A 144,179-nucleotide genomic window follows, 5' to 3' on the forward strand; every position below is an offset into this window, starting at 1 on the left:
ACATCTGTCTGTCTCTTGAGTAAAGTTACATATGATTCCTGAGAAGAAGCACAAGTTGAAGCCAATAAGATCTTGAAGCTCACATTAACAATTAGCCCACAGCCAATTCAAACTGGGCGGAGAATTTAACAAAATTCAAAGCGACATACCGCAGATGAAAACATGCCGATTACGTCACCACAAAAAACTACACATAGTTCGCTAGCGCACGACGTGGAGGAAACCAACGGCAACGCCCTCAGATGACGTCATACTTGAAAGTAATGTGCTGTTGTCGCATCCAAGTTCTGCCGCCTAGCCAAGGAGGCAGTTTACATTTACTTGTGTTGTACCGACTATCCTTACTTTATTGTTTTACCTCACCGCACTAAATCCGACTAGCGAAAATAGCTTATACATCTGGTATGAATACATTACCAACTATCCCCATACCAGACCTGGACTGGTTTGCAGGCGAAATGGTTCGATTCCTCATACGATTTAGCAGTATTTGCGGCTTTTCTCTCCCGTGATCAGTATGTGAAAATCCTCACTTGAAATCAGGTTTCAATAACTGACGCACTGATAAAGGTGATAGCCTAGCATCGTTTTTAGCTCCCCCCAAAAAAATTCACTTTGGAAGCATCTGTAGTATCCCTCTTCTTCCCGCCACTGCGTTTAGGTTAATCAACCATCATGGTGCAGTGTCTCTGTGGGAAATTAAGAGAACTTAGATATGTGTCTACAACCTTTCAACTCCTTTTACTACATAAATCAACATTTAAAACAAAGGTAATATATTTTATTGCCATGGATTAACGCAACAATGAAATCTAATTCTAAATGAAGTATAATAGAAAATTCAAAAAACAGTTGCCACCCACAAGTCATAAAACAGTGCAGCAATACAGTAAACAAAACGACTGCACTTCTGAACAGTTTGGGAGGTTTGTGCCGTCAGGTTAATGTATTGGAAAGGCATAATAATAAATTTATTGATTCTGAGTTTACCAATATATATGGACTTATCTTTCACTATCAGAGGAGTACACAAATCTGCAATAAAACCAACAAACGTTTGAAAATGATTTAGATACTAATGAACATATCAGTATAAATAGATCAATTTGATGAAATTCGCAGTTGTTCATAAAAGCGACACACTCAGTCAGGTGCAGTTCCTCTCCAAACATACAAAGGTAAATTGAAAAAGCCAAATAAAAAGGAAATATTAAGCTAAGAAAACAAGGAAAAAGCAATAACGCAAAGCAACGATAGGATGAAAATATGTACACTGCTTTGCTATGATATTCTCTATGTTGATATTCAATGAAATTGTAGCAAGAGGCACAAAAATATAATTTGTTCTTTGAATCTGAATCTTTTTCATTTCGGCAACGCTAATTTCTGTTTTTAGGTAATCACAAAATACCATTTGTTTACTGATATCAATATCCTCATTGAACGAAGCATCCAACTTTTTGACAGCCAATCCAATAATGGCGATCGTGCTTGGTAAATTTCTAAATGTCTTGGCTTAATTTATTATGTATAGTTTATACAATATTTCCAATTTCGATAACATTAAGTAGATAGGTTGAAGACTTTGCCAAGATTGAATAATAATATTTGGAATGCCAGATAAATTGAATCCACAAAACAGTCTTCTTGGTGTATCCACACAGTTTCCCTGTTTCCGAGGGATAGAAGCCATCATCGGACAAAAGTTTATCGTCTCATCTGTTGTGCAGCTGTATATTGTCTTTTATTTTGTGCTGTACCTGGTAAGCGTGTAAATTGAAAGAAAAATGTGTTGCTGGCTTAAAAATTAAATGCTGTGAAATGCGTGCAAAAAAGAAAGAACTACATTGACACAAAAAATGCTGTAAACTACCGATAATATGGTAAATAAAGAAGCGACATATGCAATATTTCATAGCAGAATAAAAAGTAGAATCTTCTGACCGATGACTTTGCGCTTCTGAAAATTACTATTTATTTTAAACCGATTTCAAAATTACATAGGAATATGGGATTATAGCAGATGTGCCAGTTTTTGTAGAATGGGGTCTGGATTGAATGAGTTTCGGATGTGTTACTACAACAAAATTCATGACTATCTAATGCACAAAAAAAAGGATGCCAGGATTGTACCGAATTTATCCTTAAAAACTATAAATTTCAAATGCGGATAAAATAACTATAAAGCAAAATTAAGAAGAAAATATATGGTTTTAAAACAAATTATTTTTGCTGGAATATTTTCTGCAGAACATCATTCAACCTGTAGATTAAGTCATGGTCGTTCATACATTTTATTCTATTCTGGCTTAATTTATAAAAGCAATAGGTTACTTGAAGAAGGCTTTGCATAATAAGCAATTAAAGTATAATTAGTAGTAAACATATGATGCAAAAAATTAAATAGCTTATACCGTGTCAAGGCAGATTACGCGATAATACATGATTAATCCAAAAACAATTACATTAATTAATTAAGCTCAAAAGTAGAGGAAATTAAAAGGGAAAGATTCAGAAGAAAATTATCATGGTCACACAAAAAGAATCGTCTACAATCAACTCCAAAATTATACAATTTAAGGGTTATTGACATCTCTTTGCAATAAAGTATTAGATATTAAACCATATTATCTTCTTTCAGTATCTTATTACAATTTTTTTTTCAAATATGGTAATCGTCACTATATTCTAAAACCAAAAATCCATCAAATGTAATATTCAATATCTAATACAGACTTACTCTCAAAATGTTTTTTACCAATCTTTTTAGGATTGAGATTCAATTGAGAATGTATGATATCGTTAGCTAAAAATAGAGAAAGTAGCCCCAACGACAATGCCATCAAAGATATATCAAAAAAGCATGCTAAGTCACTGACGTTGATTAATTAAGTAAATAGTAAATTCAGATCAGAAGCATTATTCATTCCCATAACAAAGTAAGCTAATTCAAAAATGCTGGTTATTATTATAACACACAGAAAATGTCATGAAATATGCTTGAATCGTTGTCAAGTATGAATAGATATATTTAACATATTACAGTGCAGTCAGTATGTTGAATGCAGGAGTATTAGTATTACTGCAGTTTTTTCATATTGAATGGGTAATTTCTGATAGTCCAGCAGTTCCCAACCGAGCGCCCAGTTGTAGAGGGGGGGGAGGGGGGCAACAATGTTAGGCACAAAACTTTTTACTTTGCTTTGACAGAGAAATAGTTTCTTTCTGGTTTCATTGATCGATTAGGTCATTTTTACTTTGTTGAGCATGAATTGTTTGAACATAAAGGGATTTGGAATCTACCAATTAGAATAAAATCTTGAATACCACTGGAATGATAAACAGGTGATGAGTGCTGAAAACTTCAAGGAAGGGGGCCACGAGCCATAAAAGGTTGAGAACCACTGTGATAGATCTTCCCTTTACAAAAGTAAAAACCAGAGGGGTAAAGGGCAATTCACACAGGCAGCAAAAGCCTATCAGAGTTTCAGATTATTTTTGAGTAAAGCTTGTGAAGAAGGATTAGCTATATAGTTTGCATAAAAACAGTGTTTTTGTTAGTGAATTCTCATTTCATAATTCATACGAGATCTCTGATTTTGTTGGCGGCGTTGTTGAGCTTGTCGTCTTCGTTTCAAAGTACCGGCACCTTGTTGTAAAAAATTAATAACGCACATGCAATTAGGTAGGTTAGGTAAAATTTCATAAAGTCGATTGACCACAAATTACCAGAGGATATTATGTGATTCAATAAAACAAATCTTCTGGATACTGGATTAATTAACATTATGTGAATTCACACAAATAATTGTACAATCTTTGTGGGAAATTTCCTCACAATTTAAATTTTATTTTTCATGTCGATGATGATACAATATTTAATATATGCTATCAATTGGGTTTCTGCAGGACCAACTACCTACTCATCTTTTTATGCTTTTGGAATGGTGTGATCAGACGCATATAATGCAAGGGTGCTGTAGCAAGAGTGAAAACAGCTGTTCTAAGTTATGCAAGGCTCTTAAAAATATTGAATATTGACAAAATTGTAAAACTTATTGACAATTCAAAAAATACTAGCAATAAATAGATTAGTCCAGTCATAACTGATGTCAAAATTTTTTTTTGAATCTCAGAATATTTTTTGTAAGCACAATTTATATCCGTTAAGATTGAACGAAAATGGGAAAGATATTCAGAATATAAAACTAACTAAACATGAACATCAGCAAATCATACATGTTTTAAATGAGAATCATTGATAAGACGACTATTAGGATTTGATCCAACCATAAGTTTAACCCGGATACTGTTATAAATTTATTATGTTACTTTCGCTGACAATTTATGCCATCAATAGTCAATTCCAAATTGTTAATCAATTACTAAAAGCTAACAGGTCAATGTCTCATCAACAGTTAACTTAAAAATCTGATTTATGAGCAAATTTTGAATTTCCAAGCCATAGCTGGCTGGATAGTCCAACTACGGTAACTTAGGTCTCAAATTCCAGACTGATTAGTTCACAATATTTGCAAAAATATTGGTAAAAATTTGAGTCTTTAATATTTGATAAATACCTGGCAACTGTCTGTGCTTTGGTAACCTTGGATTATTACTTGGAGTATGGACACTGCAGAGTTTAATAAATCCTGCCATTAACATGACGAGCGCAAGACACATGAGAACGACAGCCCACCAGTATTGCTGTAAACAAATTCAAAATCATCAATTTATAACACCTTAGAATATTTGATGGGTATCTGAGTCAAAACCCAAATTTCTAAGCTAAGTATACTTGGTTGCCGAAAAGGATTGATTGAACCATAAATAAGTAAGATAAAAACATAAAAATAATAATGCCTCAGAACAGCCTTTATTAACCAGCATTTTATGATTTTATATGATCATCGAATTGAAACCATGGTGGCACATGACCACAGTATAACATAAATCTTACCACAATCCACTCTTTTATAGTTCTGTATAATTCTGGATTTAAAATTGCCTTTTTCAATCTCGACAATGGGCCATCTGCATCAACTTGTCGGCACTTCGAGAACATGTCACAGTATCCTGGTTAAAGCAATTTAGGTTAAATGCAATGTACCCATGACATACAGTATTTTAGCTTAAAGTAAGACATTCATATAGCTTTATAACCAACCATTTCTGCGAGGAATTTAGCATGTTCTATTCGAACAAAACTCAAAATAAGCAACCTCCAAAACAAAGCTACAAGGCTTCTTAGTTTAGAATGCTTTATTTTGAAATTCCCCATCTGATAACAGATGCTACTGTTTGACAGTTAGGTAAGTTATAAACATCCTAATATTGAATGAGGAAAATTGAAAACATTATTCCAGCTAATTCAATGCTGACGATACTGTTACATTTGCTGCACGCAGATAGTAGGCTACTTCAGAACAAAAAAGTAACAATTTAAAAATACCTTTGAAATTATCACATGGGGAACCAGGCTGAAGATGAATTGTTGTTCCATTGAAAAAGGGTGAATATTCAGAATCTCCAGTGCTCTTGCAAGTATCTGGCATAGCTGAAAAGAAGTTCTGACATTACACTTTAAGTTATCAAGAGATACACAGAACTTAGATGTGAGGATTGGGAAAATATTGTTTACAACGATGACTTGAATAAAATTTTATGAAATTAAAAGAAGAATGCACCAAAATTTTGTTTCTGAAATGTCTCGTAAAGCCACTCTAAACAAGGCTTTTAACAAATAGCTACATGAAGAGGTGAACAGGGTGCTGGCTTTGGCTTTGAATATGAACCCATCATTATTTAATCCTGATACGAATCTTCAAACAAATTGACAACTGTCAGTAGTCGATGAGAAATTCAAGACTTCAATCCACTTCTTGGAAACTAATATTAAATAGGGTTTGTTCAAAGATGAGCGATAACATATGGTTTCTATTTTTGGTTTCAGTCAATACATGAAATGACTCTAGCAATTCTTGAAAAGCTGCTGGTACATACACTACTGACTTCATCAAACTTTAACGTAATATTCGAATATTATGAGAGATTGCTTTTAAATTCACTAATTGAAAATAATTAATATTATATATAAGTTCTATGCCATGGACAAATATAATATAAATCTACCAAAAACATTTCCAAAATTATCTGAAAAAAACCCCCTCAAAAATAAAATGCAATTACATTTAGTCTGACAGCAAGCGTGACAAGCAATGGACGTATCTCCGTTCTCTGGTACTTTACAACTGCATTCTTCCAAGCCATATTTTTCACAAATGGAACGTGAGCATTCCTGATAATTAAGCAAAGTTAAAATTTATAAGAAATTTCACAATATTTTTTCTGAACGAGCTCTGAACGCAAGAGCATTTAAATAAATACAGTGAGCCACCAGGTTTAGGAGCACCATGATGCCCAGCTAACCACATAGCCCAGAGGTTTCAAAAATGTGCGTGTTTTGGATGTGTCACAAAACATTAATCCACTTCTCCAAAAAATTACTTTTTATCTACATCCAGAACTGGACATGAAATGATGCGTCATGATTTGTGTCACAGATATTAAATAGGTCATAAGTTTGAAACATTAGGGAACCAATGAAAACATCACAAGACCGAAATAACTCTTTGCATAAAATAAAATTAATAATGATAGCATTACTTACTCCTGCCCAGCAAACTTGTGTTCCATAATTACATTCAACTGTTCCATTTCCTTTTGGTTCAGCAGGTGGACAAGAATAACTATCAGAACTAAAAATTAAACATGAAATTAAATTGATATAAAATATTTTAAAAAATAAGTGTATGATTTGATTGCCATCATATACAGATTGTATATTATAGGTCCGAAAAACTAGAGTTATATTCCCTGTTAATTATTGTCTATAGATGGTACAAAAGTAATTTTTCTACACTTTTATGTAGTTTTTAGTCAACCTAAAACCTAAAAATTAAATCTTAAGGATACATTCAGATACACCAGTTGTTTCAGTAGGTAGATTAAACCATGGTAAAAAAGGTAATCATGCTGTGACTCACAAAAATGATGGTGTGACTGTGTAAGCATGAACATACTATCATTAGGGCTGAGTATTTCGAATTCTCGACTTACGTGCCGGAAGACCATCACAATAAAAAAGTCACACATAAGTATTCGAGATTTCGAAAAAAAATATTCAATTCAATTCTGAAATCATCAGCTTTCCAAAAATGCATAGCCCTAAATGTCATTAGTAGGAATGAAAACATTGTTTTCATGGACTCCATATTGGTAATATAAATCATGATATGAGTGCACAATAATAATTAAGTAAGGGTGTTCATTACACTTCTACCACCTCCATACATAAACATGAGTTATTCTTAACACACGACACAAAATTGCAGAGAATTAATTTATAAAGAAAGATCCAGTTTGACTCATTATGAGAAACCAGGCCTGTACAAACAACACGTAATATGAAAAATTCTAAAACGCAATTTCCTGGTTGAAAAGAACAGTGAAATGACAGTACAGTAAGCACGAATGAACCCAATTTAAAATAATACCATATTATGTTCAGTAAGAAATAAATTAATTCAAATCATTGTTATATTAGTGAAAATGCACAAACAGACTTCATATAAAAAAAGCATGAATTCACATTTTTTTAAATATTTTAAAATTTTATTTATTTACATATACAGTGTTTCCCCGAAAATAAGTCTGGGTCCTATTTCAATTTTCTTTCGAAAAATAACACGAAGACTCATTTTCGGGGGATCTCATATATTTTCATTAATTGAAAACAAAATTACAAATTAGAGAATAACCAGACTTTCAAATATACAGAATACGAAAACCGATATCAATTTACTTATAAATATCACACTTTTATTCAAAATAACTGCAAAACATATAATAATTATCAATCATTTGAAACGTGTAGGAGGGATTTCTTGCTATCGAAAAATTTTGCGTTATTGACTAGGTCTTATTTTGAGGGGAGTCAAATAAATCATTATTAAAATTGATTGGTGTACAGTCATCAAAAAATGATTTTTCCCCAACACAATACAATAGCAGTGAAACAAAGACTCAACAACAACAACAATTTAGAAAGTTGGTCCATATGTACACTTCGTATAAACAAAATTATCGATGATAAAACGCAAATCGAAAATAGTATAAAAGTAAATTACCTGCATGTTTGTTCTTTTTGACATTCAGCATCAGGAGAGCACACATAACTCGAAGATCGAAAATTGCAAGTGCTTGGGTCACAACATGGTCCCTGAGTAATACTGAAAAAATAAAAAGATTCACAACTGATTTGTGTGTTCTCTTTTCTTAATTTTTCACAATACTAATCAGTAAATTCTATTAAAAAAAACCTTTCTACAATTTAAATGAGAGTAAGTTTTATCGAGCAAAATCAACCCATTTGCCTACCTGCATTTTGCGGTTGATCTCAATTTGCAACCATTTTTTTTGTCATCAGCTGGATAACAACAATTTCGATCGAACACTTCTTCACATTGATCTGCATATCCACAATCACATTCCTCTCCTTCATCCAGAATTGCATTACCACATATGGGAAGATCAGATTCTAAAAACACAAATTTTTTTCAATCACTGTAACTACTAACTAGAAGTATTCATTTAGTACATAAATATTTTGTATTCAAAATTCGAATAGGTTTTGATTATTTAAAACAATTGATTAAACATAAAAATTCTACTAAATACAAGTCAATATTTTATAAAGGAGAGGATTTTAGAAACTGGGCCCTTGTCCCCATATGGGGCGCGGATCGGGTCTCCTAGGGTTACAATCAAAGGCCTTCATTAGGTACCATTTGCATCAACCACGTCAATTCATAATTAATTAATTTGTTTAATTCTTTATCCAATATAAACCTATTCACTTTCAATTGTTGTCTTTATATTTTTAGCAATGTAGCGAATAAATTGGAAGCGCAGATGAAAATCTGTTAAAATGATACTTTTTTTTCATTGGTGATGCAGGTCTATGGAGTAATGAGCTACTTTGGAAGGGGGGCATAAATCATGAAAGTTTGAAAAACACTAGATTATAGACATGATTATGGAATCGGAGCTTTTGATTGATACTGAAGTTGGATTCTTATTTTCATTTCCATTTTCCCCAGAGTCGAGAGAATTTCTAAAGGTGGAATCAAAGTCAAAATTACTGGTAAAGATGAAAAATGGAATCGAAAATAACTAACCAACGAAACAATCATCTTTTTTTGCTTCCAAGACACGACTCATATTTCCTTTACTGCAATCCGAGAATTTTCTATTATTATCTTTCTGTCCAGACGTTGCACTGGCGAACATAATGTAATTTCCAACAGATCTGAAGCTTTCACCAGGAGTACATTGAGAGCCAGAGTCGTGCTGTGAATAAAAATAAAGTCACAATTATGGTAAATTAGCAAGGTATGTTAGGAGATTTCAAACAAATGTTCACAAAAGTTGATGAAGTGATGAGCTTGATAAAGTAGGGATGGCGAACCTTTTTCAATGAATGGGTCACAAATGAAATTTTTTATCGCGGAAAGAAGAGAGTGGGTCACAGATATTTAATCAATGTTTCTAACTATAAGAAACATTTGAAATCTTCTAAGCTTCAGTTAGTGTTGGTGTAGTTTTGTGCTGTACTTATGTAGCACTTGTATCAGGGATTTTTATGGCAATCGATTTTATGAAATTAGAGTACGAAAACATGCATACAGATTACCAAATACGTTTAGGCTGATGCGGCAAATTATTTTACGGTTTCAACGAGTTCGATCAGCTTTCAACCCCATTGAGGCACTTTTACACTGCCCCATTGTTATTTCAGTTCGCTAGATTTTTATTTCAAGTCTGAAAGCTTTTGTTTTTTCAATGGCATTGTAGCCGAGAAACTAATAAAATGCAAAGTAGCATCTAGTTCTTGTATAACCCCTAAAACAGTCTGCAGATGCACTTCCGAAAGAGACAAGACGTTACGTGAAATGAACAGATCAATTGCATTGTTATGTCATAAACGATGTCAGAGCCAATAGCTAAATAACGGTACACAGCGGCGCAGACATACGTCCGACATTAAATGATTTGAAAATGACCATACCGATTTAGAAATTAGCAATTTGAATATGAGGATCGCGGCCCTGACTGCCCAAGTTCAGTTATTGTTAGATTAATTTAGGGCCAGTTTTAATAATTTTCATAACCGATATGTGACCTTTTTTTATTTTATTTTATTCGTGCCTTGGCGGGTCACGAATAAAACGCGGTGGGTCAGTGGTTCGCCATCCCTGCCCTATGGTAATTAAAAATTGAACAAAAGCCCTCCAACGTTGGATAAATACAAAAAATTTAAAAAAAAAGTGACTTTTTGTAATTTATCCATTCAGTTCGCTGATAACTACTGATATAGACAAGCCAGTCACCCTTTTTTGGTCTATAATAATTTTCAATAAGCTCAGAGTTCACACCCATTGTTGACATCGATAATAAATATGTTGCTCTATAGAGAAAAACTCCGAATATATAGCATGTTCATAAAGTCCTGTATCAAATTAGGGCAAAGAACTTTGATGTGCTTGGTTGTGCAACAATGGTGGGCATATGAAGATGTACTTAATTAAAAAACCATAAGTAAAATAAAATGAACTTGTTTAACCCTTTTTTTCCGCTGTATACAATCGACTTTTTGTACCATTTTATAATATGTAATGACCAGTTAACCAAACGTACAAGGAACACGCCCAATATCTCTTTAAAAAGCTTATTTTCGCGTCTTCCTACTAAAAGGCGCCCAAATGACGTGGGCGCAAACAAACAAAAATGTTGACAGATCAAGCACGGATCATAGTTGGATGCTCAAAATGATTTAGTTAGTGCGGAATACCTCACAAAACATGAACATAAACGTAAAATAGTCCGAAAATAACTGTTATGACCAAGGATGGTAATACGAATATATTCGGCATACGGAACAAAAGAGTTAAGATATTAGGAACTGATTTCATGACAAAATTTTGAATTTGTAACAGGAATCTACAAACACACCATAGGCTACTATATGAAACAATCCTTTTTTACAAACATGGATGCCATCATAAGAAGAAACTGTTCATTTCCCTAATAAGTTATAGACTTGTGATAGAATTATTTTCAACAATGTCTAGCAACTTAAAAAAGCCAGGTATATTTACCGGTGAACCAAAGTTGTGACCAACTTCGTGAGCAAATGTAATATGAGAAACTCTGGATGGTACAGTGGATCCATAATTTTCAAATGTGACGATTCCTGTGTTTAAACTTTTCCCTGCCTTGCCATCATATTGTCTATATTTATCACAAATTCCACCTGTGCTACCTGGAAAGAAAACAAGTTTTTGTGTTGAATAAAAACCAAAATTTATATAATGTAATCCAACACTTTTTTTTTTATCATATCTCTGGGGTTGTATGTGTTTGTGTCAATTCATTTTCTACTTTCAGTGAGTGAACACGTACCACTTCCATCTTTTTATTAAAATTTTCTATGTTGTAAACTTTACCCAAGGTTTTGTATGATTCTGTAATCCATAAATCATCATTACAGTAAAAGAATGATTACAGTGTTCATTGAAATTATTGAATATCACTTTCGAAAATTCCAAGTTAATTTAATAATATTGGGAATCCTACTGAGAAGTTTAAACAACCATTCAAATGACTTCCTTTATCAATGAGGTCATTACTAATGGTATATTGAATATCAGTGTTAGCCACACGATTTTGTATTGTAGCACGGGCTTAATCATATGGCGAATACATAAGTATGTCACCACATAGGGAGACCGTGAAATAATACTTTTTCAAAGGATACACCACAGGTACGCACAATGTGATCGTTTATTTTTATTTCATTATATTTCCTGAAAGCACACATGGTCTGGATCATAACCATATTCATGTGAAGATATACATGCGATTTCTTCGTACAAATAAATTGTATAAAGCTTGAAACTAATTTTCCTAATTTCATACAAAAACATTTTTATCTTTTCAAATATTACGTTGAAATAAGTATATAAGTTCCCAAATATTTCAAGCTCATGGTGCATTTACTTTCTGTAACACATATCGTGATGCATTGGAAAGAAAATTGGGACTATTGGCAATAAACCGCGACAAGGAAAAGTTTTATAATATATGCGCATGGAATCAACGCAAATAAACAATCATAACCCGACTTAGCGTCCATTATCCGTAGATGTACTACTGTTTCGTGTTAATTTATAGAATTGTTGTCATTTTTCATTGAGAATGGATTGATATCTAACACCTCATTCAAAATTATCTCGCAATCCACAGTTTGGAAATTACTAGCATACAATGTAACAGTCTTTGTATTACTCAGTTTCATAACTATCAATAGAAAATCTTCATACCTACGCCACCAACCCAAGCCAAACCCAGAACACCATTATCAAAATCCCTATGAGTGAAAACGTAAGCAAGACAATAGTCATTGTGATTTTGACTTGACGCCAACTCTAAAAACTTTTCCACGCCAATGTTGGGACTGTAGAACAAGTCATTAGGATCAGTTGTTTCATTAATCTAAAAATAAGGATATTATACTAATTAGATTCCTGTAGAAGTTTACACAAAATTTCATATAGAAACCAGATAGGTAATACATAATATGGATAAATGGTATAAGGGGTATAAGTCAATAATAAGACTCACTCAGGATTTAATGAGGCTGTTAGTTACCACCACAAGATCTAGTAAAGACATTAAAATTAATGACTTTCCCAATTAGTTGCACATAATGAATGAGGCCATTAAATATCTCCTTGTGTTCACTAAGAAAAATATTGAAGTGAGAGAAAATACAGTTTGCCTGTGTAACAGGAATAGAATGTAAAACATTCCTAGGAAAAAATCTCCTTGAGTTAACTGGGTTAATTCAATTCTGAACCCTGTATTTTCGAACCATGCCGAATGAATTCAACAAAAAGGGAAATAACCATATTATACAAACTCTTTTATTAAACTGATTGACATTCTAAAAGTCTGAATTCTACTTTGTGTTTATGAATATTTCGGGAAAATTTTTGTTTATATTTTTGAATGGGTGTATTCTTCAATTTAGATATTCACCATCATCCTCTTAACCATGAAGCCAATATTCCTCATCGTCCCACTTGAACTACTGAATTCAGTCGGGTTATACATTGTATTCAGTTCCTTCACATGTTCAGAAATTTTTCCGATTATTTTTTCTCTGCTTTGCATTTTTTTCCAAAGCATGTGATCAGTTCGAATATACAGTAAACAGGTGTTTTTCTCTGAACTGACTGCACGCTTTTTTCTGAGATGTTGCTTTTCGTCACCCTTGTAAGGAAAATCAGTTTTATTTACTGTATTAGAAATCAAATTTCAGTTGAATCGGAAAATACGTTCACTGCTCACACAATGCAGCAATTGTTGTAAATTAAATTTAAAAACATAAATAAACTGCCGCTATTTGTGTCACAATAAAACTTACCGAAAAAACAGCAGATTTCTGAATTTTCTGCATGTATTTTTCTACATCTGTGAATGAGGATCCACACGTTTTATGTGGGCCATATCTGAACAAGAAAAACTAAATAATTAGAGGCTTAGTACAGGCTAACGAGAGAAGATACCAGCATAGTGAATATTGAACATTTAATTATCTTGAACTTCAGTCAGAAGTTGTAGTAAATATATATATTTTTAAATTCGCTCAACGTAAGGACACTCACACTCAATAGGAAACAAAGGAGAATATTCACTGAGAAAAATTACATACGACTACTAGAGTGCCAGAAGCTGCTAAGACTATAAAGAATCATCACGTAGAATTGTGTGTTAGTAAATACTGATTGAAACTGGACTTGAAACACCTCATGTCAATACAATCAGAAAACAGCTATAAAGTAGCAAATTCCAAATAATCGAATTATTTTATCTGACAACCTGTGTGGATAATCAACATCTTTTTCATGATAAATTACAGAATGACCATTTTGTCGAGCGAGCGGAGGTTTTCCTTCGAAAAAAGCATTTGCTTCTTCAATATAGTAAGTTCCACGATCAGGATCTTTGACAACACCAGTAAATACTCCATCGATAATGTTACCATGAACCAAACTGTTTTTCTTTCCTGCAATGTGATAGTATAATAAAAACTGTTTTATTGGGAATAGGAGCGCTGCTTTCAAAGTATACACCTCTATGAACGAGTATACAGTACTATTTGTAAAATAGACAAATGAATGACTGCTCATTCGCACTGAAAAAACATGTCTCGCGTTTATTGATGACACAAAAAACCTACCATATATTGTTCCATGATATATATGAGAGACATCTGAATCTATAGGAATTCCTTCACCATTCACCAATTCTAAATCTGCATGAAATACTGTCTTGTCTTGCACCAGTCGGATATTGAAATGCCTAGAAAATAAATAGAAAGTAAAAATAGGCATATTCATAAGCATGATCCACAGATAAGGTTTACCTATTTTCGAAGCTCTTCTCAGGCGCATACATGATTGAGCATTAAAGAAAAACAATGACTGACATGCAAGGAAGTGATCACTTGTTCGTTATATTATATTGTTTATTACACAAATCAACTTTCCATATTGTGGCTTGTTAGTTATGAGTGGGAGAGTAAAAGCAGATTCTCATATTCACCATATTTGATTTTAAATTTTTTTAAATTAAACTATTATTGTTAAGCCGAAAATTAATGACTAATGTAATGTTAAATTCACCGATTTTACTCATGTCACAATTGTGAAGAATTTTTAATATGTTAAAATGAACCTTTGAATGAAAGTCACAAGATACTAGTTTCATTTTGAACAGGATATAATATGAAGTATACGGTAGAAAAAAAGGGAATATAAAAGGCAGTCAACAAATCATGAAATTGCTATTTATAACTACTATATAATGGTATCCTAAACTTTTTACTGTGTTACCTATTCCCAACAGACTACCAAAGGCAATCTTAAAGTTAATATTATTCGAACACAAGTTGAATTGGAAAAAAATGTTTACAGAAAAAGTGTCATTAGATAGACACAATTATCGAAATTTATCTTATATTATGATTTTGCAGTTCAACGTCTCATAACAAACATTATTAATACCAAACAATTATCAGTGAAATGAATCTGATTATAACAATAAAAGAATATTCAAAAATGAGAGTTATTGGTGATTACTGTGACCATTCCATTTGAATAACTGTCAGTATTAAAATGCACATATCAAACTGATTGTTAGGTACTCCCGTAGTGTATGTACCAGGTTAGGGTTAGGCCATAATTATATTCCAATTCTCCTTATTTTAGTTCCATTACGAGTTTGGGACTGTCTGTGTTAGCCAAGTGAATATACCCCCTGTCATAAGTTTCAGTCTTTTACACAACTTGATGTCTAGTAGGCGAATGATATTAGTTACCTCCATATTGGTAAAAACACTTCTGGAGCGCTTGAGTTAAATCATATATAATATTATTACAATCGAGATTATAATTTTGTTTGAATCAATTTACATAAAATATATCAACAGATAAGGACAAGAATTAAACCAGTAATAACTCTGTAAAGCATGGACTATGTAGTGTTACCGATATTTTAACATCTTTATGTAAAATAATAATAAACTACGTAGGCCTACTTGTTTTTACATACTGGTACTTGAAAATGATTCAAGCAATGATCGTTGCTTAAATCAACCACAGTGGGTCATTTTCTCCTAACGTTACGTACTAGCGTGAGTAATTTGACGTAATAAATGGTGTTACTGCCTCACTGGTTATTTTATTTTTTATCAAACCTACGCACAAAGTCACACCACGTGACATTACGAAACAGGGGATTAAATTTCCGACATATTCTGGGAAATAGATGCACAAAAATATGAATATTCATATAACAATATCCAGCAAGTTTTGATACAAATTCGCGATTACATTTTACATTTGCAAAGTGCTCAGGAACATTATATTAAATAAATCCCACTTTCAAAATTACCAATTTGTTTTTGATATACCTAGCTATATCGCAGTTCAGTGTTCCCTTTCATGAAAGACAAATTAAGTTAATAGCCCTCCATTACGGCATAAATTATTAACTTGTGTCAGCAAAGGGAAATATGAAACCTGAAATGGGAGCATTGAACTCCAACGACAAGGTAATTTCACAGTGCCACTCAGTCGTTACTATATAACTAGAAATAATTATAGATTGTATGGAATGGAGAAGTACATTGAATAATTGTGTTAAAAACAATTTTCATCAATCTGAAATATATAAGACTAAATACAATTTTTGTTGATTCAGACAAATATGACTTTATTAATGAAGTAATCACATATACATGAGAAATCTAACAGGTTCGAAAGAATCCTTCTATGGTTAAAAATAATCCAATGAAGGTTGACAAATTTTTAAAACATAACAATCTGTTCTTGTGATTATTGAAACTTCCTTAATGAGTATCATCATTTGAGGCTACAAATATTTTACCCTCCATGAGATTGGAATCGAAGCATAACATGTCCTAAGCCACCATTACTGCTTTGAGTTGATCTTTTTACTCTTTCATGTTGTTCGAGAAGCTGCAATCTATCATACTTCAACTCTTCGTAATATTTGATATGCTGGTGAGGTCCCTTGGCTGTAAAGTGAAATAGATAATTGTTTTAGAAAAGCGTATTGAGAGAAATGTTAATCACACACTGGTTATGCTGTTACGTTTTTCATACAAATTGCTTTTTCAACTTCAAATCATTCTTTAGATCAGGGTTTCCCAAACCGCGGCCCGCTGGCAAATGTGTCCTGCGTAAAGATTTAAAAGGGCCCGCCGAGCTTAAGTGAACAAGTATGCAACAAATTTTGTTTCTACCTTTTTGTGAAAGAAATGAAGGGTTAATAATAATAGACTCCATCTCTAAGTGCTAAAAACTATAAAGAAGTTGAGGTTTTGGTTGCGAAAGAAGGCGATTCTGGATAGCGCCGAGTGTGATATCACAGTTTAAGCACGCGTTTATGGTAACAATTCGATTAAAGCGGTTATTCGTACCAGTATTAGGATTACATAAGGCAGAATTTAGTTATGAACCATATAAGCTTAGACATGTCAAGACAAAAACGAAAACTAGACTCCGAAAACTGACATTTTTTCGATAAATGAAGTGGTGAATTCACTGAGCCCCAACTAAACTGTCGCGCACTTTTCCAGCCTGCGAACATCCCTCCGTTCCAAATTTTGACTCGCGGCCAATAAAGTCTGGGAACCCCTGCTTTAGATGGTTAAAATTTAATATAGATGTATTAAAGTAACCACTTTGTATGTTCCAGATATACATATGCAGGATTTTGAAAAATATTTACTCAGTCATGCAGTTGACACGTAAATTTGAAGGTAATTGCTGATTAGAGTTCTAAACTAAAGTCTGTGAATACCCATGCTACCCTGTTTATTGTTTTGAGCTCTAGTTATAAGCTACTAGAATTTTATTCATGCTTACCTTCTACAGTGTGAAACAGCACCAATGCGATGGCCACAAATAATTTCAATAACAGCATGGTACCTCAAACAAGACAAGGGAAATGAACGTAAATGAAAAGTACGAGTGTACGTATGTTGAGGTTACTGGTAAACAATTAGCATAGAAAATCTAAGAAGTAGAAAAAACAAAAATGTTTGAAAATTACAGTAGAAATGTTTGGATTTGATGATGTCCAATGAAATTGTAAATTAAAAAGTGATCCATTAACTCTATGTCAAAAATCTTGAACAAAAAAATATAAGAGAAAATCAGGCATTTCCTGTTCCTAAACTAATAATATTTCAAGGTATAATGACAAAATATCTTATTTCGGATGAAATTAGAAATTATCCCTGTATAATAATTGCTACTCTTTTTGTAAAATATAACCTCTTCCAGGGTAGTCATCAGTGTTCACTATTAGCGCACTTTTTTGCGAAAATTGCGAAGCACTTTCGCAACTTTTTTTAGGGACTGCGAAATAGCACTTTTTTCCGATTTTGAAGAGAAATAGCACTTTTTTCCGATTTTGAATGGAATAAAAATTCAAAGTTAACAAATATTTTCGAGTATTAAGTTGACAAATAAGTAACATACTGGTACTTTTGTAACTCAATTCTGCATATCATAACGATATTTACCGGAATTCTAACCTATGAAATGCAGACATAGGAGATAAAGCTTTTGCATTAACGGCAAAATCTTGTTTATAATATGATTATTATACAAGCACACGGATTCCGCTTCTCCGCAAAAAACGCTCCCGGGGCGGCGTTTCTTTGAAGGAGAGTGGTCATGTGACTATCAATGATATCGATGAATTCAAAATGACTATAAAAAGTGTTAGTAACCTGTTATAGTCACTTTGGATGAATTGTGACCAAACTGCACTATTTTCAAATCAGACGAAACTTTTAGCAGCATGTCACAGATTTGCAAAATCAACAAATTCACAAAATACCATTAAGTGCCATTTTATTGTAATCACAATGTTGAAAGGACGTCATTGATATGCGAGGAGGGGTGGGCAAAATTCAATATTTTTTTAAATCGAATATTTTTAAGGAGTACCGAATAAACGTGGTGGAAACATTAAAAAATCGGCAACAAAGCCTTTTTACTGGTTAATTCCGTTGTAATCGCTAATTGTTCTTGTCACCGATCGTTTGGCGGCGATATCCAGGTTTTGGGTAATCTGTATTCCCGCCCTCTCTTTTTTTACAAATATGAATTCTTGTGGGTCGGCGGACATCGAAGTTTTATATTTCGGGTTTACCTGTTCGTTCACATCGGCAACAGCTGTTAAAGACATTGAGGACTCAAATTAACATTTGCGCTGGCTTTAATATTACCTATCAAGATTTGTAAATTTACCGTCCCAATTTTATGCGAATGGTAATATTATTGTCCATACCGTGATGCAGATATTTATTAAGAGTTAAGACGATAATTAACTTTCTCATGTATTTCTATGGTGATAAACTTCGCAAATCTGAAATTGTGCCAATCCTGAATGTGGATTTGAAATAGTGATTGAATAATTCGGCTATAAAGGCATTTCTGCGTGGTCATAAGACGAGATGACGTTAATGAACAGCACTTCTTTTACAGAATATTTTACGTATGCGACTTAATGCTAAAAAGATTGGGCTCGAGTGCTTTTTTTTTCGAGTGCTCGAGTGCCTAATAGACGTCAGGCGCTAATTGTAACTAATTCCCTCAAGTTTCAACGTGTTTTCAACAAAACAATACCCCGGCGATAATTATAGCTAAAATGTTACCGAGCAATTCACAATTTTATTTATGGAATTTGCAAATTCACCAGTTTCTTGACGATTTTGATGTTGTCACGCCCTAATTATTAGTGCAAAAATACTCCCCTTTCTCCGCGGCGGTTTGACGGGTTCTTTGTTCCATTCTTCAGAAAGTTCTGACACGGGGATATAGAATACTGAATCCGGAGGGTTGAATCCCTGTCCACTTACTGGTGATTTTTCGTTTTGAAATGCGTGAAACATTCTCTATTTTAAATTAAATGACGTTTCGCGGGCTAGTGATGTGTTCCAGACGTTAGTTAGACGATAGATAAAACATTAGATTAATAATTTTCGTGACGCCCCGTTTTCGAAAATACAAAGTTATATCGCAAAAAAATGCGTTATGATACATTTGGAATGAAACATCATTTACGGTGAATTCAGATCACATTTTACTCTCCATGACACCCGGTATCTGAAAATAAAGTTGTATCTCGAAAAATGTGTTTTGTTACATTTAAAATAAAACATTTTTGCGATTAATTTAGATCATATTTTACTTTTCAGGAAACCCGTTTTCGAAAATACCAGGTTATATCGCAAAATGTGTTTTGTTACATTTAAAATAAAACATTTTTGCAATTAATTTAGATCAAATTTTACCTTTCACGGCAACCCGTTTCCGAAAATACAAAGTTATATCACAAAACATGCGTTTTGTTACATTTATTTTGCATTCCCAATAAAATACATATTTTCCCTAATTAAGGTCGTCGATGAATCTGTTCCTGTCGTTCAAGCTCGACACACGTTTGGACGAGTGTGGGGCGGTTTTTTGATCGACGATAAATTAAAAAGTTGCCACACGTTATTTGTATAACGATAATAACTGAAAATTAAGATTTTATAATGGAAGTGAATTTGTCTCAAGATGGTATTTTACAATTCCTGCCCACAGAACATAAACACGCTGACAGGCTTGGTTATAATTGATATTCGTTTAATTTATTTTACACTATTAATAAACGCGCCACACCAATTGCGACCATATAAATTGCAGTCGCATCGGTATGGACTGTATGTTTTTGGCGCTCTCAAATTAATAATAATTTTCAACAAAACAATACCCCGACGGTCATTAAAGCTGAATTCGTTACCGAATAATTCGCAATTTTATTTACGGAATTTGCAATATCAAGATCTCACTTGACGATTTTGATGATGTCATGCCCTAATTATTACTGCTTGAATGCCTCAAAATACAGCAAGTGTAAGCATTTTCGACGATAACAGGCGCAACAATTCGTAAACGAGCCTTTATAACGAAATTCGCGATTGATTTTACCTCTCTCTTGTTTACAATTTTAACATCCCGCCGGCCATGTATGGCCGAATAAAATGTTCACATATTCGAAACATGACTTGGCCAAGGATGGAAGGGATCACTAAAGAGCTAATAGAAAGTACATACGCGAGGGTATGATATTAATATCGGGAATATTTGAGCATATCACAGGACGGAAATATTTTGCACCCGGCTGTTTGTTGGCAGAACAACGATACGCTAAAGTTAATTGATCGAATACAGGGAAGTATTTATTTATCATCTCACTTGCGAACATCGAGGTTTTGGCGGAATTGTACGATCATGTTGTCTTTCTTAAATAATAACTTTTTCAATAAATGTTCATTTTACTTTTGCGTCTTCATTATATGTCTGGTTTTCATTTATTTTAAATTCGAAATTGTCCGAAATACTCCAACAGGTGTATAGGTACAATAATAATAGTACTCACCAAAGTACCTACCAGGGAAGTTTAATACACACGATGTGTAAAGGGCGTCGTAACTCCCGTTTATTAATTATAAATTTTTTTACATTCTGCTTAAAAAACAAAGGCAGTCATCTCACGTAACTCTCGCGACCAAATCTTTTTTGTTTTGTATGGCATCGTCTTGGCGACGAATTTATTGCCGACTGAATTTTAATTGTGTTTTAGGTTAGTTATTTTCTGTTTGTTGGTTTCTAAACTTTACAAACTTGGGTAGCAATTACTATTAATGTGAGATTTGTGCATATGAACGATTGAATATCGGGACTGAATGTCCGATATTTGAGAATGCGTAATTCGCTTTCAACATTAATTTTCAGGATATCAGCGTTCATGTGGTCGAATAAAAATTATTTATCAAATGGATTGGTATTTCGAGACACTCTCAAAATTATTTGGGATCCATTATCATATCATTCGTTTATTTTTTATATTCATGTTTTTCTCAAGAATCACCCTCGTTATATTTAGTGTACCTTCGCAAAAGAAAACTCTTTGATGTCATCGTTCCTATTAGTGTAATTGAAATATATGGAAACCTCGCAAGTGGCGTTGTGATGCGAATATTTGATACTAGGTCAGCAGCATTACAAAGAGTGCTATTTATGAATGCTGAAAGTACATGACATTACTAAACATTTTGCCAATATATGATGTTTTCTGCCCGATTTAAACTAACTCGCACGCAAACCAAGGCATGTGGACATTTAAAAATTACTTGTCTTTGGGGAAGCTCTGAAATAGTATAATATAAATGTAAATGAGAAATTAGGTCACGCTAGCTCACGAAACAGGAGGATTTTCAAAGTGATCTTGTGTAATATTTCGGAGAAAAAAGTTTGAAAGGAAAGTAGGTCAACCTATCTCCTAAAACAGGGGAGTATCCTGCATAATATTTCGGAGGGAACGTAGGTTAACCTATCTTTTAAAACAGCGGGTGGCGACTTTCAAAGCGGTTCAAAATCACAAATTAATAATTATCAGATTAGGTTTAGGGATGAATCGAAAAGTTGAATTTCTAGCGCACCTAACCCTAATTAGTTGATTGCTATTTATTTTTGAGGGGGGGGGGGATTATTTTGCACCGGATTTGTACAAACGATCCACCCTGTAATTAATATGGTTTCCAGCCGGCCTCGTGTCTGTTAGATGGAAGGAGTAACAAATGTGAAAGTCTTTGCTGTTTACGCGAGTAAGCAACTGACACCGTGATACATTGCATGAAAGTAGGTAGGCAGGTGTTAGCAGATGTCATTTCGTTGCCGATGAATTCGCTTGTTTTAATTAAACATGAATTCGCTTAAAGGGATTCCGTTAACGAAAAGGCTTCTCTTTAATTCATAATATTAACCGGAGGAGCGCTTTTTCGAGTATCTATGCCGTTTTAAATGGGTTATATGAAAGGCTAGGGCACCTAACTTGTTAAAATCGGCAAAAGCACTTTCGCACTTTTTTTTTGGACTGCGAAGCACTTTCGCACTCATAATTTGCTTAGAGTTAACACTGGTAGTCATAATTTTTGCCATATTCACCTAAAATTAGAATGTATAAAGCAAATATACTTTGTAAAATATTACATAGTATCACATCTAGTGTATGTACATATTCATAAATGGGTGGCACACCGAATTGAAAAATATACTAAAACATTAAACAACTTTGAAAAGTATGTTCATTTTGCCACGAAGTTATGCGAAACATTAACACAGCTTAGTAATCTCCATTTAACTATGTTGTTCTATGAAGTATTTTTTTGTTATACAAAATTGACACAGTTTGGCATATGATTTCACTCTGAAACCTAATCTTATTCATTCAAAATAACTTGAATGCTCCAGACAAAGTGTGGAGCATTCACAATAGTCGAGAAATATCCCATAATCTTTGTTATTGAGTATAGAATAGTATTTCCATTCATCGCCTTCGTTTTCTACGTTCATTAATTGTTGGTGTCAGACCTTCCATACTTCCGTTTACACGAGATGTATCCATATTGGGCAAGGATGGAAGTAACGTCATGACATCATGACAGACTGGGCATTTACATTCGTCCATTGATCTACCCCTGAAATAAGTGGAGGCACAGTACAAGTGTATTCTACTTCTGCATCTCTTGCAGTTAACTCCTTTTAAGACCATACTTTTGCATATGTTGCAGTATAAAACCTCATTCTTCAATTCAGCTTTTATATACGGTTCCAACTCTAGTATTGAACGAGGGGTGAGGTATACCATCCCATCTTTCTCTCCAATCCAATTTTGTTTCACAAGCTTTGTAATCAGAATCTCGATTTCAGATTTCAAAATATTTTTCTGAGGCAATTCTTCCGTTATGTTGAGGATATCAGTAGATGAAACCATTCCTGTATTTGAGCTAACGATAAGATCAACAGCTCGGTGAAAAATTTCAATTTCTATTTTCGTGAAATTTCCTCCAATTACTAAATGATTTATATCATGATCTGTGACACTTATTAGTGCATAGACATCTTGTCCAGAATCTTCATCATTGCCTTTCCTTATTTCTAGGTGGAAAGGTTGAATTTGTTTATTTACAGATGTTATAAACGATGATAGTGTCCACTGGTCTCTATTTTTTTCTGAAACCTTGAAGCACTCATCTAAGAGTGAGTCACACTCATGGTCAGTCGCTGATCCTTTTTGCATCATAGCTTGCAAAAAATATTTTTGGGCATCTCCATATGCAGTCATTTTTGTTATGCTATCATACAGATATTTATATTGTTTTATACAATCTGTAAAGGAAAGTTATACTCAAATAAATAAGAGGTAAATATGGTGGTATATGCCCAGGCCAGTCTGGATTTCATGGCCTTTTTGAACGAGAAATCGGGCGTGCAATCAGAAATTCCCGCATGCAAATCAGAATTCCAGGCGTGCAATTATAGCTCATGACATGCAAAACACCTGCGTTCACGTGCAACTGATTTTGACTTTAGATACTGTTCGATACATCCGCGTTAAATTACTGGTATTGGATAAAAACTACATTAAATCAGAGCAAAAATGGACGTTTGACCTTTGACCCATAAACATTATTTCTATACTTTGTCATTAATTTTGAGTGTTTGTGCGGCTCTGGATACCGGTACTGTTCAGTACATCCGCTTAAAATTATTGGATCAAAAATACGTTGAAACAGAGCAAAATGAACATACCTTTTTACTAATCTGTTAATTTTGGGAGTGTTTTTACATGGAATTATTGGATAAAAATATGTTGAATCAGAACAAACATTTGAACATGGACATTTGACCTTTGACCCCAAATATTATTTCTATACCTTGTCACTAATTTTGAGAGTATTTGTGCGACTTCAGATACTGGTACTGTTCAGTACATCCGTGTAAAATTATTGTATAAAAAATACGCTGAATCAGAGCCATAACTGACCAGCGCCGACTAGTCTGCCAATCTTTTCGCCCATAACTATTCCCACGGGATTCCTATCACTCAACACGATGCGCCACAGCGCTAAGCAATTTTGAAATACTGTCTTTTTTGCTTCGCATTTTTCGGTCAGGCCAAATCTTGCAAGCTAGTATGTAACATAAATTACCCTATTATCGTCACTTTTTACTGCAATCCATCCGAAGACTACTATACTCTAAAGTAACAATTTTTTCTCTATTGTCCCGGAACATTAGCTACCAATCGGAGAAAAAAATGCCAACAGCATTGAGTCGCGAAATGAATTTGCTATAGCGACACCTCACGAATATAGCAGAAATGTGGGTATGGCGATAATAGGAACTACGATTATCCTATTATCGCCACTTATGTCAAACTTTTTTTTCCAAACGCTTTTCTCTTTAAATACATAATCAATTGCTCTGAAATTTTCAACGATTAAATATTATTGCGGCCGCTGAAAGGCTATTACTTTTATTTATTTCAAACATTTTTGTCGGCCCTACGAGATTCGTTTTTCACTCCCTAAGTTTTATGCGATGAGGTCATCAAAATAAATAATTGTGCATCTTAGCATGGCGGTTCTGCGATCACATTTAGGCGTTCTGGCGGTCATCGAAATCGGAATTTTTTTTAATAAGGGAGACTACTGTTATTGTGGAAGATTTGATACCACTTCGTTTTGGTTTTCGTGCTCATATATTTGAGCATTGCTGCTTTGTTTTTTCACGATTTTTTCGGTTCTCTCTTTTGGCGAGCCATAAGTTTCTTTTTCTATTATCGCCACCCTGTGGATGCGAGAGTTAATAATAGCACAATTTTTACAAACACTTCCCATGTCAAACTTGATTCAACCTAGATCTAACACGGACTGATAAAAACTAAAAGAAATAAACATCGTCGCGCTATTTGGGCTGATAATTAGTAATTACCGCCTCCCAAAAAGTTGACCGCGCGTGATATCAGTTGATTTTTATATTTTTCAAAAATTCATGTTTTTATTAAAATGTCTGTACTCCACCGGGCGACATAATATGTTTCATACTTATCACTTATGACGTCGCAATCCGAAAACAACTCGTATTCAGCGCTATCTGAAAGTGCTGAAGTGCAACTGCAGCAGTGCGATTTTAAGAGAGTGTGGTGAAAATTGGCAAGTGGCGATAATAGGGTAACTTACGTTAGTCAACAATTGTGGAGCAAAAATTTGTTGGCATCTTCATATTCAGATATTACTGGATTATTGATTTAAAAACCTTTTAAACCGATTTTTATTGGTGAGCAATCAGCACCGCTGTGTACCGTTATTCCTGTATTCAGCTATTGGCTCTCTAGTCCGATGAAAAAAGGGAAGCGTTACGAGTAGTCCAAAAGCTAGGCTATAACAGGATGAGAAAAAGTCTACTTACAGACTTCCTCAGAGCTACCGGTAGCCTATGAAATCCTATTCTTACAATACAATTTTATTTCGATCTTTCAACTTACAATCATGATATATGTATGCATTATCCGGGTATTACGGTAATAGTTTACTGCTAGTAGCTAGTTTACATGCAGTACGGCGTACACTAACAAATAAACCTACGCTGTCTAGGCAATTTGTAATAAACTCGCGGGTAGCGGTAAGCTAGACAGGCTTACTGTGAAACGGCGCCTGCGTTCTAGTGATAGGCTATCTAACAAAAATTAATCAAATCCTTATTGGCTCAATACTGCCACCTTCTGGCAGACGGTTTGCTTTTATGCGAACTGCTAACGTAAAATAATTTACTCTTGACCATTTCACAAATAATGATTATTATGTACAATTTGTCCACCTCCCTCATCATTGACCCCAAACTGCACACGGAAGCTGATTTAGATGGTCAAAAATTATAATTTTATCGCGGAACGGAAGAGAGTGGGTCTCAGCATGGTTAACCATGGTCTCAGATATTTAATCAATGTTTGTATCTATAAAAAACCTCTGAAACAAATCTTATGGGCTTCTGTTGGTGTAGTTTTGGGCTTTACTTATGCAGCACTTCTATCGTGGAATTTTTATGGCACTCGATTTTATAAAATTAGAGTACGAAAACACGCATATGAATTACCAAAAACCGTTAGTCGTTGCCCAAAACGTGATAATTCGGAAAAAATATTTTACGGATTCAAAGATTTTGGAGGTAATTCCACTCTGATGGTGTTATATTTTTCGATCAGCTTTCAATCACAGTGAAGCACTTTTTCACTGCCCCAATGTTATTTCAGATTTCTAGGTTTTTATTTCAAGTCTGAAAGATTTTGTTTTCCCAACGGCATCGTAGGCGAGCAACTAATAAAATGCAAAGTAGCATCTAGTTCTCGTATATCCTCCAAAACAGTCTGCAGATGTACTTCCGAAAGAGACAAGACAAGACGTTGTGAGAAATGAACAGATCGATTGTATTGTTAAGTCATAAACGATGTCAAAGCCAATAGCTGAATAACAGCGATGCAGATATGCGTCCAAGATTAGGGGTTTTGAAAATTACCATACCGGCTCTCAAAATTAACAATTTGAATATGAGCGATCGCAGCTCTGACTGCCCAACTGACGGTACATTATAATAGTTCAGTTATTGTTAGATTAATTTAAGGCCGGTTTTATCAATTTTTATTCTTGATATATTAGCATTTTTTTTAATTTTATTCCTGCCTTGGCGGGTCACGAATAAAACGCGATGGCTCACTTTGTAACCTGCGGGTCAGTGGTTCGTCATCCCTGGCATATGTTTATGTTCTGTAATTACCAAATAAATGTAAATCCCTCTTTCTTTTTTTCTTCCTATTACTTGTGTGGGCACCGACTTCAATGGTGCATCTCGTTATTAGTTTTGTAAAATTAATAAAATCCTGCCACCTTGAATTCGATGATAAATGATATTATTGTAAAAAATGCATATCAGTACTTTCCATAATCAGAATGCCGTTGGCTGGAGGTCGATTGATTTTAACGCTTTGGCCCTGACACAGAAACAAAATCATCCTCCACGTTGATAATAAGTAAATAAAAACAACACATGCTACACGTCTCATTGTGAAAGGTTTTCAGCACAGCAATAGAAGGTGCATGTGCGCCTTAAATTTAAGTTTAATGTGGCGATTTTTCGCAGACGGACAAGAAGGCCGAAACTAAGTAGTACGAGTATCCAATCTGTCACAGGAAACAAAATCGCACAAAAATAAAAACCTCAGAACTCAGGGAGATAATAATAAACGCAGAGTCCTTCTAGCAATATATATTGTACAGTTTGCGGTGTCGTATCAAATCAACATAGCAGTAAAGCAGTTTATGCATGAAAGTGAAGGATTTGCCACAAAACGTTACACATTGTTTGTAATCCAAGTTTTAACCTCGAGATTCGATTCTAATTCATCGGAATCGATTCTAGTATTAACTCCGGACTCGATTCCGCCATCCGTACTCAGCATGATAAGTTAATATTTTTTGTTGAATGATCGACTTTTTCTAAAATATTTGAAAAAGATGGCATTGAGCTAATCAGTCTATAGTTTTTGACATTTTTTAAGTCTCCGCCTTTATGAAGCGGTACTACTTTAGCGATTTTAAATTCATCTAAAAATGGTCCCGATTGAAGAGAAGGATTAAAAACATGTATAAGAGAGAGCATGTAGTTCCATTGCATCGTTCTGATAACCTTTTAATGGGGACTCCATCAAGCTTGATTTAGGATTTAGGTCTAAAAGCTCGAATAATAGCTTGTATGTTTGTGGCTGTTACCGATGCCAGAAACATTGATGAGTTACTAGATTTGCTCATGTAGCCTACCTCATAAAGTTACCGTCGTTATCATTAGTGAATTTATCAGCCATTCGTTTTCCTGTAACGTAAAAAAATCATCATTGAAATGATCAGCTATCAATACAGGATCACACGTTTCCTTATTTCCTACACCAAATACATTTGACAGTTTAGATTTGCATCGACCTAGCAGGGTATTCATTGTTTGCTACGATTTTTCAGATAGTTTAAAGTTTTACTCAAAAGCGATCTGTAGTAAGAATACTTTAGTCATATTGGTCGGATTAAATGATCGAGGAAAAATGTTTTCTTCGTTTTTAAGTGTTTTTTGTTCTGTCGACATGCACTGCATTACAGGTAGGTGGTCAGAGATTGCATCAGTTAGAATAGCACTGACAGGTTTTCGCTCGTATATGTTTGTCCATATATGATCAAGAATTGTTGCGCTGTTTTTGGTTATTTTGGTCGGTTTGGTTATAGTGGGATAAAAAGAATATTGATTTATCAACTTAGTCCATCAGATCATAATTAAGGTCACCCATCATTATAATATGTTCTGATAATGAGGGTAAAACAGTGTTCATGAGATTAGAAAAATCTTCATTTCTAGAATTATCAGACCGTGGGGATCGGCGAATAGTACCGCAAGTTACAATTCGGTCTTTGAGATAAACGTCAACAAATAATGCTTCGAACAAAACTTGAAACAAAAAATTCACGAGAACGGGTTTTAGATTTTATGATTTCATCAATATTCTCGACAATGAATGGTTTACGGGTGGTAAAATGCCAAGTTATTCCAACAACATGATCATGTTTTGCAACCTACAACCAATATTTTGTATGTAACTTTGTTTGACAGAGCCCCAAGAGATCTAACTACAAATATCAAAAAAGTTAGGCCAAAAAATTACACTACAACATAGTCAAATGTGCTGTAATTACGATAGATAACAGGTTTACCAAAAATCATTACATGTAAAATGGTAACAAAAAGATCAATTCAGCAATATCTTCTTAAGAGTTGGTGATATGCATTTGTTGATGATTTTATGTGTTTGTTTCGGACATTTAATGACAAAATTAATTGTGGTTGTTGGGGATGTTTCAATAAAAAAAAATAGCTAATTACGTTATAACTGCAAGCAAATAAACAAAAGATAGCCCTATTATATTGAACTCTAGTATTTACGCGCACCCTTTTCAAGACGAGGAAAGTGTACGTGATGCCTTCGGTACACATTTCAATGTTTTGATGTTTTCGTTTCACGATCGAGAACATCAGGCGGCACGTTTCAGGTTTCATCACGAAATATATTCAAAAGCTCCCAGCAGAGTAGGGATGAAAGCCTGCTCATTTGGAAGTTTTTCGTTGTAGTTGGTACTTTGGCCTAATGTGAGATATATTTTGCTCACTGTTATTTAAAGGATAAATCGAAAATCTTTTTGTGATTGTTGAGACAAAAACACGACTTGTGTGCTTCGAATTGATTATCCAATCCAAATTATTCAAGTGGGTAAAATTTGTAAATTTAGAAGAAAGTTGAGTCAAATTTTTAATCAGGGTTTTATTTTGAGTTTAATTTAAAAACTTTAATGAGTTGTCATGAGACATGTCATCGTGCTGACTGAAAATCCTTTGTATCCTTGACTTAATCAGTGACCTTCTGCGATACCGATAAAAAGTCATTCGCCTTGTCCATCTTTGACAGTCGAATAATAATATTCTATAATTTTATTTATTTCTATCAATTTGCAATGAAACTAATCGGGTAAAATACATTTCGATATCTGCGGAAAATATGCTCAGATACAGAAAGGGAAAAATGAAAATAGCAGTTTGTCTTCTCTGCATTGTTTTTTGTTGCTCCGTGACCGCAAACGATTGCAAGAACAGCAAATCAAAGCAAATTGTGGATTGGACAAAGGTAATATGCACGCAGAGAAGTGCCAGTTTGTTCAGTTATTAATTTAGTTTAATCACATACGTGCGAGTAATTACAATCACTTTGCGTTGCAAAGCCTTTCTAGAGTCCATTTTATTATGCCTATGACGTTACAATGCCATAACAGCTAGTTTGTGCAAAGCGAACAACGCATGTCATAAGATCAATAACCAATTTTTTGTTTCTGAAACCACAAGAAAGCCTTTGTTAAATTAAGGTGCGGCCCGCGGTTTCATCAAGTTATCTGTATGGGGCCCTCCTGTAATAAAGTTTGCACACCTCCTGCCTTACATTGTAAGTAAGTTATCCCTCCCCACTTTTTTGAATCTCTCAATTTGTATGTTACGTATAACTCCACATATTTCCACTAATACCCATCTGTGTTTCAGCTTCAAGGCAAAATTTGGTACGATGCATTTTTTGTTCCAGCAACATATGCAGCCCTGGATTGTTATCACATGCGCAATATCACCATCATGCCCGACGGCGTATATGTGACCATATCTATAAACCTAATGGGGTGAGAAATAAAATGAAAATATAATTGCTCATCATAATACATATACTCATCATAAAGTATCAAAACCACACCAGCAACCGTTGAGTGGAATAGCAATATAGTCAATTCATGGATAGGAAAACCGAGACCGAGGAAACTATTCAGAAAATTCACTTTGATAGCATAATAGCATATTAATTGTTAACTTAATCAATTAATTATTTAAATAATTTATTAATAATTAATTTAATAAATTAGATAATTATTAAAGAAACTTTACAATATATCATATAGGTTCGAATCTCATGATTACGATCTTCAAGTGGTGTCGAAAGGATCTGGAATCTATGCTCTTGCACATCAGTCAAGTGAGTATCAAATATGTTCAAACTTAACCAAGTAAACGAGGAGACGATTTTTATATTTATATCATCTGAAGGAAAGGAAAGTAGGTAAGACAGCAGTTCCCAAACCTTTTGTTCGTGCGAAGCCAAATTATCAGCAGGAAAATTTCACGGCGCACTTACACGAAAAAAAAACTGCCCCTTTGGAATAAAACCTAACTTTGTGATCGTTAATGTGTAGTTTATGCCTTTTAAAGTTTGTAAACATGTAAACCTAAGAAATGAAGGCAAAAGGTCAACTTTTTGGTACTCTCGAAGTATGTGAACCAAGCTGGCGGTCACCAAAAAGTAGTATGTGTACCAGGTTAGGATTAGGCCATAATTTTATTCCAATTTTCCTTATTTTAATTCTATTACGAGTTCGGGGACTAGATAGGTGACTCCCGTAGTATTTGTACCTGGAATTATGGCCTAACTCTAAGCTGGTACACATACTACGTTCCGGTGTCCGCCATCTTGATTCACATACTTCGGGAATACTAACCTTTCTCTCTCATCCCTTCCCCTAAAAAAACACTCATTTCGCTAAACTCGGTTCAAAAAATAAAAAAAAACTGCCGCTCACGAAACTCCAGCACGTACTGTCTATCTTTATTGTTACGTAACAATAGAGGCAGGTACTGCGTAACAGAAGGTAAACGACATAGAAAGGTAAAATTAATTTATTGATTCATATACACAACAAGTGAATAAGAAACAATGAAAATTTTATAATAAATACAATGTAAAATATGCAATCGTATTTTAGTTATGTTTGCCTTATTCAGTTCATTTTCGCGGCGCACAACTTGGAGACCGCTGCGGTAGGAAAACTCAATTTTATAGAAAAACACCTTACATTTTTCCAAAGTTGAATTTATATGCATTGTATTTTTAGAGAAAAATAATGATCGGGCCGTTTCACGAGCAAACGTAGGAAACATTGGAAAAACATTGCAAAAAAAGATTGCCGAAGGTATAAGGTTTATATATATTGAAAACGGTTGGCAGGTCACTTCTCTTATGATAAGATAATCTAAAAATTTACTTTTCATTCCAAACCGTTTTATTTACAGCTGAACATCAAATACTCAACGACTTTACAATGATAACTGATTATGAAAATTATTTTGTTGCTATTTTCTGTGGAGCAAGCACTAAAGGTAATGGAGAGATTAACGTTTGAAATATGTAAAAGCACTGAACGCACTGCCAGATATGTGCTATATCCTATAACGGGCAATTCCGATAAAGGAAAGTATTCGATTATGACTCTGAATAACATATTCAACTTATGAAATATCCATAATACCCAATGAATCACCACTTGATGCTATTACATATTGTGAGAATAACTGCGAGGAAATCGCATTCCCTGACTCGGGTCCTTTAGCTTAAATTATTCAATACAAGTTTAAAAAAAACGGTTACGGATCGTCGGATTTCTTTTCTGCAGGAGATATTGCATCAATCAAGTTAACTACAACGAATCCTACAGTTGATCAACTAGTGGATCTTTGGAATGTTCTTGACGATCACAATATAACAGGAAAATTATTCTACAAAAAGAAATGCCTGAAGGAGATGGAAAAGTAATTCATGAAGTTAAAAGATCATTTCAAATATATATACAGTATTTCAGCTATACCCTCTCTTGTCTTCGTGTCTAACAATATATAACCTGAAATATTAGACGGATTTACTATTTTCCATATGTACTCTTCATTAATTTCCATGAGTATGAATATTTTTCCCCAAAACAAATCGCGGCTTCTCTTTATGGTTCAATTCGTTAAATATATCTCAAATAATTCAAATCTTTCAGTTTGTGGTCCATGGAAACGATTTTTTTTATTGTAGTCCTACATTTCATTTTCGTATGTCGAAAGATTCAGTAAGTCAATATAAGGGTACAAACGCACTTGTTGGCAATCTTCGCAAAAACTTTTCCCCTTTTAATATTTGAAGTTGTTGGGAATGATTGCAGTGTTATAATAAGGACGCATTCCTTATTACTATGGGCGTAGAATGTGAATAATTCTAAACGAGCCTGTGATGGAACTTGAAGTAAAAGTTTGTATAACTAGAAGATCTATCCAAAACAACTAAACAAACGTATATATGAGTATATTTGCATTGCAGTAGTCCAGCGGTTCCCAAACTATGGGTCGCGACCACTGGTGGGTCGCAAGAGAAATCTTTAAAAGATGTAGAAAGCTTTGATCAATTATACTGGTTATTAGGATCGGTGGCAAAGCAAGTTTAAGAGCAAATTTCCAAATGAACTGCAACATTTCAATTTTTACGTCTAAAACTATCTGAAATTAAAATAAATGTCAAGTATATTATGGAAAATAGCAAGAAACAATCTCATCTTTCTCACTAGCTTCACTGAAAATTCAATTTGACAAATTAAATTTGTTTCCTCCACCAATGTTTTATTAATTTATTAAAGTTAAATGGGTCGCCATGAGCTGTGGTAAAAAATAGTGGGTCCCAACTCTAAAAAGTTTGGGAACCACTGCAGTAGTCTATTGATTAAACACTTGTAAAATGATGAAACTGTCCGGTAGACTTCGCAAGGTTTGAGTAATCAGATGAAGTCGATGCCTTTGGAAAGTTTGAGTTGTCGACATTCATTACGATATTATCTAATCATTTGATTTTGCATTTTTGAATCCGTTGCTGTGACGCCATCTGGGTTAATATGTATCTTCAGAGATATGAAAAACATTAACAACTTTTACTCATTTAATTTATATATGAAATCAAAAGTTTTTAAAACCCGGAAATGATTCACAAAGGATTGAAAGATCAATAATGTACATGATAAAGTGATATTGAATGACATTTAAAGTCCAACTGCTACATTTCACAGTCATCTACCTCAAGCTTGCAACAATTAAACGAAACCAGACATAAAATACAATTTTTATTACACTTATATATACATTTCCCTGACTTCAAACTGTGATTCTGAATACGAGTTTTGAGCAAGTTCGTGTTTGGCGTCACAAAGATATGCCTGCGTAGGAACCATATCGATTGTCTATATATACTGATCAACGACAACCTTATTCTTGCAGTCATCAGTACGGCAACGGAAACATGTTTCCATTTTTCTTTGACCTGAGTAAAAAATGATTTATGTCAGCATAGTAAAAAAAGGGTTTCTGCAACGAATTTCCTTAAAGTTGTATTTCATTTATCTTGTTATTTTGATAGATACGCCATAAAATGAATAAAAGCGAAAATATGTAAAATTCAGAATTATAATCAGGTCAATTTAAAGTTTTTGAAATAAGAGATAAAAATAACACTAAAGATACTTACGGACGTCCTTCTTCAGCTTTTTGACTTTAAGAAATGCTTTGCAGTTAAAAGCGTAATTGTCAGAATTCTTTTTCTTCTTGCAATATTCAAAACCTATCAACTTGTCGAAACATACTGCTGCTACTCCGCCCGCGGTAGTGGACTCATCTCCTGGCGTACTCCTTCCGGACTATAACGATATATATATAATGTAAGCTTTAAATGCAAATAACAACGCTGGTTTGGTCGAAATCTCTATTACCTAAATTGCATATGACATTCACTAACATCCCCATTTTGCCTTGAATCAGATTGAGCGCTAGCGACCCAAGTTTTTCTATAGTTATTATTAATTTAGCATTATCGCTATAGATTACACTTTACTTGTAGTTCTGTCGCAGCTGGATCTGGGAATATATCCAAATCAAAATCTTCGGATTCTGTTTCGACATTTCCCAAATATCTTGATTCTTTGCCCAACCAGAAATCAGCTAGTTCACCGGCGTTGTATATGCAATAAGCCTGAATAAATTCATATGTTCTATTATTCTCAGTCTAATTGTTTTTGAAGTGGGGTTTGTATCTGTCTTGCGTTATAAATCCCTATGTCCTCCGACAATCGAAGCAACTAATGACACCTCCCTTCAAAAAGTTTATTCCCCGCCGTTCAAATACGCGAGATACACCATTTGAAGGTTTGTTCAAATGATATCGAAGCATTGACAAGCGCTGATATTTGCGGAAATATTTTAAAATATAACAATATTTGCGTACCAACCGATAATAATATATTTTTCACGTTGACGTTAAATCTACTCTAACTCAATATATATAATGGGACAAGTGCAACAAATATCAGACAAGGAAGACATGTGGAACAAGTCTGAGGCAAGAGAGACAATAAGTGTGGAATAAGTGGTATGGCCTTTGTGAGACACCGTTCAAATATTATTTTCAGGCTTTTTGGACGATTTAGCTAATTGGACGATTGTTCCCATCTACGTTTACGAAAATGTTAGGGTGTTTTAACCTCCCTAGTACTTTTGATTTCAATTGAGTGTCTTTTAATCTACTGTGGTCATGAGGCAGACGCATTAGCAATATTTCGAAGCGGCGTCAAAAAAATACCGTCACTCCCTGGTACCATACTGCAATGGAATTAAGTCTTTTGGGCTAATAGTAGTTATATTCATGAACTCACAAAATTGGTGATTTCGCAGAGTTGAGCTTCCCACGCAACAAGTTGGCATGATTTCTCTGGCATAAATTTTCCGTTCTGACAATCGACTCGCGAACTTTTTTCTAATACGTAGTTTGGCTGGCATGCAACATAACATCTTTTGTAAAAGTCATTATTGATTCCGTCTCGACATTTTGTTTTTTCAAGGTCAGCTCGTGGCCCAAGCATGTTCCTATCACAGAAGTTTACAGCATTCCAGCCTACATTTGAAAAACAACACATATTTTCAAACTGCAAAACTATTTCCACAATAACATAAATTGCGTTTGTCAACTATTTAATAAAACTGAATATTTCATCGTATATTTTGATTTTTATAACGGTCCATAAAAACAAACAAATGAAATGCGCTACAATTTACAACAGGAAAATACCAGAGAACTCTGTTGTAGCCTATGTATACGCGACCCTTAGCGACGTTGATTATAACTAATGCAACATACTTTGTAGGCATAACTTACTATTATAAGTAGCATTGAATCCTTTGAAATTATTGAATTCGTCGCTTAGGAATTGAACTATGACAAAATTTGTTTTTGATCGATATTTCATGGTTGCTCCTGTATTTGATCCAAAGAAATATTCACCATCTCCGTCGATGTCTTCTTCAAAAATCTAATTTGAAAATATAAACTAGGCGATAAATATTGTGCACATGATTTTGTTGTTTATAGCCAAACTTGAAAGATTAAACTTAGCCAAACTTATTGAGAACGTTTAACAGATGCAATTGCCAGAAAACCGAGTCAAATTGCAGTAAAAATCGCAGAATATAATGTCATGTCAGTGTATCAACAAACCAATTTTATCCTCGACAGCTTTGAAGCTGGCCTCCCTTACTGAGATGCCAGAATCGTAGATGTCCCTTCAAACAAAAGATATTAGAAAAGAGCCTTCCTATTAAAACCCATTTAATTACAATAACCTATTTGCTTTGATCAATTGCAAGTGCACCATCCATTTACGTAATTAAAAAATTAAAGTATTATTATGCAACTTTTGTGATTAATGACCTAATGAACTGAGCAGTTTCAATTTCAGATTCTCAAGAAATCACGAAGTAATATAACGATTCGTATATCGTATTATAATATCGATTAGTTTCCAAACCATGTTTTCAAACACAAAAAATTTCTGACACGGGAGCGACTGAGAGCGAAAGAAAGTGAGAGGTATAAAGAGAGAAGGTGTCTATTCCAGAGACGCACTAAAACTCAAATATTACAGCCTCACTTACCATAATGTAATCGGTCATTTCTCCGCCAGGCTCTCCAACTTGAAAATTGTCAAATTTGATTTCGACTATGTTACCAGCTTCAACCTCAATTACCCATTCACATAGCATATCTGCTGGATAATTAGCAGGGAACAACGGACTAGTGAAACGTCCCGATGGGGCTGTCATAAATGATTCCCCGCAAATGTCCACTTCAAAATCGAATGGCGAAACATCCAAATTTGCTTCGATGAATGAATCTGAACATAAAAACAAATTAAAAAAAAAATAATATAAAAATATTATCAATAGTATTATTCATAACAGTTACACTACATTTCAAGGGATCAGAATATTGGATCAATCATTTTGCGACGGTGACTCCTGGCAGTTTTGAGCGCAAATTAAATTCATAAATCGTTTTGCTAAAATGTTGTTATCGTCAGTGAACTTTGAGTTTATATTTGTAGTTGCCGGGATTTTGAGGATGTGGTGTAACTTATCACCAAGAAGCTTTTTGCCGGGTGATGTTGCTGTAATGAGGCCGTCGTGACAATATATTTGTGCAGTGGCGTTTGATTTTCTTTATCGTATCCGTGTGACAGATATTTTCGTGAATATTTAGTCAAATATTTATTAAATTTAGAAGATTTCGACACGTCCCAAATGAATATCGAACAACTTCCGTATACATACTAACAACAAAAAGTCGAAACTAGAAAAAACAAAAAAGGCAGAATACCATATAGAGCCTGAAGCAACTGTATCCGTGATAAATATTAAATTACCTTGGGCGATCACGTGAGCACAAAAAATAGCTAAGATACATATCCATACATTCAACTCCATTTTGGTTAAATAAGTTTTGCTAATTTTACTATTTTACTGTTGTAAGCTGAAACGGCAACAATTACATTAGATTATTAGTAATATATATTTGAACCCACAATTAACGAACAAAAATGCATCCTTTCAATTGGAATGCAATAAATTGAGGACTAATATTTTGAGGACTAATATTTGCCTTTTCTTTTCCAAAAAGAATTCAGAGACTAGTTTGTAACCATCGATAATTCTAACCAACAGCACTACTGTGATCCATTTTGAATTTCAGACTACCTGCCATGCAAAATATCATAACGCTAAACCTTGCGCCCTATTATTCTGGATGAACGACTTCCTCACATTTCTGTTCAACGTAAGAAATCTGACCTATATACTAACGTGTTTTTAAAAAACTTGTCTAAACGTTCCTGCATTTATTTACTATTTGGGTCGAAATAGTAAACTCCTGGTAAGTATGTCACGGTATTCGAAATAAGCTGTTTCCGAAAATACTTCATGAAGGGCTTAGCTAAATATAAGCTTTATAAATGAGATTGCTCAAGGCGACTTGTCTGCAACAACTAATGTCGACAATTTTTAATTTGATGATTTGCGATCGATCGAGATATCTCGTGTCAGTTAGTTTCTCGGGAGAATGCAATTATCTGGTTTCTTTTGAAGTAAATTTGGGTCATGACGTCACGAAAATTTTTGTCGGTAATTTCCACTTTTATAGTTTTCTAAAAAATTGATAAAAATGACCAATTGGTGCAATTGTGAATCAACTGAAAGTAAGTAAAACTAACTGTAATTTTGTAGTATACGTGGTATTGCGATATGTTTTGTTGACACGGATAGTATACTTATCGAGTCTCACCTACCTACAACTATGCATAAATTGGACGGAATTCGTAAATATACTAGTTAAAAGTATATTCGTATTTGACCGGAAACTGTGTCGGAACAATTCAACATGGGATGCTTTCATATTAGCACAAAATGAAGCGGTTTTAATTGCTACTTCAGTAAGACTTCACGTTACCACCACACTTATTATAGAAATTGTAGAATTTCACACAAAAATTGACCACTTCGAGTTAACGTTCCTTATATTGCTAATTTTCTGTCGTTCTTATTGTTGACAAAATCGCTTTTATACATAAAACTGGACTTATTCTGGACAATTTGACGCTTCCAAATTTTCAATAAATAATTTCTCAAAGAGCCGAATTATTTTTATATATTAAATATTATTATCGTATATAGGCTTGCATTGGTTTTGTTTTATCCTAAATATATATTATTTTAAACAACTTAGACTTAAGTGAAGATATTCTAATTATTCATTACGGCAAATTAGGGATCAAAGGGCATAAACACGTACGACCATCTACAGATAACCATTAATATCCCTCGTGTACTTATAGGAACATGACAAGTACTGCATATTCAAAAGGGGACAAATTGATGATGCAAATTAATAAGATATTACTGACCATCACTGTACGCCGTGTCCATGTATCTGTACATTGCTCATCGCTCTGAATGCATGATAAAATTGGTTTCCAACACTATTTTGATGTATACTTAACAACAAAAAAGTGAATAAAACAAAATGTATCAATAAAGTGAACCACTTGTCGTTTGTCACCTATCAGAACTGAGATCCACGACACGTAATACGTACCATTTCATCATCGTCACCATAAGCGTCCGGGTGTGTTCTATGTAAGGCATATTTTGACACCAGCTAGCGACGTCGCAAAACATTTCGTCCTCAACGTACGTCAGATGCTAAATTGAAATTAGCTCAAACAACGCACCTTATCACAACTTTTCTGATGCTTTTTGTTTTACTTTCACAATAATGAGGTAATATGTTATATCATTGTTATTCTGTGTACCTCAGCACTTTTGAGTTCAGTTTCAAAGGTCATAACCTGGAACACTTGTTTCGCTTTCGAGTTACAAATCCATAAAAAACATCATTGCGCTGAGTTGTTATGTGTTCTGCAGTTCTGGCATCATTCTCTTTTCATATAGGCCTACGTTCGTGGTGCATTTTGTCGGGAATACGCTTTACAATATATTTTAATGATATTGTTCATGATGGTCAATTCAATTAATGCACATTGTGGCGCTTTTATTTAAATATTTGCCAAAATATATGCGAATTCATTAGAATTTATAGGCCATGGTAGACCACGAAAAAAATGATATTCATAAAAAACATAGTAAACGAAAACAATTATATTACTGACAATGATATTTCAGCTTATGATAGAATTCGGTTTAAAGATTCTTCTGATAAAACCACTTATAGTCAAATTGGGGTCAAGAAATAGGACAATGATATATATATACGTAATGGGATATTGCATTCGTGGTTACGAAGAGAATTTTTATGACATACGATATTTCAATCTAAAGCGACATCGTCTCGCTTATGCGTTATCTCACGAATAACTTTTTTTTTTATATATATTCCTGTAGCAAAACCTTTTATACTATGCACACACAACACACAAAGTAAAATCAATAATTCATCATTTATTAATTATTCATTTACTTTAAAAATATAACTCATTCATTAATAAATTAGAATATTAATTATAGTAACTACCATTGCTAACTGATGTACACATAAGTTATTCAATATAGCGCCAATAATATACAATAGATGATATAAAGACAATACACAAGAATATATAAGTCCAATCATGATTACAGAATTACAATGCAATCTAATAAAATAAAAGGAAAATACCTTTAATGCCATTTCTGCTATCCTTCCTACTTACCGTAGAAACTATTGGGTGTGGAAGGCAAGGCATGGTCCCCGTATAACATGAGTTATCCAGTTTCTCCCATCTTGGGATTGTAATAAGACTTACAGAACCCACGGTTAAGCAAAGTGCTCACTATGAAGTATGTAAAAGTTGAAACCATACTATTTTTTTGTGTTTGTTTACGACGCATTACATTGTTTATTGAGGTAAGCAGAAAAAATAGTACATAGAAAGTTGCAACGATATATAACAGAATGGTTACTCCATTTTGTACGTTTTATTAGTCCTCCTTGTGAAAATCATCACCATAAGCTTTTATATGTAAACTGGAACAGAGCAATCGACTGCCCTACACTCAAAACACGCCTTCACTTTTCTTTTTGCTGAAAAATTACAAAATATTATTGATTTAATAATATTCATGCTTTAGAGCAGCAAAGACTGCCAGGATGCCACAAATTTTGCAATAGATGTTTATTCATTTGCAGTATGCGTTTTAAATAACATGATATGAAACATTCACTGTTCACGGAATGAAGAGCTTGACATAGCGAGAAAAATATTAGAAGCTTGTTTTTACGTTTATCTACAAATTTAAATTGTGATGAGTAATGGTGAATAAGCGACCAAATTAGTGAGTCATCTAATGCTAGTTGAAATTGGCTTGATATTGATGGAAATGAGTTTATTATAATAAATATGAGTAGTTTTAACAAGTTGTTGTTGTTGTTGTTGCTTTTCTCAACAAGCAATAGGCAAATCGTTTCAGTACTTAAAAAGATGGTTGAAGGCGCTTGAATGTTATTACTTTTCCTTTTTATTTAATTTTCCATTGAGTCATATGTGACCCGATACAGTTTTATTTTGATTTATAGGAATCTTTTTTCTGTATATATAGAAACACATTAACCCGTCTCGCATGTAGGTCATTTCAGAACACTCGATGCTCTAAAAAGCCTTACCGTACCGGTACCTATTGGCGACATTAATGTCCATATATTTGAGCATTGCTTTCATGTAAATATTGTAAATAGTCAGTATCCCAGTACCAACCTGTTCTACCAACCTATCTTGCATGATGTTACACGAGAGATATTTTTTCTGTTTTGTATTATTTTAAAAATATTGTGTATAATTAATATTACACACTCACCAACTTCTTCCTTCAATTTCTTTATCTTCAGAAACGCTTTGCAGTTAAAAAGATAATCGGTATTCAATTTCCTCACACAATAACTGTACTTCAACAAATTGTCTTTACACGGCGTAGGTTTGTTTACGGCTGTACCACCATCTGGAACTCGTCCAGTCTATAAAACGAGGAAAAAAGAATGAAATTTTTGTCAAAAAAACATCCTTTCCTTCCTAATCAAGATAACGAACTGTTTTCGTAAAAATGAGAACCTCAGCACAAAACTCATGGTCGGCCGGTTAGCCAGCGAGTCCTAACTATTTTGAAGCCATAACACGATGTTCAACTTATGTGAAGAAATTTAGAATAACTATTTATAAACGTAAGATTTGTTACTCTTTCCCAAATATTATAGTTCTATGCGTATTGGTGGATGTTTATACAAAACAGGATTTTGCTGGAAATATTATTTGGAGGAATGAAATATTTCACACCAAGAGTTGTGTCGACAAGCTTGCTTAACTTGGGTCAATTCTTCTCCAAAGCCATGTTTGAATACAAAATATTAAAAAAAAACAATAAGTAGTAAATGTTCAATCATACATGAATGTCTACTCCCGTCGGATCTGGAAATATGTCCAAATTAATTTCCACGGGATCTGCTTCAACTCCTTGCAAATACCTTGATTCTTTTCTCAGCCAGAACTCAGTAAGTTCACCGGTGTTGTATAAACAGTAAGCCTAAAATTAATCATTCGAATAAAAATAAATTGCATTAATTAATTTAATTTAAATTAAAAAAAATTTATTTAACATATGAATGTAACTAATAGTTAGTAATTACTAGTTAGTAATAAGAAGATTTATTGAGGGTTCTAGTTAGCCTCAAATGTTAAACCACATGCCTTAACACAATATCTTTTGATTAAATTTGTTCGTTAGAATATTCAAATGATTATAGCTATGCACATTTTCGACGCCTTGTCTCAGTCTACGAGCAATACTTTTAAAATTTGATTATATAACTTACAAAATTTGTAATTTCACAAAGTTCAACTTCCCAAGCAACAAGTTCACAAACGTTCTCAGGTATAAATTTCCCGTTTACGCAATCAACTTTTGAACTTTTCGACAGAATATAGTTGGGATTGCAAGAAACGTAACATCTCTTATAGAAATCATTTTTGTTCTCGTCTCTACACTTTGTTTTCTCCGTGTTAACGGTTTGCCCAAATCCAAGGGAATATTTGTCGCAATATTCAATAGCATTCCAACCTAAATATTTTTCAAAAAATCGCATTTTCAGATACTCAGATAAATTCATCCACGATATGGTTATCCGATAATCTGATCTATTTTTTTTTACATCGAACTCGGTTGGTAAAGATATCATGACGTCATAATTCAGGCAACTATTCTACAACCAAACTTTGAGTAAGAATGCTTTTAAGTAAAAACTCGTTTTATATGGAAAAATTCAGTTGCAATTACAGATAAATAATTCCGTATTTCATAAGGATTCGAGTGCTTGGTCCTGGGTTATGTGTTCATTTTAAATCTAACACAAAATTCTTTTGGCTTGAAAAAAGAAGACTTCGGATCTAAGCCAATTTCAGATCGAGGGTGTTTGGTGACCCCCTTCATGGGATACTTGCAATAACAAACCAGCAAACATTTTAGAAAAAAGTTTTATAAGATGAGTTATTGGTGATCTTCTTTTATAGATACCATTTCATGTATAAATTAGTTTCACACAATTAACTAAAAACTGTGGGTCGTGGCAATATAAAGTTTGAGTGTGGAGGAATTTGTGAAAATGTTTACTATTTCATGGAGTATAAACATATTATACCGATCAAATAGACCTACTATCAAACGTTGCTTTGAATCCTCTGAAATTATCAATGTCATCGCTGAAAAACTGAACAACAACAAAATTCGATTTTGATCTATATACGGCGCCAGTTTGCTGACCATAAAAGTACTGTTCCTTAGCATCTTCGTTGCTCTCAAATATCTGTAGACATTGATGTGAAAATATTGTTAAAGTTTCGTCCAGTCACTCTAGTGCAACGACGGTTTATGAAACATATTTGGTGACGAAATTTGCGCAACAATAAAAAATGAAATAAGGTTTGAAAACTAATATTCTAAATTTGTTCAAGTATTCTGTTGCCCAAAATATGTCTTAACATGCTTATTTTTTGAGTTTAAAAGATGAGAAACTGTGAAAAAAATTGAAAGTACCGATAAAAGTATTTCAGATTCAATTCTAGTAAAACGAACAACTTTAAGCGAGATTATGAATATAGTTTAAAAAGTTTCAATTTGAACCGCAGTGGATTTTTTATTTCCAAGAATATGATCATTACAATTTTGCTCAAAGGAAAATAAAATCATATAAAAGTTAAAATCAAGGTGTAGAAAAGTCAAAAAGCGTGACGCCAAGTTGGAGGCGAACTAAAGAAGCAATTTTGAACTGCTCAAAAGATAATTATAATGATCATTTACGAAATAAAATATTACCATGACGTAATCATTTATATCTTCTCCAGAAATCCCGACGTTAAAATCATCAAATTTGATTTGAATTACATGGCCAACTTCCACTTCTATCACCCATTCACAAATTGTATTATTTGGATAATCATTAGGATAAAACGGTGAAGTAAATTGTCCTGATACTCTGTCTAAAAACATTCCTCCACAACTACTCGAATCCACGAATACGTCATCTGGGTCCACCGTCAGAGATGGAGGAATAAAGTCTCCAAAATTTGCTTCAATAAGGTCAAAAGTGTCTGGAAGACAATTAAAAATTCCATAAAAATGTTTTACTGTTTAAATTAGTTTTACTCGTTTTTAGATTTTACGTTGAAATAACAAAACATATGAAATATCTGATATTATTATTGATTAGATTTGATCATTTTTTGCTTAATCATTCTTTCGTAGTTTTTTTCACTCACCTTCCGCTGAGGCGTAGAGCCGGGAAAGTAAACAGATATAAATCCATATATTTTTCATCTTATCTCTTGATGGCAAAACAATTATTCTTCTGTATTCGTACTATAAAAGCTATACGTGTAAAAGTAAAAACAGTAGATAATAACTGTGTGATAAAAAGAGTTAACAAATGTGAAATTTATAATATAAAATTGAAATGAAAATTTTTGGAGTCTTGTCTCACACATACACAAATTAAATTTTCGTATTGTTACAAGACTTCAGAAGAGTTAGGTTTGTGCCAGTGTGGAAGCAATCACAGGAATACTTTCTTTTATAAGCTTTCCCAATAGGTTCTAGTAACATAATTATTCAACAATCACATGAGCCGAAAATGCAAAGGTAAAATGTAATTTCATCAAGTTTTAATTTCTGTACAATTACAAAAAAATATATAATTCACAGGGTAAAGTACCTAACTGCGTCACTTTATTTTTGGATTGTGATCTGTATACACCTGACAACGATGTAACAGTTTGCGTTCTTGTTACGAGGCATTACACTATCAATCACATGGTACGAAAGTGCAAGTGCATGATCGTACTTTCATCGATATTCAAGTGATACAAAAAAACAAGATTATCATATTTTGCATACTATAGCGACTTTTTTTCCAATTTTCTCCCAAGGTAAAATAACATATTTCTTTTCAAACTAGCAACCGTTGGATAAATGTCAAACAGAGGCGGGTTAAGCCGTGTTATGGCATAATCTATGTTTAGATTATAGTTAATACTTTTTAAACCGTTAATTTAACTTTATAGATATTTATTTTATATGCCCATGATTTAATTTTGTTTATTTTCAAAATACAGATTTTCTGTCTGCAATTTGTCGAAAGTTTTTTATATATATATTTTTTTTATATATATAGAGATGTGTCATATACTCACAAGGCAGGACAAGAATAATTTCGAAAATAAAACGAAGAACAAAGTAATGACTATGCAGGTTTACTTTATATTAAAAAACCCACTTTGAAAAACTATACTCTGCATGAAGTCCTGAAGCAATTTCAAAATAGTTTCATAAAATTTCTTTTTACTCCAAAAAAACTACTATAAACAGAGATGGATGTAAACAAAAAGTTCGATGACTCGTTTCAAACCCAATTTCCGACCTGGACTGACTTACAACATTGTTCCATAAAATAAATTTACTCGAACAACCTTGGAATAATCTGCTCGAAACCTAACAAGAAGTGAAGTATCAATGAAAAATCGCTTTGGCAGTCAATGCGAAACCTATCTCGGCAACAAATTTAATCTCTATTAGGCCCAGTCTCAAAAATGTTACACACGTGATAGTAACATTGCTCTGGGCGGGTGGCCTACTTTGCTTTTGAAATATAATTTATATATAATTATGATTTTGCGTCACAACGAGATATCCCTATAATTTGCATTTATGTAATTTTTAGAATAATTATATAATTTTAAATTATTGCAAAAAGACGTGGAATCGAATATTTCTTTACATCATTGTTTACCGTGAATGTACGGTACAATGCGTCGATGCGGCATGTCAATCCATTATTTGTATTAAAAAGTGAAAAACTCTTTTTTGCTGGCTGATTTTGTTTGCGTGGAGCAAACAAAATCAGCAAACAAAATCAGCCAGCAAAAAAGAGTTTTTCACTTTTTAATACAAATAATGGATTGACATGCCGCATCGACGCATTGTACCGTACATTCACGGTAAACAATGATGTAAAGAAATATTCGATTCCAGTTACATATAAATTCACTTTTATTTACTCGAAGTTGATAGCAGCGCAATTGGTATATTGTTTCTGAGAATATTTCGCTGAACGGGTATATCTTTTTTCTATATATAATATTTGAATATTTTCTGAGAGACAGACCTATTTTTGGAGTCTTGAAACTAAATCGAACATAGCACAGTATAGGTAAGTGAAATAACGCATCAACATTCAAACGATTTTGACGCGTTTATTTCGGAAATGTACCATAACTTTCCACTAAGTTGAACTTGTTTGAACTGTTGCACAGGCAACCTCATCAAACTTGGAGGTTGTCCGCTTATGTCAGTGTGTCGGGGATGTTTGCTACAACACTCCTAGTCTTTTCAAAAATCCTATTACATCTCTGAACCATAATGACTCCGGATTAAAAAAATTCACACTTCGACTCCAGCTCCGAAAAAACAACAACATTATGTATTGGAAACTGTAAGACTGGCAAGTCTTTTTCTGGAAATTTTGAACGGAGTAGTGAATTTCGATTCAGGCTTTACTTGTGGTGTCTGAAACTCCAACTCCGGTTGAATAAAATCTCGACTACGACTATTATATACCTTAAACTCTTCGTCTACTCAAAACTAAACGTCCATCGCCCGGGAGAGAACATGTAATTTGGAAGTCCGAAATAAGGTCAAAGATTATAATGGCGCACCAATTGAATATCATTAGTCATCAGCTCTGACTGAATGTGACTATCTATCCTAAAAGGATGACCGTGAGCAATTTTGTCTATTTGCCATATATATCGAAACCATGGGCATTATGCAATTATGCAGTTACGTCACCACTGACCCGTAGTTCTCTGAGTGTCTCTCTGACGTCACATTTGACTGGACTGCAGACAGTGAGAGAACTCAAACCGTACAACTTTTGATTGTTAAATGATCAAGCCTATCAAATGATTGAAACCATCACTAGTTTTCTAAATAGGTTCTGCCGTTGTTCTTTTGGGCAGAAACATAATATACTATACTCAATGTCTGGTACCTGTATTTCATTAAAAAGCTCATTTCTTGGTTGTCTTTTATTATTTAAAATTTTTAAGACTCATACACCAAAAAACAAAAAGACGGAAACCATTTTTTTGTGTTTGTAGAGATGTATCAAAGTATTTCGGATATAGGAACAAAAAAAACGACAAAAAGTTTTTTTGAGGTTCAGAAAGTGACACAATTTGACGTTGAAAATAACTTCAAGAAGCAGCAACTAGATATACACGGTTGCTGTGCAGTCAATGGCGCGACACTTGAAACAAGCGTTCATTTTCTTTTCGGCTGAAAACAAATCAGTTTGTTAAACATAATATGCATATAAAAGTTTTCACAAAATTTATTTTGAAATGTTAAAAAACTTTGAACTTTGTAAATTTTATCGTGTCAAGTTTAATGGTTCACAACAATTCCCGGCATCTGCTACCAACTATTTGCTATTATACCGAGGTGCGGCTAAAATGAAACGGGACTGGCGTCACAGATTGCGCAAAACGATTAACCATCGGTAATCAACACTTTTGCAGTGTGGCGTAATATGTGTTCTTTGTTTAACAGCTGTTTTGACACAATATCGCAATTATTTTTGCTTTTCAGGATCCATAAGTGAATGTGATAAATTTCTTGTTGAAAAAAAATAAGCGTATAAGCATGAGCATTTTAATATTATTTTTTTTTTTATAAAAATTATGGTAACATCTAATATTACTAATTATTCGTGGATTATTAGAGTTGATTTTGCTATAAAATAGTAGATCAAATATTCGAAAAGTGAAGAATGCGAACACGCAATTTATTTTTGAAGAGAATTACTACATGCAATGTCAAGCGCACTTATTCAGAAGTGAAGGAGACTCCTTGAGCAAAAGTAGGAATGACCTCAGGATTGCCAAGTGTTGCTGAAATTATATAGATTTATGGTGCTGCCTGAAAATACCGATTGACGAGAGACTCGACTAAGTTCAAGTCAATAAAATTTATATGTGAGTTGAAGGCACATTTAAAATGTTAAGAACGTTCAGCTATAAAATCTAAGTCTAGGCTTCTTTTTTATAAAATAAAATTGCGCATTACAGCGTCAAGTACATAAATTAAATTCGGTATTCAACGATAATAATCTTGGTATGAGTCAAGAAAATAAATTATGGTTGCATATACATTTTATTTATCTATTTTTCAAAATTTACCATTTTTTTTGCTGAGTTTTTTCGGTGGAAATTTAGTGAACGCCTTGCAGTTGAATGCAAATTTCTTGGTTTTTTTCTTTCTGGCACAATAGCTGAATCCTATTAACTTGTCAATGCAGCTCACTTCAGTACTGGTTGTTCTTCCAGCAACAATTGACTGTATAAGAAAAAAGTTGCGATTACTTAGAATAGAATGTATATACAAAATGGTTTTGATTGGTAGTGGTCGTATGCGGGTTCACATCTTCATTATGATTGCGTAGTTTGTGGATAAGGCTTCATTTTAGTTATACGGCAAATGAGCTATACAGCTATCACTCTCACCAGAGTCACCACTAAAGCCCAATTAGTTTAGTATATCGCACAGCATGTGCTAAGGCCCGTTTACAACAAACGTTCTAAGTGTACAATTAAAAAAAAATGTACATTTTACGCTTTAGTATTGTTCAATATGCTGGATATAAAATAAGAAATGAGAATTATATAAAACATAGATTCAAAGTCATTACATCCTGTATTATGTGAAACATTATTGCAGGGTATTATAATTAAAATATATATTCAGAGCTGTTAATCATAATCACATAAATCCATTAACCACTTTCGTCGAATTTATTTCCCAATGTAAAATAGATTTAAGTTTGTTATTATTACTTATCAATCCTAATCGGTAAGTATGTTGATAGATATTTGGGGGCTCCCGAAGTATGCGAACCAAGATGGCGGACATCGGAATGTAATATGAGTACTAGGTTAGGGTTAGGCCTTAATTTTAGGTATAAATACTACAGGAGGCTCTTGGCTAGTCTTCGAACTGATAACAGGACTAAAATAAGGAATATTGGAAAAAAATTATCGCCTAACCCTAACCTGTTACCCATGTTACGTTCCGATGTCCGCCATCTTGGTTCGCATACTTCGGGAGCACCGATATTTGTTTATTTGTCTGTCTGTCTGTCTGTCTGTTAGACATTTTCGTATGTTACGCGATATCTCACGAAAGCGAGGTTGAATCTGCTAATAATTTTGCATGTGCATTCATCATATCTCGGACCAGAAGCCCTTTGATTTTGAATGAATTATATCGTATAATTAGCGAGTTATTAATTAATTACTGAGTTAAATTTCAATTTTTATTTTTTTTTTATATTTAGCGAGCTCCTAATTAAATTTTTCGCGGAAGACCGATAAGTCGGCGGTCTCCGATCGCTATCTCGTTATGTAGTTATAGCGTTTTATTGGCAAAGAAAATTCTCAACTCAAAACAGCAAACAATGAAAGCCATTTCGAAAAATCTTACGATAATCTGAGGAAATGAGTCAAAGTCGACGTCATCAATTTGGTCTGGATCTATGGGAGGTTCCTTTCTTCTCCAATAATCTGCCAGTTGATCAGGGTTGTACAGGCATGTATCCTTAAATTTAAGAAGACGATGCCAGATTAATTAAAATGGATTTACTATAATGAACTAACTCAATTGATTCCCACTACCTACAGATACGAAACAATCAGTGGTACAGATCTTCATAGATTCTGTAACTGTCGATTTGTTTTCACATTTCAACAAAAGCTATTGTACTCTAAGAGTTTTTTCGTATTTCTGTTTAAAAACGCACGTTTTTACACAAATATCAGGTACTCAGTTCAAAAACACACCGATTCAATTCAGGAATTGAAGAATTATATGTTCCTTTATGAAATGACATATGAGGTATATATATATGGTATTTTGTTACTTTATTTGCCGATACGTACGATTATTGCTTACTGATAGCAGTTATCGTAGTTGGCTCATTCTCAAGGGATGCCAAAGGATGGGTGAGTCATGAATGAGTGGCTAAAAAATTAAGACAAAAAAGTTCATTGACTGACCAGGTTGGTGTTCTCACATTCATCAACTTTATACGGTATCAGATCGCAGACATGATTTGGACGAAAAGAGCCATTTTCACAGGTAACTTTGGTGGAGAATCCTGATAACATATAGTTGGTGTTGCACCACAAGTAACAGGTTGAATAGAAATATTTTCTTGTTTTTTCCCCAATACAGTGCGTGAACATCAGATTGACAGTCCCGTCAATCGCCAACGATTCCTTGTCGCAAAGAGTGTCCCAACATAAAAGTAAAGTAAAAAAAATGTTTATTTTATTTTCTCAATCTTACTTAATCATGCATCTCATTCAAAAAAAAATTTTTTTTTTTTAAATACAATAGGTATTGATTAACAGATAATTTCACCCACTCGCATATCGTGTTGACGATAATACGCATCCTCCTTGTTCATTGGGTTTCTTATAAATTTATAGCGGGCAACTTTGATGATCACAAGCAAATTAAAACTTACTGAAACACTTACTACGGTAAGAAGCATTAAATCCTTTGAAATTATAACTCCCATCGCTCCAAAACAAGACAATAACATAGTTCGATTTTGATGTGTAAGTGAGGCTCATGTTAGGATTTATTGTCATTGAACCTTTAAAATATTTTTCTACTTGGTCTCCGTTTTCCTCCATTTCATATATCTGCAAAATTTGTATACGATTTATTAATAATACATAAATATATAAGAATATTAAATTTAGAATTGGATATTAGATTCCAGTATTATCGTAAGTGAAAAATAGCTACTCGAATTTGCTAGTTTATAATCATTATCTTCGGGAACAGATATTTTGACATATGGCAGGAATGAACCAAATTGAAATTCTGAAATAATTCAGAATTTAAAAGCATTCACCAATTAAAATAATTCAATTTAATTCAACAATTGATAATGATACAAAATTGATTACTTCAAATGATCTGAAAATTTTTCCTGATTCAAATTTAATAAATTCCGTTCACCCCCTTTATCAAATCATGACAAATGTGATAAAATATGACAAACGTACCAATACGTAATCATCAAGATATTTATTATTTCCTAGTTCAAAATCATCAAATTTAATTTCGACAACATGATTTTCTTCTACTTCTATAATCCATTCGCATAAACCGTTTGCTCGATACTTTTTGGGATATCGTGGACTGGTAAACTGGCCGGAGCTGGCAGTTAAATGAGAAACTCCGCATTCGTCTTGATCTAACAAATCTTCAGAGATTGAAGTCGTACTGCTGGAGTCGTCTCCTGAATTGGAGAAAGAGTTTCAATTAAATAATTTAAAATATTCCCTTTTTAGAATTGTGTTGTAAATAATAAGAAATTAGTTTAATAAATTCAATGCGCCATAGAAAATTACTGCAGGGGCACTGCGAAACTCGATCCAGGCCTAAAACGGACATTTTTTGTTAATCAACACCGGATTTAGATGTCAAATTTTTGTATTGGAATATAGAAAGGTTGGCAAAGCAACAGTCTGGAGTCGATATTTGGTTGCCTACATTTCGTAAGCTGTCATCAGTGCCTAAATTTTTTTACTCGTCACAGCAGATGAGAGTTCGAACCAGCTCCGAGTTGAAGATTTATCAAATTTTTATTTTAAATTCGCTGCGCTGTCTGGCTGAGTATATAAAAGAGTCCTGTTTCAACACAATATTAGTTATTGGGAGTGTAATTTACGACTCTGACAAAATATTTGTTTGAATGGCTGTTTGAAAATTCTTTGTGACGTGATAAAATGTGTTTTTACGTTGATATAGCTGGTAATGATGATAATAAATACTACATCGTCCTCTGACATAATCTTGGAAAATAGCATCAAAGATAATGAGTCACTGACAATTATCTATGACTAAAACGTGTCTAGCTATTTTCTCTGATTATATAAAATATTTTCGTGAATATAATTGCCGTTGGCAAAAACGTCACATTCCTATGTCTTCAAGTCTTTCACATTTTGATAAAAACAGCTATGGTAGGAGATAAAGTATTATCATTGATGCGTATTCCGATATATTTCATTTTTATCTAGTACTGAACATTATTTACTATTGTATTTTTGATCAGTAACACTACTTGCCTATACGTCAACAAAAGCGAAATTTATGCCCAAAAGTGTTAATATCGCTTGCGTTTTTAGTATTGCCATAACTACCGAATACTCATTCTTTATCTGAGAGTCCTCAGTCATAAATAACTGCTGTTATGCGTCTCATTGAGTATAGTGGTCGTGTAACTGTGAACCTATCTATCTTTGGTCAAGTTTGAACGTAATTCTCTACGGTTCTTTGTTGTGTGTCTAGTAACTGAAAACATATAAAAAAAATAATAAATTTTACTCACCCTCTACTGTTGCGAATAGGTAGGATGCTAGGAATATCAATATTATTTTATGCATTTTGAGTTGAAAATTTACAATTTGACCTGTAGAATACAAAATGTAGACGATGATTTCTAATCAACTTGGCGAATTTAAATTACTGATATTCCTTAACGTAAAATCCTCAAATTTGACCAAATTTTTTATCCTCCTCCAAGTATTAAGCATTTTGTATCACATATTGCGAATATTTTCTATAACTAACTTCAAAGCGTCAAAATCAACGTAGAATCATATATTTTGTTGTCAAATTGCATCTGTATAAAACAGTTCAATTTGGTCGATAATTCAAAGCGATAAATCGACATTTCCATTTCCACGATTTCCCCCTAAATATCTGTTCGCCAGCATATCTTTCTACTTTATTGGCTAAATGCGTCCTAACAACGAATCTATGTAAACTAATTCTATTTTTAAACAAGTATTTGTGAAACGTCAGAGTTTCCATTTATTAATTATAAAGATTTTGAGGTCATATATGGAAGCTCTCCTGTGACATTGCTTGCGGCGACTGATAATGTTATTATGTTTTGTTCATATACAGTGCATGAACATTTTATACCTGTCATAGTTTAAAATAGATTACCACAAACGATGATATTGTATATGAAGGAGTGAGATCGCTTGAACTTTTGTCACATCTCCATTTTCTTGAGTCCTGTGGGCTCGATACTTCACCTCTTTTTACGTATATTCCGCTTCCATATGGCATTCCGTTAGGTCATTCCGCCATTTTATACAGACCCATGCTCAGGCTATGGTGGCCGTGCTTGTTTTAAATTTATCAAACTAAAAAGATAAGCTCACATTTTACAACACAAATGTCTACACCAGATTGCTTAACTTCAGGACAAAATTACCTCATTTTTAAAAATAAATTCCGTCAAGCTTGACGGCTACGCCATTGTCCTGGGTTTTGCGAGCGCCGCTCAGCCCCAGTTTGGTGTAAATCGCATAATCTACCGGTACTGCGACATTTGACTTTTGAGTCCATATTTGAGCATTGCTCTCTTTCTAAGAAATCATTCTAATTATAATTTGTCACAAAATTTAGTCCATGCAAGATTCAGGCTGTAGTAGGCCTACTCTTCAATGGACACGCTTTGCGCTTGTGGTCCCGGTTTCTACGCAGATCACCGCGTTTCCATCTCATAACCCAAGATGCGGTTACCGAGTATAATTTGTATCTGACCTCAATCATAAAATCACTATATATCACAGCCGTAAGTTCAGTACTCCTGTTCCACATATATCAACTCCAAAAATACTAGTAAACTCCTAAAATTTGAAGTAGTAATCTAGGCTTAGAATTCAACGATAAGGTTGCGGGAATGGATGTCGCTCTTTTTCTAGTTTCATTGCTTTTCGTTATCTTATGATTATGTACAGGAGTATGCGAAGACAGAGTCATGGCTACAAAATATTTATTTACTCCCAATGTAGATTTTGATATTTTCGGCTGACACGGGCACCTCTGTCTATACATGAGCCCGCTTTAGTATCTGTTCAATCCGACTGCTGTATAAAAAAGCCCTCAAATTCATCATTAAACTTCAGCGTCCTTAAACGAGCCAACCTATTGTGTGGTATTGCAGCACCTCTTAATGAATGAATACTGTACCTATTTACGAAATCCTACTGCAAAAATAGCATCCAATACCAAGTGTCGCCAACCAAGTCTATTATAAATATAAATTTATGGTTTGTATCAGTGTGTCAAATGTTATGACTTAGGCATTGGTGCTGCTCTCATCATAATCAAACAACTAAATGGGCCGTCTATTCTCAATTTTACTTTCCCTTATACAATTTCCTTATATACTTTTCTCAACACACGTCCATTCTATAAGTAATCTAATCATTATTCGCGGACGTCTTTTTATTACCGTCAAGCGAATTAAAAGCCGTGCACACACCCAACATGTTTTCCTCAAGTTGAAAAAAGATTTGGAACAAGTTGATAACCTCGAAAAAAGTTTCCGTTTCAGATGTGGGTCACAACGGCCTTCAATGAACAAATCGTGTACAAATTTAAGCTCTTATAATAGTAATGCGAAAACAGGAGAGACAGCCAAGCTCCACATGCGTGCCGAGCAATTGAAAGACTTCAAATATTCTTCTCGTCTTCAAATAACCACCGCAGTAATGCGGTAACCACCACATGGTAAAAAAGTAACAAACGCAACAATAACGTCATGAGTTATAAACAGAAAAATCCAGAAAAAATGTTTTTTATTCATTTCTATTAAGCATGAACGTCATTACCATGCATTATCAAAGGTATATCGTAGCGGTGCATTGAATAGCACGACATTTATAGCACGCTTCCATTTTTTTGTCCCCTGAAATATAAGAAAAAACTTCAAGATCCGGTTGGAGTTGCATGGAACAAACAAAATTTCTGAAAATTTATGTCTTGCCAGACTTCAAGATCCGGTCGAGTTGGGGTTAAATGAAACAAACAAAATTTCTGAAAATTTATGTTTTGCCAGACTTCAAGATCCGGTTGAGTTGGAGTTAAATGAAACAAACAAAGTTTCTGAAACTTTATGTCTTGCCAGACTTCAAAATCCGGTTGAGTTGGAGTTAAATGAAACAAACAAAGTTTCTGAAATTTTATGTCTTGCCAGACTTCAAGATCCGGTCGAGTTGGAGTTAAATGGAACAAAGAAAGTTTCTGAAATTTTATGTCTTGCCAGACTTCAAGATCCGGTCGAGTTGGAGTTAAATAAAACAAACAAAAATTCTGAAAATTTATGTTTTGCCAGACTTCAAAATCCGGTTGATTTGGAGTTAAATGAAACAAAGAAAGTTTCTGAAATTTTATGTCTTGCCAGACTTCAAGATCCGGTCGAGTTGGAGTTAAATGGAACAAAGAAAGTTTCTGAAATTTTATGTCTTGCCAGACTTCAAGATCCGGTCGAGTTTGAGTTAAATAAAACAACGGAAATTCTGAAAATTTATGTTTTGCCAGTCTTCAAGATCCGGTCGAGTTGGAGTTAAATAAAACAAACAAAAATTCTGAAATTTTATGTCTTGCCAGACTTCAAGATCCGGTCGAGTTGGAGTTAAATGAAACAAACAAAATTTCTGAAAATTTATGTCTTGCCAGACTTCAAGATCGTGTCGAGTTGGAGTTAAATGAAACAAACAAACATTCTGAAAATTTATGTTTTGCCAGACTTCAAGATCCGGTCGAGTTGGAGTTAAATGAAACAAACAAAGTTTCTGAAATTTTATGTCTTGCCAGACTTCAAGATCGGTCGAGTTGGAGTTGAATGGAACAAACAAAGTTTCCTAAATAAAGTTATCGTATTTATAGAACATAATGCAGCAGGCCATCAAAGATTATATGTTATTGTTAATTTCATCTCAAATGAACTTCGTATTAAACGTCTATAAAAACAAAGGCTAAAGAATATTGGTGTTTTACAATGATATTTTTTAGGTAAAAAAGATATTTTGAATAAATTCGTCACTTTACCTATTGCTGGTTTCAGTTTGGGAATCTTGGTAAAAACGTTACATTTGAAAGCAAATTTTTTGTTTGGCTTTCTTTTGCAATAACTGTATCCAATCAATTTGTCAATGCAACTTGTTTCTATGAATTGGCCACGTATGCTTCTTGAACCAGTAGCTTTTTTCTTAAAATTAAATTATTAACTAGTTTAGGATGTATAAATTTAGTGACATATCTTTGAGTGGTGATGTTTGAAGTGGTAAACTTCATTTGAGTCATAATAAAATTTATGGGCTCGATAATTTTATCAACTGAATATCATGTCCCCAATAATTACGTTCATAAACTTGAATTTTTTCTATAGGAGTATTTTAAAATATCATGTTATACACGCTGTTAGAAATTAATGTCGTGTGGCATGTAATAAGCATGAGTATAGATTTGTGACATTTGCGAATAGAGCCCTGTTTCAAGTTGTAGAACAGCATATTTAAATATCATTACACAGGGTGGTCCAAAGTTGCGAGTTCATAGGGCCGCAAAAACTTTTGAGGAGGTATCGCGGGCCGCAGTCGGAGAAAACCCAAAAGTGATCAAAATATAGTTTACTCACTTTAAATATATTTAAAAATAAGAGTTTGTCGTTCTAATCAATTTTCAAAGGAAACTATATAAAGTCTTTAGTTATTTTAAAATTGCTTCCCGTGGTATTTTCTCGTGTTTGGTTGTGTAATGTCGCTTAAAATTATATTATTTTGTAACAGATATTACTTGAAAACACATCGCGTTGTTGTGAGTTAGGAAATACGTTTACTCTCAGTTTACTTCGGTCACCTTTTTTTCTACACTCATTGCATGATGAATTTATATCTTGTAGCGTGAGCAGGCCTAGTGCTACCATCAAATAACAACCAAGTCCGTCTAACTTGGGACCTCGTACTCAGATAAATGAAAAAACTGGATTGCGCGGCGCTAAGTCAACTCTGCAGTTCGTCACTGCTGTCAATGGCCAACGCTTGAAAATAGAGGAGTGTTTTGACTAAAATAAAGGCACGAAACGTCTTTTCAAATGAGGAGTTACTTAACGCAAGCTCATTTCATCGGCTTGGTCTTGTCTGCACAAGACAATTCATTCTCCTTTTACCGATCACAGGACATCATTCACATATAGCCCCGTCTCGACGTTTATTTTAACTAACATCAATCCCGACATCGGGATCAGGAAAAGCACTATTCCCAGTTGGAATAGTTTAAAAATAAATCAAAATTACTCAGCTTATAAATACAAATATCTGCCAATGGCTTAGTAGTGTACGCCAAAATTGTTATGCGGGCAGCACGGAATGTGTCGGCGGGTCGCAGTTTGGTCCACCCTGTCATAACACATTACAGATACCTGTATATCCGGAAACAGGTCGAAATCTACCCCTTCTGCATCATCGGGACCCAATGGCTCTTTCCTTCTCCAATAATCTGCAAGTTCCTTTGGAACGTAAGGACAGTTTTTCTAAAAATATAAGGAGTCAATTATTTTAAACAATTAAATAATCAAGTCAGACTCAAGAATTATCTCTTGTATTTAATACAGTTGTTATAAGAATTTAGGGCGCTCCCGAAGTATGTGCACCAAGATGGCGCACAACCTGAACCCTAACCTTGTACATATACTATGTTCAGGTTGTGCGCCATCTTGGTGCACATACTTCAAGAGGTCCGAATTTAGTTTAGTTATTCCTGTTGCAGAGTGCTACATGTTGGATTCTTTTGTTTATATCCTGTCATTATTACATTATTGTTTTTGTGTTGTAATCACTTATTATCGTTTAGCGGCAATGGACTGTCCAATTAAGTTTGGCTATAGTCAATGATTCAGTCTGATTATGTTGCACGTTATTGTGTTCAGGTAAAGATGTGTGTTTACGGAGAAATGAATAATTTCATGATTTTGTCAGGTGTGGGAATGCAGACTTGTTGTTAACACTAAAATTTCTTTTCTTTTCAATGCGATAAACGTATGATATTGCGATTTTCGTATTTATCCCGGGGAGAGGAAACCCGATCAGGCGACCTAATCATATGGCGGCCCGTGCTCTATTGCCAGTATAACGGTCCGTGTCGGGTATGTGTATAATTAACCAGTTACTTATTGCAGATGCAGGTTGCTTATCGTATCAGCTATTAATAGACGAATAAAGAACGTACCAGATTCGTATTCTCGCATTCTGTAACTTTGTATGGTATCAAATCGCAAACATTTTGTGGTTGAAATGAACCATCTTGGCATACGACTTTTGTAGAGTTTGACGACAACATATATTTGCTGTTACACCAAACGTAACACTGCTTGTAAAAGTTTTTTCTGTTTGTTCCCCTGTTACAAAATGTGAAGTCCAAATCTATGGCCCCGTCAGCAGCCAAAGAGTCCTTGTCGCAATACGTGTCATAACATGTAATGTAAAAAAATACTTTCAGTTGTGTAATATCAAGGTACTAGGTAAGGACAGCAAGTCACCAACTTTGTAGATCACGCTATGCTACGATAGAAGGTTCGTATTCAAGATTCATATTTGCCAAATCAGATATATATATTTGTGTATACAAGTATAAAGCATATTCGACCAATTTATGATGAGAAAATCGAATGTCGTTTATTACTTATCCCGATTTAGCGTTCACAAATCAGATGACGCAAAAAATGAAAAGTTTAAAATATTATTGAGGTCAAAGATTCAATACTATTTAATAACACTGGCACACATTTAGAAATTGTGTACATTTGCTACTCATCTGTACTGTTTTCTGTGATTTTGTGTTTGTGTCTAACAAGAAGCACTTGATATATATATTCAAATGCAACGCAATGCTACAAAATTTAGATAGTTTCTGGAAACACGATTCGTTACAGTGACCATGTTTTTAGTAAAACAGTCTAAGCTTGATAAGAAAGTGTGGGAATGTACATCATTTAACAAAAAGTAATGATGGATTTCTTGGATTCAAGAGAACTCCCAAGGCTCAGAAGTTATCACACTTTTACAGACTGTACTGATCACACACTACAACACATTCCCATTATTCTTATTCTATCGATGCATTTGTTTTTACTTTACTTACTGCGATAAGATGCATTAAATCCTTTAAAATTCATTCTGCTTCCGCTTGAAAATTGAACAATTACAAAATTAGATTTTGATCTGTAAGTAACACTCATATTTGGGTTCAATGTCAAGGAACCGTCAAAGTATTTTGTGGGGCTTCCCCCGTCCTCGCCATTAACTTCTTCGTAAATCTGAAAAATTGCATGCGTTACTAATCTTATCAAAATACTTGCATCACAAATCAAGCACCGTATCGCAATATTATATCAGAATTTTCATATTGTCGGTATTGATAATAGCAATCATGCGGCAATCGATACCACTATATTCAGAAAGTCGTGAAAACGAAAAGTACATGGAACAAGTAACAAAAAATTGAATTTTAGTAATTATAAAACATTGAGGAAAAGCGGAAAAAGTCTTTTAAATTTGTTTTTAATCCTCTGGGCACGACATAAATTACAGTGTTTTCTTCACTTATGCGACCGCATTCGAACATTTGCTATGACTTAATTTGTTGCAAATAGCAATATTTTTCCGTTTGTTCTTTAAGTTACCGGGTCACAACTCCTCTGTAACTCTCACGGTTCTTCACTAAACGAAGCATTTTTGCCCGCCCATTGTCACTATCTGTCGCGATCATTTGCATTTGTATTTAGATTAAAAGAAAATATCGACTCACCAAAACATAATCATCAAGATTGTTTTTGTTTCCAAGTTCAAAATCATGGAATTTTATTTCTACAACATGGTCTGGTTTTGCATTTATTATCCATTCACAAAATGTGTTTTGAACATATTTGTTGGGATATCGAGGACTAGTGATCCAACCTGAAGTTTCCTTTAGATTTATTTCTCCACACGTACTAGGGTCAAATACATCATCCGATACTCCTAAAAGAAATGTACGGATTGATAGACACGCGTTCATGTATAAAGCGGGAAGGTATGTGAATGCGTGTAAATATTTTATTGAATAAGCCCAAATTCACGGTATCTATTACCAACAAGGTGCCGTCTAGTTCTAGTACTATGCTTACTTGATTTTATTGTTCTTTTTATTTCATATATAGAAATTATTGTTACAAAAATTTGCCAGATAAAATGTGAACACTGTAAAGTATATTAGCCACAAAGATTATAGGCCACGGCACCATGGAGTGAGAAATTGAATAAGTTTCTGTAAATCCCGAAGAAAATCAAAAGTGATAGGACAATTTATTCACAAAATGCATAGACAGTTACTAATACTGACTAATTATTTGTTTCAGATACGTAGAAAAATGCCGTGAGCGACGTGAAACCACGTTGGAATACTTTTGGTTGCAATTAAACAGCATCGATTCTGCACATTTTACACAGGAATCACTTCTAAGCTTAGCAGAAAGCGTCATAGTTAGGCATCTATTTAAACATAGCTTGAAATAAATCAAGAAAACATAGATCTACTTACCCTCAGAAATCAAAGAGATCACAAGTATCGAAAAAATTACAATCATTGTTTTTTCTACGATTGCTTGAAAACAATGGTCATCAATTAAATGATTTTTCTAGCAAATATGTGAAATTTAATTATTTATGTAGATGTATTTTTAACCAAATTTCTCACGTTTGTCTTACAAAAAAACAAAACAAAAAAAAAACAGGAAAAGTCAAGAAATGAATGATGGAATGAGGATATTAAATCAAAATTTTTTTTTATATAATTTTAATGATTTGCAACTAAATCCAGTGGACGCTTCTCGTTTCCGTATTGCTTGCTATTAGCTACCTAATTATTGTTCTATAGTCGTTTCTGCATATCATATAATATCTATCGTTTCTGACTAAGTATACTGTACAATGTAGCTTCAATGAGTCATAGTGAAGATAACTTCTGCTAATTTTAGATAAACTATGTAAACAGTCAGATCGTTTTTACGCCAACTTTTAAGATGTTATTACAAAACAATTGCTAGCGGCAATAGAAAATTACAGTTATGTAAAATGGAAAAATATGTGAAGCACTTCTTCAATTTTTACTTAGCTTCGAATGACGTTCAGCTTATTTAAACAAAAGGTTGCTGTTACAGCCGCTTTATTTCCTTAATTTTTACAAACAAGCGGTATTCAATCACAAATGCACATCAAAAATTTCTATTTTGCCAATTAAAATAACGTAATTTAACGTAAAAATAGCCGCCAATTTGCACGTAGTTTTTCTTTATTTGTAATTGCTTCATTGGTCGATGATCAAGTCGGATTATTGGTACTAGACAAACTTATTGCTGGGCTTAACAAATCTATTGGTTTTATACAAGTTTCTTGCTTTCAGTTGGTTTACCAGCTAGTCTAGTACAGCGAGTTACAAGTAATATTCGGTGAACGATCACTTAGTCGAATTGATCTGAACTGCATGCCGAAACCGAAAAAGGTTTATATGGAATTCTAATGCCGGTATTCATCCTCAATTACTACCATAGATACAGATTTACACAAGAGACACCATCATGGAGGAGGAAACTGTTTCAGAAGAAAGAAAGTACGACCTATACAATTGTTAGGAAATAATATACCTACTGACTTGGAACTTTTTCTGAAACATATCAATAATGTAAATAAAACATTGTAAAAATTGTATTCAAAAAAGGGGAATGATGAAAGGGAGATGATGAGAACACTCAACAACATAATCGCGTTCATATGGCGTATGAATCGACTTGATGTTTGGAAATAATTAAAAATGACATCAATGTACTTGGTTGTACTTCTTCAGCAAAACACGAAAATTATTTATTTTATTGTCCCATTTGCCATTCACTTATTCATTTTATGGCTTTTTGAGTTATGTTTTCTAATAATGCATTAAATACGGATCATCAGAGGTAGTATAATCAAAATGTTCTATGAATAATATTCTACAAATCTTTGCCTTAAAATGAGCCTTTTCCATTAGTATAATACACAATCTAATAATATGTAACGATCTTTGATATTTCAGGTGAGGATACATTCAATACACCTGACACTGATTATTTTTCTTTTCTTTTTGAGAAACTAAAACATTGCCAAAACAAGGGCATTGACTTCCCTTTCTACCGTTTCATGAACAGCTCCGCACTTGTGAGTTTGCGGGGTATACGGTTTTTGACAGGACCGCGGATGAGCCATTCCGATTCCACATACATAACCCTAAAAAGCGGTACTACTGCACGGCGTTGTATATAATTACAGAATTACATCCATTTATTATCAGGATATGTTTTACCCACCTTGCGCTTATAAAGTTGGCAGACTATTCCAATCTATATTCCTTGGCTAGCAAAGTATAAAACCTTTTTAATAAACAGCTCGTATTAAAATTGAATATATATATATAGCCAAAGGAGTATGCCCCGCTATATTTGATGTTACTTTATTTTTACCAGAAATATGTCTTTGACTTGAATAACACTGTGCAAAATATATATCAACAAATGAATAAAAACATTTAGGTTTTATGAATATTTCATTCCAACTAAAAATCTCTAATTACCAAGAAGACCAGATTCTTATTTTTTGTGTATATTTAAACAAATCGATGTGCTGGTAGCTCATACGATGTTCGATATGTGGACCAACACGTGCAATCATCTGAGAACTGCCATTTATTATCAGTCAAGTTATGAAGACTTTCCATGCACATACTATTTCTGTCAGATTATCCAGCATCTGACGGAGTGTTGCTGGCTGTAGATGCGACGCCATCAATCCACATTCACGCACCTTCTTCTTTAGCAAAAGGTAGTCCGACCCACATGTTTTCACCATTTATTGTAGAAAATTCTGGAATTAATAATTATAAATCATCGGATATCTAATTCCGACAGTTGCCAGATTAGCATCCATGGATTCACATAATTTTTTGCGTCATTTCATGTCAACTATTTTTGACTAACGATGCAGCGGTATTGTTTCCGTGCCACTTCTCATCCTGCGTATAAGCGAGAAATAGTAGTATTTCATGCGTATGATTACAGGAACAATGTATGGTATAATGTATTATAACATATATATACATCATGAATTGTGCACTTTACTCAACTTTTATTTTCTAGCCAAATGCTTTAATTAAACAAAATTTAAATAAAATAAAACCAACACGTTACGCGTCACAATGATTCATAAATGCTAACTCGTAGCATAATTTCAAATCAATCTCTGGCGATATTTCAAAGTAAAAAATGAACTACTGGAATGTGGTATGTAAGAAATATTCACACATATCCCACACAAGCTTTGTAGTATACCAATTGACCAACTATAGAGTATAGATCACTTACTCTCTGTGGCAGTACATTTGTTCAGAAACATTCGTTATAAAATAAATGCTAACCACTAAACTTAATATTTAATAGGAAATTATTTTAAAAATAGAATAGATCACACACGCTACCAATAATAGCAGTATGAGGCTATTCTGCTGCTTATTAAAATTCAGCTATTCGAACAGATCTTAGAAATAAAAGTTCCGTGATTATCAGTCGGTTTCGGCCCAGGTCAAGTTCTCTGCCCACGAATATGATCAACATTATGACAACATACCATCACTCACCCATTTTCATTTTTCAGACGGACAAGCTTTTCTTTTGTCGGTAAGGTCTGAGATATCCGAGAAAAAGCCATTTGTCGCGGTTAACAAAACGATTAACATAATATTCTAATATATATACTATATCTAATACTGAGAATCATTCTCAATTAGGTTTTAAAATAGTGGACGCTTATCACGTGTTTTTTTAATCACATGATGTGATCAAACTTGAAAATCGCATTTTGTAGTGTAGTGTTTCTGTAGTGCCGTTGCTTTAACCGAAATTAAAATCGACCGCTTCATTAGTTGGAAGAGCGAATTTTCCTTAACAACAAAGTCAACAAGCAGAAAAACCCAACAACAATTTAATTTAGCGAATTTCCAACTTTGCTTTGTAACAGAGATGATTCTCAAATTCAGATCAAAGAAATTTTAAGGGTCGTGTAGAGATTTTTCGAGATCGCCTAACTTTCGCCGAACAGAGATGATCCTCAAATTTAGATCAATGAACTTTTAATATTGAAAAAAGTCATTGATTGGACCATTGTTCTTTCATATGCAACAAAGAGATAAATTAGCTCAATTAATCTATATCAGTGGTTCCCAAACTGTGGGTCCCGACCCCGAGTAAGGTCACCAAACTTGAGCTGAACGTGCAATACTTCGCGCACAAGTCACTAGGATTTGACTGCTGGGAAATGAAATTTGTTCTGGTTGGGTAGTAATTAAACGCAATTGGGTGATACTGTTACGAGCGCTTTGCCGAGCTTTTTTTATAGCTTTGCCGAGTATGTTACATTCCGCCGTACTAATTTGGCGGCCTTTCTCCATGCAGCTCAACCGCAATGCTAGTTTTGGGTTGACTTCAATTTACATGTTAAGATGAGATTTGAAAGAGTTTTCAAAAACTCACAGACGATAAGCAGGCGCATTCATGCATTAGAATTTACTGTTTTTAAACTGCTTTACTTTTCTTGTTGTAGGGTCGCATAAATCTGCATTTTTGTACGAAAATTATGGTCGCGAAACAAATTTGGGAACCACTGATCAAGTTCATATACCGATTTACTTATGACCATAACTGGAACTTTGATAATACAATGCATGCTCGACATAGAAAATGCCTTGGAAGTAGTGTGCATAATCCGATAATTGATTTTCCGATTCGTGCAATGTGTGAGGTCGTGATCATATTTAAAGATAATAACACTATATATGTGCTCTCACTAAAATATCAATTCTACCGCGTTATTAAGCGTATTTGAGGCGTTTATTATCAATCAAATAGACTCAAATGACGCGAGTATAGCTTTCAATCATATTGTTTCAGAATACATAATTGTTTCGTCATATATTTTGGTTTCCACACAGGACATGGATGCGTCATTTCAAAAATATATGATTCGCTCAAGTCATTGGTTTATGTCATGACAACACTCCGAAACTGGTTACTTGAATTACTTCCTTCTTTCTAGGCTGCTTTGTCCTATTGTTATCATTCGAAATTGTTCAAATGTAGACAGTGATTGAATGGACTAATTAACAACTTCGTTTCGTAATTTCTCAAGTGGCGAGCAATTTCTGCAAACTGAAGACGTATCGTGATTATAGAAAGCTTGTAATTTCATGACTTCCTAATGTAATTTGGGCAGTCAAACAACGTAGTTGGACATAAAATATTCATAGAGATTGTGACATACGGATGCTTTATTCAAAACACAAAATTAGTGGACTCATAGGTCGATAGAAGATCGAGGCAATATATCACAGGAGGATACAGTTTTCGGACTTACGTACCTTTCGTGGAATATGATTAACGTTACGGAAATACCAAATTCTTCAGAAACCTCTGATAGTAATAGCGAATTTGGAACCTTGTTTGCTGCTTGGGAATTATACCAAATATTTTGTGCACCGTTGGCGGCCATTGCCCTTTATATAGCTATAACCCAAACTGCTTTTTGCTTTATAAAACTGAAAAAGAAAGACAAAGGGAGCGTTACTGACACACGATCTTCTTCGCAAGCATACGAACAGTATGCAAGCACTCTCAACGTTATGATGGCCTTGGCTGCAATTCTTGGTCTTCTGCGATCCGGATTCGATTTTCTTTGGGTGCTGGAACGCTTCAAGGATTTTTCGTGTCAGTTTTCGTCCAAATTCAAAATAGCTGCCTATACTTTATCTTTGTTGTTAGTCTATCTAATTTTATGGCTTCGGCAAAGAATATTTTACCAACATCCTCAGTTGAAGCATCTCAGTTCCCGGACAATTAAAATACTTAGTTGGACAATGAGCATCATGCTTGTAATAGGAGTTTTATTTACCGGAGTACTATATCTCGTAACTTCTATTTATATTGGAACTCCTATCGGATGCCAAGTGGTGAAAAACACTTGGACGTCAATACGATATTACGTGTTAATAATCGTAACGGTATTCTTTCAAGTGTGCTTGCTGGGCCTATATTCATACCCTCTTATACAGCACAAGCGAACATCCCAAAGCATTTCACAAAAAGAAAATTTGGTCATACCTCTTATAAGAAGAGCGGGAATTGCGGCTGGATGCTGTGTGGCAACAGACGTAGCAATAGCACTGATTTTTTTGGGACCTATTTGGAATGGACAAGTCGTTACTTTGGCAACTTTGCTTTACGACGTTAATAACATCATCAACCTGATAGCAGCAATATTTGCATTCCCAAACTGGAGGAATAGACTTATGCCATGGAGAATCGGCAAAGACGAGAAAACTCGTTTGGCTGGAAATGAATCGTCAACTCAAAACCATGGCACCAGCGAAACAAACATTTCGTCAGCAGTATGAGAAACTTGCTTTGTAGCTTTACATAATTTGCTACCACTGGGTTCAACCATTTTGGTCAAAAAGTTTGTTCTTATTCATGTTGATAATAAATTTATTTTGTTCGTTGTCGTTACTACAATGAATTTATAATTACAAACTATAATACAACAAGCACACATTGTTATGAAACAAATATATCCATTTAATCAAGTTGAGGCGTTGTTTAGTTTTAATATATACGTTGTTGAATTGTTTGTATAAAAACCATATTTTGCCAATTTATTTTCCCGACATTTGTAACAAGTTTCCATTTTCCTTGCAGCTGAAAAATATTTTAAATATAATAACTATATATCATATGGAGTGCTCGACCAAATAAGTTCAAAATATGAGGGGATTCGCACGGGTGTGGTATCATAGTCCAATGGTCTCTGGCCGCTGGTCCGCAACCCATGACTGTTTGTTATTGAATCATTTTTGGTGTTTTGTAATTTTTTGTTCTGGTGCGCGCAAAAACATTGGAGTATGTTACTCAAACAAAGCTATTATTTTCTGTTTCATTAATTTCAATATTTAGTTACCGGTCCGTGAGGTCATTTTATTTGATTTACCCGATCACGAAGGTAAAAAGGTCGGGAACCACTGGTGTAGTCTAATATTCGACACTTGAAAGAGATTCTGACTTAAATGTAAGATGCGGAGGTGGCTAAATTAGTAACGCACGGATATTGCTATGCGGATCAAAAACTCATTAAATACTACTCATTGGTACTTGTTTCGTTCTTAGATATTGTAATAACAAGAAAAAAACAGATAAGTTGTGCTGGAGAAGTGCAATTCATAATGACAGCAATGTAATATTAGTAAAATGAATAACATCCAGGGCGATGATATCGGTGAAATATAATCTCATATTATGTCATCACAAACGTTTAATTAAATGAGGCCGCCAAAGGAAACCTAGCGTGCATTCACAGGATCTAAGTAATTTATTGGCCTTGTACTGGCGTTTTACGCACCAGTTACGATTTTACGTGTTTTTTTTTACATTATTTTCCCTTGGAGAGCATCTAAAAAAGCATCTAAAATAAAATCTAAAATTTACTCTATCATTAACAAATCTGCTGCATCCCTTAATCCACAATTTAATATATATTAATATATATGAGTTACTTGTTTCTTTGGTTTCACTTACCTGATTCCAAGTTATCGTCGGTCACATGTACAAGCATTGAAAAGTAAATTTACCGTCATCATCCATTTCACAATAGCTGTAAACTAATAATTCTTCATCAATACAGGAAGCCTTTATTTCTGTTGTTAATGCTTCTCTCCGCGGTGTCTGTGAAATAAATAAAATATATATTACACTATTATTATTTACATTAAATTCTGGAAGGACCTTCGAATGTTTGTTCCACTATATCACAAATATTTTTAAATTTTATTGATTCAGCCTTTAATACAGTATTCTTGTTATTAATTCTTTTTGTAGTACATATATTGAATTTAAATCTAACTACGTCATTGTTTTCAGAATGAAATGTGTTTGCTAGAAACTAGTGGATCGGGGAATTTATCTAAAAGCATCACATCTCCTCTCCTATCTGTCCGAGATGATTTTTTTGTAAAATAGTTGGCCAGTTCGTAGGATGTATAAATACAATATTTCTGCAGGACAAAACATATTAGTAATATTTTCTCACAATTTAATAGTAAAAGTAGAATACTTTAGGAGAAGTAATTTAACCAGACACATATTATTAAGTACGAATTTATACATAAAAATGTTTTCTAATTAAACACTTGAGCCGTATTAGTCGTTTTATTTAGAAATATAAAATATTTTTTGATTGTGGACCAAAAAGTCATATGAACTTCTTAGAGATGCCGTCAAGACCTGGCGATTTCTCCATTTCCTTTAAAATAGTAAGAACTTCTTTTTCAGATGTCCATTTAGATATTTCCGAATCGTTTTTGGTTGTTAAAGTTGTTCCATTCATTGTGTCCAAATATTGATTTTGGGTAGCTATATCTACGGGTGATATAGTTCCCAAAGATCCGTGTAGAAGCTCTCTACTATTTTTACAATTTTATTGGGGTCCTTTTTTGTATTTTCTTTATTATCTTTAAGTTGCAGGATCGTAGTATCAGACTGTCTTTTCTTTATCTTTTGAAAAAAAAAATAGATGGTTTTTCATATATTTCCGAGCTTTCTATTTTGGCTTTTAACTTTATATAACCTAATTTGTTTCCCTGCTGAAGTAGAAGTTCTCGGCAAAGTTTAATGATGGTATTATTATCGATCCCTTCTTTTATTAGATCCTGTATATCCACCTCCTTTCTTTTGTTTTCCTTCGCTTTTTGAATGGAATAAGAAATGGACATCTTTCGGATGCAATTTTTTACAAGTACCACCAATTCTGGATGAGTGGAAAATCCTCCAGAAGGTGGACCAACTCTTCAAATTTATGTTTAATTAGGTTTATATATGCTTTGTACACAAACTAATGTTATTTTTCCAGGCATTCTTGCCCCACCCAATCTTCGTGGAAGATTTGAATACTAGGACTAAGGATGTGGTCTGTAACGGTGTTTAATATATGGTGGATGTCTTTGAAACAAGCCAGCAGGTAGATATACTTTCTGTCTATCCTGCGTGACTGTGTTCCAATTTGGCAGGTGTAAGTATGCCCCGTAGGATATTTTCTACGATAGACATCCACCACACCTGAAGTTTGTATAGTTGAGCCACCTGAAGTTTGTATAGTTGAGTCAAGGATTTGAAGAGCTGAAATCATCAGTAAGTATTAGCAAAGGATCGAGGATCTGAATCACACCGCACATCTTTCCCATGAAGTCTGTCTGGATGAGGCCTCTGACAGACGGTACATATGCATTGATGATGCAAAGGGTATTATTATTAAATGAAAAATCCAGTCTGTGGAGCCTATTAGGAATTAATATATTATACAATATATCTGAACAAAGGATGTTGTTTTTGATCAAGAACCAGATTTGAAATATTTTATAGATGAATCTTTATGGAAGATGGTATTAAGATGTGCGGTGTAGCCCAGATCAGTTGCCCAAGATTGGATAGTTCCTTCCTTACGGCGATGTATTTGCTGTAAGGAAACCATATGAGGGGTGTGTCTCTGGAGCCAGAGACACAGCTTAGGCCAATTTGTGCTAAGACCATTAACCTTAGAAGTAACGAGGCTTAGCGAATCCATTGAAACGGGGCGAGATGGGAAAATACTATAGCAGCATATATAATTACTAAACACTAAACAATTAACTGAGGAAGAATACTCAGTTGATATTATATTATTTTTAGGAGTTATGAAATTAGCTGGCAAAATATATTGCCAAAAAAAGTTGTCCACCAAAACCACTACAGACGGGGAAGTGGTGAGACACAGGAAATTGGAAGTATTTATAGAAAATATAAATATTTAAATATAGGAGCCTCGGAAAAAACCCGAAATTTAGTTGGCGGAAGAAAGGAGGACGCGTTTAATGACGAGCTCTCCCGCCCCCTCTCATCGTCCAGTAAGATGGGATTTCCTCCAATTTGTGAAAAATTCTAGTCTGGACCCGATTCCTTGGCTTTCTTATGACTGCGAAATTTATTGCGAAACGACGCGAGATTTTCATCCGAACCCTCTGAGAGGATGGCTATGTTATGATAGTCTTCTCCCAGAGAGCTATCCAACTCGATGATTTTTGCTTCATTCTTTCCGAAGTTTTCCGGGTCACTTTCTACATTATTATTTTTTTTTGTCCCCAGCTGCTTCCATTTTATTATTCGGGAATCTCGATTCCAAGGGTTAGGATATCTCCCGAATTTCAGCCGGAATAGGGTGTATGTCCACCCTGACCAGACTGAGAAATTTAGATTGGTCGACAGTAAATTTTTCCTCGCTGTTAATATTATTATTTTTCTTTTCCAGCAGTCCTTGCGACGATACAGCCACCGATGTTACTTCGGTGAAACCGTATCGCGATGACGTCTTTGGAGACATTTCGGCGGAAGATCTGACTGTAGAATCCTCAGCAGGTGTTATCCACGGGAAATCAGTACAATCTCGCTGTACATGGCCGGATTTTTTACAAAAGCGGCAGGACGGTGGTAAGATGCACTCTCTGGCCAGTGGTCGATGAATTATTGGTACAAGGTAAATTAGCGCTGCCTGCACCTAACAAGTCTATTGGTTTTTACAAGTTTCAGTTAATTTACCAGAAAGTATATGAAATATGATGCTTGGTAAACGATCACTTAGTCGAAGAGGCGCAGTTCTTACCACTTCATGGCAGCCCCTTCCACGAACGAACCGCAGCGTCTCTTGCCATGGTCTCATGGCGGTATTACCGGTATATTCTCAAAGTCATGTACCAGATTTCAGTTTATCATGCTGAATTGTATCTACTTAAACCTGAAACCTAACTCCAAATCCATCGAAACTGTATCCATAAAGAAAATTTTCTAACTCACCCAAAGTATATCACCATCGGGGGAAGTCCTGCCATTACAGCCTACATGCCTTGGTTTGTGGCAGCTCAATTTTACCCGCCATGGTTTTCAATTTGCTGCCGTGGTACACGCTTCACGCCATTGGTTTGTTGCAGCTAAAAACTCAGTCGCTAATCGCTATGGTTTGAAAATAGCTGCCATGGTTTAGAAATCCCGACATGGTTTAGCAGCAGCTTCATACGCCACAAAGTAATTAAAACTGCACTTGTAGTCGGATTGGTCTGAACTGGATGCCGAATCCGAAAAGGGTTTGAATGGAATTCTAATGCTAATATTTAAGCTCTATATTACTACCATATGTACAGATTCACATAAAAGACACCATCATGGCGGAAAAATCTTTTTTCTTTTTCATATTTTGAGCCGTTTATTCTGTATATTCATTTCATTTTGCTGGACTAACGCAGAGAGAGATAAATGTAGTTTTTATTCAGCGACTAAGAAATCTTCTCGCGACACACATTTTATCACCAGATTGCTTTGAAAAACGTTTGTCAAGTGACCCACTGTACCCCAACTTGTTGGGCACATTCGGACAGAACCTTGGGCACAATGGGGCATTCTGTCCAAATTCAACGAAGTGTGCTCCTAAAAATAAGCAAATAATCAGAATTATTACCTAATGGACAGGGAGACTTCAAATTTGAAGATTTCAGATTTTTAAAATCAAAGTTCAACCAAAATATTTCAGATTTTTTAAAAAAAAATCCGGAAAAAAATGTAATTATTTCCTTTTTCGAATCTGAATCTGGAACTGTTTTTGATGTTTGAATATATTCCATATTGGGCCACGGGCCGAAAGATACCATAATATCACACAAATTATATGGCATCTTTAGGCCTCTGAGCAATTATTGTATCAAACCCTGCCGAATTGTGCCCAGCAGGGCATGTCCCACTGAACCCCGGTTCATTGTTCCCTATAAGAAACAAATATTTTCAGACCATCCCACGGCAAAATTAGAAAAGCACATCTACTCGCCAACGGTATGAATATTTCACGGTGGACTAAAGCTAAAAAAATAAAAGAGGCTGGTTTGTCCTGTTGGAAAGGCCAAGTAGAAAAAATAAAAAACTGGAATAGTGAAATTTTAGTTTCAACCCCCCAAAGCAAATTTCGGCTAGCCATGCGTCGCTCTACACGGTCGTTGTCCGTTTGCAGGGACGTTGTAACTCACACAAGGGCGGATTCAAACATCGAAACGCAGACCGGATTCCGGATATAGTATGAGTGTGAGAGTTGATTTTCCACTGTGCCCCATGTTTCCTCTACTGACTTGAGAATTTTTTCTAAAGCATATTAACAATATAGATACACACTGAAAAAATTGTATCCGGAAGAGGAAAATAATAGTAGGGATATGATGAAGACGTACAAAAACATAATCAAACACTGTATTTATATCATTAATCCTGTAATAAACAAAAAAAATTGTTCTGTCATGCATGGTTGCGTTTCTTCAATTTCATTGTTCTTTTGGGTATTTGCTTTTTTAGGGTTTTTCTAGTTATGGTATCTAATAATGTTTTGAATGCGTGACTTTAGAGCTAGTATAATGAAAATGTTCTTTGTGTTCTTTGTATAATATTCAACAAATCTTCGCCTTCAAATGGTTACCAAAATATAGTTTGGAATGCATTGGGAGTAGTTCAATTTGCATTACAATACATGGATTGTAAGGGATTATACAGACATTTTAAACCAGGGGTGGGCAACTTCTCTAGTCGGCGGGCCAGACGTATGAAGTACTCGGCGGGCCGGATGATTACAAAAAATACTTCGGTATCCAATCTTTATTAAATGCTCATGGTGATGCTCTGGAATATTATACTGTCTATCTTGATACATTCTGGTTTAAACAAAGAATTATTCATAACCTTTTATTTGTATGGATTTGGATTAATCAAGAAAAGCATGCAGCAGAGCGGAGCGCTTTCGCGATGAATCGGAACCGGAAAAGTGTGATTACTCATTGCCAAGACGTCGCCGGGCCACTAATACCGCACTTATCAAACACCAATATGACACGGAAGAGAAATTGCGTTATAAACCAACGTAACTTCGACCTATTAATCAAGAAAGGCATGCAGAACGGAAAAAGCACTCATGCTGATTTCCAGGCTTCTGAATCTTGCGAGATTTGACCAAGCGCTTTCGCGATGAACCGAAAAGTATGATTACTCGGCGCCAATACGTCGCCGGCCATCGCGCACTTATCAAACAGAAATATGATGGCGGAATTGGCGGAACTGTTTTTGTGGATATAGATTATGTTTATGGAATGTCTACAACGTTTTCTGCTTTGACCTTATATTATTTGTTTAAACAAGTGTGCTAACGCAATTGTTTGTTCACTAAGGCAATTGTTTATTTCACCAGCTTGCACCGACAGTGCCACCTTACAGGGTGCGGTTGGATACAGTCAGCGGGCCGGTCAAAATATCGTCGGGCCGTATGTTGCCCACCCCTGTTATAAACTATGCTTTGTAACTTACACCGTTTCAACATTATACAAATTTATACTTGTCATAGCAAATACTTGATATCCTTACTACTACTAGCCTTAGAGATTTGATTGCTGAAACGAAAAAAAAAATGCTGTGGAATATAAAGAGGGTCGTTGTCACTGCCTGAATCGAGTCTGACTTAATGTTAGAATTTAAATAAGTTCATTATATTTATTTCACCGACCGGGTAGACTTGATAAACAGTTTACAAGTTTCTCCATGTATTATATATATTCAAACAATCTGATAAAAAATTAATAATTAATGAAAACAAGCTTATGACCTATTTCCTATTCTACCCTTTCGTAAACAACTCCGCGACTTGACGAACAGTTTACAAGTTGCTCCATTTATTATATATAGTATATTTAAACAGTCTGATAAAAAATTAATAATCAATGAAAATAATGATATGACCTATTTCCTATTTTACCATTTCGTAAACAGCTCCGCGCTGGTGATTGTGGGGACTAATATTCTTGATAGACCGCGCCTACACATACAATCCTAAAAAGCGACACTGTTGCGTGGCGTTGTATAACAGTGACCTATTTTCATTTATAATCAAGATTGCCACGCCGGGCTATAATAACAGCTCAAATTAGAATTAAGTATGGACAAATAAATACACACGGCTATATTTCATGCTAATTTAGTATTGCCAGATATATGTCTTTAGTTTGAATATCACAGCGCAAAATATATATATATATTACAACTGATTGAAAATGTTTAGATGTTATTATTATTCCATTTCAACCATAAACCTCTAATTGTCAAGATGGCCACTTCTTCATTTTTAGTGTTTTCAAACAAATCGATGTGGTTGTAGCTCACACAAAGCCCGATATGTTGAACAACAAGTGCAATAGTCGACTTCACTAACAATCTTGCCTTGACCCGTAATCGCCGGGTTCTCCAGCATCTGACGGAGTGTTGTTGGTTGTAGATGCGACACCATCAATCCACATCCACGCGCCGTTGCCCAATTAACCGGAATTGAAATTGATAAATCAATTAGTTAGAAGAGCGATTTTTTCCGAATAACAAAAAGAAAAACTCGACAACAATAATTTAGCAAAACGATCCATATGTAGCCTACACATCGTGTCCAACAAGGAAATCTGTTATAGATAAATGATGCAATGGGCACTAAATTTTTTTTTTTTTGCATGTCGTTTATCATTCCCGTCGGCTGATCATGTCATTTTGGAGGGTCACTTATCATGAAAAAGTTTTAATACCATATTGCAGCATGTGATATTATAACAACACGAACCTGAATAGGGGACAAAGCGGATTTCGAATTTTGCTTTGCCACAGAGATGATTCTTAAATGCAGACCAAGGAAATTTTAATAATGAAAAAGAGTCCACGATGGGGCTATTGTTACATCAAATGCAGTTCAGATAGATATGCAGTTTCAGAATGCATAATTGTTTCGTCATGTATTTTGGTTTCCACACAGGACATGGATGCGTCATTTTAAAAATATATGATTCGCCTAGGTCAGTGTTACCAAAGTCAGGGGTTTTGACTGAGGGCCGGGTATGACTCAAACTGTGTTGAAACGAGCCGGATGAAAACTTTTGTCTATGCAATAAATTCACAAAAGTTGAGAAATCCATTCAATTCATTCAACAATATATATTCAACATTTCTGAATAATAAATTTTAGCTATATCGCAGAATATAGACATCCTAGGAAAAAATAAAGTGGAAAAATATACAAGATTTCCATGTCTAGACAACTGTCAGTTTAGCTGTTATCAAAACGTTGATGTCATAAATTAGGAATGTTACAAAATCCGCTTTTTCGCGCCGAAAAAATGTATGCATCACGTCTGCTAAGTACCGTTATGACGTGATTATAAAAAGCTTGTAATTTTGTGACTTCTTGATGTAATTTGGGCAGTCAAACAATGCAGTTGGACATAAAATATTTATAGAGATTGTGACATACGGATGCTTTATTTAAAACGAAAAATCAGTGGATTTATAGGTCGATAGAAGAACGAAGCAATATATCACAGGAGGATACAGTTTTCGGACTCTTACTTACGTACCTTTCGTGGAATATGATTAACGTTCCAGAAATACCATATACTTCAGTAACTTCTGATAGTAATAGAGAATTTGGAACGTCGTTTCCGGGTTGGGAATTATACCAAATATTTTGTGCACCGTTGGCGGCCATTGCCCTATAACCCAAACTGTTTTTTGCTTTATAAAACTGAAAAAGAAAGGCAGCGTTACTGACACACGATCTTCTTCGCAAGCATTCGCAACAGTACGCAAGCACTCTCAACGTGATGATGGCCCTGGCTGCAATTTCTGGTCTTCTCCGGTCAGGATTCGATTTTTTTTGGGTGCTGAAACGCTTCAAGGATTTTTCGTGTCAGTTTTCGTCCAAATTCAAAATAGCTGCCTATGCTTTATTTTTGTTGATAGTCTATTTAATCTTATGGCTTCGGCAAAGAATATTTTACCAGCATCCTCAGTTGAAGCATCTTAGTTCACGAACAATCAAAATACTCAGTTGGACAATGAGCATCGTGCTTGTAATAGGAGTATTCTTCACCGGAGTACTATATCTCGTAACTGCTATCTATATAGGAACTCCGATCGGATGTCAAGTTGTGAAAAACTCTTGGACGTCAATTCGATATTACGTGCTAATAATCGTAACGGTATTCTTTCAAGTGTGCTTGCTCGGCCTATATTCATACCCCCTTATACAGCACAAGAGAACGTCTCGAAGCATTTCACAAAAGAAAAATTTGGTCATACCTCTTATAAGAAGGGCAGAAATCGCGGCTGGATGCTGTGTGGCTACAGACGTAGCAATAGCACTGATTTTTCTTAGACCCATTTGGAATGGACAAGTCGTCACTTTGTCAACTTTGCTTTACGACGTTAATAACATCGTCAACCTGATAGCAGCAATATTTGCATTCCCAAACTGGAGAAATAGACTTATGCCATGGAAAATTGGCGAAGAGGAGAAGGCTCGTTTGGCTGGAAATGAATCGTCAACTCAAAACCAGGGCACTAGCGAGACAAACATTTCGTCAGTAGTACGAGAAACTTGCTTTGTAGCTTTAAATAATTCGCTACCACTGGGTTCAACCATTTAGGTCAAAAAGTTTGTTCAAATTCATGTTGATATTAAATTTATTTTGTTTGTTGTTGTTACTACAGGGAATTATAATTACAAACTATAATACAACAAGTACACATTGTTGGGAAACAGATATATTTATTTTATCAAGTAGAGAAGTTGTTTAGTTTTAATATATACGTTGTTGAATTGTTTTTATGAAAACCATATTTTGACAATTTTTCTCCCGACATTTGTAACAAGTTTCCATTTTTCTTGCCGCTGAAAAATATTTTAAATATATTAAATATATATAATATGAATTGCTCGACTAAATAAGTTTAAAATTTAAGGGAACGCGCATGAATGTGGTGTAGTCCAGTGGTTTCTGACCGCTGGTCCGCAACCCATTTCTAGTCGCTTTTGTGCCGGTCCTCGAGATGCTTGACCAAATCCGCTGGTGCAATTATAGTCATCCTTATATGAGACGTTATAATTTTATATTATGATATTATTAACTTTTTTAAATTAAAAAAAGCGCGTATATTTACTTTTAGAATTTCGACATATTGAGTTGATAAAAAGAGTTTGGATAGCCCGGCTCATGATTGGACATTGAACAATAAAATCTTTTTATCGACACCTTACCATCTATTTGCAGACAATACAAGCGAACGAAGTAGTATAGAATATTTTTCAAAACCGTGCGCAGAATTAGATTACCTTTGTAAAACGCCATCGTCGTACGCGTTTTATATTTTCAAATTTTGCTCGAATGTTCCCAGCCCACGTGGATGTAAAAATGTGTACTAGATTCTAATTGTTTGCTAGAGCTGTTTGTTGTCGAATCATTTTTGGTGTTTGGTGATGGTTTGTTCTAGTCCACGCCAAAACATTGGAGTATGTTACTCAACCACAAGCTATTATTTTTCGTTTCACTAATTTCAATATTTAGTTACCGGTCCGTGAGATACTTTTATTTGATTTAACCCAGTGGTTCCCAAACTAGGGTCCGCGGACCTTTTGGGGTCCGTGAAGTACTTTCCGAGGGTCCGCGAAAGAAATCTGTTGGATGGCTCAAAGTTTGATAATGCAAAAATTAACTGCTCAAATTTGGAAAAACACATTTATCGCATTATGATGCTTTACAATCTCTGCTGAGGACACTGATTCTTCACTTTTTGTTTCGATTAGGCCTTCCCGATTGTGACGTCACAAAGCTATGGCAGCTCCTGCCACGAACAAACCGCGGCGTCTCATGCCATGGTTTAATGGCGCTATAATTTAGTAATCAGTATTATCGGCATATTAACAAAGTCATGCGCCGTATTTTTGTTTAATATACCAAAAAAAGTACCAACCTACTCATTGTTTGTCACCAACAGGGGCAGCCCTGCCAATACATCCGACATGCCTTGGTTACGGCATCAAAATTTTACCCGACATGATTTTTTAATTTGCTGCCGTGGTACCGGTTCGGGGCAGCTAAAAATTCAGTCGCCGTGGTTTAACCGGAGCTCCAGAAGTAATCTATGTGCACCAAGATGGCGCACAACCTGAACATGGTATTGTGTACCGGTTAGGGTTCAGGTCGTGCGACATTTTGGTACATATGCTTCTGGAGCGCCGTTTAGCCATAGCGCAAGTGTTTGGAAATCCCGCTAAATACTTAAAACTGCACTTGGAGGAGTAGATGGCGCTGCCTTTTTGCATGCTTGTTGTTATAGGAGAGAATTACAGTAGGTAGTTGATAAAGTATGCCACTCCGTTTCTAAATGCTGATTTACGCTTTTGTTTTGAAAGGTGGATAGCGTTAAATATAGCGCAGTCAGAAAGGCACTACGTTTTAGTTTTTAGATGTCAAATTTAGTCTTTGACACACGGTAACGGTAGGCATATATTTTTACGTTTTCAACTCTGTATTATCAATTTCAAAATGTCTTCTAAAATTAAAATTGAGATAATCGTATGTAATTTTATCGTGATAAACGCAGGTGGAGATATGTTTTGCACTACACCGTGTGGAGCATTTATTTTTGTTGTGATCTTGTTTTATGTGATATCTTTCTGTCTTTCTTTGATAATGTTTTATTTTAGTCAATTAGGGCACAGGGCCGCGAAACAAAAACAAAATTGCAAGGGGTCCGTCAGACAATTTTTTTGAAAAAGTTTGGGAACCACTGATCTAACCGGTCACGAAGGTAAAAAGGTTGAGAACCACTGGTGCAGTCTAATATACGACACTTAAAAAAGATTCTGACTTAATTGTAAGATGCGGAGGTGGCAAAATTAATAATGCACGGATATTGCTATGCGGATCGAAAACTCATTAATCACTCATTGCTACTCGTTTCTTAGATATTGTAATTACAAAACAAAACGGCGCTGCCGAAGTATGTGCACTTAGATGGCGCACAACCTGAACCCTAACCTGGTACACATACTATTTTTAGGTTGTGTGCCATCTTGGTGCACATACTTCTGAAGCTCCGAAAAACGATAAGTTGGGTTTTCCTAAACAAATAAGTTGTGCTGGAGAGGTCTCTCACAAATATTTTTTTTTTTAACTTTTGTTTGATTCATTTTGTCGGAATTTACCTACATCGAGTTACAACGCAATGCCAAGAAGCAATTCATAATGACAGCAATGTAAGTTTAGTAAAGTAAATAACATCCAAAACAATAATTGAGAAATGTGTGCAAGGCAATGTGTAAACACAGAGTCCAGAAATGGACTTTTGAAGGAAACCCAATATGACGTTACAGTCAATTTTCCCTTGTTGATTCGATGAAATATGATTTCATATTATGTCGTCACAAATTATAAATGAAGTCCCCTCAACGAAATCCAGCGAGCGCAACTTGCCACTAACTAACATATTGTGTTTTTTTAACCAGTTGCTACTATACGTGAATTCTTTTGACAATATTTTATCTTGAAGAGCATCTAAAGTAGAATCTTTTGCATACTACATCGTGAAACATCAAAAATAAAAATTAATCTATCATTAACAAATCTGCTACATCCCATAATCAACAACTTTATATATATTCATATAAAATTATGAGATACTTGGGTTTCACTTACCTGATTTCAAGTTATCGTCGTCCACATGTAGAAAATCCAAGCATTGAAAAGTAAATTTACCGTCATCATCTATTTCACAATAGCTGTAACCTAAAAATTCTTCATCGAAACAGGAAACCTTTATTTCTGTTGTTAATGCTTCTCCCTGTTGCGTCTGTGAAATGAATAAAATGATAAAGTATACTATTATTTGCATGAAATTCTGGAAAGGCCTTCAAATGTTTGTTTTACTATCATGACTGTCAAATCGTTGAATAAATGTCAAATATATTTAAATTTTAATTTCGATTTAGCTTTCAGTACAATAATTCTTTTTGTATTATAATGGAGGTAAATTTGAATACTTCATTGTTGCCGGAAAATAATGCGTTTTCATGTACCTGGTAAAATGAGTCAGAAACTAGTGGATCAGGAAATTTATTCAAAAGCGTCATATCTCCTCTCATATCTCTCCGAGATGATTTTTTTGAGAAATAGTTGGCCAGTTCGTAAGAAGTATAAATGCAATATTTCTGCAAGACAAAAGAATTAGTAATATTGGTTTTACAATACAATAGTAATAGTAGAATTTTTCGAGAGACTTACTTGAAAATATTTACCAGACACATACTATTGAGTAAGAATTTATACATAAAAATGAGCGCTCGCGAAGTATGTGCACCAAGATGGCGCACAACCTGAAGCCTAACCGGGTACACATACTATGTTCAGGATGTGCGCCATTTTTGTGCACATACTTCTGGAGCTACAAAATGTTTTTTAATTAAACACTTGAGTCGTATTAGTCGGTGTAATGAGGTTTTAAGACTGAAAAGACGCAAATACAGAAGAGTAGAAATCCAAACGAAGACTAGTTTAAAACCCTATTTACCATGTTAGTTATGTCACACAAAATGACTTCAAAATCAATCAGTCCACATGACTCTTCCGGAACGAATTTCCCCTTTTGACATTTGACCTTTGAACTGCCTTTCAGAATATAGCCATCATTACATAACACGTAGCAAGTTTTGTAAAAATTGTTTCGTATTTCATCTTCACAGGTCGTAACATTTCCCGACTCTATTGAAGCTATGTCACAATAATCGATCGCATTCCAGCCTGTGAAATGTTTAGAATATCATAAACTTGGTCCCCGTATTGACATGCAAGAGATTGATATTGACCAAGCAGGACTCGAAAGAAGCATATTCAAAAAAAAGATTGTCTTTTCGTTGACTTCTCCCACTTTATGAATATTATACGTTTTGTTGGGAAAGGCTCATAGATAGCAGCTACCTATGGTATACTCATTTTCCTGCTAAAATATATGTAGAGTATAAGCTTTATAATTACTGGCGATGTCAATTTATTTGATGTCAGTTTTCCAAAGGAAAGAAAACTACGTCCATATTGTTATCTCATGTTTATAGATTCCAAGCAGTTCGATGTATACACTGATGCAGCTTTGAATGTAAATAGTTTCTTCTCCAACGATACAACTACAAATAATCTCTATATTCCACTTACTATCATAAGTAGCATTAAATCCTCTGAAATTGAAATCGCCATCGCTAATAAATTGTATACTGACTCGATTTGATTTAGAACGATATTTTGCATCAAAAATAGGAGTATAGAAATAGACACCATCTTCATCTTTCCCATCCTCAAAAATCTAAAATTTTTTGTATAAGTTCTCTACAGAAAACAAACATGAAACACGCTTTTCTTCAATAAAACGTTTTAGACTTCCATTTTAACAAGACCCTTGACAAACTGTCCAGTTATGCGTATTTAAATGCTGGCTTTGAGTGGGACGCAATTTTAGCTCCATAAACGTCCCAAGTTCTTGAACCTTGAATAAAGTCATTGCATAATTTCAAATTAAGGAGAGTAAGGTTTGGGTCGTTTCTAGTTTGTGTGCCCAACTCACAAGAAGGATCTATCTATAATATTTTTGCGTATCATGGCGCTTGACCTCGAGGTATGTTAGATAAAACACCAGCATGAAAATGTCACAATTACAAATCATCACGCTTACAAATTATTTTTTAGCAAAAGTATTATCTTTATGTTGAGTATAAACTTATTTCAACAAAGGCAATTGACAGACAGCAGAGAAAAATGCCAATGCAGTACAGCGATTTCAATTCAAAATGCCCTACAAATCATGTTTCGAAACAGTTTAAATCGAGTATATATACAAAAAGATAAAAGTCAACAACACCAGTAATATAATTATTTTTCTTCAAAAGCTGTAATTTTTAGTTTTCACATTTCTCAATTCTTACCACCAAGTAGTCATTTCTAGTTTCGTTCCATGCCAAGAACCGATCGTCAATTTGAAAATCCGCAAAATTGATTTCAATAATATGTCCGGAATTAACTTCGATCTTCCACTCACAAAACTGGTTTCTTGGGTAGTTGAGTGGATATAGAGGTGATGTGAACCATCCTGTTGTCGATGTAAATATATTTTTACCGCAGACATCATCTTAATACAAAATATTAAAATGCTTTAATTCAATGTTAACTTCAAACAATAAAGGTAGGCATATAATGATTGTTCCGTATTAGCATTTTCAATTTTTTCTCATACCCTCACGAATACATATACCTTCTTACAACATTCTATGTAAAGCTATTTAAGTAAGTTTATGGAGCAAGATATTAATTTAAAGATTTCATGCATTCCTAACACTGTTAGGTCTTAACTACGGACATTTGTTTTTCATACCTTTCATAACATTTTGCTTTAATTTGGAGTTGAAATGATTATATTAAGATTAGATAGGCTCATTTATCGACTCGATTCAAGTGAGACGTGAGACATCATTCATCGAAGAATAACAGTGACTCGAATTATCTAAATGCAATAACTCGCATTCGTCATCAATTAACTGTCAGTGAGACTTGACTTGGATTCGGACTGGAATCACCCGTGACTAGAATAGATTCGCATTTTAAAGGGTTCTACTCAACACAGCTGAATATGCAAGTATGAGGAATGAAACTGTCATTAGTGACAAAAAAACTCATAGTGACATGATCCGATCATATCAGGTTTTGTAATTCGATCGTTCTGATAACCATGAAAGTGAATCCGGATCGGCTTTTGAAATTCGGGAATATATGTTTGAAGAATTTATTGACAAAAAGACATATTTTCCTATGAAACGTACAAAATAGTTTTCAATGCTGCATGCTGGAAGAGAATTATATCTCGTCGATATGATTTCTGCCACAAATGTATATTATATTGATCTCAAAACACAAATGTCAAAACAGTTTAAAGGATTTGTAGTAGATTTTACCTTCTTCCGCATTAACCATCCACATCAGTAAAACACATATACAAAATGTTGTTTGCATTTTTATTCCACTGTAAATAAAGCATCAAATAGACATGCAATCAGTCACTAAATCCATTCATTACAATGCAGCTTACAGGTACTTGAGCATTTAGCAGTAGATGGAAATTGACATTGTCGTTTCACGTGATCCCTTTTTCATGTTATCTTTGAGCAAACTACATTGCTGAAAGTCACTTATTCGGCTAATTTTATCTTAGCGTTAAACTTTTTTTGCTACAACTACTCCTTCACCGTTGTGGGATACTCATTCACTTATCCTTTGCAACTTTCTCTATCTATCACTCTCAGTCATGACCTAGCTTTGATATAATTTTATTTGTCTGGCATATCAAAACCAATGGTTTACAGTTTAGCGGATAAAAGCCCGCGTGGTTCGCTTTTTCATTAAGCTGTAATTATACTCTATCCTAATATAAGTTGTCAGTAATTACCATGTGTGCTACCATTTTTACGCTGAAATAATGGCAATAAAAACTGATTCGTCATGTGCTAACTTGGATATATTATTAAATGCAACATGAAATCTAGTTTGAATATATAAATCTATTTATATTCTCTACATGCAAAAATTTTGAAGTTACGTAACTGCCTAAATTTTGGCTTTTTACTATAAGCAAAAATAATCATCGACAATGACCTTTCGAGCAGAACATACGGCAACAGTGCTTGAGGCAATCGGCGGAAATAAACTATAGTTGTAGTGAAAAGGATAACAAATGCGGTAACCGCCCTAACAACGATAGCGCAAAAGGCACGACAAAAGATTCAAATAATTTTAAAATCTGGAAAATAAATGATAAATCGGAAAATTCTGTATTTTTCGTTATTGCGTAGGACACTGACGTCGAGCAAAAAATATGAAAATTACTATTTACCCGATGGCTTCCTATTTTTATAGTATCTCCCACTCGATGAGTTTTATCTTTGTGTAATATTGTTTAAAAATATTTGGAAGAAGTTCGCAAGTAGAACATTTCGTAGAATGTTATGTTATGACACAAACCTTGCAACTAATTTTTTATCCTCGTGCTGGTTGCTGGCTGGCAAATATACATATACGTGACTCGACTTGGTCAATTTATTTATCGTGATTCTACTGTTTATTCATATGCCATATTATTGCATTTACCCCGGCTAAACCTACATTTTATTGTAAAGTATGGTGTCATGCAACTGAACTTTCCCTTACCAATAACAATGACTACAAAATGATTACTATCACTATTTTATTCTGATAAAATTCTTCTTATCCTTATTCTGATAAATCATTTTTTACTTTTTTGTCACTATCGACCACAAGTGATTTTAGGTATATATTTTCATGTGAGATCTATTTCCCTTCGGTAAAAGAACTTACAAAGTCTGTGTTGGAGCGATATATTCGTGTTCGCGGTGGGGATGAAAATAAAACACAAGTATCTGTCTGCTCACGCCCGATGGATACATTTCGGTGGACAAGAAAACAACTTATAACTGAGGCAAATATCGCATGACGTTCGTTTCAGCATTTAGGTCAAATGAAATGAAATAATTTAAAAAAAAAATCCTGTTCCTTCAAAGGCTCGAATAGATCGACAGCAACATTTGACAAGGAGATACGTGGTCAAACATGTTTTCACATTCCAATTATGATGTCACGAACTCGGAAGAGTCGACTCGTGTCTTTGACACATTACTTTTATTCGTTTTCGTCGAATCCGACCATCGACTGACTCGTCCCATCCTTGTGGTATGTTGTTGCTACGCTCAATTCATTTCAAAGTTGGTCCGGCTTCCGCTCACGCAAACCGCTGCACATCCGCTTCTTAGTAGCATTTTTTATTGCTGCGCTTTATTTTGAAATCATTCTTGATTTATTCTTTCCATGCTTTACATTCAAGTTGAATAAAATCTTTTATCAGGGTATACTCAGTTTATAAGTCATCACAATCAGTTAACAACTCAACAAACTATTTCTTCATTTTAATATTACTCTATTTTTACAGGATATCTTATTTTCTCAAATCTGATTTGATATCAGCATTAAGAGACTCTAATGAGAAAATGAATGCAATGATTGTCGCTATTTATTATTAATAATCTGATTATTAAGTAAGGAACAAAGTTATACAGAGAAGAAAACAATCAAAATGTTAACACATAATGTTGTGCTAAATTGTTGAGATAGATTTGTCATGAGGTTGCTTTGTTTTGTTGAAATTACGGGTTAAATGTAAACAACATTCGTGCATCCAATTGCTCGACATTGGAAACATAACTCCATCTTCACCGAGGCTGAAAAATAAATATGATAATTTCCATTCGATTTTTATTTAAATTATTTCATCTGATTTCATTTTATCAAATAACATATGTTTGATCCTTTTTATTTTAAATTGATTTGTTCGCAATTCAGCTTCTGGCAAATAAACTGATCTCAACTTGATGATATTTTACATTTTTAACAACTTTCTTTTTATTTGAAATGAATTTGTACCTAAACGAATAAAATTCGGATTTTTCTCTAACTGAATCACGCAAAATATTGTAAACTTAAAATATATTTGCGGACAGATTATAACCGTTTGAATTCGTGCACAAATATTATTAAGTACAAGCCTGTTTTTAAGCAGCATGTTACTTAGTCCAAAATGATTCTTATTTGTGTAAATAAATTTTGTTGTATTCAATCATTTGGTTGCAATTCAGTGACACTAGCATACCTGCTTTGTAGCCCAATTTCCTGATTTTTAAAAAATCTTGACATTTGAAGGCATACTTCTTATCTTTCTTTCTTGCACAGTAATTGTATTTCAATAATTTATCGAAACAGGATGCTTCGATTCCAGGAGAAGAGTTTGGGCCAACTCCAGATGGCGTGTCCTATAAAACGAATATTTAATTGTACGTAAAATTCTAAATATATTTCCACCATTTCAGGCATATTATTTTAAATTCAAAACAAAGTATTAGAAGACACATTTTGTTTGCTTTAATGACAACATTTTAATCTTAATTTTCAAATTCAGTGCAACATTTTATTGAAAATTTACGTTAATCCATACATATCTTCGTAATTTCGATAGAAAGACGTGAACGACTTAAGTGTTGAATGTTAGTGTGAGAATAAGCGCTAATAATAATTATTTTCTACTCAAATAATGTATTTAAAATATGTGTTTCTTACTCAAGTAAATATATGAGATAATAATATACACACAGGTCAACGTGTTATATGATAGATAGTTTCAAATATAAACTATCAAGGAGACTTACTGTCGGTGGAGCATTTTCTAACGGATCAGGAAATATATCTAGAACTGATTTATTATCATCCATATCGCCATCGTAGTGTGTGTTAGAAATTTGGTTCCATAAATATTCCGCCATTTCATACGTCGAATACAGGCAATATCCCTAAAACAAGTAGAAAAGTTTTCTGAGGCAACAATGAAACTTCGTCTACTGTGAAAACTAGAATCGCCGTTATTCAGCCAGATGAGTGACCTATTCCTTGATAGATGCATATATGTAAGTATGTTGACTTTTTATCCCAGTAAATATAGGAGAAAATAAGACAAACGAGAACAAAATGAGATTCGCTTATGTAACAATTTATTACTTTCACACGGGGGAATGATACTTTTCTTCGTGCCCAACTACATTACAAAATAGAAAGCCTGAGATGCGTTGCATAGGTTTCATTTTCTTTCAGCCAAATGTTATTCCTATGAAACTTGTAACTCGCAATTCGGATAAGGGGGCTAAATTATTTGTTTCAGCAAAAGATAAATTCAAATGTTTTGATTATTAAACATTTAAATCTCGTTACCATATCTGTTAATTCACACAGGCGAGCTTCAAAATCTATCAATCCGCATGGACTTTCCGGTAAAAATTCTCCGTTGTTACAGTGAACCTTCGAACTTTTTTTAAGAACGTATCCTTCCAAGCATGTAACGTAACAACGTTTATAAAAATGATATTTGCTTTCATCAAAACATCTTGCTTTTTTCACTGATTGTATTTGAATTGTATACTTCTCGCAGTAGTCAAGTGCGTTCCAACCTGTTTGAATGAGCCAGTGAATAATTTGAAAGTGATGTAAATGCAGACATATAGACCACCGTGTTTGAAGATAAATACTCATTTATGTATATTGAACTTGGAAATTTCTATCTATGTTTTTTCTTGCAAAAATCATTTTGATGAAATTTTAATGTTTTTTTTATGTGCTTTATGTAATTTTCGTTTTGAATCGTTCCTTCTTTCATTTCATTTGGTGTAGATATCTATGCGAGTGTAGTAGTTTAAAAAGACAATCACAAGGCAATAAATAAAGTGGTGAAATTCAAAACTTTAAGAAAGCGTTCTCATTTGTACCACCTCACCGCCAACATTTCCTCATTCCAGAAAATCTTACCACGTAACTACGTGGTAGCTCGTGACACGCTTTACATAAATCTGGTACAAACATTTAATACAAAATAAATAAAGCTAGTAGTCAGTTTCGGTGCACGTTATCCCTTTGTATACCGAAAACGTTGGACGAACTACGGCCCACGGGCCAAATTCTACCCGCTTTTCAATCTGGCCCGCCTGATGCTGCCACAACCAAACTAAAACCAAATTTTGCCGTTTCAGCTGAAAAATATTGCAGGAAATTGTTGAGATTGCGAGTACACCCCCCCCCCCCCCAATCTGACCACTGAATCTGTACGTTTTCAACAATGACAGTATATATGAAAGTAATAATTAGTTGAACGAAGACTCAACTTACTCTCATAAGATGCGTTAAATCCTCTGAACTCATCTACTTCGTCACTCACAAACTCAACGATGACTTTATTCGACTTTGAACGATATGTATTATGGCCAAAAATGGATGGAAAATAACGTCCCATGTCCTTTGTATCGTTTTCGTATATCTTAAATGATGAAGTAGGATAAATGTGATATAATATTACTTGTAGAAATTCAACAGATTTTCGATGAAATTTGAGTATTGGCTATATACTAAAATATATTAATTGCACGTTTTTATCTAAATTTCTTAACGAATACGAATTCTGGTAAAAAATTATTTTGCATTTTGGTATTGTAGCGTGATATAGTCAAAAGCAATTCAATTCATTGGACAGAAACAAATTCGATTCTAAAACAAGTAAACAAGGCAAAATTGGACGCTGAGAAAATTAAAAACAAAAAAACGGGTCGGACCTCCTGAAGTATGCGCACCAAGATGTCGCAAAACTTGAACATATTATGTGTACCAGGTTAGAGTTAGGGTTGTGCGACATCTTGGTGCGCATACTTCAGGAGCACCAAAGGGTCTATTAACTTCTTCCATCTTTAATCACTGAAAATATGGAATCGATTGGTACATTAGTTACTTTTTAAAACAGTAAAGTATTGCATGTTTAAGATCTCAGTTCCAATGAGGGCCTATGATAATCCCAGCTGTTAACAAGAGCCTAACTCTCTTATCCAATATACAAAAGACAGTAAAATGGTAAAAAAATTCCTATTCGTATCATTTTGAACCTCAACCAATTTTGATTTAAAGTACATTCAGTTACCTGCTGCTTAGAGACTTTTATGGCGATCGTGTTGCACACATCACGAGCAAATTAGGCGTTTTGGTACTCTCGAATTATGTGAACCAAGATGGCGGACCGGAACGTAGTATGTGTATAAATACTACGGGAGTCACTTGGATAGTCCCCGAACTCGTGATAGAACTAAAATATGGAAAACACATACTAGGTATGTACACATACTACGTTCCGATGTCCGCCATCTTAATTCACATACTCCGGGAGTACCGGCGTTTTAATCCAACATATTATGATTTATTCAGTATTGATTTTTGATTTTTGAACTTTTACCAATACATAGTCATTTATGATATCGCCAAGTGGAAATAAACCGCTTCCTAATTCAAAGTCATTGAACGTTATTTCTATGATGTTTCCAGGTTCAACTTCGATCACCCAATCACAAACTTGATCGCTAAGATATTCCAACGGATAAAACGGACTTGTGAACGATCCTGATGGTGAAGTCATCAATTTTGGTCCACATATTTCTGATAAAATAAAAATTAAAAAAAGTGACAAAAAGTTCTCGTGGATGGAGTTTACCAGGGCATCGACTTCCTTCTTAATTTTTGTAAACAATGGCTAAACATCAATAACCTAACGGCGAGGCACTAATAGAGGATTGAACAACTGCTTAGGTGCATTTCGCGCGAAGACAATTTTTAAAGCATGGTTGCAAACTCCTTATTTCTGGGATTTTTCTATTTATTTGTCAGTTTTCAGTCGTATTTCCAAATGTAAAACATAAATGAAATAGATCCCCAAAGTTCTTTTAGTTTCCGAGAAGTTGTAGTGAGGAGGCAGTAATCGAAAATTAGCCATGAAAAACTACTATATACTTGGACAAAGTTAACTATCAGTATTTTTAAATAGCAGGCGATCAAATAATCTGAATCCAAATGGTGATTGTGAAACATATAAAGCATTTTGTACGCGCAAAAATACTTCAAAAATGAGAACCCACAATTTTGCAATGATAATGTGTAAGAATAATGTTTCTGTGCTCAAGAAGAGGGGAAATATTCACTGCAGGCGCCGATTTACAGCACCTTCGGGTTAGAAAACTGCAAACAATTTTCATTACATTACAAATTTGGCTGGCACATTGCAAGCTGATTTGAATCCTTCAAGATTTTTGCAAGTAATACGAGTTTGCCATTTTTACAATGAAAATACAGTAAGAGTAAAGAAATTAGAGTTAACGTGACTTACCTTCTGGCGCTGGCACAATGATGCATTGAACAATCGGTATACTGATCAGTAAAAACTTGGCTACACTCAACATAACGAAGTTCGAAACACTGTACTTTAAATAAGCTGGAATAATATTCGTTGCAAATTGAGTCGACACAATGGTTGAATGATAACATAAATATCACATATAACTAAGTCACGAGTTGACCACACGTCACAAGTTAATAAAATGCAGGACTTGGTGGGAGAAATTAACAAAACTTGAATAGTTCTAAATATTGACATACCTTTTTGAACGTTTGAGCAATCAAGCTGCTATTGAAGTTGGACCTGTCTGCTAACCGTGTTTGCTAAAGTAAATTTTGCATTGCGATTTTAATCACACAAACTAATATAAATAGCAAATACCTAACTGATCTTTTTATTACTAATATTTTTATGCGTTCAACCTGCGATATATTTTATCGCGAGACCATTTTGATAATATTTAAGCATGGAAACCGGATTACTGCAAATATTAACTGTTTTTAAAAATTAAGGCAAGTAGTCATTCCATATAATAATTCCCTGACAGTGTTGACTTGAAGTTAAAATGTATCTTTTAGCTCGATAATGTTTGATCAAGACACCTTTTGCAGCAATATATCTACTTTAATTTAAGAGTAGGATATCGAAATTTACACATCCGTATTCAAATGTATGTAAACTTTGTCAATCACTAGGCATGTTAAGTACGTGAATTTGGGTTACAAAATAGTAAGTTCTTTTCACGGTTTTTACGAATAAAAGACGTATTAGCTATACTACATAGGTGATTACTTAACTCCATTCATTCCGTTGTCTTCCATTAGACAGTACACTAAATAATAAACCCAGCTTGTCCATACCATTCTAATCTAGAATAAAAATAAAAGTCTTATATAAAGTCCTGTTCTAACATTCGTACTACATCAAATAATATTATCGTTCGAATGAATCACCCCAAGCTATATTTTGCACCTTGTTAAAGTTGATTTGATAATCATAATAATTTGCTTGAACGGGACGCGCGACACGTACCGCAACCACAAAATACGAAAGAAGATCGTGAACATATTTCAAATTTTCTGTAAACAATACAATAAAAATATGGGATAATTTGCATAACAGTTTTGAAATAACTTTATGGATGCAAGCGTGTAATAACAAGAAGTCTCCTTATTACCATGCCTCAATATTTCATGCAAAAGAAAGCCAAAAGCTATGGTAAAATACCCCCCACAATACTTTCAACTTATGACCATGTACATTTTAAACGCTTCAACGTGAACTTATATATACTTGGAACAATGTGATTCTTCTATTTCTGCGTTTGTGGACGGTCTTCATTGTTATTCTAATGAATTTAATTGTTTTTATGTCACAATAACACGAGATTCTTATCATACGCTGTCTTTTTTGCCTCATTTATCTCTTTCTACGTGCGTTTTATCACGAATTCACCCGACAATCATTATCAAGGAAACCCAAGTAATATATAAAGATTTCGTGACACGCATTTCTTGTATTCAAATATTTTTGAGATTCAACACATATATAATCACTGTGGCTACTTTTTGTCATCATTGTTAATTGTTTAACTAAACTATTATAGAAAGATAGCATGCCCCTGATACATATATCATATAACTATAAGCCCATTATTTGAATTCAATAATGTTGCGGAACTTTTGCAAATAGTCAGATATTCGCCTACAAAGTCTATTTTTATTATTAAAAAGCGTTTAATAATTAGACCTTGCAACGCTAAAATAAATAAAAATTATTTTAATATGTGAAAAACTTGCAAGTTTTGACCACATTGTTTTACACATTTAGAGTCCTTTACTCCGTAATTTTAGATAATCAACCATAAGAGTAAATGAATGAATTTGCAAAAACACATTATCACTAATCACGACAAATTAATTGAAAAACTATTTTCAAATCCTAATTAATTTCCAGCTTCGTTTAAAAAAAGACAAAGACCTTTTAACCTATACATTCGCCAAGTTTTTTTTAACAAGGTTGACATTTGAATCTCGTGTTTTCTATTATGCTAACCCAAAATTGGATTTTATTTGTATTCTTATTTATTGACTTATTGAACCAGGCTATGTGGACATAAAATATTCGCAGTGCGGCTGTTGCGATACGTATTTTTAATCTAACATATCTTTGTTAAAGTTTTCTTTCCAAACAAAGGAAAGCAACGAAATTCACCCACTTAATATTTATCAATATCAGTGCATGTTGTGTTTATGGAAGTACCAACAATTTGCGAACATTATAAGGAGATTTACTTAACTTGTTAAATCGGCCCCTCTTGCTGCGGAAAAATGATAAAATATTGGGAAGTATGTAAGACAGAAAGCTGAAGACTTCAAAATTAGCTTCATTTAAATACTGCATTTAAAAACAACCACTTTATAGATTATTCTATCTCTTTCTACAATGCTGAAATAAACACATTTGACCGCACGTTTACATACCTATTTGGTTTTGTATCCCTTTCCGTGTTATTTCATTCTATACAGTAGCGGCGCCCAAACTTTTTGTTCGTGCGGCGCCAAATCATCACGGAAAGAAGTCGCGACGCACTTACACGAAAAAAAATGATGCTTTTAAATAAAACTCAACTTTGTGATCGCAATGTAAGGAAAATGATCATCTCTTCTTCCTCATCTCTGTTTAATTTTTCTTCAAATGCTAAAAAAATCACTGATGTTTGCTAAACTCGGTTCAGCAGATAAATAAACTGCAGCTCGCGAAATTGCAGCAAATGGTGACTACCTCTAATATTACCTAACGATAGAGGCAGACACTATACGTAATAGAAAGTAAACGCCATAAACACCATACATTATAATGTCAATTATTGCGGAATTTGATATATCCCTATACAGTATTTAAATATATATATATATATATACGTTAAATCTATTGTTTGTTATTATATGCAAGTAAAAGAACTATATACACCAAATAAAATAGAATAACATATTAAAGTGAATACATGTTTTAACGTGTGAAAATGATAGATATCAATTTTTTTTTCCAGTTTTGCAGTTCGTAAATGTTGAAGTTTACTGAATGAAATTGAAATCTAACGCATCTCGGAAATATATAATACACTTCATTTGCTTTTGGACTGTTCAATTTCGCTTTCAGATTGAAGACACTTTGGAATTTGTATAATTTCCACTGAAAAACAACCAGTTCCACAAGATTTGCCATCTTGTGATAGAGTGCAAACCGAGAACAAAACTTTTTCGTTTGCAACTTCTCTGACTATTCCATGTGCAACCCAAACATACGATTCACCATCGCATTCGGGAATGTCTTGACGAATACAAAGCAAATCTCCTACGTGACCCGGCTCCGTGGATGTGAACGAGCCGCCCGAATAGAATGTTGAATCCCACTCAACTTCAACATTTTCCAGTCGTACAATCAAAGGTTTGTGACCGCTTGTAAATGAACATTTTAAAAATTCTACCTTCTCCAATATTCCCAAAGCATATATGTCTGTTCTATCTGATTTGAATGCTAATTCGGGATTTTTTATGTGAGTCAAACACAAATGACAATTTGGCCCAATACTGAGTAATCTTAGGCTGAGTTCTTTGTTTTTATTAACGTCATATTCTGATACTTGAAGCTTAACCAGAAAGTTGGATTCCACGGTAAACAAGGTATCACAACCACTCTTCTTGTATGGATATAGAATTGATTCCGGTTGAGGCCCTTCAAAATATTCTATAACTTCCTCCGGAACATCCCTTCCCCAATCCTCCAAATAATCATCAATGTTTCCGCGATTTAAGGTAACGTATTCCTGATTGAAATATTCAGATTCACAATAAACATTCTTCAGAAGAAGAACTGTCTTTCCATTTTCAGTTTCTACTTCCATGTTGTAATGAAGTTGGTTGTATTGAATTCTTTTGGTTGGTCTCATTATGAGCAGTTGGTGTTTTAGATTATTAAAGATATATGAGACTGAAAAACCATTGGCACCAACATTTGTTATCACAGCGTCAGCCAAGTGTGGATTGTAGTAACGAATACAAAGCAGGCCAAGCAAATCATTTCGCGAGTACAGTGTTGAGCTCGGTGACACACAAGAATTAATTAAAATTTGCTGATTGACCTTGCTCGAAAGTTTTCGCAGCGGCGAAGTGAAATGCGCTGCATCTTCTTCAGGTAAGTTTGATGCTAATTTCACGTCAAGCTCGAATTTAACGCTCCTTTTAGCCGAGTCCGTGGGTTCTACAGAAAGAAACAAATCGGAAGATGCTAAAAAAGGCGCTAGTTCCTTAACACCAAAACATGTTTCCGTTTTATCTCTTTTTACTTCATCGTAAATATCACGTGGTACCAAAAGAATTTTGCTTTCTCTTTTCATTATTTGAATTGATGTATGTTTAGTGATTACATGACCAAAAACATACTTCTTTGCGCATTCGTTGTAACAATGCAATATTTTACCGACAAGTAAATTTAATTTCCAATCTTCAATTTCTCTTTTCCGAGAAACAATGTTATAACGACTCCATTGAAGATATTTAGCATCCATAAATTTGTTCCAAAGAATTTCAAACTCCCTTCCTTTAAATTCCATGAAAGAATACTCCTTGAAGATTTTCACTAGAGTAAAAGTGGGTGCGCTTGCATTTGTCGAACAGGTATGAAAATAAAATGAAAGAGCTAAAGTAACACGACCTTCTAAAAACCCGCTTTTACGGTGATGCACGGGAATTTCATCTCTATGATGGGCAGAAATGTGTATTCCAATTTTATTACAACCGGGTTTTCCGCATTTCTGACACTTTTCAATACTAAAAGCGTCATCATGGCGTTTGGTTCCTTCCGTGTCTATTGTAAAAGCTTGGACCATATTTGACACCACATTAAATTTCATCAGATCGACTTTAGGTTGGATTGCTTTTGATAATATTTTAACTATTCTACCAAGGGTATAATCACGTGGCTGTCTCCAACTATCTGACATTTCTCGCATCCTCTTCATTTCTTTTGACTTTTGAAATAACACAAGATCATCAACTTCAGCATTGTCTAGACACCATGGATTATTCGGAACAAAATAAGTTTCGGGAATATTTGCATCAATTCTTTTGATTTGAATTATATTTTTTGGGAGTTCTACTACAGTAGCCACAAATAATTCCGGGTCGAAACGTTTTTCTGCTGGATGACGGTAATTACACCTATACCCGAGTTTGCATGATCCATAAGTCATATAATTTCGACATGTTTCCATCGCTAGAGTCGATGTGAGAAGCTAAAACGCTTGGAGTGTAGAAATCACAGACAACTTTTATATTTTTACTAATTTTTGTCTTTATTTACGTAAAACATAAAATAATATAATGAAAGAAAACAAATTGACTCGCTCGTGTGGCAGACAGGTATTATTCATACGGAACCGAAGGTTGCGTTCAGCATGATTTGCAATGAATGTCATATGACTTTCAATGGTTTTCCTAGCAACAAACGATAAGAGTAAGTACAATACAGTATACAAATATATATATATATATATATTACGGCCGCTGTTCACGAATACCCGAGACATTGGCAAGATATATACATTATACCGGTACTTGATTACACAAGAAAGAAGGCAAAATAACTTATGAATAAAGAGCAGACAATAACTTGTCCAGACAGTGTTTACCGTTCTTATTGTAAAATACTAACGTGCATTTCAGCATTTGCAATGAAAATTATATATTAATCAAGTAGCAACACTCAGCAAGATGTGAATTCCTAAATTTCTTTTTCCGGCTAAAAATATTACAAACAAGCAGATACTTCAATTTAATATTTAAACAATCTTAACTGCATGGAAAAAGATGAATATATATATTAGACCAAATCAGAGAAGCACAAAACCCTGTCAGCCTGTTCAACAAAATCCTGAAAATGACGGAACTACGAGACAAACTTGCGCAACAATCTAAAGTACCACAATGAGGCGACAAAGAGCAATAAATAAAATGACGGCTAAGCCATCATTTACAATATATATATATATTATTTTGCAACATTTATGCTTGTAGTCATCATTTCGGACTTTTTTCAGACTTTCGGACTTTTTTTTTCTAGTCGTATGGATATAGTGTAAACTCGGTATGCTTGAGCACTAATATCATGATTTGTAGCATTCGAGCATATGAGTTATGTGTATAAACAAACAGTACTGGCCAGCTTCAATTGATTTACATAAAAGCGTAACCCCAATATATATCTCAAAATTAAAACCTTATATATAATATTGACCCATTTTTGTCTATCTTATAGGTTAACTATGAGTTTTTTGCTTCAAATAAAAATAAGTTCTTCCAAAAATAGGCAACATAATATATCAAATGTCCTGATTGCCAGAGCTTGAAATTGTAGTTGTGTAAGTTTCTAGTTTTTGTGGTTTTAAATCGAACATTTTCCACATTCAATCCGAGGATAATCATAAAAGTTATACCCACGCACCTATGACTGACTACCTGGCAAACTAGAGCTTGGTTCAAAATACAAGTGTTATTGTTAAGAAAAAATTGGTTTGAACACTCTGAATAAGTAACTTCACGGATTCTAGTTTTCACTGATCTTTTATTGGAATGAAAATTGCGTATACCGAATGCTATTGTCTATACATCACAAGTACATCCCTTCGCAAACCCATTATGCATCTTTCTTTGTTTCAATCAGCAACTAAATTTATATCAGATGTGTTGCGTTTAATTAAGTCCCAGTTGTGACAAAAATCAAATACTATCTTGTTAATTATTTATCATGATATGTCGAAATACAGTTAAATAAATCATAAACTAATGAAGAGCCTTGCTTGGTCGAGATTAAATAAAGTCGATAACTTGAAACAAAGAAATTGACAAACTATGTGTTTATTGTTCTCATGCTGTTTCTGAAAGTGAATATGTAAGAATTATTTGAAGGCACAGCAAATATGCGTTTATTTGACTATTGCGACAACAACAGGTGGCTGACATTCTGAACTTTGTTAATTGCATATTCAATTGTTTTTATAACATTTTGAAATATGAGGTATTAAATATTGACACTTTCAGTGATTGATAATGAAAAACTGGCGTCAGGACCAATATTTTCTCAGAAAAGTTTTCTGAGAATTGTATTCGAAACCAAAGTTTCAGCCACTACAGCAATAATTTTTTTTGCCCAAGAAGCGCTGAATCCATCGAGTAAGATAAGTCTGTTAGTAAGAGTGTTGGACTAGTTTTGTTGGCCTCGCAGGTAAGGCAGATCGGGTACAAATGTCATGTCCATGATCGCGTCAAAATATTCCTATCGCGTGCCACACCACGTTCGAACATTTTTGCTATTGTGAACAAAATCCCGTAAAACAAAAAATATGAACAACTACTTACTGAAACAATTTAATGTCATGGAACCTACTACTTTGGAACCGATTCTAGTGGAGAAAAATGTTAGGCTTGAAATGAAAAATAGCGATGCAGAACAACTGTTACATGGTTTCCTCAGGAATATAAAAGAACGGAAATTCCACCCTTTTTTTACAACCACGAACCAACACAAATATAAAAAAATCTGTCATCAACAATAATTATCATTGATGAAATGAGATAAAAATTGTCGCATTGGAATTATTTACTTATTGTCAATGTACGCATAGACATAACCACTCGGATAACAGAAGGCAAAGACTTCCTTTATCGAAGGAAATATGCAATGCTGGAATTAACCCTACTTAGAGTGCTGGAATTAACCCTACTCGGAATTAACCCTACTTAGAGTGTTATAGTCATATTATTATACCCGTTGTTTGGATAGTCTTCTCGGCCATGTGAACATGTCTACATACCGCGAATATAATACTTTTGGAACATGGATCTGAATCTGAAAGTAGAAGAGTTCATTTACCACAACATATCAGTACAGAAATGTTTTTGTGGTTCTGACATTGCTTTGGCAAATTGGCGATGAAAGGTTAGAACAGGGTCGTCCAACCTGTGGCCCGCGGGCCATATGTGGCCCGCGGAAGCATTTTGAGTGGCCCACGTTGTATTTTTCAGAATTGAATAAAAATAATTGGAGTAAAACAATTTTTTGAGTGATGTAGTATACAGAGATGTGATACAAACCATTTGTTTATTTTCCTGAATTGCGCTCTGCCAGCCCTTTTAAACGAGCCATTATGGCCATTTTTATTGGAAACCAACTGGGAGGAGATATCGATAAATAAAGGTGCCATAGCCGCTTACACACTTGGTCTTTTACTACTCTATATGACGTTATCGCAAAACAAACGAAGCCATTCTCAGATTGAGAATTCGTTAAGGAATGTATATTATGTATTGTTCGGGTTGCCAACGTTTTACGTCCGGAAATAAAAACAGTGTTTGCAAAAATAGCCTGTCAAGACGGACAATAACTCTTCATGTCGAAGAGCTTGAGAACTCTATAGCGGAAACTTTAATTGCAAAAGCGGGAAAATTTCCATCGTATGCCTTGGAGCTTGCTCAGTTGGCAATCTTCTTGCGGGGAGTTAATAATGATTTTTAAATTACCGCAGATCTCGCAGCCATTGCCACTATTAAGGGTACGACTAGAGGCATTGGTCTGTTGGGAGCTGTGATGAAAAAGATCTATCGTATTAGCTTGTCTTTGGAGAAACTTTCGGGAATAACTACTGATGGCGCCGTATCAATGGTTTTCATTAACCTGTAATTTAGTGTAGCAAAACTAGAATTTAAGGCCATGTTAAGTGGCCCGCGTAATTATTAGAAAACTTAATGTGACAAAATGGTCGTCCCTGGGTTAGAACATGTTTTTGCCGAACAATTCGTGGCATCGAAAAATGCGATTTTGGTGATATTTCAAAAATCAGATACAGCTGCAGTCATAGCTATAAATATACAAAAACAAAATAAGTTATCGTGACTATGATTTATCCTGGATTGCATTACACTGAAAAGCCCCAGGTTTCAAACACTTCAAATTTTATTATATACATCAGTTTTCTGTTCATATGTAACTATTAAAAGAAAGTCACGCTTTAAAAAATCCATTGTGATGATTGTTGTTTCTATTTGTCGTCCTTGACAACAAGCAATCCGAGCACACACATTATTTTATATGATTTCCTTATTATATTATTCTAAACTTGAATTTAACAATTTTTTTGGAATTATATTCCAATGGGAATCCCATGGGATGGGATGGCATGGGACAGGCATAAAATACTACGATATGGGGTGGGAGTGAAAAGATGTCCCATGTACACGCCTACTGATATGCAATAGTTGATTGGAAGGAACGTGGTGTTTGTTCTCTGTTCAGTATACTACACTTATTAATAAATCATGACGTTGAAAAAACTAAAACGAAATTTCAACAATTTGGTTTGTGAATAATACAATATGGGGTATATCTTAATATTTATAATAATGTTGTACAGTTGAATTGATTGATTCAGATAACAGATAACGAAATACACTTAAAACTTAACGCCAGTGTATGTGATGAAACCGAATTTTTAACTAACATAGAATTTTAAAACAAAGACAAATATCTCTTGAACGAAGATGTAAAAACACGTCATCAATTTTTTCGCATAAAACGTATCATAAATGAAAGAATATCATCAACGACCTTGTTTTCAGCAAATAACATGCGCTATTAGCAATAAGCGGTTAAAAGCATTGAAATCCACAGTAAATATCCTTGTGTATTCGATATACGATCATGTTTTGTAAGATGCCACTTCAACGTCATGAACTAAAAGTTATTTTCAGAACAATTTTCCTACAAGTGTTTTTGATTCTAATACTAGTAAAAATTCAGCGGAAAATTAAATGAAAAAACAAGTAATCATTTTTGTTGGAATAAAAATATATATTTTCACCGACATTACGGTCAATGAATCTTCATAACTCATCCATACATGTGTTACATGGTAATATTCTCAACTACACAGCAAATTTAGTTAATTAACTGACATTATTTGATGCTTTCTGTCAACATTTTTCATCTCAATCAGGCTTTTCTTACGCACTGGAGTAGTTGTTCAGTTGTTGTTTATTTACTTACTAGTTTTTGAAGCAAGAGCACTAGAAAGTACGCCCATAAGCCTCGCATTCCATCGATAATCCATGCTTGAATAACTCTATAAATACGCTATCCGAGGTTGCATCGTCTCCATTATCAGTGTTGAAGGCGCCAGTTATGAGGTATAGCTCTCATCGTGAATGCTATAGGAATGGCAGTCAGGATTCAGCAAATGCATTATTTCCAAATCTATCGAACCAATAACTATAATCAGGAAATTCGGCACACAGCAACAATAAATATTAGAAGTCGTAACAGTACTATGCCTGCCAGACTCAGGAAGCCGAACAATCTGCAACATTACTTATTTTCAGAAGAAAAAAAAACGGTTTAAATCGTTTCACCCCTTGAATTCCATGTGACACAATTCGGGGGCATAACTGTATCTATGTATCTCTATATTTATAAATATATATTATTCAAATTTCCCGAGACAAGTTTTACAATAACGTTCGCGAGTCATATTCACAGGGCTTACTGTACATTGATGCAGAAGCAAAACCCGCGTAGTTTCCTGAAGTAGGAAATGGTTTGGTAGGTAATTAGATCGCCTGATTTTCGCAATGTCGTTAGCAGGCTTAAAATACTAGTGGTTAGAACAGAACGTTGAACGTGCCTACGTTGATGCTGAGCCATAAAGATTCAGTTTATGCTAAACTTAAGGGATGTTTTGTAAAAAGCAAAAAAAAAAAAACACTGCCGCCATCGCACAAAAAATTAGTAATTATCCTGTTAGAGTTAGGAATGCAAATTCAAATTTTCAGATCATTTCTAATCCTAACCCAAACTGGGCAATGACTAATCTTTTAATATTAAAACGTGACTGGGTTGTTTTTAAACCGAAGGCGTTTTTTCGAAAATATTTAACCATGCCCATTAATGCCTTATCAGGCAGCTGTAGACGTTGTTTATGATTTTCACTCAAGACGGAGATGTACATTTTGTTATTGATCATGAAATTCCTAATTCCTAACTAACTTGACAATTTTGTTGGAAAACTTGGATAATAATCAAACAACTGATTAGAAATAAAACTTTGAAATAATGTCATATACTTTTATTTTAAAGCAGTGTTTCTCAGCCTTTGGGTCGCGACCCAAAACAGGGTCGACTGAAAATTTACTTGGGTCGATTGCTTTTTTCACTAAAAACTTGGAAGTTACTAATTTTATTTTATAGTAAATTTCATTGTTTATTTTATATTGTTTATTTGGTATTGAAGTGTTGCTCAATAGAAACTGCATGTGTCGGGAGTATCTTTACGTCAAAACATGGCAGCATTTATTTCGTTAAGTTAAGCCACGCGTCGATTTCAAAAACTCGCTAACGGCACACACGCGCAATTTTTTCATTTCAAAGTAATTTCTGAAGAAATAAACTTTAAATAAAATTGATTTAAATTAGTCATTAAATTTTGGTCATAAAAGTACTACACGTTTAGTTAGTATTTGAGCATATCCTTGGGTCGTAAGATTTTACATTTTTATCATTTTTTTTTCAAAATTTGGGTCGCTTGAAAACAAGGTTGGGAACCACTGTTTTAAAGGATGTCAGTTATAGCTTATGCAGATCTTTCATGACTAGTCATTCAAAAAATAGAGATTACTCGGGGGTAAAAACGCGTGTTATGCAACGAATAAAAAACCGTCTCTAAATATTACCTGAAAAATATGATATCGAATTGAAAAAATGCTGAAATGGATGACATAAGCAAAATTCCATGGAAACAATTACGTTAGTCATATCAGAAAATTATCAATTATTTGATCTATCACGATGCTGAAGCATCTATTCGTTCCCCTAAAATTTTTATTTTTTGGAATAAAATTTTCAGCACATTTCCGTTACAACTAGATTTATCAGTTCAGGCAAGTTTTACTTGTACATGCATGACATAAAGAAAGAAATTTTTGGTGGAATTTCTTCGTCTGTGACCCACCTGTGGGTTTTTAATATATATTGAATAAAATAAGTTTTATTGCTAGATTTAATGACCAAAAAATGCAACTAAATTTATTAAGAAAATCCACTCAAATTCAATTTCCGCCTATTATACAATCTCAATGTCACAATGACAGTGTAAAAATGTGGTAAAAAATTCGTGAAACCAACAAAGTCATGAATATTTTATCTCGTGTTATGTCGTATTTCAGAAAATATAGATCAAGTGCCTCTGGCAATATTAAAGAGCACTCAAACACTAATTTAGTGACGGACTTCAAAATACATGTTTTCATATATTTTTTAGTGTTTGCTATGTACTTGCTATAAATGTTGTTTACGATTTGAAATTCAATTTCGTAACATTTGAAAAAATCCTATTTGTATCCTCATATATATATATAAATTCATAACGATTGATCTCAACTTATATTAAATTTTTTCGTTGGTTCACTCGGTTGAGGAATCTGAGTATACGATATTGCATCGAGGAATACTTCTTATTATACAAGATAGCCAAGATTGTGTAGATTCACATTCAATTTGATTTTTATCAAATTTTAGGAAGTAGGAAAAACGATTCAAATTAAGATTAGTTAGGAAGTTTAGCTCTATTAAACATATGTATGGCTAATGTAAAACCATTTCCACAACCAAAAAGTTTGCAATTTGAAGTATTGCTAACGCTACGGAAACTAGTAAAGTATATGTGCCTAGGACGTGACAATCTAGAGATATGGAAGTGTTCGTAATTAGTCTCACTTCGTGATTTACGACAAGGAATATACAAATGAAAAAATAAACCAGCAGTATTATTAATGCCACATTGTTGTTTATTTATTTATTACTGATTTATTATCTTTTTGAACGTTATGATGTAAAGAAATAGTATGTCAGTATGCAATAAGTTGTTTTTAAATTGTTTGAGCTTTGTCTATCAAAATATTCATGTTAATAATAAAACACTTGAAGGAGTTCCAACTTTCAATTGATTTCAACTGATTTTTGCCTGTCTTTCTGATATTAAATAGACAGAATGTAAAATATTATAGCTTTTGAACTAAATCGCAGGTTCTCGGTGAAGCAGTTAAAGACGATAGCCTACTGATATTTTACAAATGATAATAATTTTAGATCAGCTATTTTGTATACCGTATCACCATGGCCCAAGAAATACTTGGAGCACTCAGGGCAAAAATAAATAGAAAAATATTGCACTATATACTCTATTCTGTAGGATCGAGATTATTAAAACGTTTTGATTTTTGCTTTTTTTGCTGTCATTGGACAAGAGGTATGGTTTTTTAAAATTGAAAGTTAGGTGCAATGCCAAACAATATTCTGCTAAAATATGGTAAAACTAATTATTAAGTTTAAATTCGTAACAAAAGAAGCATTTAACAAAATTTTACCCACTGTGACTGCTTATTGGACACGAAATGTACATATGGATCGTTTTGATAATACGTTGTTGTTGATCATTCATTCATTAATCATTCTGTCAGTATTCTTTTTTTTCTTCTTGTGATAAAAATAGATTTTTATTTCGACTACTATATCAATGGCTTTTTCTAGTGATTGGAGATTGTTGATTGTTGTAGTCGCTAAATACCTTTTAATTATTCCTAAATGTACTATGAGATCTGATATTTCATCCCAAATTTCGATGTAATATCTTTGTTCATGGGAACACGGGTTTTAATTCGCCAATCGTGACGGCTGTCTTGCGTTTTGATTTTTCAAAACCTTGCTATGCAAAACTCGATTTTTTTTCGATACCGTTGGCGCACGCGCTGTAGGTTGCGAGTCGAATCAGTTAGCATTTTAATTCACGTTGGCAAAAGACGCGTGAATCATCATTCTCACCTGGTAAATCTAAGGCAGTCTGGGAACCGGTACTATGGTAGTAAATGGTCCGCAATTTTAGCTTCGTTCAGAATGAGGAAATTGTGAGTAGAATATTTTGTTTTTACTTTCGTGTCCAGATATTTGAGCATTGCGCTGTTGTAAATTAAAACCACTTTATTTACATTTCAAGTTATAAATTGTTTGGTGATTAGTCTATTTAAAACATTAACAATTAGGTTTAACCGAGTGTCTGCATGTCTGAGACGGAAAGTAAATATTGTGAATTTGATAATTAATCATTCTAACGAATCTAACTGCAGCAACAGTATTGATCAGGTTGCAATGTAACGTTTGTTTGTGTGTGACTACTTGCTAAATACCAGTACCAAAATCGTGTTTCAATTCACGTTTTAAGCCTTGGATAAATACTATAATCTAGTTTGCTCAAATCTATTACTAGGACTAATTTCACTCAGTGCTGAGGATTGGTAAAAATCAAACAATAAACGTGAACAAAAGAGGCTTGTGTAACAATTTACAGTTGCCTCATTTGTCTACTCTAGACTCTGACGTTTTTTATTTAGATTTTGATTTGATATTCACTGTCTATCACCTTTCAATACTTACTAATGTGTAAAATTGACTGTAATTTATGGATGAAATGCAGTCTAAGAAACAGAAATGCAAAATAACACTTTGCTCATTATAATGATATTGTTTTTCTACTCTAGTTTATTTAGAAACTGTAGATTTCAGATAGCATGGCATCTAATGAGTCGGTCAACTTGACACCAAGCAAAATATTGATAAACAGAAACCTTCACACAGAAAAGTCGTTTCAAGAAAAATACAGTTATATCGAACCTAAAGAATTATGCTTAAAAGAAAAAATATCAAAACTTGTGCGAACGAATGAAAACAACCTCGTGGAGGCGATCAAAAAATTTATTCTTAGTGTTGTACCAATTTTATACTGGTTACCTCGATACAAATTCAAAAAATGGTTTCTTGCAGATTTCGTCAGCGGACTAACTGTAGGAATAATGCACATCCCTCAAGGTATGTTTAGTTTTTCAGAATAGTTAAGGATCAAGTCCATGTCAGGCTTAAAAGTAATTCACGCAAGATCGTACCCGAGCTGTGTAAAGAACCTCCCGCAAGGGGGGCACATTACCATTGACTCCAATTCATGAATAGCCAATGTTAGGGACATATGTATTAGTGCCTTTCAGTTTTTTGCCTATTTTTGGATATCACTCAAATTAGTAGTATTGATTCAAATGTTTTACAGGCATGTCGTACGCTCTTCTGGCCGGGCAACATCCAGTTTATGGACTTTACAACTCATTCTTTCCTGTCATTCTGTACAGTTTGTTGGGGACATCAAGACACACTTCTATGGGTAAGTGTACTTTGGGACGTTTTGTTCTTACTCTGAATAATATTAAGATTTTAGTCTGACCAGTGAAATCTATTACAAAAATCATTACGAAATGCTTTAGTCTTCGATCTCCATTGTTATCTTCATTCAACTTTCACGTACACCAAACCGTCAAAGAACAGTTGTCAAATTATTGTATGCGTTTCATATATTTTATATCACATGTTTCAATATTAAATAGTTAGTATTCTATTCGTGGTATAGACAGGTGGACATGTTTCTAATTATTCTAGGAACGTTTGCTCTGACTAGTTTGATGCTGGGTAATGCCATGGCATCACTGGCTCCTGATCCGGTGTTTGACTTAGCAACGGGGAAGACAGCGGATGGACTAAATGAAGAAACAGCGTGGAATGCAATTTACGATAGAAGAATAATACTTGGATCAGCAGTGATGTTTATAACAGGAATTTTTTTAGTGAGTTGATTCAGAATATTTTGAATTTTTCGACGTTGAAAGTTGGTAGTTTAAAAATGGGTTATCATAAATTTTTTTTTGATGGATTTAATCTAAATATTTTTTTTTCAGAATTTTTGACGCTTAGCCTACTGTTCACACAGATTTGTCTTAGTTTTCTATCTTAATGTGGTGTGGCTATCCTAAAGTGGCTACGACAGTCAATTAATTGTCGATTAATTCAATAAACACTATTTTTTTTTTTCAGTTTGGATTGAGTATTCTCCGTGTTGGATTCGTCGTGGTTTATTTATCCGACCCCATGATTTCTGGATTTACGTTTGGTGCTGCGGTACAAATTCTGGTATCACAATTCAAGAGTTTGGTCGGAGTAAGCATAGGAAGTTATGCGGGACCATTGAATCTTATTTGGGTAAGAAAGTATAGAAATAAGAAATTAAACTATTAGGAATTTTTGAGGCCTGATGATATCGCGATTGTCGATATAAAAAGTATCTTGAAAATTACTCAAAAGTTTAAAATCTTTGATATGACATCAATAATGACTCCTACATCAAACGTCGTATCTGGATTTTTGATTGAAAAAAATTCGATACTGGCTTCTTACTACAAGCTGTCTGACACTGCCACATTTGTTCCGTACACTGGAAATTAAATCATTTGGCGTTGGAAATCTCGACTATGATACTCGATTTCAAGAACATTCGAATTTTAATTCTGAATCTCAGATAAAATTGTCAGCTTCGTCGCAATATTTAATTTATTCGACTCCACCTATGCAAGTTCCTGTGCGTGAATAACTAAAAAATACACTATTTTATCATTTCAGATGCTACGGGACTTGATTCTTGCATTGATCAATTTAGACGAACCTGGTAGAACCAAGACTTCCGCTACCGTTGTGATTTCTGTTATTTGCATTATATTTCTGGTGATTTTAAAAGAATTAAATGTAAAATACAAAGAGAAAATACCACTCGGACTTCCTTTACCGGGGGAGATTGTTGTGGTGAGATATTTATTTTTGAAAGTCACCAATTAATAATTTCTCTCTCTTCTTTTTCGGGAAAAGTAATTAATTAAAAAATATTTATTTTGAGCAGGTTATTGTTGGGACAGGGATCTCGTACGGTGTCAACCTCGCAGAGAAATATGGAGTTAGCATCATTGGAAATATTCCGAGCGGGTGAGACTTTTCGCAGCAATGAAAATTAGCATACTACTCATACGAACCAATCTATCTGAATTACCTGAAAATATTATAATATTAAAGTGATCTTGAGTCGTGAACGTCCCCACGATGTGCGACATCATTAACAAAAACTCGATTATGAATTTAAACCTTTTCAAATATCATGATACATATATTGGTAAAATTGGTTTGTAGATAGTAAGTAATTTTTTACTGATTCCCACAGAATACCAGCACCAGTGTTGCCGGCTTTTAATGAATTGTCATCTCTTATTGGATACGCAATACCGATAGCAGTGGTTGGTTATTCGGTATCGGTATCCATTGCAAAAATATTCGGAAGTAAATTTGGATATGAGATACGTCCGAATCAAGAACTTGTTGCGTACGGAGTCAGTAACACAGTGTGTTCGTTCTTCTCCTGCTTTCCAGCATTTCCGTCCATGTCAAGAAGTTGTGTACAGGTAAAATATGTACAGATATTTCCTTCATTTACCTCAAAATATCCTATAGTAATATGAGAATGCTATTATATCAGTTATCATTTTTCATTTTGTTCCTCACTAAAAAACAGCCCTGTATGAAATATATTTACAGTTCCATGATTGAACAAAACCATCTTTTTGACCAGTTCGGCTCAGCTTATCTAGGATAACGTACCAGGGTATATTACAATCCGACTGCACAAATATAAGTCTATATTTTTTTGAGCATGAGAATGTTTAAGCACTTCTCTGGTTTTTATTTCAGGTTGAAAGCGGGGGGAAAACTCAAGTTGTTGGTCTCATTGCTGCCGCTATCATTCTTCTTGTGCTACTTGTTATTGGTCCTCTTTTCAGCAGTATACCAAAAGTAAGATATGCTTGTGCTTCACTTACATTCATACGTGTTTTGCGCCATCGTTCACCCAACAAAGAGCTCCTCGGGGCTGGGTATATTCGTGGACTATCATAAAATATTCATATTTACCACCATTGCAAAAACGATGCAAAAAATCTAGATGGATTATGCAGTATATGAGTCTTACTTCAAGATTTGCATCAACTAAAATATCAAAAAAAATAATGAAACGTACAAAATAACCTGGGCCTTGAAACAGATAGTTTAGCCACTGAGAAGACCTGTTACATATTTTAACTCACCTACGACATCTTGCCGTTTAGTCAATTATTACGGCCTATGATTTAAATGAAAGGAATATTCGAATTTGGTAGTAAGACACCGTCTTCTAGAGCCCGGGGATCTATATTCGATTTGCCTACGTCTTGCAGCTAAAAGTTAAGAATGTAAAATCTAGCCTCTGTGTCAGTCTGTTTGTTATTCTCCCCTGTTCAGACTTACTACTGTCTCAGTCAATTTTACATACTTGATGCTGTTTCAATTTTTATGTAGGTAAAATAAAACTTAAAATCTCAATAAACCTTCATTCTATTTTTAAGGCTTGCCTTGCTTCCATTATTTGCGTTGCTATGAAAGGAATGTTGAAAAGAGCATTAGCTTTGAAGGACTTATGGAAGGTTTCAAAATTAGATTTTGCTACGTGGATGGTTGCTGCTCTCAGTACAATTTTCTTGGACGTGGTAAGAATTGTTAAATTTATATCCGTGTCTGCCTATTTAAAGAATCATTTGTCAACTCAATCTTGAATTCTGTATGAGAGGCGTCTACTTATGAAATGTTATATATACAATTCATTATGAAATAATGAACGTCTCCGTATAAATATTGAATATTCATAAAAACAATAATGGTAAAACGACACATGAATGCATTCAGTATCAGAACAACTCAAGCTAATAAATTAATAACATTAATTAAACATACAGACACACGGAAAGGACGACTGAACATTTGTTTTCAGGTATATGGTTTGTGTGTTGGAGTCGGATTCACTTTGTTGTGCATCATATTCCGAACACAACTTGTTGATAAAGAAGCTTTGGAACGAGTCGGAGAAACTGAATTTTACAGAAAGGCTGAGCAATATACAGAGGTACAGTATTACCTGAATTTATTTGATTTCAATTCTGATTTTATCGTTAGACTTTTCACTTCTAGATATAATTGAGAATAAAAGCAGATGAAAAAAAAAAAAACGGATGAAACCGCATACCGCACTTTTATTTATTTTAAGACAATTTTTCATTTCAATTCATACAATTTGATATATTCGTATGCAGTATACTTTTGATCTTTCGTTGACCAAAAGCTCCAATTGATGAGTTTCATATGAAAGGATTCTAAATAGGCATTTAGAACTGGTGCTCCTGGACCTTTTTCGGTTGTTTAGGCATGATTACTAAATTTCTTACGTCTTGGCAATCATCACTTGCTTTTCGCATATTGATTTTTACTATTCATACCATCTTATTATCATATCTAACAGATGAGTCTTCATAGCGGAATGTGTGTAGGATCATTTCGAGGTCCTTTGCATTACCTCAACAAGGAAGCATTTCGTAAAATGGTAACAAAAGTCACGAAGATAGATCCGGTTATGAAATTAGCAAAAATGAAGAAAGTTGAAAAGAAGTTGAAAAAGATAGTAAAGGCCGATGAAAGTAATTCAGGAAGAAAGGTATAATATAATGCATTTGTTACCAGATGCGGGTATCTAAGGTTATTACGGTGTTAGATTCTGAAGCCTATGCTATCTGAGCTGTGTAGCCTATATGCTTTTGTATTTGAATTATATTTTATTATGGACCTGTGTATGTTGCATTTGAGTTGCCATTCGTTGCCTACTTCCTTGATGTGTTTGCGGTTTTCTCCATAACTTTTGCTGTCTGAGTCAGGGTAGATAGAAAATCCATACGTTTCCCACTATAGCCTCCGAGACATTCAATGATGGTTCCAGTTTCGGCTTCCGATACGCCGTTCAAAATTTTAACTCAGACACCCGACTAAAGGTTCTGTTGAAACATTGCGACGCAGGTTCCTAAATTCGATAAGACAAAATTTTGTCAACGAAAAGTTTGGCCCATGCAAGCCTTTTTGATGCTATTAATAATTTGGGTAAAATTTATCAGAGTTTAGATTTTTACGACTATGACTTTTAAAACTATGACAAAAGAACTTCGATCCTGAATTCCGTGGCGTTTAAAATTCAGACATTAAGGAAGACTGAAACTACAACTCTAATACCATCCAAAATTCAAAACACCGGCTCACGCTTGTCAAAATTTGAAAACTTTTTGTTACAGGAGAACGTCAATATTGTATTAACGGAAGGCGTTGTGAATACAGCATTCACGCAAATCGGTACGTTTATAATATTAATTTTAGTTTGTACAATAAACTATTTGTCTTTCATACTATAATTTGTGTAATATCAGATCTATGCATGACGGTGATGATAAAGATATTTTATCAAAATAAGAAAATAATACAAATTTAACTGTTATTTTACTATTATGCGGTTTCGCAAATACAAGAAATCAACAAGTCTTATACATTTTTAAATTTCCGACTTTCAGAATTAAGTGGAGACCTTGATCAGAACAAAAATTCAACTGAAGTCAAAAACAAATCGATATCACAAAATGAAGGGAAAGCACGAGAAAATAATTTAAAATACTTTATTTTGGATTGTTCTCAAATTTCATTTATAGATTCTGTTGGTGCTAAAGTTTTAATGTCGGTGCGTATATTTATTATCATTGGACCTCTGAATATTTTGTATTATCAAGTACATGAAATAAGTAATTATTAAGTTTACGACAGAGTTTTGTTGTCGCATAATAACAGATGACATTTATCGCGATATGCTGCATTGTTTTCAAATCTGCGTTTAATCTTTGAATTCCTATTCTAACGAAGATGGCAATGAAACTATTTATTGGTTTATTCACTATCATTTAGTCCAGATAAATCAATTAAGTATCCTTTGTATATTTGTCAACGTATTTCTATTTGTAGTATATTTACATGGTATTTATGTCGCTCACAGGTAACTGACGATTATAAGAAAATTGGAGTGACAACTTATCTGTCGAATTGCTCTCGTAAGTCAATTTAATTTAGATACTGGGCACGAAGTGGGGTCGTTATAGAAAGCTCTTTATTTTTATTTTTCAAATTTTATCTAGGACCCGAGATTTCTCTCAAAATTGCCCTTTCATTTTGACTCATGATGACACTTTCATATTACAAATGAGAATACTTATATATAAAATTTGATATTTGTGTTCATATTTTTGAACATTTTTCGTTTGTTATACTTATGCTAAATTTTGATTTTATTTAAATTTCTGTTCATGTTTCAGAATACAAGAGTCATTTGTTCTGAAATATTTCTAAAACGAGCTAAATCCCATTGTATATTATTCGTGAAAAAAAGTTTTTAATAGTTGTGATGTATTGCTTCAATTTTACACAATGTGAGCCGAGAAAAATTCCTAAAATATTTATTTGTTACAGCTGAGATTTTACGAGTGTTGACATTATCTGGATATTTTTCAAAATTTGGTGACGACGTTGCATTTGTATCTATACATGATGCAATAGTTTATGCTGCTCAAGAAATAGAGCAAACACCTTTGTCAAACGAGGTATTTTTGTGATTTTATTATTTATATATAGTGGTGAGTTAAAAAGCATAAAAACGTCCTTTTTGTTCTTTACGTTTTTCCTCTTCATTATTATATTTCTCGTTGCTTACTGACTTACTCTATATAGTATATATCTTTTTGACACATCGTCACAGAATATTAGTATCCACGCAATCAGTCCAGTCGGAGTTTGCTCTCAGTCTTTCATAGTCTATGTCAATGGTTCCCAACCTTTTGTGGCCCCTTTTTGGAGGCTTTTGACACTGGTAGCCTCGCCATTCCAAAAACACGAGCAATGCACGCATTGCTCACATTTAGCAGTTTCGGTTTATTTTCTTAAGGTCAAAAGCGACGTAATTATCTCGCTGTCTTGTAAAACTATTGTTAGACCAGATTCGACCGTCATCTGCAGGTCAGGTGGGCTGGCATCCAACTACAGTGATTAGAATTCGCCGAAAACATAAGTAACATTGCTCACATTTGGCAGTTTCGGTTTATTTTCTTAAGGTCAAAAGCGACGTAATTATCTCGCTGTCTTGTAAAACTATTGTTAGACCAGATTCGACCGTCATCTGCAGGTCAGGTGGGCTGGCATCCAACTACAGTGATTAGAATTCGCGGAAAACATAAGTAGTTATATTCATATTTGGATTGATAGATTTCAAATCTCACTATGATCAAACAATTCATGCAATGGAAAGTGAATATTTCTTTTGAATTAATTTGAAATAACCTTTTTAAGTAATGGAACCACGAAGAATCGATTATTAAGGCCCACCTCAAACTGCTCTGTAGCCCGATCTCATTTCAACAAACAGTTTCTAGAACCTTTTGCTGTGTACGCATAATTTAATATCTAAAGTTACTAGAAAATATTAGGGATGGGACAAGATTCGGATCCGGACTCGGATTCGAGTCGAATCCATGCATTTTTGCGACTCGGATTCGATTTCGAGTCCACGCCATTTTTACCGAGTCCCTATTCAATTTTGTTTTACATAATTGACGCCTCCATTATGCGATTTTACCGTTATAAAAGTCAGTATAAGCAATATTTTTACAAAATAATGTGATTCGTCACGTGAGAGATCTCTAATAACATACGCACATATTGTATCACAGGGGCTTATCAGACATTTCAGTCATTTCGTCGCTAGTGACCATATCCCAATAAAAACATCAAGGCTACTTTTGGTGCGCGAACCAATAAATTACTCTTCGTAAACAAAACAGATAGGAGAGCATCCCCAAGGAAAAATTTATTTACACGTTTTAATTACAGTTTATTGCATGCAATTTGCTTCTTGAAAAATAAGAAAGCAAGAAAAATTTGCTAAAAGCAACGAAATTATGTGTGCTACTTGCGAAATAACAGTTTTATAGCTAATAGCATCTGAAATCATGCAAGCGTATTGTAGTCAAAATTGAATTTCTTTAGATTGACATGCAAGAATGTTAAAATTTCGACGTTTTTTGGTTTCAGACGGTTACGTAACGGCGACGTTACAACGCCAGCTGTGCTAAAAAGACGCTCAGAATTGACGGAAGTAGGCGGGCATGAAAGCAAGCTTACGGCTAGAGCGAACATCGCCTGGCATTCATTTCTGTATTGTGGCCAAAAAACAAGTGGAGACTTGTGCCTTTTAAGAGTAGGTGCAGCAAGATATTGCCTGACAGCAGTTACAATATCAGCATCCATATCCACCTGTTCCCTGACAAGACCCGCGTTCTCAGGTGCACCGAAGACCACACTATCTTCGGCCTCTTCTGATGATGATGATTGATATAATTCAGTCCCTTCGTAGAGTTCAACACTATCCGTGGCAAACTTCTTCACTTCAGTAACAAGCAGCCGTTCGATTTCTTGCCGATTGATAGTTGAGCACCATGACAACTTTAATCTTGGATCAAGTATTGTAGCCAATAAACAACGGTTATATGAGGCCTGGTTCTGAAAGTATGCGTCTCGGGGCTGAGGTCCATTTCCAGGAACGCTAAATCTCCGTTCTATACCACTTTTGAGGCTATTCAGAAAATTGTCGAGTCCATAAATATCGCTGTCACCAATGAATGCTTCCAATCTTTTCAACAAATTCTCTTTTACTGGTAGAATGCTTGCTATTGTCGCCTCCTCAGTACAAACTTCCTTGGTCACTATGTCAAATAACTTCAAAACTCGAATTAAAGATGAAGCCATTCTCCACTGGTTAGGTGACAGAGTATTACCAATTCCCCTGAAGAACATATCATTAATAACTTCTCTCTGTTCCACCATTCGCTCCAGCGCGTAGTATGTAGAGTTCCATCTGGTACTCACGTCTTGTTGCAATTTATGTTCTGGTGCATTCAGCCTTTTCTGACATTCCCTGAGAGCACGAGCGTCGCGAGATGAGCGGTTATAGTGGGCAATTATAGAACGGGCATCAGCCACGATATCTTTCACATCAATGTTTGATCTGATAGCGTCGTGAACGATCAAGTTCAAAGTGTGTGCCATACATCGGATATTAAAAATCTCCCCGTCCTTTAATGCCTTTATCACATTCGAGGCATTGTCGGATGTTATTGTAGCAAACGATACGCCCCACTCACTTTCTTGTCTTCGTATTTCTGACAGCAGCAATTCTGCGGTTTGCGAGCCCACGAGCTCAGAACAGGAAAGAACGGGCGTAACACGGTGTAAATCACCCTTGTTCCAGATAAGAAAATTGGAGGTTATACTCATGAACGAATCATTTTGAAGACTTGTCGATTCATCTGTTGTAGCACATATGGGTCCAACGGCACTTTTCAACAATTCCTTGATCTTATTTGTCACCTTATCATATATTCCTCGAACAACGGTGTTGGAAAAATATTTTCGAGACGGAATAGTGTATCTAGCATTCAGTTCTTTCACAAGCCGCAAAAACCCCACATTTTCCACCATCGAATACGGCATAAAATCTAGAGCAATCATCTCGCCAATTTTGGATGTTAAGCATCGAGAAACGGGGTGTGAATTGTCATACAATTTACGTTTTGACAAGGCTTCGACAATGGTGGGTTGGCGACTGCTGCATTCTGCAGCAGCAGTACTTTCGACGTTGACTCTCTTAGATCCATCTGGTTTTTCGAAAACCTGATGGCAAGTTGACAAGTGCTTAAGCATTGAACTCGTTGTATAAGAAGATTTGCATTTCCCACGACTAATTTTAGTTGCGCAAATGCCACATTCGGCCTTCGAACAGTCATCTTCACAAATTTTAAAATACTGCCACGCAAGTGACTTTGCTTTCGGTGATGACATCGCAACAGACAACCAGCAGAAGCGGAAACCTTCTTGAAGTAAAGTTGCCAAAAGCAGTCTAATTCCACCCGTAAATCTTATCAAAAACAATCAACCTTGAGTAGCTTATTATACAATCCAAAAGATTCACGCAATTAGTCGGTAACTGAGCTGTACGCGAAGCATGGCAAGAAAACAGTACGTCACCGATCGCGCATTGTTGCGTCACAATTAAAACCGTGTTTTTGCCGTTTTCATTGTGACGTCATGGACTCGGCGGATTCGACTCGAGTCCATGACCTATTACTCGGATTCGCCGAATCTCTGTAATGCCGGACTCGTCCCATCCCTAGAAAATATTGACACGTATAAATGATCATTTTATTTTTGTGAAAAAATTTTATTTACTTTGGAGTGAGTTTTTGCAACCGGACCTGGCTTTGACTAAATATTGAATGAAAAAAAATTATTATCTCTTCTTTTATTTTTATCAGGTTTCGTTATCAAGTCAAGATATAACACAACTGTGAGTTTTTCAACTTCAATCAAAAATGTACGTATTTTGAAGATATTCAATCTACAATACACTGTAAATGTGTAAAGAATATTAATAACGAAGCAATATATATACCTGAGTTTCGTGCGTTTTTGTTCCGAATGAGATGTCAACGATAATATCGACGCTGAAAACAGAAAAATGCTTAACTATGTTCAAGTGTGTCTTTCATTCTTCTTATTTCTCATTTTTGTCTTTTGTTAGAAATCGTTATTACCTAACAGTATGATGTATTTATTTATGTTACATTTCGTCTGCACTTCTGGTATTGTTATAATACATAATATGCTTCAATATATTCTATCAATATGATACTATTTGTATGATTCTTTATCTTTTAATTCAAATTATCGTTTGAGTTGTTTAAGTCTCGTTTCATAAAGTTTGGTTACTATTGTCTTTTCAAAAATGACATGATATGCACTAAAATATAATTAAGTAGTCGTACTTCATTCATTTCGTCTTATACCGTGTTTCCCCGAAAATAAGACCTACCCGGAAAATAAGACCTAGCCCGAATTTTAAAAATGATTTCAATATAAGCCCTCCCCTTAAAATAAGACCTAGTCAATCGAGCGAACTTTTGTTTTTACCTAGTCGATAACAAGAAATCTCTCCTACACGTTTTAAATGATTGATAATCCATGTTTTGCAGTTATTTCGACTAAAAACGTGTCATGTTTTCATATTTTGTATGTTTGAAAATCTCGTAATTCTCTACTTTCTAATTTTGTTTTTGATAAATAAAAATATAAGACTTCCCCCGAAAATAAGCTCTAGTTGTTGTTTTTAGGAAGAAAATTGACACGGTAGTAATGAAATGATTCTTCTAAATTTAAAATATCCTATAACAAATGCCGAATTCTCAATTCTTCATGTTATAAGTATTCATGGATTGATGGTACGATTTGTTTTGTAAAATCTCACTAGTTTCCACAAATACCAGCCTGTCGGTATATAAAAGACAACTAGTTCACGTTGCAGATGCATGGACTCGCATGATTATCTGGGCGGGATTGCAACATGCCACATTCGTGCGTTTTTAGTGGTGTGATCATAAGCTTGTATTTCATCAGGTCGAGCAAACTGTAGATGTAATTACTCTAATCTAGATTTTCTGCCCAACAATCAATGCAAAAAATATTAAAACAAAACGAAATTCAAGTGTTTCAATGAATTTTCTGTGTGTGAAAGTTGAAAACGTAGATTGAAAATTATAAATATAAAAAGTAAAAAGTTAAAGCCTGGTTCTAAACTACAAATTGAAAAAAATACATGATGTGACCTTAAAGTAAAGCACCAATTATGACATATATTAAACTAAAATTTGACAATATTCAACTCAAATTGATTAGCTGTGGCGATAGGTTTGATAGGTTATTGATGAAGCAACGAAATCCACTACGAAATAATTTGTGGAATAGAAGCCAACATCGGGTTTTTAAAGTAATTGACACGTCTTAGTATACAAATTGTGTAAATTATGCAACGAGCATCGTTGAAATGCCATTTAAATTTTGTCAATCGTCACTAATGAAAAATGTCGATAACTTTTAGATAATAAAACGCTTCCAAATACCAGTGAATACAAACAACACATAAGGCATGTAATTCCAATGGCAAGAAAGCAAAAATTATTAACTATTTTAAAAGGTAAAGAAAGAAAAAATGGAAACAATGTTTTATCTAAAATTAACAATGATACTATAAACATTGTGGAAAATGGGCTGTATACAACTGTGACTACATCATATTAGTACATGACTGTAGCACAGTTTTATGGAAAACGAGTTTACATTTTCAGTTTATCAACGTGTAACAGTACGATTTTACACAGTACGATCTACTTAAATTAATGACATGACCACAGTGGTTGGACAAAATAGTCTGAATTAGTTTTCACCACAGTCGTCGAAAGATGGTAAATTTACATGGGAAGTGTATATATTTAGGACAAAACATTGAACAAATCTTTTAGAAAGAGTGTTATACTATAATGGTTTAAAAACCGACTTTGTGACTAAGGTTCATAATGAAAACATAAAAACTATGCAACCCGGATGTGTTTTATTACAATAATACATCGTAAGATGTCGAATACATCGTTCCTTTGTTTCTGGCAACGTCTAATTATGGCCAGACGAATACAGTCCATTTACCAACACAAACTTCATAAATACTTCATGAAGTTTTTTTTGTCGTGCCATTATGCATGGGAGTCATTATACTGAACGGTTACGACAGCCTTTTTGTCTGCACTTCGATCCATGCCACTGGCACCTTCTCCATTCGCGGCGGTGCCGGCTTCATCTGGATCCACGTCAGAAGTGATTTCATATTTGCCGCGTTTTTTCAGTCTTGCCCGCACAATGATGATAATGACAGCAATTATGCTGAGCAGAATTAAGATTGATATGATACAAACGATCAGAACTACAGTGGTAAATTCTGCTTTTTGTGGTCTTTGAGCTCTAAAATCAGTGATTTCATCGTGTTGTTCTTGATCTGATGTCGAAGCATCAGGCAACATTTCTTTGGTTGTAAGTTCTACCGGCATTGATGGTTCTGTACGAGAAGGGTCATTTTTATTGCGATTATCGTCCTTTCTTTCAGTAGGTTTAGCTGTTATCTTTTCATTTGAGTCCATTGGTGGTAACACAACAGCTGATTTCGTTAGTTTGGAAATTAATTGTTGTTCTGTGGTCGATCCTCTTTTTGTAGGCTGTTGAGTCACTGTAATGTCTTTCTCACGCGATTTAGTTGATGCACTAGAATCGTCACCTTTGACTTCTGTTACCGGCAGCACTCCCGGAGTGTTCATTTCACCGCGTGTTTCGTTCGTGATAGTTTCAGTGGTAGTGCTATATTCCGGCTTTGGTTTCGGGTTAGTGCGTAATAACTTAGTTGTTGTCTGCTGGGGTTTTGTGGACGTTGTTATTTGATCCGTCGTGGACGTGATTTTCTCTGGCTTGTCACCCTTATCCATTGCCATAGTACTTGTCTGTGTGGTAGAATCAGACATTTTTGAAATATCAACACTGGTATTATCATCCTTTATTTCTTTCGTGCTTGTGGTGATGGAAACGTGACTCAAACCTTTGCGTGTGGTGGATTCCACATCGGCAGGAATTACATCCATATTTATGTCGGTATTGCCAGATATTTTATCGGTTGTGGTGGATGTTTCGGTATTTAGAATATCTGTATCTTTGGTTACAACAAATTTGTTGGTTGTGGTAGTTGGTATAACGCTATTCTCCAACTTCTCTGTATTAAAACCCTCATCGATATTTGGTTGCGTTGCAATATCAAATTCATCAGGCTCTATTTTATCAGGAGCCGTCATTGGAGATTGAGTTTGTGTTTTCGAAGTAGTCGTGGGCGTCGTGGTTTTTACAATATTAGTGAATACATTCATTTCTGGTGTAGTTGTCAATCTACTCGATGTTGTCGTCGTCATTTCGGATTCGGAAACATCGCCGACAATAACTTTTTCCGTTGGCTGACTTGCAGCTGAAGTTGTCGAATATGTGGGAACATTTTCACCCTCTGCAATATCTGTCTTTTCAGAAGTGTCACCTTGCTCTGCTTTATCGTCCCCGGCTTCTGTTGGTATGCTAGGATGCACCTCTTCTTCATCAACGCTATCTGTCGATTCCTCTGTTTTATTTTTCATTGTGGATTCTTTTTTCTCTGTGTCTAATTTCACTCCCGAGTCTAGTTCAGTTGTGTCAACGCTGATCGCTACTGTTGTAGCATCGTCTTTTATTTCATTCGTTAGTTCATCGTCTTTGTCATCCGAAATGGTAGGTTCCTCTTCCTCTCCGTATTCTTCCTCCTCCACTGTTGGATTCTCCTCTTCCTCATCATAATAATAATAGTAGTCATTCTTTGACGGACCGAATATGTCATAGTCCTGCAACTTATCCCACACCATGCGGTCATCCACTCCATAGTCTTCTTCTTTGTCATTCTCCTTGATGCTCAAAGGTGTGACTCCTTGATCAAAGTCATTGTTTTGGGGAAAGTCACTGCCAATTCCTGGCAACGATTTATCACCAAATTGTTTATTGGATGAATCAAAAGTTACAAATCCAGTTTCGCCTGAATAAGTGTCTGTTTCCTCGTCATCAAAAGGAACATTTGATCGATAATCCAATTCTGTTTCTTTGAATCTGATGTCTGCAAATACATGAACAAAATAAATAAACGATCGATTTTGATTGAAAAGTCGTTTTTGCAGTAGTGATATATATAGCTTTCACCACTTTCATTACAGATTTTGTTTTTAACTCGTTTGGGCGTTTCTCTGGCAGTATTTTGAAATTTTAAATTTAATAATCCTAACTTTCACTTTCAAGGGTCGTATTTCACAACACCGGTCAAACTGTACAAAGAAGAAAAGTTTGACATAGTCAAGCCAATTGCTTTCACAAAGCCAAGTTTTCGATTTTCACTAAACTAACAAGTTTAACCTCATATATCTTATCTGTAATATTAGTATATTTAAACAAACAACACCAGTAGTGAAAACAAATACAGAACGTCGGACCGCCTTATTTGTACAATTCCAGAGAAAGAAATGCGATAGTTGCAAATGAGGCCATGTTCTTTTACGTTTTTTAATTTAATTTAGACTTGAAAATGAAAGCTTTATATACGCACAACACAGCGAAAAAATGATATATGATTCAGCATAGAAAATTTAATATAGTTTGACGTAATTCACTATGGGAAATGACTTGCAAATTAAAAATTTATTGGCATTGTCTTCAACTGTCCTGCCCTTTTTTACTATTAATTTGAAAGAAAACGAATGACCATCAGTCGGTCCTGTGCGAAAGATCACTTTTGCTACTCCATAGGGATGCATTTAAAAACGTTGACATCGCAAATTCCGATACGTGTTTTCCTACATAATATTAAAAATTGAACTCCGACGATGAAACTCAACAGCCACGCTATCAGTAACCCGAACGAAGGAACAGAACGTAATCCCCCAAGGAGACTGCTGGCATGGAATAATGCTACTTAACGCCGGCACACTCTGATAGTTGGTTGTCCTTGTAGTTATAGAGAATTGTAGAACAAACACTAAATGCGTTCAAAGCCATAAATAAGATTGTAATATGAAAGAATTGTTTACAAAACAGGTGCATAACACGAGATTCATCTCATTAATGTAAAATTAGACAGGCCCCAGGGATATTCAGAAATTTTGTAACCTAGATTATCAAATAATAATATGCGAGTAAGCTTTTGTAAGCCCAGATCATCAAACATTATTTCTTATTATTGTGAATTCTAAATCCGAGAGTTTCATGACACTTTACTTAATGTTATAACAAATACGGAAAATAAATACATTCTTCTATTCGAAAACATATTAGTTTGAACTATAACTACAGAACTAAGGCGAAGCAATATCAAAAGAAATTTTCCATTGATACTGATACAATTGTCATAACGTATAAAATCTGTTTTAAATAACACATATAAATGTACAGGAGCATGGATGTATATAATGGGGGCGATGGCCCACTACAATTTTAACTAAATTGGTATTAAGACCTCACATTTTTCAATTTGCATCTACAAAAATAATATTGTTTTTAGATGTATTATTGATTTTTCTTCTGCAATGCAAGATTCCACTTTGGACATACTGTATATAGCCATGCATCTGCACTTTTGATTTTACTACGAATAGTTATAATAAACCTTTTCATCGTTAGATAATACATAATGTTGTACCAAAATATTTGAAGTAGTAATTCAATACTTTATAATATATATAGGATTTAGACTTCCTTATTTAAATTGAATAATATGAGCTCTCAATCCAAGAATAGTACTTCCTTGTTGCTACATTAGTCGTAATGAGCCACAGGAGTCGCAAGATTTGTTTTTAGGTCATTCGTTAAAATGTTGAAATTTCTATGCTACTGCCATGTTGTGGTAACGTCGTTTGGTTTTTATATTATAATTGGGTTTTTATTCATTTCCGTGTACCCCATTTCAGGACTGAACACAGTTCTGGTATTTCAATTTATAACGTAATTGGCCTGGACAATGATGACTCTCAATCTGTCGATGTTCATATTATATATTTTGAAGAAGAGTCGAAAAATCCAATAAAATTATTCAAATTTTAATAAGTGAAATTCATTAAATTCTTTAATACGAACGTGTGAGGAAACGGGGGCGGTTTGTGCCATTACGTTTATGTCAAAATAAAGATAAGTATGAATAGATCAAAGCAGAACTAGAAGTGTAATAATAATTTTAATAAGTTATTTACCTTTTCTGGCGATTGTGGTAGAAATCCCCAGTAATATGACGAAGACAAAGCTTATCATCTTTTTGTCGAATTGCATACTTTGAAACAACCGTTTTTATAAAATAAACACTCTCTCTCAAACACTCAACTTTTTACGTGAATATGAATAAATTCTAAAGAAAAACAACTGCGTTAGGTGAAAGAGTTACGGTTCAGCTACTTACTATTTAATTAGACATTACTGTTACTTTTCTGCACTGAACAATACCGCTTCGTTTATCCGTCAACGGTAATTACTAAACATCCGGGGTCTAATCTTAATGAGTGCTGTTCAGTCCATTCAAAATTAATTAACATAGAGATCGTGAGGCTGTCCATTTAATGTTTCATAAAGCTGCGAGTAATCGTACGATTGACACAGTATCAACGCGAGTGCTTGCCAAGGCTAAACCCCGTGGTAATGCCAACACAAGGAGGAACAGCAGCTGCCGTTTAATTCAGAACTGTTGAACAGGGTTATATTGTTCTCTCGTATACGATAGCGTGTATCCTTGTAATGCTTATATTCATTAGGGAATTCTGTATAATTCATACAAACTATCTAGCTATTCCAGACCAAATGACGAGGCATAATGAATTCGGGATTCCTTCAAAGTAAAACCAAGCTACGGAATTTTCTAACAGAGTTCTGAATATAAGCTTTATCTACTGATCACGCCAAGCGCCAGGTCCGGACTGAAATCAAAATTGTTCGCTGTATATAAAATATATCTTTACTGAATGGGGTAACAACGCGCAACACGGGAGTCATGAATAATCACCAGCGTTTCAGACATGTCTGAAAATTACGACAAGGAACTGTATTCTCCTATCATAGTTTACACTGCATTATAATATATTATCATGTTGATATTAAACTATATTTTCAATAAAAAACAGGCTGCGTTCATGAGACAGACAGGCGACGGTCGAGGTCTTTGATTCCAAGTAGATATTGCTGGCGCTGGGAAACTTCTCAGACATGACCACGGGATTCCAATATCAGGCGATATGTAACGAAACGGGAAATGATATTTCGTAGGCTTGTTTAGCAGCCCTTATTTGGCGTCGAGGAATTTTTGTCAACTATACGTATAAGCATACAAACTTGTTTACATACAAAATGTTTCATGTATCGGTGACGTAATATTTCTCCCCGTGACTGTGTAGATAAGTGATAATTCTGAGTTGCAAGCAGAATTTATAAATGGCTTTAACAAAACTGATGTACGTTTTTGTGTAAATAATTTTTAGTTCTACATACAAATTAGTTATATTTGAAAATTCCACAAAAATAGAGATGTTTGAAAAATATTTATATACTTATAGCATAATCACAGCACACTCATTACAGCAAATTTACATCATATCTATACCTCAAAACATTACTGATTTTGGAATAAATTCTTATGAGCTCAAATATTTGAATATATTAACAATTTGTTATAATTGATATAGTCAAGAGGAATATGACTCCTTGCGATTGTGACCAGGTGTTCGCACCATTCGAGGCATATTTGGCGTTCAATAACTGTAAAAAAAAACAGTCAAAATAGTCTATTTATTATATTCTGCCTTATAAATATCATTTCCCGTGCATATGTCGAACTTTTTCTGTTACACATTATCAAATTAGAATATACGAGGAAATATTTTAAATTTTTTCTGAATAATAAACTACTCAGACATAGCCATGTTACAGCGCAGATACAATTTGAAATTGTTATTGGATGGTAAATTCATTATCATCCGGAATGAAAGTAGAGTTGGAAATCAAATAAAAACATCCCCTTCCGTTAAACATCAAAGTTAGGCTATATTTGTCGAACAAATTAACACATGCTTGTAAAAACCTCCGAACTTAATAAAAAAAGATTAAAGGAACGTAGAAAGGTATCGTTTATATTTCGCACGGCTCGTTTTATTGCAAGGCGATAAAAACACTGGTATTGAAATAAGTTGTCTGTTTGTTTTTCACGGAACGTATTCCTATACCAGTCTGATGTAATGCAATATTCGGCATGTAAAACAGAGCCTAACATGATTTAGCTATGCGAAATGATATGGGAGGACTGGGAATATGCACGCGTTTGAAATACCTAATAAAGGAGGGCATTGGTAATTTTCGAATTCTTATCTTAATTTCTAACAGGTGGCCGATTTTGGTTTTATATTTGATTCATTTATTTTACGAACGACTCGATTTCAAACCAAAAAGTTTAATTGTTTTACGCGTTGAATATTGTGGTGGCCAGCTGGAATTATAGATCACATCGCGGCTAATTTCTCTTTGCTTTCAAAAAATTATTATGCTTTCCTCAGTGCATTCTCAAACCCTCGATAAAATGAAAGGTATATTGTATCATCAAGGTCAGTAAACATATTTTATTTGTTCAGCGCGTTCTAACAGGCGGCCAATTTAAAATGAAGAAAACCAGCGTCAAGGAAGTTTCAACTTGCACAAACAACGTTAATTTTACTTCAAATTCATATACCGTTACTACTTACAATTCATTTCGACTTGATGGAATTTTAGAAAGTTAGACAAAAAATTGAATTGACATGTTTGTACTTGCAACTGCCAATCGATCAATAGTTAAGTTTGGGTTATCTCGAAAAAATAATTTTGAGTTTTGATAAAATTCCTCATCATACAGAACTACATGAATTTTCCCGCCCTGGCCTGCAATTCTTCAAGAATTAGGCTCAACCGTTGTACTAAACTACTAACCACAATTGCAACGAAATTCAAAAAAGAATTATTTGTCAGGCAGATTTCTATAACATCTGATTAAAATCTTCACAGAGTTGGTCATGTTATATCGCTATCATAAGCTTATCGGACAACCGGCACTAAATTTCACTATCACCGATTTATTCATCGATTTCCTTGATAGAATGGTTTTGTGTGATTCTCCGCAGAACATTTTCTAAACTAACATAACTAGGGTTTTTCGTCCGTAAGATCCAGCAACACACACAAAATGATAGTACATTACGCAACAATCATATCTCTTATAACTATAACGTATCCAAACAGATGCACAATCGTAACTGACAGATCATTTATAAAGCATTCAAGTTATAATAGCGCGTACGATTACATTAATTCAATAACTTTCAATCGTAACTGATATTAACCTAAATCGTAATGTCCATGTTATATTTCGTTATTGTTCTGATGACGTGACCCTGTTTTGCGCTGAAGTTCAAAGAGCGACCGTGTGGCGATTTACAATAAGTCTAAGATCTTACCACCTTCGCCACGCGATGCACGCATAGTTTATTGTTCCTGTATGACACCACTCTTTTGTCAATTATATCAGCTCCGGTCAAGAGCGGAATTCAATATCGGAGAATGATTTACACGTTGAAAATGATATATGCAATAAGATGCCCTTTGCAAGTTAGAGCTGGCTAAAATCAAATATCTAATAAAAAATCCTGAAATCAATGTAAATACTCGAACAAAATATCGAATAAAATATTCAAATGGCTTAATCTTACATTCCAAGGAAGAACTATTTAGTAAAATTACAAGCTTTTGTGATTTATAAACTGATAATTATGAAATTGAAAAGGCGTTGTGATTGTAAAATACCATGAATATTCTTAGATATGTTGCTTTCATGATAAGCCTATTGACTCAAAAAATGATCAACAAATGCTTTCGAATTCGAATATTCAAAATTTTTATGACTCCTCCTGCAACCATGAGTGCCGGAAATTTGCATTATTAAATTAAAGTTATGTTCAACGCACTATTGTTTTATTTTTGAAAGTGTACGACAAATTGAAACATTTACAAATCCGTAAAACCTTGTGAAACATTGCAAGAAATCTGTTACAGAAAATCACTTCTGATGCACGACTCAAAATATGAAATCTATATATAGTGTTGGTTACCGTTTCCCCTACTAATACCTAAATACAAAAGCAAAATTTTCCTGGAAATACTATAATTCAAATATTTAGGTCAACCAATAGCGGTCTCGAATCATGTTATTCTTTGAATACCAACGCTCGCTGCAATGTTAGATAACATTGTGGTTTGACATGGATCGCGATTATTTCCATACAAATTACGTTGGATAAAACCAATACATGTTTTGGTGTTTTCCTGTTCGTAGCTCCCTATTTTTCATATGTCCCGCTCTTTGTTTTGAATTAAATGGTCTATTAAAGGTTACAGTTTAGCAGTACAAAACAAATTTTCCCGATTCGTTTATATACCGTTTAACCTCGATATAAACTCAAGACATATTCAAAAAGCAATCAGATATCAAGTGAGTTTTTATTGCTATTACGTACTAGTCCGTCCCGTTATTACACATTTTGATATGGTTTATCGCCTCCTCTAAAAGCTTCGATCTGTATTTGGCAAATTCGAAACTATTTTGTCTCTGCTGTCTGATCAAATAATAAACAACCGAATGAAAAACTCGTTTCAGTATAAATCTCAAAATAGCTTTGATAAAATTTAAATCTTTATTAACACCTAAAATCTAATAAGTAAAAGCAAATAATTGATGCTACGTCAATATTTTTTTTATCTATCTTTTTCTTCTTTCCTAAGTCTACAAAGTTCATGTTTGAAACGTAAAATATACAGAAAAATTAATTAAGATAGACAGGGAGTATGCGCTAAGAATAATAAATTAGCATGTCCATATCGAAACAAAAAGGTTCTCACTATTCTACTTGGGCAGCACAGTTGAAAATTCTCTCGCGGCCATAGAATTGTCTTTATGTATCGTATAGGCCTTTTGCAATCAACAGTGGCCTTTAATATGGGTGTAAAGTCGTTATATGAATCAGAAATAAAACTAATATAATTTGAAATATACTTCCGCAGTTGTGTTCAACTTTGTATAGACTCAACCTGACTCGAAACCAAAAAGTATTTTTGTTAACGCGCGCGATAAATAAATTGAATATATAGAATCGAGCTCCGAAGGAACACAACTCCAACACGAATTTATTCGAATCTCCTCGTCTACAATTCTGATTCGGTGGGCTAGCTTATGAATATTGCCTTTACTGGTAATCGTTGCCACTTTGTGGATCTATTGCGTTTTCTTCATAAAAAATGTCGATAAAAGGTATATAATATTATCAAATCCAGTTCTTGTTCTAAATGGCAATTATTAAAGACAAATCGAATCGTTATCTGCGGTTTCGCAATTTTGAATGTATCGATTTGTGCATGTATTCTTTATCAGCTATCTTGTACGTAAATTTTCTACTGGTTCATTCAATTTGCCAATTATTGCCGTACAGTGAGTGTATGGCCATTCAAGTGGATATAAATTTACTCTTGTCCCATACATAGATATGCGATTGAAATCTGGCATGACACATTGTGCAGTGGCATTAGGGAGTGCTAGTTTTATGTTAACAGTAACTGGGTATCATTAATAAAGCGAAATGCTTTTCAAAATTTTAAACATAAAATTGGTATATAAACTTGCACATCATTCAATTTTAAAGTATTCGAAGATGCTTCAAATCTCCCGTTAATCGATATTCACTAACACGCAATACCACACTATAATTTTGTGTGGTGTCAGTGGCTCTTGGCATTTTATTGGTCGCCCGCCCGTAGCTTCGCTCTGTGGTCAATCTCTGAATTTCTGAGTGAGTTTTCGTGACCTTGGTTCGAGCAAATATTTTTAAATAAATTATTTTGAAAAAATTAGTCAATATGAAGATTGCATTTTATAATGAAAATACGTCTTTGTTTAGTCGCACGCAGAATCTAGATATATAGAAAATTATCTTTACAACCTAGAAGTGTTCTTAATTTCCGCAACTTACGGTAAATGCGTTCGTTCCTCATATTTTTTGATAAATATTATCATACAGTTACTACGTAGCTTTTATCATGCTTGCACAAGTAGACTTTCAAAAAATTAGAAAAATTCGTGAATTAAAACACAATCAATAAAAAATTAAGTTAGTTGAGCACATTTTACTTCTGTACAACACCAGACGCATTCATCGAAACTATAATATTTTGCTCTGAATCTGCAACTGAGTGCATTTGCAATACATAAATCAACTTCAGTAACCTATCGCAACCACTGAGTTAAAATATATTTTGCATTCCGTCAATACCTTGCTATTGCTAACATTTAAAAAGAGTAATCTACTTAAATCTTCATCTTGTATAATTTTTAATTTTTTGGTTTCTAGCAAAACAGTTTCACGTCTCTGACTTTCTAGTTTCCGAACATCGCAACGCAATGGGCGTAAATGCATAAACGACAAGATTCTAAACTTTCAAGACTATATGTTTTCATCCAGACATGGGCTGCGTATCTATGACTTCATTTAATCTCGATTAAAGCTTGATCTATATTAGCTTTCACTGCCATAACGCGATTTCAATAACTACGCCACACGGATCTTGGCGGGTCAGAAACCGCTAGTCCAGATGAAGGCAGATGATGAATAATACATGAGACTGCGAGGCGAATAGAACGAGAGAAAATCAATTCTAACCTTATTTCGGCTAACAGATCGAGAACCCCGCCCAGCCTTGCGCCCTGCTGAGGCGCTTGGCATTTCTCATTATACGGTCATATTGCGCTAATATGTTATCGCTTGTGATGTAATGTGCTATAACTTATCCGTGACGTCGCCTAACAATTCACAAGAGACAGAATGACGTTTCCGAATAAAATGTGGTATGATATAGCGACAGTCGAAGGGGTATCATTAGCCTCCATCAAACAAAAAAACAGCTGGCACTTTGCCACTGCAATATGACAAGTATGGATTGTGGTAAAATAATTGCTTTTTGTATAGAAATACATCGACACAATTCGAGAATTTATAAAGTTAATGGTGCATCTTATCAGTTTTTAAAATATCAAACAAACAAACCATTCCAACTTCACAATCGATAATATTGGAAGTGATAACTACACAGAATTAAATCTTATTCGCAGGCACGACAAGGATGTATTTGAAATCCTAATCAAATTTTGAGCTTATAATATTCGAATAAAATTATTTTGAGGACATGTGACAACGAATACAATGCCTCAATATATCAGTGTTGTTCGTTCGCTTATTTCAAACTTGACATACATCCTTCGTTTTATCGTTCTTGGGTGGGAATTTCGCTTAGTATTTGATATAGTATTACTGATATTCTTTAGGTATTTTTATTATTACTATAATACTTTTTCGTGCACACATTACGAACTGCCTAAACTGTACAGAAGTCGGGAGTGCGACTCGCACATAACATTAGCAAATTCATTGAAGGTTAAGTAAATTCAGTATTTTCTATCCATAGTGGGGAATAGATAAAGAGCGAACGTGGGAATTTTACGGGAAAATGTTGGCAATAACTGTAAACCATGTTAATATCGCTATTTGCAGTTTTTAAAAAAATGAGTCTACAATAGACATACACAGTACATAATACATATACACAAGGAGCAATTGACTGTAATGTACGTTATAGTGTAAGCAGACGTTGAAAGAGTCCCCTCTACTTATACTTATCTGTACTTTTTGAGAATTTTCTGAATTAGGCGTGAGTCTTTTGATCACTGCTCAAAATAAATGAAAATACGTATTTTACGTCTCGTGCTTAAATCTGTACAGAGTAATAAAAAGGAAATTTTTAAAAGCTTCAAAATCACTAGTGTATTTAACCCTTAATGGATACTTATCACGTCGCACTCACGCAGTTGTACAGTTTGGGCAGTTCGTAATGTGTGCACGAAGAAGTATTGCAGAAATAATAAAGAAGTAAAGAATAATGTTAATACTACAGCAAATACAAAGCAAAATTCCTTCACAGTAAATTCATTCATGGAGAAAATTTCTCCCTGTAATAATAAATATGGTGCAATAAGTTAGGTAATGGTTAAATAGCTGGTTGATGAATCTGATCATTTCTTGATTTTGCGTGCAACTTAACAAATATGTATTTACCTTATAAAATGCATCCTTCATATGACCAATGTCTTCAAAATAATTTATTTAAGAATATTTGCTCCAAGCAAAGTCACGAGAACTCACTCAGAAGTATGTAGTTTCTATGCATAGTGGAGAAGGTATAATAGGCGAAGGGATAATAGGTTGGGAACCAATGTAACCGCTATTTGCAGTCTTTAAAAATGATTCTACAGTGACATACACAAGCAAAAGTTGACAGAGTATATACCATTCTTATACTTTTCAGGAATTTCCTGAATCAGGTGTGTGGGTGTATGAGTCTGTTGGCCACTCCTCGAAATTAGAAATTTCGAATATTAATAATATTTACCATTCCCTTTAAAATCACAAATTATACCTGGTAAAATAAGAAGTTACTTGACCAATTTGTCAGACGACAACTTTTTAACATGCATAACCTGTACGGGATTATATAAATGAAATTTTCAAGCTTCGAATTCACGCAATTTTGTGTGCGGAAACATATCTTGTTTTATTTATTATGGAATACTTGAACTAAAATATTGTTCCGATAACTTGTCCAGTTTTATGGAGGGCCATGAACAAATTATGTAGACTTTTTGACCTTTATATTTGTTTACCGTCTCTACTGCCTCAACTTGACATATTTATTATATATATCAATAGAAATCGATGCAAATAAGATTTGATATAAACCGAACCTCAGCAGACAAATTAAGATCGATAATACAGAAACGATACGCTTCTTGCTCACTGATATCAAAAATGAAAATTTTCTTTGTGACAAAAGTAGATATACAAACTCACTACGAAATGAGGTCAAAGGTATAAACCAAGCAACATTCAGCAGAGGAACGCGGGATGACCAACTTACGCTCGACTGTCGTCCAAAAAGATATATATATATTTATATATTCGCCAATGGCTGACTTCGAATACAAACATTTAGCAACACCGTACTGAGTGATACACATCGACCTCTTGTGGTGTTACATAATACCCAAGTCAAATAGTGAGGTAGGAATACACACACGCGATAGGAATTCTTTTACTATAATCCTATCTGATTTTTTGAAAAATTTATCACTACACCCTTGATGATGTTGTAAACTCGAAGTTTGTGAGAAAGAGTAGCGCCAACATAGTTAACTTAAACAATCAAACCATAGGTCGTGACGTTTTAAACTGAATGGGGTGGTCGAACTAAACGGGCTTAAATCCCGCGATGTCAATAAGTCATGCCCAACGCTTTAAATTTTAAGGCTATCTTTTCAAATTATTTATATATAACATTTTATATGACATCGCGTATTTTTTTCCACATTTGTTCAATTCTTTTTTAAGTTGTGAATTCTCTCATTGTGGACTTTCGGTTACTCGTCCTCGCATCATAAAACAAGACGTTTGTAGATTATCATCGACACAAGTGAAACGAAGATTTTTTTTAGGAACAGAAAGAGCAAAGTTTTTTCCCCTCTTCCATTATTACGGGTAAAAAATCTCATTTTACAATGTTAATAAGTTACTTGGAGGTTATTGTAATTTGTCACCCTTTCACTGTCACCTTTTCAGCATAATATTTCTGCTTTTACCGACATCTTTCGAGTTTTATTTACTGGACACAAAGTAGATATGTCGATGGTTTTGCTCATTTGTTGTTGTTGGGTTCTTGTTATTGTTGATGTAAAATTGCCCCTTTCTCCACAACTGATGGACCGATCAATTTCAGATTCAAAGATATAAGTAATCTCTATGGAAGGTTGAAATTTTTGCGAATTTCCTCTGTATTATATTAATATCAACATTTCACCTAAATCGTTACTGTTCTTGCCAACTAGTCCGCATTTTTTCGGTATCTGGTGTTCAGCTTAGATTTTACTGATGCCGACGTGAGTGAATTGCTACAGTGCAGGGAGTTGAATTATTACTGATTCGAAACACCAGATACATAATTTTAGTATAGTTACAGTCTGCCTGGTTCTGCTACGGATCTTTGGAGCTTTATGTCCATTAATGTCAGCTTTTCATTGCCATTCACCGTTTAAATGAAATGTAATTATGTGGAAAATATGCTCTACATTTTATGGTCATTTTAAAAATAGTATCTCTTTGCGGTATAGTGCCTTGTCCATGTTCTTGTTCGGATCATTTAATTATTATTAGATATACACTGGGCATGGCGGTATGCACATTGGATAAAAGTTCATGGCGGTGTATAAGCTAATGAATATGTTTTTAAAATTACACATATATATTCATATATATATATATAGGCTCAAGGCGTTAATTGAGGGCAATATGGCGGAAGTTACAGAGAGCAAACTATGTGCCTGTTTTGTTCAAGCTATAGTGAGTTTCAACATATTAAATTTTAAGTGCATTTCGAGTCACGCTCCATTGCATTTGTTTTGTTTGTTTGGACCTCGATGTACAATTTTCTGTTTACAAAACAAAAATTATCGAAATTGAACGATAGGATTGGTGATTGCCAAGGATTGACCACTTACATGATGAAGATTTTTAGTCGAATCGTTGTCGTCAAATTTTTTCTGTTCATTCAGGCAGTTGCATTGCTTAAAGGTTAGTATTGATTTTTAGTTTTTTTTTTAATAAAAAGAAAGCTAATATTTTTTCAAAATAGTAAAAGACAACTTGCTGACAGTCAAAGTTATCAAAGAATGATGTAAAATAAGCTGGTGTGTTATCGGAGAATAATGAACAGGTCTTTTCCCAACACAATATCGCAAGAATTGGAAACACTATTGCCAGAAAAGTTGCAGCCACAACTGTTAAGCCTGAAGATTTATAAATCCTATCAACGAGTCAATAAAATAGTCAAGTTAGAAGGAATTCTTTATGCGGAAAATTTTTACGTATATATATCAAGTCTATACATCTGAAAGAAAAAAACTGACTAACTAATCCCATACCCGATATGGACTGGTTACCAGACAATAAGCCGTAGTACGTCATAGGAATAAGCCGACTTATTGACTTTCCTCTCCTCCGGAATAGATATGTAAATCCTATCTTTTACAGTATGTTGACGGGCAGTAATCTTTCGACGAATAGAACCAAACGTGTCGGTGAGTGATTAGTTCATCATTTTCATTTTATTATTTCAACAGGAAAGAAATGTATGGTGCCTATGCTGTGTGACAACGCAACGATTTGGCGAGGAAACCCAACTCGCAAAGCGGTGAGTTTCCTAACATCTCCTTTGTAAGAAACACTTTGTGAAAATTCAAAAGCTTTCCTGTGGGGACGCCGTGGCAAGGGCGTTAACGCTTTGGTGCAATCTTTACAGACCCATTTAAAAAACATATTTGTGATGTCAATGACGATAGCTTTCCCCCTGTTTTTTTAAACTGGTCGTTAAACACACAATTAACCGCTTTTATGATAATACTGAGGGCTGTGAAATTGGGTCCAATTTACAGTCTACTCCGATTCGCTGCTCCGGATTGAAAAAACGACTCCGCCTTATGACTTTAGGTAAAGAACAACGTTTAATAAGACATCGACTGATGCAAGTAAATGAATTTGACTCAGACTTCAGCTACGAACTCCGAGAAACTCACATTTGATACCAAAAACTTTAGCGTATGCCTTCTTCCATTATTAGACTATTAAGAACGCTTAGAAAGCATGCTGTTGTTTAACCTTTTGTAGAAAACTTTGACTTCTTTTTTCATAATTCTTAGTTCAAAATTTTGACTTCGACGAGCTTGGAAGTATGACTTCTCAGACAGTGAAAACATGCCAAACTTCAAAAATACAAACCATTAGAGATTAGAGTTTATAATTCGTCAGTCTCATAAGCTCTGCTTCACCATAAATAAATTTAAAAAACGATCATTTGAATTGTTACAGAATGAAGCCTATAATCGCGAGATTCAAATATTAGAAGATTAGTAGTATAAAGAATATTTGAATTAAACATTTATCAAATGCACAATACTGATATATCTCGGGAGATTAGGTAAAGAACGAATTAGTTAGAAATTGTGACTGTAACTGATCTACAACATAAGATGGTTTCGCCCAACAGTTTCTCCACTGTACAACTGATTGAATCGAGCGCTGTCTCAGCTTTCTTGTCGGCTGCATCTACTGACTCCGTGGGGACAATCACCGTTACAAAAATTGCATAACAGTTTGAAATCAGAACAATGAAGGGTAAATTCGACAAATTCAAAGTTTGAATAATTTGTATGAATAAAAATAAACCTGCAGTAGACCTTAGTCATTCAAAACCCACCCCACGCGGATAAAATGTGTCATGAGCAAAACTGTTCTTAAATACTGTTTTCTCAAATATGTGAAACTCTATTATGTATTTCTAACAAATGAGGATGAAGCAACTCGTACCCGGGAGGATACCAATCCTGTGGAAATGACTACTCTTGCCTCAGATAAAACGAGTGGAATTTTTACTGCGAAGGAAGCAGATGAAAACACTATCGCAAATACTACTACTGCAAATAGTAAATTTATCTTGTCAAGGAATTTTCGCGCTATTGCTCCGAAGGAGAATCATAGTTAATTAAGATGACACGATGCTCACACCGTGCAATAAAACTCTTTTAGGACACTCTGATATTTGTTCCTTTTTTGGTCTTCCGGTGGGTTAAACATGACTTCGGACCTCAGTACCTAAATGATATCCCAACATGATTAAACAGCAATATCATATTTTTTGGGCTAATAGGTAGACTATGTCGAATGTCACTTTTGGATCTAGTAGTTTGCGTTATCCAATCCCACATAAAAAAAAACTGTAACATTTAAGTTCATTGCTAATATAATCCAATAAACTATCTATGGTGTATCTATCTATATATTGAGTCACAGTTTTCAAGCAAATTTGCTAAATTTGAGATCGCGACCCTTCAACTAAATGTGACTGACACTGTGTTTTTTTGAAAAAAATCATATCACGACTGAAATTTTAACTGTGAACCCCAAGAAATAGGAAATAAGAGGTCCAATAAAGTGACTTTAATAAAAAAGAGTCAGAATTTACTGAGACGTCAGTGCTATATATATGCCAATTCCCTTTTCTCTGATCATATACTCCAAAATTGTGATAACAGGTATTTATGACATTAATTTCAATTCGCGTTGTTTCAAAGTGATTGCCTTCGGTGAGGTAAATGTCACTTTCTATAATGCTGAATCAATCTGCAACGACAGTTTAGCATTAGAATATGACGCTACATTTTAGCTTATGCTGATCCCTGTCCTACGTTTACTGATTCCTGCTGGCGAAAATGTTATTGATGTTTGGACGGGACTTGAAGTTGAAGTAAGTGTGGTTATTTTTCTTTGTTTTGACAGGGCAGCGTATAAGTTAAATTCATGTGTTGTCATATGATAGTTGAATTTACATAAGGAACAAAAAGGGCGGAAGTTTCAAAGCAATGCCTAATGCACCACACGTAGCTACGAAGACAAAATTGTGTTCGCCGTTCAACATTGCTGACTTTATAATGACTTAAAACTTAGAAGGCTATGAGAGAATAATCACGAACAATTTCGTGACTACACTATTATTCTGATTATTTGGTTTCTGCGAGACTAACTACTTATCCTTCTATGCTTTTGTGTCGGTGGATCCGTATGCATATATTGCAAGGATGCTGTAGCAAAGAGTAGAGATAACAATCCTAAGTGATTCAAGAGTCTTGCTGCACACTAACACAAATATATTTCTGTAATGTTTCGTCTGACCAAGGTCAGACTTCTTCAGACATACATAGTTCAACTATTGATATTATACTTCTTCAGACATACATAGTTCAAAGTTGAACTATGTATGTCTGAAGAAGTCTGACCTTGGTCAGACGAAACGTTACGGATATATATTTGTGTTAGTGTGCAGCAAGACTCTTGAATCACTTAGTGCACTATTATTCTTCCCATTCTGACTTGACAACTCTGTTCACATCTTTACGCTTCTTACTTGGGGACATATCACGAAAATGAGGTATGGTAACTGAGACTAACTCCAATCACGCTACAATTTTAATTGATGTGAACTTCCTCTACCGCTTATTGAATTAAAAAAATAACTTTCACATTTTAGTTTCTTTTAGGATAATAATGAATACTAGCGAGAAGAGCAGCAAAAAAACTTTGACGAGCCGCGGTTTGCCCACCGTTGAGTTAGGCCATCAGTTGGTAATGAGTATTTCGTAATGAAATTAGATCTTCACATTTATGAAAAAGATAATCACATATTTTGTTTCATTAGAACGGTCAACTTGTGATGCCGCCTGGAGGAAACGCGACTGTGCTAGCTGATCAGTGGTATCCGAGCTATCCTTGGTTGGATGGATGCGGTATGTACTAATGTAGCTTTCGAAGCCCACGTAAATCCAGATCCAAATAATCAGGGTCTTTACAACTCCACACCATCGGTTAAAGTGAGCGGTGCCATATGTGAACTATAAAACTGGGTTGTTTTGTCAATTGTTGGTACGTTGCAAAAAAGAACACAAGTGATGTATATACTAAAGCGATTTTATTCCTTTTACATTATTTTCGTATTGATGACTGTATGTATTTTGGTTGACAAAATATTAAATATCTCTCTCTCTTATGAATTTCATCACATAAATATATATATAATATCAACATGAACTGTTATTGGAAAATATTCCTTCAGAGTTAAAACTCAAAATCATTGAAAAAGTCAACGATTTCGACCGCGATTATTATAATCTGGGAAATCACTGCTAAAAAACAAAAGGTCAATGCTCAAATATATCGATACGAGGCCAAAACCAAATAGCATAAAATTTTTTGCAGTACGGGTAGCCTGGCCACCAGAACACTAAGCTGTGATCACGGAACCACGACACGGAATTTTCAAATATATAAATTCCCTGTACATTTTCAATAAAGTCTTAATAGTCTTTTGCTTTCATAATAGTCTAATTAGAAATTAAATATTTGTTACTATAGAATCATTTTAAAATTTCAACCAACTAATTTATCGCACCACTAAATGTTTCAATAGAAACATAGTTCTTGATCGAGGTTTGTGCAAAAAGCGTTATCAAAAAACGGAAACGAACTCTCAGATAAAATCTGCTAACAAATATCTTCATATGCCTCAACTTCATAAACTACTGCCTCTGGTGCCGATGAAATTGGTCGTTCATATCCTGAGTATGCAATCTCATAATGTTGTGATTGTGCTTCAATATTATCATATGTGATTTGTGGTATCTCCGATCCATTTTGATGATTTCCAACTAAAAATATATATATTCGTCAAAAAGAGATTTTGTGATCTCAAGCTGTTTCGAAAAATGCAAACATTCCTATAGCAAAAAAACATTTCTGAAGCAAAAAACAAAAAAAAAACCGACGCTCCCTCATTTGCTATGAATGTGTCATTCGCCAACACTGGCGTTCCGCCAATGAATAACTTAATCTGGAAGAGGATCTGGGCTCAGGCATAGAGAGATTTATTATTTTGTCAACCAAAATACATATAGTCATCAATACGAAAAAAATTGCTTCGTTATGAACAGGAGAGAGCGATACGACCAGATAACCAATGGCAAAGTTATAGTCAAATATTACTTTTACAATTTTTTCTAACAAAATCAGGTTTTATGAATAAGTATTTTTTACTCGTATTTTTATTTTAAAATGATTTGATTTCTTGAGCGCTGAAGTATTGCCATCTTTATTCATTCTGTTCAATTCTTACCGTAGTTCAAATAAGAATTTCCATTGAATTCAGTATCATCATATTTACAATTAGAACCTTCCTCGATCACTTTTGCTGTTTTTCTATAAAAACAGCGCATATTTTAGAGAATTTTTACTAAAATTTACAATATATTTTATAATATGATGTGATAAAATACGCTAGCTATTATGCTAAGTACGGAAAGTGTAGTACGTCAGTCTTGGAACAATAACCTAATTGATTTGAAAACTCATCGTGAACTTTGGCGACTGATTCAAAGCACGATGAAGTCATAAACATTTGAGGCCTTCTATTAAAATTCAGAAATTTTAAATTCCCCAGACATGGAGGGTTTTTGCGTTATTGTATAGAAGTAAAATTAAATAATGTCACAAAACAAGATGCTCACGTGTTTATGGATAGGTCAATTTGAGGACTCTTATTTGTAATTTATTTGTATTCCTCAATTTTGTAATTTCATATTCAGTAACGCATTTTTGAACAATTTGACGTTAAATCAGATACCTAAACTTGTGTATGAATCACTCTAGGTCTAGGCCAGATTCAAGTAATTGGGTGATGCCGCGGGCCGCACCCTTATTTGAGATATCCTTTCTAGTAGTTTCAGGAACAAAAAAATGTTTTATTTTTTTTATTCATCTTATGGTATGTTAGGAGTCCTTGCAGAAATGATAAGTTAAAACGCAAAATTTCTAAGGAAAACTGCGACTCAAATTTATTGCCACACCGGATTTAGACAAATTCAGTGAGAAACAAGTTTTTATAACATTGTGTATTTTGCAACAGAATTTTACTAGCTAGTTTTGCTAATATGACAGTGGCACTAAAGACTATATATGATTTGCGGCGCAAAGAGATTGAAATTGCTCGCACGTACCAGATTAACTAAACTAAAACCTCGTTAAAACACCATTCAAAATTGGCACTTTTCCGCGGGCCGCACAATATTTCCTTGCGGGCCGCAGTTTGCACACCCCTGGTCTAGGGTATGACAGACATGGCTCGTTCCTTAGGCCCCGTTTGGACAAGGGCGCAAAGAGTGCAACAACTTTCAATTGTAAAATGTTATTAAAGGATTTCATTCGAAAATAATTGAAACTCAAATACCTCAATTCAACAACAGTCTTTAAAGATTGTCAGTCAACGCTCAAGGGGGAGCATTTTTAACTTTGCCATGGGCGTCATTTTACGTAGTACGTCACTGATTGAAAGTATCACGTTACCTGCATTTCCGACAAGCCATGATCACTGCAAATATCAGGAACGGCAATGGAATTGCCATTCCTATCAGAAGACTTGTTAAATGAAACGAACATCCAATTGTGATTTGATCTGGTACGGGTTGATTTGATGTAGTCATAGTTGACGCTCTTTCCGATTCTGGCAATTTAACCTGCGCCGTATCCATCCCAATCCTGCCTGCTTGTGTAAAATTGAAGATTTTTTATAATTTCATTTAAAAAAGATATTTAACCATTTCATTGAATAAAAAATTATGAAATTTACGTAATGCAGAGTTAAAATAACAAAATTTTCTAAACCGAATTGAAGAAACTGTACAGGCTGAAAGAGTTATTACAATCATGTTTGTGTTGAGACAAATGAACCCAAGTCTAAACTCCGCTTTGTCTACAGTTCGTAATAAAGAGGATATGTTGGAATGAATAACAGTGTTTCAAATTGAATAGCTCTATTGCAGCCACTTTCATGAAGTTCTGTAATCGGCAATAATTAAATATTCTGTGCTGTCAACGCATAAATAGGGTTTTATTTATATTACATAATAATAATAATAACAGAATAAGTAAGGGTGGAATAACAACCAACTTCGGTTAATGTTTTGCGTTTTATGTTGGCAACTTTTTAGTAAATAGGATTTTGAATGTGAAGAAAATAATTCTTCCATTGGGCGACATCATTCGCTCAAAATATCTGTTTTTTCATTGGCAAAAAATATTGTCAATGCAGTCTAGAAGGTCTTTGCTAAATATTGTTCGATGTAACAAGATAACAAATTCTCATACGCTATTTAGTGTAGAGTAGGAACAATAAAAATAGTGATTTACCACCTTCTGCAAATGTCGTTTCTGATAATTGTACTTCTGGCGTAGTTGTTCCAAATCTACCTGTGTGTGTAAAATTCATTAGTTTAAAAAAAATTGCCAATTCAGTTTAGGATGTTTTTGTTAAATATTGTTCGGGGTAATAAGATCAAATTTGCATACGCGCTTTACATCAAAAGTTGTACAGTAATTGGCGATGAAAAAGTACAATAAAAACATTTCACCTTTTCTTTGGCATATAAATGCGTGCTTCGTGCTGCAGTTAAGTATCTTCCAAACCAATCTTCCTCCAGAAGTCCAAGCTGATAGTAAACAGTGTTTCTCCAGCGGAGGATTTAGGCGACCTTCTGAATTTTGGAGTTGCTCCCCAGTGCTCCAGAATCCCGCTACTGTAACTGTTGCACCGACGTAGTAGAAAATTTCTCGACGGATATCTATAGAATGAAATGAACAATTATAAACACTAAACCTACCTTCAGTGGAAAAGTGACTTTAGCTCTGAAACGCCCCTTTCAGTTCGTTGGGAACAATCTTCTAATTATTAACATTGTGTCCGATTCATTTATAATAATAATAAATTATAGCATTTTCAAACTGACTTTGCGGGGTTGAGTAATTGTGCAATCTTCGCTTTCATTTATGAAGGTTACTAATTTTGATTTATTTTAAATTCTATCTACGCAGTGTATTAATTCTCCTTCGAGGCTAATATTATATTCTAACAGCCATACATTTATACGTATCATATCGATGCTGTCATATATTCCTAACTTTCCATTGCCTATTACGTACGTTTTTTCAAAAAAAGACTTTTTTTGTCGGTGTTGGTAACTAAAGTTGCTCCTTGAGTTTGGCAGTAATTTTGAGCTTCTTCAGCATTTTGACGTGTTCCTTCAGAAGCAAAGAATTCCTCATCCCCGTTATTAAACCAACGTATAGGTTTTCCAGTAACTATAAAAATAAACATTTTCTGTAATGAAAAAATCTTCTATTCAAAAACAGTATAACTTTCATCTACGCTGTATAATTTTTCCATATATTTCCTATTTTAAAATATTTTATTCGTTAGCAATTTTAATACAATTAAAATATCGTCACGCTAATACCCGAATTGCGTAAGTCATTTTGACGATTTTGAGTTTTTTTTATAAAATAGGTATTTATGTGATGCTGCGCACCTGTCTGTTAATTCAGATTTCAATCCGAAACCCATAAAAATGGATATTTAGTATGACATGCGCATGATGAATTATCATTGTTACCGCGGGACTATTGTGACGTCACAAAGGCAAAGTATTTTCGAGTTATTGCATCTCGGATTCTAGCTTAGCGCGTATTAATTTGAATTTATACTAAAGTATAGGAAGACGTGCACTTGTGATATTCACTGTCCGAGTCCAATTCACCTTGGTTGGCTTTTATATTGAGTGCATTGCTGTTTTATTCTTTATATTTAATCTTAGTCTTATTTCGGTGGGTGTGCAGAACGTGTTATATTGATGAAATATATATTTTTAAACATAAAAAAATAATGTAATTGAAACTGATTAGCTTTTTTGGGGATTAGACATTGTAGATACTGAGAATTACATTCGTTTTTGGAATGTTTAGTTTTCAGGACTGGTACATATAGTAAAGTTGCAAAATTGCGTATGTCCCCAAGTCATAGACACGTTTCTGCCTGAGTCACAGTGCGCCATTATGACGACACTTAACTGCGTCATACAAATTAACTTAAATCCGGCTACGATAAAAAAAATTGAACCATGGCAAATTATTGACTCTCTATTGCATAACAATATCATTAGAAAGTTTTTTACGTTTTTCTCGAAACTGCTAAAAATGACTTACGCAATTCGGTTATTAGCGTGACGATATCTAGCTTCAGAAAGCTCTATGCATAGTACTTTTCTATTTTAACAGAATCTAAATTTTCAAAAAATCAAAAAATATTTTTTTAAATATTCGGTGCCATGGGCACTACATATCTTCAAACATGATTAATTCAAAATCCCTTTTTTGAAGTATACTAAAAAAGATTTCAAAATACATATAGTAGTATAAAGTAGTTTATCGTCATACCTTCATTAATTAAAATAGAAATTATACGTACCTTGTCCTGAGATTGTAGAAAATTGAAAAAAGAATAGCACAGTAATCACGAAGACATACATGACATGAAAGCCTATTAAACTAAAATAGCCCTTTTGTAACGAAAACAGTAATTATGAAAAGACTGCCTAATCCACAGAGCTTACTCGCTTCTATAATATAAAACAATGGTAATCCCTTGCCGTAAACATATTAGTCAGCCTTTTTAAAAGTGGAAAGTACAATTACTAACAAATGCCGAAGGAAGCAAGTCTATTGAAATTTATTACGTAATACACAGCGATGAAAATTGCAATATTCACTGCAATTTTGCTATGTTCAATTTTAATTACACGTCTGTATACATTCCTATGACGTCTCTAAAATTAAAAAAAACGAATTTTTCGTTCGGGGAACATTCCCTTCAAATTGTTTTGAAGTAATGCTGCATCATCAACCAAATATCGTGCAAAAATTGCTGTTTAATGAACTAAAATCCGGAATGTCGACATAGATTACCAAGAACGTCGCATACTTTACAGACAAAAGAAAAGTCGTCTTGTAGTACGTTATCAATAAACATTGAGCAATATTAAAGTTTCAATATTACCCAAACAAAATTGTCGACCAAAGTGATAAACGATCATATTTTATTATATTGGAATGAATACAATAAAATAAATACCTTCGTATGATAAAAGTAAAAAATTTTATCTTCCAAAATATACAATGACTTGCCACGGAAATCCGGAGCATTGGTAGCAAATGACTATCGTTAACCTCGAATTTATATTCAGAATATATACATATATCAATGACGGTCCGTGATTTCAGCTAAAATGCCATGTGTCTCATTGAATCAGCATCGGCGCAAAATACTATTTAAAACCATTTTATAATGCAATGTTACTGGATTGTGGTAGAAATATTTTTACCACGCTCCGTCTTACCTATTTTCTCTCACTCAGAATAAAATTCGTTTCCTAAAGTATTAAAGGGCTTTGCGTATTCTGGCTATAGGCTACCTCTGACTGCCGAAAAGTTTTTGTATAATGGTGTTGACTGTTTAAGTCTCTTCAAAACCTTCAAATCTTCAGTCCCTTATATATTTCCCAACTTAGCACCTTTTTTGGACAGTGATAATTCATACTTTTATACTTGGAGTTTGATATAACTTGGCGTTCCAGTGCATTTATTAAGATCATAGGAACGAAATATATTTATCTTATTATATCTTTCTTTTGTCTTTTTGGCGAATGCCTTTTTCGCGAACTCTTAACATACCAGGTATAACATTCATTGTTCCAAAATTCCAGGGTACATGGGTACATCATTGCAATTTTTAACTATGACGTCAGCGATTATACAGCCTAATGTGCTATTCATAATCTCTCAGAATAATAGGGAACGGAATTACCTTTTAGTCAACACGTAGTTCATATTGCATAGAAGCAACCACATAAAAATATACAGGAAACCTTGAATAAAACAAAATTTGCCAGTTTGTTATAAAATAGGGTAGATTAGTAATCCTGGGCTCTAGCCGGTATTTTTTTAATATACGAATGTATCAATTCTTCAATCTTTATTTCACCATGCAAATCACTACAGTTAATGTGTAATGTGTAAATGTTTCTAACTATACGTTTTTGTTAACAGGCACTAATTTGAGTGCAAAAGTTTTCAGATGTGTTGATGAACATCACGAATTGGGAATCACCTTCGAATCGGGTACGTTCGAGGAAGTGAATGACTGCAACAACGGTGCAATGTTTTATCGTAAGAATGGTGTACGCTGCGGTAACATGGCTATAGGATTTGTCGTGAATTTAGTCACTGTTTATTTGGGGTTGAACTAAGCGCATATAACGCGATCAAAGTCATTTTTATTTTATCCATTTTACAAACATATATATCAATTTCTGTACTGTTTTATTGCAATACAATGTTTGATTTTTATCTTGGACGTGAACCAATAATTTTACTACCGGTATAATTTGAAATATAATACAGACACGAATTTGGTCACAAAAATGTCGACATTTTATGCAGTTTTCAATGTTTAGTATGATTGGAGTAAACTTAACTCAATAAAAAGCAATTTTATAAAATATTTATTTTGTAAAAAAATATGACTTCAATATTTCAATTTAATATGTGACGTGGTGCCACGTATGCCAATATCTAAATAGGCTCCAACTCGACGCTGATCTTCAGAAAATCCTCAGGTGCTTTCCAGCAATGATAGTAATATAGCTTGGTGGCTTGGTGGAGCAAAAATGAGTCTTCAGGTTTCAATGCCTAACAAGTAAAAACCTGAGCGCAATGCTTAAATATGTAGACATGAAGGTCCAATGCCTACGCAAAAGAGACCTGGGTTACCATGGTCGCCAATTCCCAGCAATCAATTCTGCAAGAAGATAAATCTGGAAAATAATTCTGTCA

General features: G+C 34.3%; 14 protein-coding genes across 18 annotated transcripts; 4 read left to right on the forward strand and 10 right to left on the reverse strand.

Moving 5' to 3' along the window:
* Window positions 1–766: 766 nt before the first annotated feature.
* On the reverse strand, window positions 767–17,721 carry LOC120336775 (disintegrin and metalloproteinase domain-containing protein 10-like). Its single transcript, XM_078109865.1, has 18 exons — window positions 17,580–17,721; window positions 16,576–16,726; window positions 14,366–14,487; window positions 14,005–14,191; window positions 13,550–13,634; window positions 13,162–13,395; window positions 12,444–12,615; window positions 11,220–11,383; window positions 9,240–9,411; window positions 8,440–8,599; window positions 8,190–8,291; window positions 6,671–6,758; window positions 6,190–6,298; window positions 5,453–5,557; window positions 4,961–5,076; window positions 4,581–4,707; window positions 3,587–3,649; window positions 767–1,760 (listed from the first exon to the last, which is right to left on the reverse strand). The coding sequence occupies exons 1-18, from the start codon at window positions 17,635–17,637 to the stop codon at window positions 1,708–1,710; spliced, it is 2,268 nt and encodes a 755-aa protein (XP_077965991.1). The 5' UTR covers window positions 17,638–17,721; the 3' UTR covers window positions 767–1,707.
* Window positions 17,722–17,728: 7 nt separating this feature from the next.
* Window positions 17,729–23,959, reverse strand: LOC120336817 (non-structural maintenance of chromosomes element 1 homolog). Its single transcript, XM_039404593.2, has one exon. It carries the CDS (start codon window positions 23,899–23,901, stop codon window positions 23,104–23,106), a length of 798 nt encoding a protein of 265 aa, XP_039260527.2. The 5' UTR covers window positions 23,902–23,959; the 3' UTR covers window positions 17,729–23,103.
* Window positions 23,960–30,172: 6,213 nt separating this feature from the next.
* Window positions 30,173–33,815, forward strand: LOC120336825 (uncharacterized). Its single transcript, XM_039404600.2, has 6 exons — window positions 30,173–30,333; window positions 30,741–30,871; window positions 31,145–31,218; window positions 32,132–32,209; window positions 32,310–32,396; window positions 32,690–33,815. Exons 1-6 carry the CDS (start codon window positions 30,208–30,210, stop codon window positions 32,827–32,829), a joined length of 636 nt encoding a protein of 211 aa, XP_039260534.2. The 5' UTR covers window positions 30,173–30,207; the 3' UTR covers window positions 32,830–33,815.
* Window positions 33,816–34,051: 236 nt separating this feature from the next.
* Window positions 34,052–37,933, reverse strand: LOC120336807 (membrane frizzled-related protein-like). 2 transcript variants are annotated; one of them, XM_039404574.2, is made up of 7 exons: window positions 37,790–37,933; window positions 37,023–37,261; window positions 36,247–36,400; window positions 35,747–35,985; window positions 34,930–35,067; window positions 34,567–34,735; window positions 34,052–34,362 (listed from the first exon to the last, which is right to left on the reverse strand). In XM_039404574.2, exons 1-7 carry the CDS (start codon window positions 37,848–37,850, stop codon window positions 34,283–34,285), a joined length of 1,080 nt encoding a protein of 359 aa, XP_039260508.2. In that variant the 5' UTR covers window positions 37,851–37,933; the 3' UTR covers window positions 34,052–34,282. The 2 variants fall into 2 exon arrangements, with proteins under 2 accessions (XP_039260508.2, XP_039260509.2); XM_039404575.2 differs by having other exon boundaries at window positions 37,744–37,850.
* Window positions 37,934–40,452: 2,519 nt separating this feature from the next.
* LOC120336806 (uncharacterized) lies at window positions 40,453–44,870 on the reverse strand. The gene is made up of 7 exons (XM_039404573.2): window positions 44,717–44,870; window positions 44,274–44,548; window positions 43,617–43,764; window positions 42,778–43,022; window positions 42,351–42,488; window positions 41,769–41,925; window positions 40,453–40,998 (listed from the first exon to the last, which is right to left on the reverse strand). Exons 1-7 carry the CDS (start codon window positions 44,772–44,774, stop codon window positions 40,931–40,933), a joined length of 1,089 nt encoding a protein of 362 aa, XP_039260507.2. The 5' UTR covers window positions 44,775–44,870; the 3' UTR covers window positions 40,453–40,930.
* A 2,650-nt stretch (window positions 44,871–47,520) lies between these two features.
* On the reverse strand, window positions 47,521–53,670 carry LOC120336829 (uncharacterized). Its single transcript, XM_039404603.2, has 8 exons — window positions 53,541–53,670; window positions 52,918–52,998; window positions 51,587–51,822; window positions 51,047–51,217; window positions 50,564–50,806; window positions 49,992–50,105; window positions 48,692–48,848; window positions 47,521–47,789 (listed from the first exon to the last, which is right to left on the reverse strand). Exons 2-8 carry the CDS (start codon window positions 52,970–52,972, stop codon window positions 47,722–47,724), a joined length of 1,044 nt encoding a protein of 347 aa, XP_039260537.2. The 5' UTR covers window positions 52,973–52,998; window positions 53,541–53,670; the 3' UTR covers window positions 47,521–47,721.
* A 215-nt stretch (window positions 53,671–53,885) lies between these two features.
* Window positions 53,886–61,129, reverse strand: LOC120336839 (uncharacterized). Its single transcript, XM_078110115.1, has 7 exons — window positions 60,966–61,129; window positions 60,195–60,406; window positions 59,527–59,703; window positions 58,617–58,859; window positions 57,811–57,921; window positions 56,439–56,598; window positions 53,886–55,296 (listed from the first exon to the last, which is right to left on the reverse strand). The coding sequence occupies exons 1-7, from the start codon at window positions 61,009–61,011 to the stop codon at window positions 55,229–55,231; spliced, it is 1,017 nt and encodes a 338-aa protein (XP_077966241.1). The 5' UTR covers window positions 61,012–61,129; the 3' UTR covers window positions 53,886–55,228.
* A 4,406-nt stretch (window positions 61,130–65,535) lies between these two features.
* Window positions 65,536–67,226, forward strand: LOC144419945 (uncharacterized). Its single transcript, XM_078110213.1, has one exon. It carries the CDS (start codon window positions 65,874–65,876, stop codon window positions 66,891–66,893), a length of 1,020 nt encoding a protein of 339 aa, XP_077966339.1. The 5' UTR covers window positions 65,536–65,873; the 3' UTR covers window positions 66,894–67,226.
* Window positions 67,079–83,804, reverse strand: LOC120336810 (neuropilin-1-like). The gene is made up of 7 exons (XM_039404582.2): window positions 83,402–83,804; window positions 82,379–82,581; window positions 81,615–81,762; window positions 80,977–81,206; window positions 80,486–80,617; window positions 80,106–80,259; window positions 67,079–67,194 (listed from the first exon to the last, which is right to left on the reverse strand). The coding sequence occupies exons 1-7, from the start codon at window positions 83,457–83,459 to the stop codon at window positions 67,079–67,081; spliced, it is 1,041 nt and encodes a 346-aa protein (XP_039260516.2). The 5' UTR covers window positions 83,460–83,804.
* LOC144419946 (uncharacterized) lies at window positions 76,134–77,118 on the forward strand. Its single transcript, XM_078110214.1, has one exon. It carries the CDS (start codon window positions 76,230–76,232, stop codon window positions 77,052–77,054), a length of 825 nt encoding a protein of 274 aa, XP_077966340.1. The 5' UTR covers window positions 76,134–76,229; the 3' UTR covers window positions 77,055–77,118.
* Window positions 83,805–85,511: 1,707 nt separating the features above from the next.
* Window positions 85,512–91,077, reverse strand: LOC120336809 (uncharacterized). The gene is made up of 8 exons (XM_039404579.2): window positions 90,522–91,077; window positions 90,253–90,357; window positions 89,329–89,528; window positions 88,221–88,368; window positions 87,273–87,508; window positions 86,717–86,857; window positions 86,164–86,323; window positions 85,512–85,735 (listed from the first exon to the last, which is right to left on the reverse strand). Exons 2-8 carry the CDS (start codon window positions 90,323–90,325, stop codon window positions 85,668–85,670), a joined length of 1,026 nt encoding a protein of 341 aa, XP_039260513.2. The 5' UTR covers window positions 90,326–90,357; window positions 90,522–91,077; the 3' UTR covers window positions 85,512–85,667.
* Window positions 91,078–104,920: 13,843 nt separating this feature from the next.
* LOC120336774 (prestin-like) lies at window positions 104,921–115,906 on the forward strand. The gene is made up of 16 exons (XM_039404535.2): window positions 104,921–105,228; window positions 105,461–105,571; window positions 105,844–106,028; window positions 106,276–106,440; window positions 106,858–107,037; window positions 107,132–107,214; window positions 107,447–107,684; window positions 107,971–108,072; window positions 108,660–108,800; window positions 109,082–109,213; window positions 109,607–109,798; window positions 110,424–110,481; window positions 110,697–110,860; window positions 111,170–111,224; window positions 111,640–111,770; window positions 115,533–115,906. The coding sequence occupies exons 1-16, from the start codon at window positions 104,931–104,933 to the stop codon at window positions 115,566–115,568; spliced, it is 2,271 nt and encodes a 756-aa protein (XP_039260469.2). The 5' UTR covers window positions 104,921–104,930; the 3' UTR covers window positions 115,569–115,906.
* Window positions 115,907–117,421: 1,515 nt separating this feature from the next.
* Window positions 117,422–122,372, reverse strand: LOC120336779 (uncharacterized). Its single transcript, XM_039404543.2, has 2 exons — window positions 121,896–122,372; window positions 117,422–119,776 (listed from the first exon to the last, which is right to left on the reverse strand). The coding sequence occupies exons 1-2, from the start codon at window positions 121,969–121,971 to the stop codon at window positions 117,801–117,803; spliced, it is 2,052 nt and encodes a 683-aa protein (XP_039260477.2). The 5' UTR covers window positions 121,972–122,372; the 3' UTR covers window positions 117,422–117,800.
* Window positions 122,373–135,998: 13,626 nt separating this feature from the next.
* Window positions 135,999–142,153, reverse strand: LOC120336812 (uncharacterized). 4 transcript variants are annotated; one of them, XM_078110218.1, is made up of 7 exons: window positions 141,757–142,153; window positions 140,436–140,594; window positions 139,868–140,077; window positions 139,650–139,706; window positions 138,804–139,002; window positions 137,578–137,660; window positions 135,999–137,113 (listed from the first exon to the last, which is right to left on the reverse strand). In XM_078110218.1, exons 1-7 carry the CDS (start codon window positions 141,815–141,817, stop codon window positions 136,950–136,952), a joined length of 933 nt encoding a protein of 310 aa, XP_077966344.1. In that variant the 5' UTR covers window positions 141,818–142,153; the 3' UTR covers window positions 135,999–136,949. The 4 variants fall into 4 exon arrangements, with proteins under 4 accessions (XP_077966344.1, XP_039260518.2, XP_039260520.2 ...); XM_039404584.2 differs by having other exon boundaries at window positions 136,000–137,113; window positions 139,647–139,706; XM_039404586.2 differs by having other exon boundaries at window positions 136,000–137,113; window positions 138,804–138,999; window positions 139,647–139,706; window positions 141,757–142,150.
* Between the last annotated feature and the right edge of the window lie 2,026 nt (window positions 142,154–144,179).

The sequence above is a fragment of the Styela clava genome, chromosome 2 (genome assembly GCF_964204865.1).
Source record: "Styela clava chromosome 2, kaStyClav1.hap1.2, whole genome shotgun sequence".
NCBI classification, from domain to species: domain Eukaryota; kingdom Metazoa; phylum Chordata; class Ascidiacea; order Stolidobranchia; family Styelidae; genus Styela; species Styela clava.

What these genes read in the sequence shown, in the direction of transcription:
- LOC120336775 (XM_078109865.1), bottom strand. Translation starts at nt 17,637, where the DNA reads ATGCTGTTATTGAAATTATTTGTGGCCATCGCATTGGTGCTGTTTCAC. An exon ending in AGAAATCTGCTGTTTTTTCG is followed by an intron (nt 13,396 to 13,549) that starts GTAAGTTTTATT and finishes TTTCCTTACAAG; the next exon opens with GGTGACGAAAAGCAACATCT. An exon ending in CCAACAAAATCAGAGATCTC is followed by an intron (nt 1,761 to 3,586) that starts GTATGAATTATG and finishes CACGCTTACCAG; the next exon opens with GTACAGCACAAAATAAAAGA.
- LOC120336817 (XM_039404593.2), bottom strand. Translation starts at nt 23,901, where the DNA reads ATGACTGCATATGGAGATGCCCAAAAATATTTTTTGCAAGCTATGATG.
- LOC120336825 (XM_039404600.2), top strand. Translation starts at nt 30,208, where the DNA reads ATGCTCAGATACAGAAAGGGAAAAATGAAAATAGCAGTTTGTCTTCTC. An exon ending in AAATTGTGGATTGGACAAAG is followed by an intron (nt 30,334 to 30,740) that starts GTAATATGCACG and finishes TCTGTGTTTCAG; the next exon opens with CTTCAAGGCAAAATTTGGTA. An exon ending in CTGTGGAGCAAGCACTAAAG is followed by an intron (nt 32,397 to 32,689) that starts GTAATGGAGAGA and finishes TCTTTTCTGCAG; the next exon opens with GAGATATTGCATCAATCAAG.
- LOC120336807 (XM_039404574.2), bottom strand. Translation starts at nt 37,850, where the DNA reads ATGGAGTTGAATGTATGGATATGTATCTTAGCTATTTTTTGTGCTCAC. An exon ending in TGCTCACGTGATCGCCCAAG is followed by an intron (nt 37,262 to 37,789) that starts GTAATTTAATAT and finishes TTTTATGTTCAG; the next exon opens with ATTCATTCATCGAAGCAAAT. An exon ending in AAAGCTGAAGAAGGACGTCC is followed by an intron (nt 34,363 to 34,566) that starts GTAAGTATCTTT and finishes TTTTTTACTCAG; the next exon opens with GTCAAAGAAAAATGGAAACA.
- LOC120336806 (XM_039404573.2), bottom strand. Translation starts at nt 44,774, where the DNA reads ATGAAAAATATATGGATTTATATCTGTTTACTTTCCCGGCTCTACGCC. An exon ending in GCTCTACGCCTCAGCGGAAG is followed by an intron (nt 44,549 to 44,716) that starts GTGAGTGAAAAA and finishes ATTGTCTTCCAG; the next exon opens with ACACTTTTGACCTTATTGAA. An exon ending in GAAATTGAAGGAAGAAGTTG is followed by an intron (nt 40,999 to 41,768) that starts GTGAGTGTGTAA and finishes GTAATTTTTCAG; the next exon opens with CAAAAAGAAAAGTGAAGGCG.
- LOC120336829 (XM_039404603.2), bottom strand. Translation starts at nt 52,972, where the DNA reads ATGCATAAAATAATATTGATATTCCTAGCATCCTACCTATTCGCAACA. An exon ending in CCTATTCGCAACAGTAGAGG is followed by an intron (nt 51,823 to 52,917) that starts GTGAGTAAAATT and finishes TCTCCAATTCAG; the next exon opens with GAGACGACTCCAGCAGTACG. An exon ending in ACTCATTTCCTCAGATTATC is followed by an intron (nt 48,849 to 49,991) that starts GTAAGATTTTTC and finishes TTTCTTATACAG; the next exon opens with TCAATTGTTGCTGGAAGAAC.
- LOC120336839 (XM_078110115.1), bottom strand. Translation starts at nt 61,011, where the DNA reads ATGATTGTAATTTTTTCGATACTTGTGATCTCTTTGATTTCTGAGG. An exon ending in TTAATGCATCTTATCGCAGT is followed by an intron (nt 58,860 to 59,526) that starts AAGTAAAGTAAA and finishes TACATTACATGT; the next exon opens with TATGACACGTATTGCGACAA. An exon ending in ACCTGTTTCCGGATATACAG is followed by an intron (nt 56,599 to 57,810) that starts GTATCTGTAATG and finishes TTTAATTTTAAG; the next exon opens with AAAAAAGCTACTGGTTCAAG.
- LOC144419945 (XM_078110213.1), top strand. Translation starts at nt 65,874, where the DNA reads ATGATTAACGTTACGGAAATACCAAATTCTTCAGAAACCTCTGATAGT.
- LOC144419946 (XM_078110214.1), top strand. Translation starts at nt 76,230, where the DNA reads ATGATGGCCCTGGCTGCAATTTCTGGTCTTCTCCGGTCAGGATTCGAT.
- LOC120336810 (XM_039404582.2), bottom strand. Translation starts at nt 83,459, where the DNA reads ATGCAAACAACATTTTGTATATGTGTTTTACTGATGTGGATGGTTAAT. An exon ending in ATTTAATGCTACTTATGATA is followed by an intron (nt 81,207 to 81,614) that starts GTAAGTGGAATA and finishes AACATTTCACAG; the next exon opens with GCTGGAATGCGATCGATTAT. An exon ending in TTTCTGACTCATTTTACCAG is followed by an intron (nt 80,260 to 80,485) that starts GTACATGAAAAC and finishes TTCATTTCACAG; the next exon opens with ACGCAACAGGGAGAAGCATT.
- LOC120336809 (XM_039404579.2), bottom strand. Translation starts at nt 90,325, where the DNA reads ATGTTGAGTGTAGCCAAGTTTTTACTGATCAGTATACCGATTGTTCAA. An exon ending in TCATAAATGACTATGTATTG is followed by an intron (nt 88,369 to 89,328) that starts GTAAAAGTTCAA and finishes TCATCATTTAAG; the next exon opens with ATATACGAAAACGATACAAA. An exon ending in GAAATTGGGCTACAAAGCAG is followed by an intron (nt 85,736 to 86,163) that starts GTATGCTAGTGT and finishes TTTATTTTTCAG; the next exon opens with CCTCGGTGAAGATGGAGTTA.
- LOC120336774 (XM_039404535.2), top strand. Translation starts at nt 104,931, where the DNA reads ATGGCATCTAATGAGTCGGTCAACTTGACACCAAGCAAAATATTGATA. An exon ending in AATAATGCACATCCCTCAAG is followed by an intron (nt 105,229 to 105,460) that starts GTATGTTTAGTT and finishes AATGTTTTACAG; the next exon opens with GCATGTCGTACGCTCTTCTG. An exon ending in ATTGGAAATATTCCGAGCGG is followed by an intron (nt 107,215 to 107,446) that starts GTGAGACTTTTC and finishes TGATTCCCACAG; the next exon opens with AATACCAGCACCAGTGTTGC.
- LOC120336779 (XM_039404543.2), bottom strand. Translation starts at nt 121,971, where the DNA reads ATGCAATTCGACAAAAAGATGATAAGCTTTGTCTTCGTCATATTACTG. An exon ending in TACCACAATCGCCAGAAAAG is followed by an intron (nt 119,777 to 121,895) that starts GTAAATAACTTA and finishes ATGTATTTGCAG; the next exon opens with ACATCAGATTCAAAGAAACA.
- LOC120336812 (XM_039404584.2), bottom strand. Translation starts at nt 141,817, where the DNA reads ATGTATGTCTTCGTGATTACTGTGCTATTCTTTTTTCAATTTTCTACA. An exon ending in ATGGCTTGTCGGAAATGCAG is followed by an intron (nt 137,661 to 138,803) that starts GTAACGTGATAC and finishes CTGTTTTTATAG; the next exon opens with AAAAACAGCAAAAGTGATCG. An exon ending in AAATTCTTATTTGAACTACG is followed by an intron (nt 137,114 to 137,577) that starts GTAAGAATTGAA and finishes ATATATTTTTAG; the next exon opens with TTGGAAATCATCAAAATGGA.